The sequence below is a fragment of the Aphelocoma coerulescens genome, chromosome 4, assembly GCF_041296385.1.
Source record: "Aphelocoma coerulescens isolate FSJ_1873_10779 chromosome 4, UR_Acoe_1.0, whole genome shotgun sequence".
NCBI lineage: Eukaryota > Metazoa > Chordata > Aves > Passeriformes > Corvidae > Aphelocoma > Aphelocoma coerulescens.
This window is the reverse complement of record NC_091017.1, coordinates 71,452,177-71,596,002: the sequence shown is the minus strand read 5'-3', so window position 1 is coordinate 71,596,002 and position 143,826 is coordinate 71,452,177. Positions and strand designations below refer to the sequence as shown.

At 44.8% G+C, this 143,826-nt stretch overlaps 1 protein-coding gene and 1 long non-coding RNA gene across 6 annotated transcripts; one reads left to right on the top strand and one right to left on the bottom strand.

The window, feature by feature from the left end:
• Positions 1-80,582: 80,582 nt before the first annotated feature.
• On the top strand, positions 80,583-136,057 carry FGFR3 (fibroblast growth factor receptor 3). 4 transcript variants are annotated; one of them, XM_069014633.1, is made up of 18 exons: positions 80,583-80,679; positions 80,865-81,096; positions 101,917-102,180; positions 106,559-106,612; positions 112,556-112,725; positions 117,178-117,301; positions 117,733-117,923; positions 122,429-122,573; positions 125,197-125,384; positions 126,265-126,410; positions 126,497-126,618; positions 127,815-127,925; positions 128,083-128,273; positions 128,977-129,099; positions 130,689-130,759; positions 132,175-132,312; positions 132,731-132,836; positions 132,924-136,057. In XM_069014633.1, the coding sequence occupies exons 2-18, from the start codon at positions 80,916-80,918 to the stop codon at positions 133,086-133,088; spliced, it is 2,490 nt and encodes an 829-aa protein (XP_068870734.1). In that variant the 5' UTR covers positions 80,583-80,679; positions 80,865-80,915; the 3' UTR covers positions 133,089-136,057. The 4 variants fall into 4 exon arrangements, with proteins under 4 accessions (XP_068870734.1, XP_068870733.1, XP_068870732.1 ...); XM_069014632.1 differs by having other exon boundaries at positions 126,262-126,410; XM_069014631.1 differs by lacking the exon at positions 122,429-122,573 and adding an exon at positions 121,185-121,335.
• An 89-nt stretch (positions 136,058-136,146) lies between these two features.
• LOC138110029 (uncharacterized) lies at positions 136,147-143,165 on the bottom strand. Of its 2 annotated transcripts, XR_011150765.1 has the most exons (5): positions 143,086-143,165; positions 141,602-141,658; positions 141,402-141,485; positions 137,306-137,404; positions 136,147-136,825 (listed from the first exon to the last, which is right to left on the bottom strand). It is a non-coding gene; the product is annotated as an uncharacterized lncRNA (long non-coding RNA). The 2 variants fall into 2 exon arrangements; XR_011150764.1 differs by having other exon boundaries at positions 141,402-141,658.
• Positions 143,166-143,826: the final 661 nt, after the last annotated feature.

The window sequence follows — 143,826 nt, the reverse complement described above, 5'->3', positions numbered from 1 at the left end:
TCATTTTAGAATTGGCTGTTTCACCTCTCTAAATAAAGATATTTAGTACCTGCATTAATTCTTTGCACTGGCCATTACTAACATTAAAAAATGCCTTTATGCAGGGATATTGCCACTGCAGCTATTAATTGAATTATTGAAAGTAGCTGGTGTCTTTTAAAGCAGCTCTTTTAATGTTTCTATACATTATTTGTTTTTATTTATGATCTCCATTGTACTGGCTCACAGTTAGGTATGTCTGGAGAAGTTTCTTTTCCCTGAATTAAAGCCTGATGAAGGTCGGAGGGGTGTTCAAGGGATTGGCCCAGATGCCATCTCAGGGTCTGCTGCCATTAGCTTTCCTATGCCTGTGAGCAATTTTCTCCAGGAAAAAAACCAAAAAAACAACAAACCAAAGGAGACTTTAATACTCTGTGTAGTGTTTTTTCTTCCTCAGCTCTGGTACTGCCGTGTGACGAGCTGTTCTCTCCTTACACCTCAGCTATCAATAGTGTCAAGGAGCCAATGCAACCAGTGATTGCCAAAAAGAGACCTGTTCCTATGCTCTCACGGTCCTCGAGGCTCTCCAGCTCAGTGGCAGTAGGGTAAGCCAGGCACTGCCAGCTCCTGTGGGTTTCTAATCCAGAGACCCTGTTCCCAGGTCTTGGTTCAGGGACCTGGTATGGTCTAAGAGTGCATGACTTTGCTGGAGAACATCTCCTCCAACTGCAAGGGCCTGTTCAGTTTAAGTTTTCTCCAAAGGAAAGTAAAAAAGACTATTTTTTTCATTTTTCTTTCCCCTGAAGAAAATGCCATATTGTTGTGTTTGCAGTTTCGCTTAAGGGGTGAGGTGCAAACTACTGTGAAGTCAAATTCTGTGGGATATGGTTGAGCAGTCAGTTCAAGAGTTAAAATTACAGGCAGTCAGAGAAAGATCAGTGAGAAAAGGAGGAACAGCAAAGAACTAAAGGGAACTGTCAGAGATTGAAGTGGAGCAAGGCAAATCTGGAAGAATGGTGCTGAGAAATGAGGAGTTTTTTGAAAGTGGCAGAACAAGTTTTGTGCAGTTTGGTGCAAGTCTGTAGCTGTGAATTCACTGGCCTTCCTTCAGGCATCAGCAAAACAGGCAATAACTCTTTAAACTCAGTATTCTCTCACAGTCTGCCTAAAGGAACATTTTAGCTGCTTTGCTGGTACTGAAACACTTCACTTTACTGTCCTGGAAGGAGATAATTGCTATGAGGTAGGTAATGACAGGAGACAGCAATATTTGGTGCTCAAGCAATGAGAACACCATTGCTGGATTACTGGCTTCACCAACACTGAGGAAACAACAATTTAACCTGGATCTCTGCACTTTTAAGCCCCTCCTTTTTCTATCAGGCATGTGCAGAAACAGCAAATCATTCCCTCCCTCTCCATGTCAGCAGCTTTCTTATTTCTGGAAAGCCTCTCCCATCCACTTCAGTGGATTTTCAGTACTGCTTCCAAGGTTTGGCCCCTCAGGACTGCTGCTTTACTTTCTGCACAGCAAAACAAAGTTAAAAGTTTCTGTAAGAGTCTCTTGTAATGAAAATAAGAAGGGTGACAAAAAATTGATCATTAATGCTCACTCCCACTCACATACCATACCTGTTCATCCTTTTGGCTCTTGTTTTACACTTGTTACTACAGTGTGTAGTTTAGAAGTAACTTCACCCTTGTTCTTTTTATGGAGACTGTTTTTAAACATAGGAGATTTCAGCAAAACAGCCGCACACACCACACACATACACCACACCCCAAACACTAAGCAGGTACTTCTGTAGGACAACGAATTTCATCTGGGAGAAGTGGAAATGATTTACAAGAGAGAGGCACTTGTAAGAAAAAGGCCCAAAGAAGAAAGGCTTTAAAGCTGCACCTTTGAACATAAAAACCACTTTGTCTCTCAATCGAAACTGATGCCCAGAGGACGTGTCATACATTCTGTACAGCATCAACGTTTCTACTGATGTAGAAATTCAAGGCAGCCACTCTCTGTCTAGTCCATGTCTGTCATTCCTGCTCTAGGGTAGACTGGCTGAGTGAAAAACGAGCCTTACCTGACACAGTTCAACGCCACAATGGCATCAGGCTCTGCCCAGAACAGTAAGATTTAATGCAGTATTTCACAATATCAGATGATTTTTAAGTGAAGCTTGTAAAAGAGAAAGGCTGATGAATATTTACTCAGAAGTTTGTTCATGATTTGGCTGAGGATACACTTCCAGAAACCTGTCACTGGTGCTCTGCATTCTTGTTCATCAATGCACAGAGTGTTGTGGATGGTTATCGAGTAACCTCCGTTTCAGAGGAAGGGTGTGGAAGTTCAACAAAACATTGGTGTCCAAAGGAGCCTGCGGTGAAGGAGACCTCTAAAGAGCTATTAATCGAGCTAAAAAGAAAACCTTGTGAGAACACTTCAGCTTTCATAATTTTTCTGCCCTGGGGACATGTGTAAAGAGGGAGCTGAAAGATAAAGAAACATACTCATATTTGCCTGTTTGTTTGCCTTGGTATCAGTTATCTGGTACTTGATAAATGCAGAAATTGTATTCACTCGACTGCTAGGATGATGAAATTTTACTTTCTTCATCTGCTGTGGTTCTGGCAAGACATAAAGAATAACAAAAACCAAGTTATTAGGAAACTCAATGGCTGAACCCTGGAATTTCAGAGCTGTGCTCAGGTTTAACTGACCTCTCTCAATGAGAAAAGCACTCACTGCCTTCATATTTCAGGCTTAGGTCAGGTACCAAATTCCTGAATAAATGTGCAAACCTTCCCAAAGTCTTCAGTTTGCTCTACTGAGGCTTTCATCTGCCTTCCAGAGAGATTAGAAATGGTACTAGATCAAATAATTTCTGGAATCCAGGACAAAGTGGGAGCCTCACAAATCACTCCAGTCCAGGTTTAGTTCCAGAAATAAAGGAAGAATACTGCAGAGCACTCAGTTATTCTGCTATTTTTTCCTCTAGGAGAAAAGTAGTCATTCATATATCTGGACAAACTTGCCTTGCTTCATTTCCAACCTAAATGAACACTTTGCTCTCAGTTCAGCTTCAATACACAACAGTGAAAATGAGAAAAGAGTCCAACAACACATTAATAGATTCCAGAAATTCTGTACAATGTCAATAAAGAAGTCACTGAGCTATTTCAAAAACTGTGAAGTATTTGCAAGATATCATGAAGGGAAATAAATTGTTCCTCTTATGGCTCATAAAAGAAGCCCTATGAATGTAGAAATGATTCCAATTATTATCTTTTCAGAAAGAAAATAATAATTAATTTTATTTAAGCTAAATTGTAGCAATTTATTAGAAAGATTGTTTCACTTGTAACCAAATAACTTGATTTGTAATATGTCATTTCCACTGAGTACAAAATTTCAGGCAAACAGAAAATCCTCTTTTGCTAACTGGTTTCATGGTCTTTTGTATAAATACTCCACAAATGCTCATGGTTCTGCAAGCCTTAAGTAAAATCCATTTTCTCAGAAAAGGTAATGAACAAGTCTAAGAAAGTTAGTAAAACTCTAATAGGTCTAATAAGAAGCATCTAATTAATAGTAAGTCAAAAGTCACTTTTGGATTAGATCTATGCAAAAACTTTTTCCTGCATGCTAAAGGGAGTTGAGGTGTCCAAAGTCACCTCTAGCACAGGCAGCAGACAACTGGCAGGAATCTGAATTTTAGACAAATGTTCCTCCAGGGACACCTGGACAGCACATAAGATCTACTTTCCTCTGGTGGAGTTGAGCCTTTGGTGGTTTTGCTCTTCAGCTGTAGAATGGAGGTATCTACTGTATTTTCCTTCCTCACCAGAATATTGTGAGACTGACTCAGAATAAAACTTTCAACAGTGGGCTCTGAGGAGTGGGGGGGTTGTCTGACACGTTACTTTGCATTGCAGCATTGGGAATGGTATCCACTTGATTGTCTGATAACTACAGGGATTGATTTCTATGCAGATGCTAAGAAAAGAATTTGAGAATGTCAGATTTCCGCTTCCCATTACCTTGTATCTTTTCTCACAGGCTGCGTTTTTGGGTTAACAGAATGAGATTAGTTATCACTAACTGTGGATATCACTATTTATTCAGCTTGTCAAGATAGATTTTTTTTTTTTATTGCCTAGAAGGGAGTGCCTGCTATTTCCATTTTCCTGAGAAAAATGGGAGTTAAGACATATATCTGGAAGCAGCCTATAGTGATGACAAATGAGATCACAGACGTCAGACCACACCAGAGATTTCAAAGAGAATTTAAACACCTTAAACATTGTGGTAGGCTTGGCCCCACCATCCTACCAAGGTCATTTTAGGCAGGTTCAGGTAACTGAATTTAGTTCTCTAGAATCTGAGTGCTGCTGCCATGGTGGCACCTTCCTTTATCGCTTTGTTTTATCTTTGCCAAGCAAGACTGAATGCCAAGCACCTGATGAGTGCTGGCAATTAATGTTTAAGAGGACATTAACTACAGAGCCCAAAATGTAGAATCTCTTGTTGTGTTGGTTCATCCATACACTTAATTTGGTTTTCATTTCCACCCACCTCAGCTTAAGACCCTGTGCTATGTAAGTGATAGAAAGACACAGACATCTTTTCAAGTGTGATTTCTAGGGAATAAACTCCTGAATTAACAACTTGGTCTTAAAGAAGAATCTGGTAAAGGAAAACAAGGTTATTCTGAAAAATACCACTGTTTATTATGTCCCTGGAGATCATTGTCATTCCAGAATGGCTGCAGACCTCACAACCACTGGAGAACATAGGAAACCTTGTGTTTTATCATGAAATGTTTTCTTTTTTAAAATTAATTTTAAAATAATAATAAAAAAGGCCTCCACTGAATTCCTATACATTCAAAGGCAAAATGTAAACACTCCCCTAGAGAACACTCTACTGGACAACTGCAGAAGAGGAGAAAATTAAATTCAGGTGAATATATAATAAAAACCAACTCCTTTCATGTAGCTGCATTGTTATAATTCATGTGGGCATCTCTAACCTCTTGCTGAATTCTTAATGATGACAAAACTAATTTGTGGCAGTGGCGTTAATGTTGAAATATCACACCAGCACAGCATTTTTTTCATTCTCTAAACTTTCATTCTCTTCCTCACTTTTCTGAAAGACTTTTCCACATCACTTTTCTGAAAGACTTTTCCACTTCTGCTCTCTCAACTTACAACTAGACATATTGTGGGGGTTTCTAAGATTTTTTTCCAGCTCTTATTTTTTGGTGGTGGGGGGGTTTGGGGTTTTTTTTGGCTGGTTTTTTTTTTGGGGGGGTGGTCTGGTTTTGGTTTGTTTTGGATTTTTTTTGAAGGGAATAAACCTGTCATTAGAGAACTATTAAAGGTCTCCTTTTGTCTCTGGGACTGTTTCTGCATTGAAATCTCTTGGACTAGGACTGACTGCACCATGCTGCTCAAAGCCTTTTTCCTTTGTGTAGGCAGTGACTCTAATCAGTGCCATTTCTGATTTAGGGAATTCATTCTCTGACTTTGTTAGAAATTGATAAGCTCATTTGTTAAATAGCCTCAAAAATAAGGTTTGTGTTGCCCTGAAAAAAATATCTTCTTGGTGTAAGTCTAAAACCAATCAACTTTTTATCCTTCTTTATCTAAGTACCTCAGAATCCAGTGTACCTATTCTCTCGTGTGCAGAGAGGTTGTAAATGTATTTTTCATTCCACTTGTAGGTGAACAACCAGCACAGAGCAAAGAAGGGATTTGCCCAGGGCCGTACAGACACTTTGTGGAGAGCAGGGACTTGAACCAGCTCTCCCACATTCCTTCTGTGGTTCAGTAAGAGACCAAGGCGATTTCAGTCAGTAGACATCACAGGGTTCTTCGCCTGACCTGGTCTCACATTTCCCAGCACAGCAGTACAATATTTTCTGCAAGACCACTTCACTTTCCTAGTGTTCTCATTTACCTGCTTTCCTATGGGCGTGCTCACTATTTCCCTCAGAAAGTGTTGGCTGGGCAGGAAAAATAGTGATTTTACCATTAGTCAAAAATCTCCAGATTTAAAAGTAGCATTGTCAGACTGGCACTTCTGATGGTAGAGTCATAGGCAAGTAGCCTTTCTGCAAATCTTATATGTTTCTTCCTCACCAAGTTGCTGGTACATATATGAATCCTTTTTTTTTAAATCTAGAGTTTCCTCTTTAGAAATCTCTAAGAGCTGCTCTGTCCATTTCAAGGCTATGGAATGATGAGTTACTTTTTGCCGTCTCTGAAATATCTCCAGTGGGAAAATCCAGAAGTTCCTTACATCTTGTAATACTTTGGTGTAAGCAATATTCTAAACTGCAGAGACTATGCTTGCTTTAAAATGCTACCAATTTCTATAGTGAAGCCCAAACTTAATAGGAAGATTAGAGGAAAAAAAATTAGATGATTCATTAATTCTATATCTTCACAGCACTGGTAAATTCTAAAACACTGCTCAGGAGAGAAGAAAAATGTTTTGAGGGATTCTAGGGACCTTCCTCATGTGTGTATATGCAAAACACATCACAGTAAAAGTAATTTGATTTATCTTCACATCACTGCTAGTGATAACTTCAGTCTGAGATTAACACCTGTACGTCAGCAGAGATTGTGGGCATATATGTGAGGGGGAGGACAGTAACACTGTACAGCTCTTTATTAATTATCTGATAAAAGACTGCTGGTGAAAAAAATACACGTTACACTGTCCTGACATTCAGTGCCCTTTAGTGTATGAGCAGTTTTGCTAAGGCTTCTTGGTTCAGTATTTTTAGAACTGTTTAGTATGTTTAGAACTGTTCTTGGTATTTTCCTACTTAAATCTCATATGTATCACAGTTCACAAGATCCCTCTTGCTCAGCCCCCCATAATGGCAGAATCTTTAAGGGCACTGAATCAGAACTGGCATCTATATCCCTTATAAGAAATAATACTCAGGAGAAAGATTTCTGAGGTGATCACACAGGAATAGCAGAAATTAGATTGACTGCTGCTGGAAAACCGCAGCATTCCCTCAATAAAATATAATGACAGGTAGTGTTCATCCTATGAGCGAGATGTTTTATACCAGCACATCTGTCTTTCTGGGAAATACTGAATTATCAGTCAGTTCAACACTCATGCCAGATGTATTCCCCAAACAGGCACTGCGTGGCCAGTGCCAGTGTGAGGTCTGCAGCTCCTCTGCCCTGCTGAACCTCATCCAGAAGCTGGTGCATGCTGTCACCTCATTGATGCATCAAACACGTGGAGCCTCCAACCACAGGCGACTTCGTGTCTCTGTGCCTCTGAGAAATGATGTGCCAGAGTGCCAGGCTCCTTTGGAAACAGAGCTGTGACTTCCCAGGGAGAAGCATCCAGAGAGAGTTAAGGAAGGTTTCTGGGAAGCAGCCAAGCTAATTCCTGCTCTCGTTTCCACCAAAATAAACCTGAAGCTGTGTGACAGAAACAGAGAAGCACATCAGCACCTCAAACCCAGTATAACTGAGATCCCTCTGCATCTGCACACAGCAGCACCTTCCTTGTGGACATGGGTATGCACTGCCTGGGACACATTTGGCCCAGGGCTTGTGGAGTTTGTCCTCAATCCCCCTCTAGACGAGCTCTCCTTGCAATTCCAAAAACGTAGTTCAGTAGCACAGCACAGCTTGGCTGATGACGAGAGGACACAGAGCAACTTTGGAAACACAAACTGGCACGGGGAGAGAGTCTTTTTGGCTTTGAAAGGACAGTGCACACGTTCAGAGCCAGAATGTGTAAAGACTTTTGTTCACAAACAGAAATCCCTTGTGCTGACAGGCTCTGAACAAGGCTGGCACTCTTGTGAACGCAATATGAAAGTTGCCTTGTACTGGGATTAGCCGAGCGAACAGTTAGCAGCAAATAATTGACTCAGAAAATGTAGAAGGATAGTACTCCAATATTAAAAAAAATAAACAAAAACAACTGTGAAAGCGCTGCTGTTTTGACTTCGTTCTCTCTCTAAAATCAGCAAATGTTTCAGGAGAATACACTTCAGCCCAAGGGTGGCTCATGGTCTGTCTGTTACAAATATTCACTCTTCAAGGTGTGACACTCAGTCTGTATAGGGCGACCCACATCCGTGACTGTTGTCTGTTTGCATCTCTGGAGCAACGAACTGCTCCTTGCAGCAGAAGGACTCTTTTCCTCCACCTCACCCAAGGCTATCCAGAGTTAGTAAGGTCAGGTCTCTGTGCCAAGTCACAAAGGGATTCTCAACTATATTTTTCTTGCTCTGTCACAGGCACATCATAATGTCAGAGACACAAGCTTTTCTGACAAAATTGTTAACTTCATGAAAGAGGGTTCTTCACTAACGAGCAAGAAAATGGAGTGTCCACATGGACACTCTCTCCTGGCCTCAGCTGTCCCATGTGAGGCAGGATTGACTTCCCTTGGACAAGGTGCTGTTCCCCTAAACTAGATGTGGAGCATAAACATGCCAAACAACTCTCTTACATGCCTTCACAGCTGCTGTGGAGAAAAGAGGCTGAAGTCAGATTGTGCTGAAATTTCTGTTTCTGATCAAAGGCCCATATTTTACAGGCCACCTTTTTTTTTAAATTTCTCCTCAAATTAATTTCAGATCAGTTTCAAAAAAAGAATTGCTCAAATGTCACTTTTCTCTGTGAACATTCATGTGTTCCAGCTTCTCCAAAACAAGTATTCTTCAAAGAGGTCACAAGCACAGACATAATAAAATCCCAAGATTATTTCCAGCACTTTCCCCTCACTTCAGGCAGATGTGACACTTGGTTCTGCATTACTGCTGTTAATTTCACTGCAATGGTTTAGTTCCTATACCCTGTTGTGTTAATTACCTGGAATGGAGCTAATTATTACTGGATAAGTTAATTTATGTTACTTTACTAACACTGAGAACAGAAGAAGAGTGAGCCAAACCTAAAAATCACTGGATTAAAATGATGAGATTTAAATTTAAAAAAAAAATCATTAGATCTTTTTCTTTGCCACACTTTTCCTCAGTTTCAAGCTTTCTGCATTGATGAGACACTTTTTGCTGTCTCAAAGATCAGTGCCTTGTTCCCTTGCAGGGCTCGTGCTGGGAAAGCACCAGCATCTGCAAAAGCCCCAGTGCAATGTGGGGACCTGGGAGGGCTGTCCTGGGCAAGAAAGAAGCAAAGCAGTGCTCAGAGGGGGACCTCAGTGCCAAGGAAAGCAGAATGTGCATGTAATCCAAGTCCATTTGAGAGCAGTTTGGGACTAACAAACACCCTTGAGTGGTGCCCCTTGCATGGTTCAAGCCGTCTGTGTGCTGCCATCAGCTGTCTGGGACTGAGGATTTAGGGGTTTGTTGCTGTACTTCTATCATACCTGTCACTAGTCTGTGGGTCCTAGAATCACAGAATCACAGGATCATAGAAGGGTTTGTGTTTGAAGGGATCTTTAAAGGTCATCTTGTTCCAACCCCTCTGCCATGGGTGGGGACACCTTCCACTAGAGCAGGTTGCTCAGAGCCCCATCCAGCATGGCCTTGGACACTTCCAGCAATGGGGCATCCACAGCTTCTCTGGGCAGCCTATTCCAGTGCCTCAGCACTTTCACAGTAAAGAATTTCTTCCTAATATCTAACCTGAATTTCTCACTTTTAATTTGTATCCATTACTCCTTGTCCTATCTCTACAGTTCCTGATGAAGAGTCCCTCTCTGGCTTCCTTGTAGGCCCTGTTCAGATACTGGAAGGTTCCTATGAGGTCTCCACACAACCTTCTCTTCTCCAGGCTGAACAGCTTCCACTTTCTCAGCCTGTCTGCACACCTCACGCCCTGTCCCACCAGGCTGTGACCATTGAGGAGCCCCACGGTGGGTGAGTGGAAGCAGTTCTGTGGGAATTTCAAGACCAATGGCAAGCCTGTGATATCCAGGCCTGAGCCGAGGTGAGGAAGCTTCAGGTCTTTTAAAAGACACTTTTACCTGCTCTCCTCCCTGCCACAAAATGTGAAGTAGCATCTGTCCCCCCCACTTAGAGGACATGCCTCCAAATGGGCCTTTTTTTCCCTTTTCACACTTATAGCCCTTTTTTCTTCATTTCTTTACTCAGTCACTATCTCAACTGCATGAGGGACTCTATGCAAAACCATCTGAGAGTGAATGGGAAGGACCCTTCCACTGAATATATGGTTAGGGCTCACAGGCACAAGCATTTTCCAGCAGCACTGAAAGGATTAATTGAAATCTTGAGCCAGAGCAGTAATTATTTTACCAAACAGTGAAACGCTATTCAGCCCTCACTTCTCAACTGCTACTGATGCAATCAAGGCCAAACGGAGCCAAGATATAAAATTACTGCTGCAGTCCAGCATTTTAAAAGCAATTAAAAGTGAGAGGTGCCCATGATTACTGTGTAAGAAAGAGGGTTTTCATTAAACAAATGGGTGTAATGCTTGCTCTAAAACCCTACAGCTTCCGAGCAAAACAAAACATACAGGACTGGACTTACTTCTGACTTTCCAGAATGAATCTATTCACTTGAGTAGAGTTACTCCTGATTTATTTGGTGAGATCAGAATCACACCTGCACAATGAAAGACGTTAGAGGTGCTTTTTCTTTGCTTCACATTACTTTCCTGTAAGCGTATTTTTGTCTCTTCCTATTTGCAGTTCAAATATAGGGAAAACAATGAAAGTCCCAAAGAACAAACTCAACTGGGCTGGGGAGCAGGAAGTGAAAATATTCCAGTCTTCATGTTTATTCTTGCCATAGGAATAAATAGGGCTTGGTTCAGTGCACAATTCTGTCACAGCATGTTGTGCTTGCTTCTCCTTAGGCTGGTGAAGCTTCACTGACTGCTGTGAAATCACCTCTACAGTGAGCAAAGAGAAACTGGCTGATGCTCAGAGGGGATAGCAGTTATCTCCTTCCAGTTTTACAAACTGGAACTGCTGAGTGATCTGCTCTCTCAGACCTGCACTCAGTGATCGTCACCCTTATGCTAACAGTGAAGAGCCCTGCACTTTTACCACTATGAATCTTCCTCCTCAAATCAGTGGAGGCAAAGCACATTTCCCCCATCTGCATTGCACGCTCTGATTTGCCAACCATCTCCATACATTTTTGTTCCTTAATACACTTGGAACTTCCAAAAAAACTTCAACCACCTTTGCTGAAATTTTCTATGTTTCCTTTCTGACCAAAGGTGAGCTTGGATTTTTTGAAAAGCCAGAGGAAAATTCCATTGGCTGCTTGTGAACTGAAATGAAGCGCCAAAACAAAGAAACACTTCCCCCCATTTGAGACAGCTTCTAGCCACATCTCATTAGGGCGTGAAACACCAACCATCCAACATAAGGGAGCTGCACACAAACCTCATTAAGGTCTCACCCCACCATTCAACAGGCAATAGTGCTACACCTGGATTTGCACAAGCAATGGCAGCTTGGAAACCATATGATCCGGAAGATTTTCCAGTGTGTACAACCCAAACCCTGCACAAACCTGCAGCATCCTTCCATTCATCTGACAACAACTCAGCTGGACCTGAACATCAACAGTAACATGGTAAAATGTAGGCCTTCTGCCTGGGTATTGTCTGTTTTGTTGCTAGTTGGATACCTATCACCCCAAAAGGCTCCCTGCATACCCCTCTGCCTTATATCCACCTTTCACCACCAAAGTAAACATTTTTTGTAATAACTGTCCTAGTTTTAGCCTGAATTGCCAAAAATTACCCTCTGACTCTGAACAGAAGACATGGCCAGTAATTTTCTACTTTCATGGCCAACACAGAACTAGCTAGTCTCCTTCCAGAAGAACCAAACCCTGGGATAAAAAGGTCTTTGTAGATTTTTGTAGGAGGAGGAGTGGGGACTATTCCATCATTGAAGGGATCTTGGAAGTTTTGTCTTTTTTTGCTCTGAATAAAAATGAAATTGCAGAGATCTCCTTGATCTAATAATGGAAAGCTCTCCTGAATGCAATTGCCTGCATACCTTTGCTTTGGAAAGTGCAAAGCAGGCCAACATTTCCTGCTATTTAATTTTCATTTTTCTTTCTTTCAGTCCCTTTTTTGTTTCTTTCTGCCCATTGTGATCTTATCCCTAAGCTGTTGAGGTTTTTTCATGCTTCCTCTCTGTACTAGTACCATCTGACTCACTGGGTACAGAGTAGAGTTGTTCAGCCCTCAGAAGGAGCTCTCTGGGGTAGGACTGGAACATGTTAGGGAAGTTTATTATGGCCTCTGTCTTGGCTGACAAACTGGGATTGAAGTAGGTGCCTCCAGAGCTAAAAGCCCAGGTTGTTGCAGGCTGGGGTTCAGAGCCAGGCTGTGGAGCTGGGAGCCGTAACAGCTCCGATCCTCTGCGGATTAGCACAGAGGGGGACTTGTGAATGGTCCATGTGATATCTGTTCAGGAGGTAAACAGAGGATTTCAGTCTCCTGGGCTGTCAAACCAACTCCTTTGACAAGCTCTAAATTCACTTAAAGCCATGTAATTTGAACATGCTGTGGGGTCCAAGTCTGCTTCACCCTTGATACTGCGTAAATGGGCCCATTAAGATTTAGCCAAGTTTTGTGTGGTTTGTTCGTAAACAGTCACCGTGACGCCTACTTCGGGGAGATAAGCCCTCCTCTGCCGGAGCACAATAGGGGCTGCTCACAGGATGAGAATCCAAGGCTTTAAAATCATCAGAGGGGGAAAAATAGCAAAAAAAGAACTGTGCTCAAAAAATCTCATTAAACTTCAGTAACTTGCCATCCCGTATAAAGACTGTGTATTCTGAGCTATGACTTCATGAGCACTTGAATCATAAACACAGCCTTGTATGGCTTTTCTAGATCAGACATAAAATTTTACCACAGGAGAGAACTTTGCACACAAGTCCTCATCTAGGAGTGAAACGTTTCTTCTTTCTAAGGTTAAGAAATTTAAACATCATGTAGATACCTCTAAGTGCCAGGATGTTTCAGGAGAAGAAAATTGCATGCAGAAAAACATCATATTGCACTTACATTTGATTTGAGGTTTTGGGGGGGGGTTTTATGAAGTCATTGCAGTATCAATGCAGCCTCAGCTCTTAGATTGTTCTCACAGTTCTTCTCTGAGCCAGCATCAAATACCACTTTGCAATCATATGAACCAGATGCAGTCTTCCATAACACTGACTATGAGTCTCAGACAGGATGATTTGGCAAATCTGTTCCAAACTTCAACAAGAAGCACAAGCTGAACACCGCTGCCTAAATATTTCCGGAAAAAAAAATCTGCCTTTTTGATTGAAACCATATCAACTTGTTCAAACGCAGCATCTATGATTACCTTAACAATAGCAGAATTTTTAAGATTCTCCAGTGGCATCTCTGGGTAGGAACCCAAATTATTGCCACAGGTAGGAAAAATCAGGTAAGGAGAAAGAAACAGGAAGCTAAGTAGCCCACAGATGCTGACTGAAGCTACAGGGAATATGTGGTTGCAAAGGACCATTATTCATCTGATTTGTTGTTTTCAAACATCTTAAAAGAAAGCATGGTTAAAAAAATAACTTGTGGAGAAATTGGAGAGATAAGAATTCACTGTTTGTCATGCTTGTTGTCCCCAGTGGGACAGAGTAGGACATCATGAGAACACGCACACCACTGGACAGGGTTAGAGCACTCCTGAGGGTACTGGAGGCAGACAAACCACAGGGCTCCAAGCCTCCTAGGAGGTTCACAAACCATGCTCTTCTACACCTACAGCCCTTGGTTAGAGCCAAGTCCTGGCAATCTGGGCATGGCTGTCTGAGAGCACAGGCAGCCAAAGCAAGGTCTTCTTGGCAGACTCGACTCCTTGTCCAAAGAGAGCTGGCCAGATTGTGTTATGGCTACCGGCTCTCACTGGCAATATTTGCTTTATCAGTTTTGTGCCTTAGTCTTCTCTATGACATGTAAGTTTGCAGTGGTGGGTTAACCCTCTTTTCTCTCATATTATCCTTTGAAGGGCTGTGCTTGCAGAAGGCCCAGTGCAAGTCCTTTGGATGTTGATACATCCCCACCCTGAAGGCCAATTGAAAGGCTTCCACTGACTGCTGCAGGGCAAATCCCCCACTGTTTTTTAAGAAGAAAGCTTATAAAAACAACTGGGAAGCAGCCCTGAACCCCTGGAGCTGGAGTCAGTCACTTCTCAGGACTCCTAAAGCCACACCCCACTTTTCTGGTCCACACTTCACTCCCTGAACCTCTGCAGCTTTCCAAGTCCCTCATCACTCTTTTCCTGCAGGTTTTCTGAGTGCACACAAACCTCCTGGATCACTCCCCAGTGTTTTGGCTCTGTAGTATCTCTTTGCATTGTGAGCTAGATGAGATGAATGCCTTCATAACAGCTGGAAAGGAGGAAACATCACCCTGGAAAGCCAGCAGCCATCTCAGCACCCAAGCTGCTGGTTGTCAAGGTGTGTCTTGACTCCACTCAGGCACATTTGCTGGCCTTCCTCAGCCCCTTGGTGTTGCTTTAATGTTTTTCTACATACCTGATGCTCTGTCCCTTGCCTAAGATTCCCCCTCTTCACTGTCTCAGATTTTCAGCCCTCCATGTGGAAAGGACTAGTCCTCTTACACGGTGAGACTTCAGGGAAAGTGAATGAACAGAAGAGAGCACTTAGAGCCCAGACGTTGAAAGGCTTCTTACACAAAACACAAAAGAGCTTTTCTTCTCATCAGTGTTTTCAAGAGACAAAAGAAAACACATTTTCTGAAGTGTTCCTTGGAGATACTTTGTTTTGAAGTGGTTAAAGAATTTCGAATGTGAGATAAGGGGCAGACACTGGCATGGAGTGAGGATAACAGCTTGTTCCTCCAAGGGCTAGGATTAAATTGCAGGGAATGCTGGCAGTCAGCCCAAGCTCAGCTTCCCCGGCCCCAACACTTGCTTGAAAAGGTAGAACTTGAAACATGTGCTTTGCACTCTCTTCTTATCATCGCCCTCCCTGCTTCAGCCATTGTTCATGTGCTCTGGCACTCACAAAGCCTGCATCTAGGTTTTGCTCAAGACAGCGTCGATAAGCCAGATGATGAATGTGGAAAACTCCTCCCTGAGAGAGTTTGATTGGGGCTGCATTTGAAGTTGCTGGCAAAGGACTCTTCTGTTGTTTTTTGTTGGTCTATGCCCAGCATCAGAACAGTCCCATTCTGCAGAAGGCTGCACAATGTGGAGCAGAGATGCTCCACTTACAGGTGACTCATTATCAGGTTGACAGTTCTTATTGCTGGATTATATCAGCTCTTGTTTTGACATGATGAAACTCAGGATCTCTTCCATGTGCAGTTCCCACTCTCTCTCCTTACCTGCTTCTGCTTTTTTTTTCAGCAGCAGAGACTTGCTTGCAGACGTTTCAAGCTTAACATTATTCAAGTCAGAAACTGTGCAAATCACTCGTGAAGTTCTCCCTGCTCAGTTTGCAGGCACTGCTGACAGATAAGAGATGTTTCACCTATCTAACCCTCAACACACATGTTCTCACAGCAGATGGGAGAGTGGGGATTTTCATGTACTCAAAGGCAGCGTGGAGTGGCAGATTGGTCAGGTCCATGAATCAGAAAATACTGCGAGGCCCTTTTTGTGTGCTATCAGAAAGTGTCAAGACCTGTGTTTGCCTACATCCATTTATCATGGCTTGGTATGTTCAAAAATGTTGTTGCTCTTCATTAACTCTTTCATCTGTAAAAAGCCAGAATCTTCATGCTGTCTTTGCAGCATGAATTAACCCTGGGTCTCCAGGGTTAATTGATTAATGAAGTGGAGCTGCTGGTATCTGTGGAAGAGGGGGCATCTTGATTTAATGTAGATACCACAATGATGGTCACTGGAGCCTCCTGATGTAAACACAGGAGGCTGGTATGCAAAAAGAAAGATAGAACTCTGAGAGTCCTATGTGCTAAATAGCAATACCCTTTTAAAATAAGGGAGGAGGTGAGAGTTGATGGAAATGAGGGCAGAAAGTACACAGTGACTTTTCTGAGATCATACAAGGCAGCAGTGGGACATCTAAGAGCCAGGACCCAGCCACGTGTCCTAGCCACAAACAAGTCAATTTGCAATTTTAGGTGGATATGTCTTGTTAAGTATGTGAGCTATGTGTCTATCCCTGGCTTACTCATTGTGTCCTGGTGAGAAATGAAGAACAGTCCCATCCCTAGCTGGGCAGAAGGCAGGGACACCCCCTGAGCCATAAAGCTCCCTGCTGGCTCCTAAACCCAGCCCCTGTGAGCAGGTAAGCTTTGTGCTGCTCCCTATATCAGTCTCCAAGAACAATTTTGGCATGTCCTAGCATGGTTGCATTGCAGGTGATTTATGTTCATTGCTCCTGTGCCCAATCATAACAGGTCCTAGATCTAACACAGCTAAGCACAAACATTATTACTGCAAGGGTTAGGACTCCCCTGGGGATCAAAGACAGTCAGAAAGCCCACTTCCCAGTTAGGGAGCAAAAACATACTGGCACTGTACTGGGGGAAAAAATGTCCCATCAAAATCAGAAGTGTCAGTTTGAACCTTGATCTTCTTGTGACTTGGAAGGACACTGCTGTGTGGTTTGTGTTGGGTCAGTTTCATTTGTTTTAGGATTTTTGGAGACAAAATACAGATTTTAGCCTATGTATCTTAAGTACAGTTGTATCATAGAGTTTGGCCTGTGTTGTCTCTGACATATTGTATACATGCAGCTTTATTTAAGTAACAGCTGGGATATATGAACATATGTCATCTATCAAAGATTGGAGAGCGAAACGCATGAGCTGGTGCATTTTTGTATAACTTGCTGTCATCACATTCATGTAAAAAGAATAAAGCCTCAAAGAAAAAAACTTGTTGCTCCATCTGACCATGGAAATCTTCTTCCTTTAACCTTATGGCCTGCATGGTTGAGTAACTGTACGGAAAAGTTTAAGTGGATAGTACAGAGATCAAAAGAGCTCCATCCATTATAAATTATTGGAGCCTCTTGCGCTTCAAAAAAACCAGAGTCAGGTTCTGTTTGTGTTCCTGTGGGTTGTTGTTGTTTTAACCTGTTAGCATTTGTTTCTTTAACTTCTTATTTTGATGCTGACTGTGCCCATCAGCCAAAGCCTAAAAATAAATCATAAAAACAGGGACTGTAAGCTCTGTGGACCTAGGACGCTTCGTGCTTCTCTCTTGGAGTGGCAGGGAACTGTTCAAGGACATAAATAAAAGTTAGTGATTTGGGTCCCTTTCATGGATTGTCAAACCTTAAGGGACCAAAGACCCTAGGGAAAATGTTGTGTCTCTATTAGGACTTTGCAGAAGGTATCAGATTTGCACTTCCCCGGGTAACACAGGTGACATGGGTGTGATACGGGTGTAATACAGAGGATGGGAGAGCCTGTGGAGGTCAGAGCACGCCTTTGTGGGATGGATGAAATTCCACCTAAATCGAGACAGTGTCTGAAATGCATTGTTTTGCTAAAATCACTTCTCAATGAAAGCTCCAGATCCACATACTGGCTACAGCTCACTTTAGCCCCTCTCAGACAGCAAAGGCAGCTGGACTTTGAAACACTGAACCTAGGCTTGGATAGCCTTTGTTCTTCATGCCACATTAACAAAGTCAGTGAGGCATAAAGGAAAGACATGAAAATTGTATTTATCTTCTGCATATCTCACCTACAGATCTACAGACTGTCTTCCCCCATCCTCAGAATACAGAAGCTGACATTTTAAAGAAGACCCAAAGCTGATCTAATCCAGTATCTTGACTCTGACAGTAGCCAGTGGCAAATACTTGAGATAACTGCATTAAATCATGACTGCAGGCAAATTTTAAATAATCTCTCTCAGAATACTCGTTCTGCATTGAAATAGTTAAGGAATTACTTCATCTCTTAAGGAGGGGTACTACACCTCCAAATGTACGTGCTGTGTAACTTATACCCAGGTATCTTCATTATTGCTAGGAATATACCTTTTTGAAAATGGCTCAGCCTCTCCCTGCAGGAGTGAGTGCTTATGCCTTCACCTACCAGGAGATGGTGTTTCCTTTCATTTAGATGCCAGTTTTCCTGAAAGCCATGGTGCTTTTGCATTGTGAGTTTGGAGAAACACCTTAGGATGCCTCCCAGAAACTTATTTCTATCACATTTTCTGGTATTTATCTCCTTTCTCACTTGATACAACCACTGCTTACCTGGGCCCCTCAAGCCTGAGGAGCTGTGTCCTTGGGATCATTCCTCCCAGCAGCAAAGGCTCATACACATCTCAGCCAACTTCAGGCATCTCAGGAAGCTGACCTGAGGAGATATCTCCAGAGGACAACTGAGATGTCATGGTCGTGACCCTGAAAGTGCCGCTCTTCCTCTGGAGGGAAAGCTGAGATTCCCAGTGCCAAATGTCTTGAGTCAGGGGCAATCAGGGCATCTCCATCACGAGTTTGCTTACAACCACTCCTACCTACTATCCACCTGCCTCTTCTGGTCCTTACCTTGACTTAGTGAAAGCACCATGCTTAACCACACTTTGAGAGTAGGAATCTTTCAAAAGGTGGCAGGACTTACAAACATGCAGTAAACCAGTTACAGATTGCATTCAGATTTGGCTTTAAAGTGCTCAACAAGTAATAGCAGCTGAGGTTTGTGTTCACAGCCTTCTCGCGTCCTGAATTTCAGCAAGTGCCAGATCATGTCTTTCCCTTTCCAAGCTGCAGGGTGGAAAGAGAGCTGTCTTGCTGTTCCCCATTAACACCACCACTGTTCTGCTCCTCACACTCAGACTTTCTCACAGAAATCCAACTCCTTACATGAGCTGTAGGTGGGTTTCTAAGATCTAAATTTCCCTGGAAGTCTTTTTATTACTCATAAACAACATTTCCCACGGGCTTATCTGTAACTCAGTCTCTGAAAAGACTTGACATGGATGCCACGTATCTCCACAGGCTTACTCCTGCCCTGAGCTTGATTCTATTAATCTGCTACAAATAACATCATTTCACTTGTATGCATGGCTGTTCAGCCAAAACCTTAATCTGAACTCTGTGTGCTGGTTCTGAAGAGCTTCCCACTGCATTTCAGCACATTGATTTAAATGTATTTTGTGGAAAACACTGTTAAACCCATATGGACCGATTTTGCCATCACCAGCACTGTTCCAGTTATCCTACTGTGAAATGCTGCCAGACCAGGAGACCTGTGTTTTACTGTCCCTCTGCCTACAGCAACTGACAGCACTGCACAGGCAATAGTCCCATGGTTCATGTTTAACTTAATCTATGGCTGTCAAAATTACTGGATACTATCAAAAGACAGGAAGAAAAGAATGGAAACACTTACTTCCACAGGGCTGTGGTCAACTGAGTGCTGAAACTGGCATAGCTGACATTAGGAAGAGTCAGTGAGGCAGCATATAAGTAGGAACTAAGAAAAATGAGGCTGAGCTGTGAGGATAACCCAGGTCTGCTAAGTGTCCTGCAGTCCAGGCTGGGAGATAAAGTTCCTCACAGTCTTAGGAGAGAATCAGATGAGCTGCTCTCCTCTCCTCTCCCAATGCAAATGATGCCATGGGCAGGGGGGTGATCTGTATATCTGGCTTTGCCACTTTTTGCAGCTAATGTGAGACTTTTGGTAGATGAACGAATTTGGGGAAAGAACCACTCTGGTTTCTAGATGAGGTGTTGCAGGCCTTAACTTTGCTGGAGAAATCGAGGTCCATAGGGTGAAATACTTTGAGACAAGGGCCATACAAAGCCATGTGTGTATGGCTATTTATCATCCTCTGCACCCACACAGACCTCGGTGTGCTGTGTGCAGCTCTGTACCTGTACCCACCCCCAAAAGGTGCTTCCTCACAGCTTCTCATGTTCCAGTGAAATGTCTGGGCAAATAGTGAGCAATTATTTCCTTCAATTGTTGTCGCCATCCTCCACCACCCTCAAAATTATTCATTCTAAAGGAAATTTAAAAAAGCTTTTGTTTGAGAATTCCCTCCCTCTAATTGAGTGCATTGTACAGAGATCAAAGCACTGCTTTCAGTGGGTCTTGGTAGGCAGAAGTTTTTCTGAACAGACTCCAAGCTTTTGGGATAGAATGGGTCAAAATGACCTTTGCTTTTTCCCCTCCCACATTCATAATTAGTGACTGTTAATTTACATTAGTTGGCATGGCCTAATCTAGGTTGATTATTCTTACAACCTTGCTGTTTTCACACAGAGTGGAAGAGTAAACAGTGCTCCTAAATTGCACATATTTGAATCTTGGAGAGTGGATCCAGAAAAGAGAATATCCCACTCAAAGTCTTTTTTATGGATACATCTTACCTCTACCAGGTTTCCACTTACGGAACCAAAGTAGAGGGAAGCAGAGGAAAGACTGAACCCACAGCAAGCTACTATCAAAGAGACCCAGATCCCACATGTGGGTGAGTTTCCTAATCCAGGACTCCCATAGGTTGGCAAAGCAGATAACAGCTCATTTTATAGCCCTGAACATGACAGAAATATTCATCACAAGGAGGAACAGGGACTGTTAAAGACCTAAAAAAACCAAATAAATAAACAAAAGAATTTTATACATCATCCCTGGGGAAAACCTCCTCCCACACACAAGTGTCAGATGCTAGTCTTGGCTTGACTGCTGCCTGAAATGCTGAAGCACTAAAAAGGGGAAGGAGATGAGCACTTCAGCATGGTTTCAAAGCTGTAGCTCATGGGCTTTGGAAGGAGACATTCATCACCTGCAGGAAGCCCTGCATTTAGAAGGGCCAATGGGTTATCAGAGGAAAGCAGTGGTAGAATGGCTCCAGAGAGAAATATTTAGTGGAAAAAGGCAAAATAGAAGAGCAGAGAAAGATAATGTGAGGATTTACTCATAAACAGACACATTTCACTGCTGCCAAATCAGCAATCTTCCTAATGAGGGTTTAGAGAGCCTCTTGCCAAATAACTAATATTACAGTGTGTAAAAAAGCTCAGGTTTTCTAAATGCATGACTCTCCAGTCAAAACCAGCTGAATGCTTTCTCATTTAATACTCAGTAAAATGTTTTATTTAAATGTCTCATAATGCTTCCAGTGTTTCTAGTGTACTGAAATGCAATATGTATATTTTACAGCACTTTGCAGGTTTATTCAAGCTACCAAATATATCATATTGTCTAATGCAGCTATATTTGGGACCATTTTGAGGAGAGACATAAGTCCAAAACAGTATTCATGTTACAGTAGCTTCCCAGTCTCAGACAATTTTTTTCCCTAATTTTCAAAGTGTGCAACAATCCATCTGGAATTTTACATCCATGATCTTTTGGAAGAAAGGGTTTTTCTTTCTGGAAAGTTTGAAGTAGAAGTGGACAAAGCATCTTTGAGACCTGGAGGTTCAACAAATGAGGTGTTTTCATTCTTGGAATAGTTGCCTAGTTTGTGCTTATTTTGGCTCATCTGATTGTACATGGCTGGAGCTACAGACAACCAGGGAGGATCAATGCTTTTCACCAGCTTTTAGTATGTTGTTTAGGGACAAGGACTGGAGGCCTGGCCCAACAGATGGAATTTTAAAAATGGGCCAACACGCTTGAGTTTAAAGCTGAAAATCTTAACATGAAGGATCAAGTCCAAGAGGCACATTACATTTGCCTAAATGAATGGGGCTCTTCATATATGGTACTGTGGGGTGATTTGAGAAGGAGGAGGACTGTCAAATTCACATTAAATGCAACACAATTTTTCCAGTGGTTTCCTTAACCCTTTCTCCCTGGCAGAACTGCCTCCAGTGGCTGCAGGGGATGTCCTGCTGGGCTGCAGCTCCTCCCTTGGTGCCAGCTCCCTTTCCCAGCAGTGCAGTTGAAGTCCTGACTCCACTGCTGATCCTACAACCCACAACCTACCTTCATTTTCCTTGACTTTATACCTAATTTCTTCACCTTATGACTCAGTAGGGTCAAATCACTTTGGACATTTGCCACAACTGGAAGTCCATTTCCTCCCAGCTATCCTTTGACTCTTCCAGCATTACATATTTGCAAAGATGTGACTAGTCTGAGGAAGTCCCTGAAGCACAAATTGTTGAATCTTGTTTACACTTACCCTTTTCCTATGCCCTTTCTTAAGTACCAGCTACTGGCCAAGGCTTAGAAATAGGATAGTGGAGCTAGCAAGGTCTTTGTAAAATCATTCCTATGATTTTATATGGAAAATGTTCTATGTTCTTGAGCTTTTAAATGCATTATTAATGCTACATTATAATAAATGTAAATCTGTGTGAGTGATGAGGCTGTATTACTTTCAGGAAAAAGGATGTTTCTTCTTTTAGGTGGAGCACTGATATGTGTGTGTTTATAAACTGTCCTTTCTGTCTTATCCACAAAGGAAGTGAATTTAGGGCTGTCAACTCAGCAGAAGGTGTGACTGCAGCCGTGGTAGCTCAATCCAGGCAGGATGTTCACAGCAGCACTGGCAAATGGTGGTGCTGGATTTACCAATGGCACTGTCAGTGAAGTTCACGGTCCCAGGACAATTGTCACCAAAGTTCTTGCTGTGGGGTCTTTGCTGCTACTGTCACTGACTCCAAGCATTTACCCTCTGATTGCACATTCTGCTGGAAATTTAAACCTGGTTTTAAAGACTGCTGCCTTTCCAAGCATGATGCCCAGTGTGAGTCCATGAGGATATCCAAATGGCCAAAGCTGTTCTACACTTCTACACACAACTTGATTTCTCTAGTGTAACCTTAATTCAACCCACAGAGAGATGAAAGCTCTGCTGGAACCACATGGCTTCACTTCCAAAGAACTGCGTCAGTCAGCCCTGAATTTTGAAAAGTCCTACATCTTTTGCAATGCCAAGGTGTGTTGGAGGAGTCACTGAGGCTGACCCAACCCCTCACACTTCCTTGCCCCACTTTGCCATTACAGGACTTGACAAAAGGTGTCTGTGTCACATCACCCAAAATATTAAAGACCAGCATGGAATGACACATCAAACACCCCTCCAGCCAATAGATTACCAACATGTAATCATGTGAGACATAATGACAGGAAAAGAAAACAAACATTTTGTGTTTTCTAGTGATAAATACACTTATGCAGCTACAGTAATAATGTTTGTCTGATCTTGGCCACTCTGCTTCAGTAAATGTCATGCAAAGCACCTCCTAGAAAGAGCTCAGGATACTGAAGAGTTTGGAAATTGCCTAGGATAAATAACACAGAAAACAGCTTTCCCTCTAAATTAAAAGCCAAGCTGATGGAGGAGTACAAGAGGAATTTCCAAATGTGACAGTCGATGATTACAACTTGCTTGTGTTCAGTTGTACACATATAATTGCCAGTGAAATAGCATACTGCTTATGAGGAAAAAATCTTTCCAGGTCCTGGATGTGAGGGTAGATGAGAGAGGAGCAGCAGCATCAAGGCTTGTGCCACTTGATCTGCAGCCTTCTAGGCAATGTCATTATTCTTTTCAAGTTACTGCATAAGCTGCCTGGATAAAGAAGTTGTTTCTCTGCAGTGTGAGGGTGCTCTGTCTCTGGAAAGTCTCAGTCACTTGGAAAGAGAAGTGGCAAATGCTGGCAGTGTTAGCATAGTCATTTTTCCATCACCATGCTGAAAGTTGTTTTTTGCCTCCAATCTCTTCAACACAAATAGTTTGATTTGGGGGAAAAATGTGAGTACACAAAGAAAACCATTGAATGGAATGGGAAGAAAACATGTAAAGTGATCTTTTTCTTGGGTGCTGTCATAACTTGTGTATTTTCAGGGTTAACAGGTTGCCCACTTCATATTAGAAAATCATAGATAAACACTGTTTACAAAATCCTGAGATCATCTTAAAAAATCATGAGATGTTTGAGACATGAGCAACAAACTTTTATAGCTTCCAATTCTAAACATTAAAGCATCATGGCCCATATTCTCAGCCTCTTCTTTGCATCTGCTGCTTTGTATTTTTTTGTTTTTATTAAAAGGTGAATTCTTCTGTAGTTTCCCATAGGAAAATAGTAATAAAAATTCACAGAGGCTAGTGATTTTGGTTCAGTCAGACACTTGCCCAGATATACGCAGACAGATATGTCATGGTCTTACTGGAGGTTTCACAATGTTCTGTGGTTTTGCTGAAGGTCCATCAGCTGGCATAAAGAGATGAGTTCAGCTTTCAGTTAGGAAAGAAAGGGACAGCTAGGCGTTTACATTACAGGGAAATGTAAAATCGTATGTGTGAGGCTGAGGCTCAGATGTTGATTTAGATTTTAAAAGCTTGATTTTACAGTGAGATGTCAACATTTCTGAGCAAGTCCTTTGGATCTAAAGGCCTGGCTCAGGCGTTAGGCCATGGGATTGGAATTTTAGTGGTACTCCAAAATGCTGACCTGATCTGGGGGAAATCTGAAGTTAGTTGCAGAGGGAGGACACTAGTTTTACATGTGCTTCTGTTACAGGAGCTCTTTATATGCAGACCAGTCTGTGCATGTTTTAAAATCCTGTATAGTAACAGCAGCAAGTTCTGGGAGCATTGAAAATGCTCTAATGGTGTAATTCAATGATGGTCCCAGTTTTCAAACCTGGGATGCAACAGCTGCAATCAAGGAATGTGCAGCCTGGATTCTTCTCAAGCCACAGTGAAATATGAATGATAAAGCTGCCATGTAAACAGCAGCACATTATAACATCACATTTTACACCTTTGAGCCTTACTGTTTGGAAGGTTATGGTAGGAAACCAAGTTCTGGTGCTTTCACAGAATTCAGAGACACATGATTGCACAACTACTGGCAGGATACAAAGTGATACCAAGTGCTGTGGTTCAGGATATGCTTCCCAATATCCATGAGTGACCTGGGGACAGTCAGAGCAATGCCGTTGCTTGCCTTCCTCTCTCTGCAGAGAGGAAACAGGCACCACCTCACCTACAAACAAAAGCTGGGAAATTATGTCTTCTGTGGCAGTCACAGAGAGAGATCCATCAGTCTCTATGCAGCATGTATGTCATAGAATCATAGAATGGTTTGTATTGGAAGGGACCTTAAAGATCATCTTGTTCCAACACCCCTGCCATGGGCAGGGACACTTCCACTAGACCAGTTTGCTCAAAGCCCCAGCTTGGCCTTGAATACTGCCAGGGATGGGGCACCCACAATTTCTCTAGGCAACCTATTCCAGAATCTCACCACCCTCATAGGAAAGAATTTCGTCCTAACATCTAATCTAAATCAAGTCTCTTTCAGCTGTTGTCCCTTGTAATGTGGGTATGCAGTCCAACACCAAAAGAAAAGTCCAGCATCAGGCTCCTGATGCAGCAAATTCAGCTCATGTTCTCTGAAAGCTGTGGGTCACAGTGGATGAGTCTGGCTATGGAGGGTCAGACCTTGCTCAGCTCAGCCTGCAAGGACCTCAAGGAAACTATCAGTTAACTTAGGTGTCAAACAGGTGAATGATGGGCAGCTCCTCCACAGGGCAGAGACGTGAGGCCCTGGCGCTTGATACAGCTACAAACAGTACATCAATATTAATTCCAGCTGCAGAGGTGCTGGGTCTTGTACTGTGCTTGAGCTGGTACATGAGCACATTCCTCCCAGTGGCTGCAGAGCCTCTCCAAACACAGGCTGGATCTTCCAGCACAGCCAGCAGCAAGGCCAGCTCCTGCTGCTGAGGAGGAATGCAGTCTACAGCCCTGGGATGGAGCAGCCTGAATCCATTTTCCCAGAGCTTGCTTCGGGGATGTTTTTGTTTATCCAGCTCAACCATTTGCATTTGCTGCTTTGCTATTTCACCTCATAAGTGCTTGCTAAGCAATTCTTCCCGACTGCAAGCACTGGCAGGGTGCAGCTTTCCACCAGACGTTGCCTGGACTCTTCTCCAGCTCCATGGAGTGAGTCACTTCAGAACTCTCTCCTCCCCTCTTCTCTTGCTCCCTGTGTACAGAGACATTGTGAGACAAAGTTCTCCTATAAACGGCCAGGCTAGTGCTGACACTTCTTGCACACAACTGACAGGACTGAGTTTATAAAAATAAATCTCAACAATGAAGAACTCAGGATATTGTTAAACTCAAAAAGATCCATTTCCTCAGCTGGGGAGGTCTTTTGGAAATCACTATCCGTGGGGATTTCACCCTGGTTTCCTCCTGTTGAGACAAATTGCTTTTATTATGATCAAAACATGCCTTCCAGAAAGAAGTTTGATTGAATGAAGAATTTAGAAATAGATTTGAAAATGTCTTCCCCTCCATATTTTTATGCTTCCCCTCCATATTTTGTGCTCGGGGTTAATTGGCCTTGCTGTTTTTATTGTTCAAACTGCTTTTCCATGCTTTATCTTGTCTGTGAATTTGACTGTGCTGAAATACCAGGCCGAGTTTCTTCTTCCTGGTTCTTGTTGTGCTCTCTGTGGCTGAATTTGAAAAGCTCTTGTAGTGCCCGGTATCTCTGGAATGTACGTGGACACTGCATCCAGTCAACTCCTCAATCCTCCTTTTATTGTCCTATTTCTCTGTGGGACAGGAGGGAAATCAGGCATATGGTGGCAGCCCCGGGGAAGTCACAGGTAGCTGGGGCTGTGTCCAGCTCTGAAGGGATTACCTCACACCTCCCAAGTATCCACTTGTGGCTTTTTATATGCAGTCCAGGAGAACCATTCTGCTGAGGGCTCCTTCCTTCACTGAGAACTCACCCCTGCCCCAGGAAAAATGTAGGAGATAATATGGGGAAATTAAGTGACATGATGGCACAGCCACTCAGCGATGGCAGTGAGGACATTGCGCCCAGCCCAGTAACAAGAGCACTCTACCAGGAACCCAGGTTTCTTTGTTTTCATTATTTCATTCCCCTTTATGCAGCCATCCAATCACCTTCCTTTGCACTGGCATCTTTAGCCTCAAGGTCTGCAGGTTCTGGTCCTTTCTCTCTGACTCCTGGACTGCAGATTCCTGGGAGAAGGATCACAGTCTCACTGTGTCTACGCCGCACCAGAGGCATCCCCTGTGCAATAAGGCAAAATTGTGTCCCCAGCGTGAAAGGTGCTACTTGTTGGTGCACATGAGTCTTGAGTCCCCCTCCATTCCACTGCTCTTCACTTCACAAGTGAACCCAGAGTTCACTTCCTGACTTGTCCAGCAATTTTGTGTTGAAGGGCCCGTGCCTCAGTGTTCCCAACCCCTGAAAGCATTTCAGTGAGGTTATCAGTGCTGTTATGAAGGCACACACTCTCCTCATGGAGTGGGACCAGAGCTCTGGTGCAGAGGTGCTCTAACTGGTGGTCCTCAGATGTGAACTGATTGGTCCCTTAGATTTTATAAGGATAGGAACAGCCCTTGTCTTTTTTTTTTTTTAAGGCATTTTTAGTAGCAAATGCAGATAGATTTCATTTTGCAGCCTATCAGCAACTGAATTTCACACCCTTTCTCTCTGAAACGGACCTAGGATTTCTTCCCTCAGTTTTTCCTCCCTCAAAATCCAGGTTGGTTTGTTGAAATAAGAAGTAAACATAATGACTTTAATGGGATGAGCTTGCAGGGCTGTTGGCTGACTGAGGCCACCCAGCTAGAGTTCAGTGTGAGACAGTCTGCACCTTATAAGGCCAAGAGATGAAGGCATTTAAAACAAAAAAATAAAGGATCTGAACATGTTATTTAAATCATGGTGACGGCAATTTTTTTAATTCTTTTTTTTCCCTTCTGGTTCATGACAAAACCTGATATATGCAAGTGAATATAACGTCTAACATTTGTTAAATCCAGACTGAAGGCCAGCCAGATAGCTCTGAAAACAAACTGTGAATATTTTAAATGGAGTGAGATATACATGACGGAGTAAATAAAGGGCACATACCACATAAGAAAAATTGGACAAAGTTCAAATGCTATTCATCTTGGAGAAAGGCTTTTGAGCAGAGCAGTGCAGCTTGGAAACACTTGCATGTGCATTAGGGTCCGTTACTGGGGTCTGGCGTTTGGGGGCAAGGGGAGTCAAATCGTTAAAAAGAAAAAGGAAAAAAAAATTGCCAGCCCAGGTATTGCATGCTCTTAGGTAACTCTGAAGAGTTAGAAAAAGAGAATAGGGGTTGCATTAGGCAATAGGTGGAAGTGGTCCAACATGTCAAGAGTTCAGTGCTACTTCTAGGACTTAAGTGCTAATAAAATAAGCTTCTAAACTGCTGAAGGCACACGTCCAGCCCCAAATGCTTTCCAGTTCCTTAGTAGCTATTATTTTTTCTGTCTGATATAGCATTTTTAACTCTACTCCAAGCCCAGAGATACTCCCAAATTTGGCTCGTTTTGTCTTTCTTTGGATGCTTTTTCAGTTGACACCACTTCTCCAAGGGGAAATTGAAACCTTTGAAGGGAAATTCCTGCTATGCATAATGCCACTTTTCCAATGTTTAAAAATTTGTCTCACTCTACTTGTGGATTTGGTGGGAATCACAGTTTTGAAAAAAGACTACATACACAATACACACAAGATTTAAAAAATTTATATAATTTACCCATGTATCAGTGTTTTGCTCTGTGCAGGCAATATGTCCAACTCTATGTCTGGAGAGAAGTTGCTCAAAAATAAAAATTTGAGAAAAAAAAATTATTTTTAGGAATGTTAGGACTGGACTTTGGAGCTGGCAAGTGGTAACTTGTGGTTAGTGGTACATGATAATAAACAAGTGGTAGCTCAACATCCAGGTACCACCAATGGAAATTTTTAAGCTCTCAACAGAGTTGGAACAGGCTGGCTGGGGAGGTTTGCAAGGCAGTTTATTCTGGTGAGAACTGGAGACGTACTTGTGGGGCAGCAAAACAAAACTCTACCCATGATCTCCTGCTCCTGAGCCATCCTCGCAGCCCCTTCCCCAAAACCCGGTGCATCAGTCTTCCCCCTCAGCCAAAATCTGACAGCTCTTGGCAGCCCGGCTCGGCGTGGCTGTTGGTTTTAATCACATTGCTTAATTTCTGTTTTCACTCCATGCTCATGTGTCTGTTGCCCATGAACTCTGCATTTTAATAGCAGCATGTCAAAAGAGCTGCTCAGACACACTGTGGTGTATGAGCAGGGAACGCTCGTTTGTCATCTCCCACAATATCGGGCATCTCGGGCCTGTTTGGATATCTCCACGGGACCTGTTTGCCAGGGTGGAAGGCGACAATATTTTTCCAAAGACTCTTCTCTCAATCAAATGACAGGGGTCTTTGTGCTACCTCATGGGAGTCCCTCTCACCCCACACTGCCCCTGGAATAAAAAAGCAGAGAAGCACACTGTTTAAATATGCATATAAAGCTCTGCTGCACAATAGAGTAACTGCTGTCAGCTTTCTATTTAGTATGAGGAAAAAACAGTAGAGATTTTTAATTGATAATTCAGAAAGACACTCCATTGAATGGTGTTAATAATTACATCTGCTTATTCTGAGCTCTTCATCTACGCAGGGGTAATAGAGCCTTGTCCCTCAGGGACTGGAGCCCAGCTGAGAAGGCGGGACACCAAGCAAAGGAGTTGTAATTTGTATTTTGTCAACAAAAGCTGCTTAATCCTCCAGAAAGGCATCCTTCAGAGAGGCAAGCCTTTGTCCTAGGGTTTTCAGAGTGGAGGGGGAGGATGGAGAGGGAGGGAGAGAGGGAGAAAAGGGAATTACTGGCCACATGTAATTTATGGTTGAAAAGGTTCATTTATAGCTATCCCACTGTTGTATGCTTAGCCTGAGACCCTACTAGCTTCTCATTCTCTCATCAAGTTTGCCTTTTGTGGCTATACGAATGGTAATGATTTGAGGAGAGGTTGGTCATGGTTGTTAAGAGTCATCTAGCATGATCAGAACTGAAGTCTCAAATTGATATTCATGTCTAAATATATTTCGGCAGCATGAAATTTGGGGGTCCCTGCAATAATCATCTAGGAGCAGGCAGCTATGGTGCAGTACTATGCATGTATGTATTTATTAGCCTCCTCTCTGTTAGTTTTCTAAGTTTCAGATGACACAAAGGGTTTTTAGCAGAAATTATTAACTGTATATGAGGAATAAATAGATAATAAAAAGATCAGAATTGGGGATGAAGCCCTCTGAGCTCTGGTGATCTGAACATACTATCTAGTTTAGCTTCCAGGTCAGATCCAAGCCAGAAGACAGCAGTTTTAGTTGTGCAGTTTGGATACAGTGAGAAGCCCTGAAACATGAAGCAAGAAGCCCTGTAAGTGCAGCAGCTGCCTGACATCTATGCCACATGAGGCTGGCATCTCATGGGAACAGACCCCAGAGCAGCATCACCCTGTTCTCCCATCTGACTTCCAGCCTGGACAGTCTGTGCAGGTTCCCAGCCCATGAGACAGAGTGCTGAACGCCTTCATGGCAGATACTTCAGCAGGCTGGCCACAGGTAACATCAGAGCTGATGTACTCACCCTGAACCTTTGCAAGGTGTGATTCTCCATGCTTGGAGTCAGCCTCGTGCCCAGAACAGTGAGAATCCTCCACCACAGGAGTCTTAGTCTGAAAGGTGCAAAATAGTCAAGTAATTACCAGGAGTGATCTGCAAAAAAAACTGGGCTGAAGCCAACAAAATTTCTGCCATCCTCAGGCTCAATCCTTTGGTGTAGCACCACTTCGAAAAAGCTCTTCAGGTGCACTTTGATACGTGTGGATCACCACCTATCCACCAATGGGTGTCTGGCCAGGCACCTTTTCTCCAGTGGGCTCCTCCCGGCTTCAAGGCAGAGAAATAGCTATGGGATAAAGGCTGAGAGAGGAAGAAGAAGGATGTCCTGGGGTGCAGGGCAAAAAAGATGTTGGCAGCAAGGGAGGGCCATATCAGCATGGGGCAGTTGCAAAGCACAGCCTGGACAACAAAGTGTTTACTGCCCTCCCCTCTCCAGGGGTTCAGAACTGGACGTATAGAGCTGAGGCTTAATGATTGTTCAGGCAACTTGTTGTTGGAAATGTAGTGCCAAACTGCACATCTGAACACACCCAGATCTGAGGACACATGAAATCCAAATTTGCACCTTGATTTGCATTTTGTCATGGAGCCCCGGGTCTGTGACTAACCCAAAAGCCTCATTTCAATGTATATCAATTCACTCTGTGAAAATCAGTTATTTGAAAATGGGCTGGCACAGGTATCAGCCAGGCTCCAGAACTGAATCTGAGCTTGACATTTTTGATCCATCCTTATATATTTTCCTTCCTTCCAGCTTCCTCCTTTCTTCCTTTTTCTTCTCTCCCATCCTGCCCACCTTCTCTCAATCTTTCTAAATGAAATTGCACACCCTGTCCCGTTTCTAGATGATGGCCTTGTCATAGAAACTCCAATTTCAAGTGTAGCTTGAGGATTTCCATTCTCTAAAAGAATTTAATTTTAAAAGATGAGTGGAAGCAGCAAGGGCATTTCTGGGACAGAAAGAAAAGGCACTTTACAAACCCGATCAATAACTGTTCCTGCAGCAGACTAATCATTAATTTATTCATATGGCATGTTATCAGTGCATCCCTCCAACAGGAAACTCACAAACCAGAAGTTATTCTCCTCTGTACAGTACATATCATGGATGACTTCTTCACTCAAAGGCATTGTTCAGGAGATCGATGGGGTAAGCAACTGTCACGCCATGATTATTGCACGACCTTCAGTGAGCCCCTCACCCTCAAAACCTCAGTGAGGTTTACGTGGCTTGCAGACCTGGAACACCAGTGCTTCTTTACATCCTGACAGCTACCTGGTCTGCAAGCATGTTAGAGTACTTTTTCATCTCACTTTTTACTAAATCAGAAGCTGAAGGCTATTGTCACATATATTCTGCCTAGCTTTCTCTCAAGTTTCACTGCAGATTTGGTCTTCATAAATGCAAACAGGGACAAATAATAATACGCACATATGGATAGGGCAAAAATGGTTCCTGGAGACAATCCACTGAATGCAATTACTAATGTAAAATCATTACCCAGGTAATGAATTTGTCCCTTCTGCATTACCCCAGCTAATATGTGCAGTAAATGCCTCTGAGTAAATGTCTCTCAGCAAATGTCTCCTAGCGATGGGTTGTCATTTACTTGTAACTGTGTTTTAACACAGCAGTTTCCTTGCCCATGCATCTCTGAACACCTTTGATCTTGCATTTGGACCATTAGGAACAGGTTATTATCTGGTTACTAATGCTGGGTCTGTGTGATTTCTCCATGGCATTACCTGAGTTAACAACTGAATCATAGGAAAAAGGGGTCTGTGCATCACAGAACGAGGTCAGACACCTCGGCCACTTTTGGGTGGCTGAAGTACAAGTGGCAATGGCTTGTGGGACACATTGGCACAGCATTGACTGATATTGATGTGTGCCTGTGTTGATACACTGCAGCCACAGGATCAGGGGTTGCTTGCCTATTTAGAAGCGTCACGCTCGCTTTACTTCCCTTTAGTAACTATTTGCATTACCTCTCTTTGCCTTTATTATTACTGAAGGGGGACCAGTAATTGCAAGAAAGATTTGGACAGGTACCTGAGAAACCAGAAAAATGGGATAGGAACAATGTCTTGAGGGAAATGTATTGTTATTACAGAGTCAGTGACTTGGTCAGCTCAGAGGAGCTGCTGAGAATGGGATCAAGATCTCCTCCCATTTATTTCCCTCTGTATCCCCATGTCTCCATGGAATACGAGAGGTTTTTCTGGTCTGTAAATAAAACCAGAACAGAGACTTTTTTTTTTTTTTTTTTTTTTTTGTCCTCTCATCATTCACACGATGAACATTAGATCACTTAAAAACCCATTAATTAAAATCTTTTTGCTGAGGCAGGAACCAAATCAGCTTGACCAAAACACGCTGCTCTGTGCCTGTGTTTGTGAGAGGATGACTCCAAATAACACTTGGGGTTTACTCACAAAACAAAAACAGTGTGTTTCTGCTGAGCCAAAATCTGTTTAAGGATTTCATATGCAGCAGACCAGCTTCAGCCAAAGAGACCTTGCCAGACTGCTGAATTCACTCAAACTTTTCCGTTTGTCTAAATCAAAAGGGAAAAAAAGGCACTTTCAGCAAGGGAATTAAATAGTTGCACTAATTTACCCCTTCCCCGTGTTCCTTGGGCAGTGTGTCAAAGGGAAGTCCTTGTCCATATTTTCAATGGGGAAGGTGGAAGAAAGAAAGAGATAAATTAAATTTATCCTTTCATAAGTTACCAAATGCTGTCAGCTCATTGCTAGCAACTGAGGTGGTCTCTTTTCAGACTTACAGGATCTTGTCCTGTATAATTTTTCTGTGTTTTGATATATTTCAGGCAAGAAAACTCATAATGTCATCAAGAAACAAGTTTTCAGGTCATTTAGCTTGTCAGTTCCCCTATCTGCTTCCTATGTAAACCAGGAAAAAACATTTCACTGCTACTGCACATTTCATTATCTGTTCTTATCTTGCTGGATGAATTTTTCTCACTGTTTATTTCCATTCAATGAGAAATTATTTACCCCAGAAGCAATATTTTCCCATCAAACTGCCAGCATTGTTACAATTTTCCATCTTTTTTTCCTTCCACCCTCACTTTTTACGAAGTATTTGCATTGACAGATGAAGGTGGGATAGCAGGGTTCTCCCAGGGCTCTGGTTTCAGTCCTGGCTTTCAGGACATGCCATCCCTGCCAGAAATTGCCCAAGTACCATCCAAGCTCAGCCCAGCCCTCTCTCCCTCACTGCTGCTGGAAGCCTGTTTCAGAGCAACACTGCTCAGGTGGCTAAAAAGCATCTTCTAATTTCCTGGCTATGTTTATTAGTGACCCGTTTATAGCCATTTGTTCTGGTGCCAACTCTGCCTTTTGCTTCAATAACTCTTTCCCCTCCTTTGTATTTACATCCCTGCTGTATTTATAGACAGCAGTCATGTTCCCTTCATTTTTCTGGGCTTAACAAGCCAATCTCTTTTAGTCTTGTCTCATAAAACAGGCTTTCCAGGCCCTGATTATCCTCTATCCTAGTTGCTTTTCTCTGCACCTGTTCATGTTTGAATTCATCTTTTCTGATAAAGTCAAACCAGTTTAAAATCACTGAAACATCCCACTGACCGAAGGACTGGATTTGATTATTTTTCCAGCCAGAAGCATTGTAATAAAGCTCAGCATTATTTTATGAGGGCTATGAACCATAGCTATGTATTTTCTTAGGCTCAGGTATTATCTAATTATTACTTGAGGACTACACTACTTAATAAAGCTTCTTTTCTGACTACTCAAGAGACACGTGGCTGTGATTGGCATGAAGCAGATGCTTGCTCTGCCTGCGACATCGCTCCATTCAGTGCTGGGGGAGAATCTATTTATTTAACTTCACCAGTTAACCTTTATTTTTTAAGGTTTGCAATATCATCCATCAAATTGGGAAGATTGCTTTTCACAGGTGCAAATGAGTCATCACATGTTTGCCAGCTTGGAAAACATTTAGAAAATTAGGGGCTAGAACTTTAGGGGGGAAAAAAAAAAGGAAAGGGACAAGAAAGTACAGTCAGTCTCACAGCCCTTGCTGGGTTGTGGCTGTCCTGCAAGAAGCAGAGATGGGTTTTCTTCCATCACAGGTTTTGTGCTGGTCTCTGAGATCCTTGTCAGCAAACGTCAGTGGGTCTAAAGCTGAGCCCATCCCGTAATGAAACAGTTATCCCAGCCTTAAAGGCAGGATTAACTACCCGAAGTGGAGGGGAGAGCCCCTCTGCACTTTTTAACACCTCATGAAGAGATCTGGCTGCCAACAAAAGGAAAATCCTAATGTGTAAAAAATGCATAATAATAAGGACTTTGGCTGAGTGGAATTCCATCACGGATCAGATGAAATTGCCTTGTGCAACTTGCTGAGGGCTCCATGCTATGCTAAATGACCTTTGTACCATGTAAAATGGGCACTGCAGCAGGATGCGGGGAGGACCAGGGGCTGGGCTGCTCTTTTATTTTCCCCCCTATGGAGTTCAAGCTTGTCAAGAATACAACAAAAACGAGAGGGAGAAAGAGGGGGAAGAAACGTCCCATTGAATTTTTCATGAATGATTTTTGTCAGAGGAGAAGGAACATCTGTGTTTATGAAGGGTCCAAGGACGGGACTCAGCAAAAGCAGGATGCCACTGCCTGGTCCTGGGTACCCAAGGACGTGTACAACGCCCCATTCCAGTGGTAAAATCCAACCTGTGCTGCAATATTTTAAGGCTACAGCTGAAAAGGATCCTGCCTTTGCCCTCAGCGTTGCATGCCTGAGGCTGCCTGCTTTGCCCTTGTGAAGCAGCAGTGATTCCCAGAGGATTTGGGTCTGAGGTTCAATAGGCCCGGATGCTCAGCACCCTAAAAATCAATCCCTTAATGACTCAAAATGATGAAAACCCCATGATTGCCCCATTTGTTGATGTGTCTGAGAAGGGCTGTTGGGTCCATGTCCCTGTCCACATGGGACTGATCATCACCTGAGGCCATCCATGGGTGCCTCCAGAAACCATTAGGAGCTTTTCTTCTTTTTTTGCTGGAGTTTCCTCACCTCCCTCAGAGGCACCTGGGGCTGACAAGAGCTGAAAAGATGAAGCAGGGAAGGACAGAGGGACTGATCCCCACAGAGGTGTTTAACACTGTCTTGGATCACACACTCAGAGCTACATTTGGCACCATATTTGAGACCAGGAGTCAGCCTCTCTCAGCTCAGACTGGCAGGAGCTGTGGGGCCCTTTCCTTGTGTTTGAAGTAGGGGCTGTGAGCCTTTCTGTAGAGTCAAGGGGGAATTTTACTTCACAATTTCTCTCCTATGTCATGATCAAAGATGCTCTTGATCAATCCTCCACCAACAGCACAGCTCTGAGTCTCTAACTGGAAGTCTGCCATTTATTACTGCAGGGCAATGTTTTTTATGCCATGCAGGTGGACATGTGGAAGAGCTGTTCAGTGTGACTTTGGGACTGGACACATGTGGCAAAGTTGCCAGTGGAAGGAAGACTGAGCTCAGCATCATCATGTCTGCTGTCAGTTCTGCCTCCATTCTGTTCACTCCACTAAGGACAGGGACCGATGCGCTGGGAGCTGTAGAAACACAATGCAAACTCTCGCACCTGCTACTAGCTTAGGATGCTCCCTTAATAAAAGAAAAAATAAATAAACAGACACCCAAAACTGATGAAAGGGATCCAAAGTATCTCAACAACTGTGTTGTACGTCTGCAGAAGCAGGATATGAACATCTGTTGTAATGCACTCTGTGGCTTTGTGTTCAATCTGGCTATGCATCAAGTGTCAAACTTCCCAAGAGCTCACCATTCAAACCACAGCCAGATTTCAATCAAATGTTTTTCACCAGAGCTCACCAGGTCAGCAGCCACCCTGAAAGTTTGCCCAGGAGGCTGATGAAGGGTTCTGAAAGAAGCAAGCTGATTGCAGGTGCAGAGCACCCAAAAAATCAGCCCTTGAGTTTTTGTCAAGACTTGTATTTCTGATACCTTCTGCTCCCAAATAATCCTGCACTGCCCCACAAGTTCACACCCACGTACCCCGAAGGGGAAACAAGCCTGAACAGGCAGAGATGAGTATCTGCTCCATGGCCTTGGATACCTAAAGTGCTCCAGTCTCCTGAGGGTTATCCATGCTGCCTTGCAGCTCTTCAAACAAAGATTCCCCAAGCAAAGATACAAAACTCACAGAGCACAGGGTATTCCTGAAGGTCAGATGGCACAAGGAAAACACAGCCAGAGAGGAGCTGGAGTCCTGGGTTCTTTTTTTACCCACTCCAGTACCATTTTGCACGATTCAAAACTGTTTATTCACTCTACCTCCAAATCTCTTTTTACTTATCTATGGAATTCATACCCACCTGCCAGAAATTTTTCATGAATTAATTTGGTCTGGGAATGTTGGAAGAGCTGTTACCGAAATACAAAGGGGATTTTTTTAATATTATTATTTTTATTAAATCTTGTTCCTCCCCCAGTCCTCCCTCCACCCACTGCCCATGGCCAGAAGGTAACTCTGCACCTTCTGAGAGCATTACAGAGCAAGTTCTTCCACAAATCTCCCTGGAACTTTCCTCCCCATGGGCTGGTATCATCAGTCAGAGACCTGATCCATCTGGAGATAACAGGAGTCATTTATCCTTTGTGGCAGCTCATCTTCTTGCCCAGGCATCCTCAGTGCTGAAGCAGGGTGAAATCTTTCCCTTGGAGGACAAGAAGGAGAAATTGCCCTTGATAGCTCTTTTTCTGGCAGTAGCAGCAACATTTGACTCTGGTGACGTCCGATGCCCCTTCCCTGGCTGAGACAGCCACAGAACACACACAGGAAGCACACTTGTTGCAATTCCAGCTTTTCCTCCCATGCTACCTCCCCTTGGATGGGTTTTGCTCTTTAGGCAGAGTTGGATCCCTGGGCAAGGGCTCAGGGGGATGGAGGTTCCCTCTGCCCCATCAGCGCTGCTCATATGTGAGAGCACCAGGGCCGCTGAGCAAGGATCGTGGACAGCAGCTCTCACACCTCTGAGGAAGGACCATTCCCCAGAGACATTACTGGACAGAGTCCTGTTACATGGCTTTTGGTCAGCACACTGCAAGCACTGCTCTGTGCCCCACAGTGCAGTTAGGAGTGCTCTGCCAGCCCCACGACTCCACAGTCATGGCACATTTACCCACACAGAGTGTGCTGAGCAAATCTCCACGGTGCCTTCCCCAGCACCAACCAGTCCCCTCACAGCAACCTCTTTCTTCTTCAGTTCAAAGTGCTCTGGCACTTCATCTGGAAAATTCTTTAAATCTACATTACCTCTGCCTTATTTAATCTTTTCGGGAGCGCTGACATCCAGTGCATGAAAAAAGAGATTTTAAGCTGAAAAGAAAGCAGCCCCTGATCACTTCTTGGAGCAAAGTTACAAACTGAATTGGAAACTGGAAGGTGAAAAGAATATGTTACCTTTTAAGTGTCACGTTTTTCTCTGCAAAAATGCCTTTTAACTGAGCTGTCACAGAAGGCATAGGAATAGCATCAAGCCATGGCCTTAGACCTTGCTCTGTGTTTTGCTCCTAAACAGGTGCCTTTGGTGCTGGATTTGTTTTCGCAGAAATGGGAGCCACCAGGCACTTACTTGGAATTTGGAAATCTCTTAGACTTGGGAAGCACTGAGAGTCCCCACTGCTTACAACACTTCATAGCACAAGCCAAATCCATCCTCAGCATCAGCAGCACAGAGACAGACCAGGGCACTGTGAATATCAGAAAGAAAAGCAAAGAGGAATTTGTAGGCAGCACCAATGTAGCTGAACACCATAAATCCCTATCTGTCACACCTGAAAGCTGCAAACCTCAATGCCACTTGGAGCTTACCTGGGCTTAAGCTGAGGCGTTGCAGACTGTGTGTCTGAGGTGAAGGATGTGCAGCAACACACATTGCACAAACACTTCCTCCATGCTGCAGGACACAGGGCAGACAGCACTTCCATGATCCTGGCTGAATCCCTATCGACAGGACTATTTTAGGACACAGTCAGGTAAGGACACAGCCCAGAGCACGTCACCTCTCCAGGAGGCACAGCTGCCTCCAGCTAATTACAGGTCAAAACATATCCAAGGTCACCATACCCCCAAAGTGCCTTCCTGCATGAAAACATCTATTTACCTAGGATGGGAATAACATCAGCTGGCCCATGCCACATCCCAGCAGGACTGTTCTTACACTTCTCCTGGTGGATGTAGGATTTGCAGGTGCCCATGACAGAGAGGAGATGGGCGAAGGTGCTGGGACAGGATGGGGAGATGCACGGTTCACTGTGCAGGTCAAAAGCAGATGGAGGGAGAAGAAAGGCTGAAGCAGCACTCCAGGGCTGTTTTTTCCTGGGCATCTCACAAATACCATCATCTTCAACATCCTTGCTGCAACTGCACTCACATCTTCACCAGCAATGTCTGACCAGGCTCACATCCTTGAGGCCCAGCCCTCCTACACGGTGGCTGTCTCTTGGACCGCTTGCACCAGCCACCCCGTCCCCTTGGTTCTGAGTTTAGCTCTAAAATACTTTTGTGTCTGACCCCTTTTCCTTTTTTACCTCTAGGACACTCACCTGAGCTGGGACCCATCAATTCTGACAGAACTTCAGCAGGAATTTTTCCCAATTAAGAAAAAGAAAGCCACAGTTTCCCTACAGAAGAGATAATCTCTGTTGTTTGTGAGCAAACAGGCTGTAGGACACAAATAAGGGCAGTGTAACAGAATAAAATACAACTTGCACATCAGACAGGCTGACAAATGTTGATTAAAATGTCTCCTTTCACAATCAAATGGCAAATATAAAGACATATTTTCTTATCTGTTAAGGAGCTGTCATAGCAGCCTAGGCCAGAAACACTTTGATATTGTACAATATCCAGTGATGTGAGTGCCCCTTGCAGAAACAGGCACGAGTCTTTTACTGCAGGAGATCTTGTCTCAGTCTTCTCCTCTGACAGTGATTTGATTTAAGACAGCTCAATTCAGTTGTTTATGCAAAGGCATCCAGTCTTCAGGGTCCAGTCTTCAGGGTCCTTCTGGCCCCCAGAGGACACAAATGGCCTCAACCCTTCTGTTTGATGTGTTGGCCCTCTTCAGGAGTTTGACAAACTCCCAGTCTTGTCCAGAGCAGCAGATAACCAGTTCAAGGTGATCAGATGGAGCTCTTAGTCCTCTGTGCATCAAGCTGTAGTTTGCAAAGCTTGAAATGACTTTTCCTCCTTGTCTTTTAAAACAGCCTGGGAGATCTGGGGATGGGATCTACAGCAGGGCCCTTTCTTAAGCAGGCATCATCACATCCTTCTGTCATACACATACCAAAAGCAACCTAGAGGAGACCTCTTTCCCAGAGCACTGATTAGAGGTTTATTGGTCTCCCTTGGGATGCTGGAGAACTCCCTGTGTGTGTACCTCCTCTGCATGCTCTGAGCCCACCAAGTATCAAAACAAAACACAAACAATAAGGAACAATTTGGTTTTTATTTATACAACAAAGCGGTAGGCATGCAAGGCAGAGGCAAAGGAAGCTCCATCTCTGGCTGCTGAAGAACTCCCCCTGAGCATCAGGTACAGCCTCAGCTCAGCAAGGCTTCATTTACATCCAGCAGCTCCAGGGAAAGCTCTGGTTAGTGGAAGGAAAGAGGGAGAAGCAACGTTTGCACCAGAGTGCTGTGGCTCACGCCCTATAAGCTTGAGCATTACAGGTGGGGGATGCACGGACAAAAGCCTGGGAGAAAATCCCGCTCCTGAACAGATGCAGAGAGCCAGGAGCTGGAAATGTCTGTCTGCTCCCAAAGCAGTGGGGAGCTGCAGCTGCAGGCAGTGCCGTGAGGGAGGGCTAGTGCCAGCAGCTCCATCAGAGCAGCTCCAGGACAAGCTCCGGTGCAGACAGCTCTGACTCACCAGCTCTCCCAGATTTGTCCTGGAGCAGGAGAGAAGGGAGAGACCACACCACCCCACAACGATGATTGTGTTCCTCCACAGCAGCAGCTGTGCAGGTATGTGAGCCAGAGGAGATGGAAATACTGCTCACTTCTTGCCCTGCTTTCCATCCCATCCCTTGAACAGACAGGACAAACAGAAGAAGTCCTGCTTAATTCTCAACCTACAGACCAGGACACTGAAGGATGTGCTGGGAGGCAGCAGACAAAGACCAAGAGACTGATGGCACAGGAAAAAGAGGCAAAGCAGAGAACTGAACACAGATCCTTTGGGGCAATTCGCCCACCTGGCGGGGTCTCCTCTCTAAGGGAAAGCACTCCAGTTAAACACCTATTTCTCCAGTGTTTATCCACGCCTGAGTTTGCCAGTGCCTCTCATCATTGCCAGGGCCCCCCTCTCCCAAAGCACCCCAAATGTGCAATTCATACCTGGAGCTGCCCGAGGGAGGACGGGCTTGGCTCTAAGGCTGAGCAGACAGGTGAGCGCTGATGGTACTGCAGCTCCTCCAGGGGAATGATTACCTGATTTATCTCCAGCCAAATCCTCCCTGATGTAAATTGTAGAAGCTCACTTGGCAGGAAGCCCCATCCCCTTATATAAGCTGAAATATTGCCGTTTGAGATTTATCCATTACTGCCAGACTGCTGAGCCGTCTGTCTTCAGCAAGGGCCTCAGAAGAGGAGAGGATGGTTGTGTTCATACCAGTTTTGTCTGTGCAAGGTAAGTGTTATTGCGCATTTTCCCCTGCAGCAGAGAGCCCAATGTCACCTGGACAGAGATTCCTCCTCTCTGTTGTGCTGAGACATTGGCTCAAATTGTAGGAATTCAATTTGATGCTGTAAATATCTTTCACATTTAAATGCTTGATCTTGAGTGACCTCTCCAGTCATTTGTGCCCCAGTTTGCTGGAGGGATCTGCTCCCCATCCCCACACTCCCATAGCAATTGGACCAGTTGTGTTTGGAGAGCAACGCGTTTAAACCCTCCGAGGGCTGACAGGCCCAGGGAAGGAAGGCAGCTATTCCCTCTGCAAAGCTCTGATAAGGCCAAGGGTCTGGCTGATAGACCTGGATGGGGCTGATGGGGTCTGCTGCGTTTTGAAGTGCTCATTACACAACTGCAGATTGCAGAGGAGAGCAAACCTGGTGCCCAAAGTGTAAACCCAGAGATAGGGACAGGTAGCCAGAATTACACTGGCTGAGACATGGCTTCCCTCATTTAATGTCACTTAAGATGCCACTTGAACATAAAACCACTTCCTTGCACTGAGGTTTAATAGCTGCCCTGTGGCTATTATCATTCCTGAATCCACTGTTGAGCACTGACATCAGGGGAGCTGGTGCAGAGAGGTTTTTGGGCAGAGCTGGGTCAGGTCTTCCCAATTTGGTGACAATTCACTGCCCTGAGTAGGAGCATCCACTGAGAGCTATTGTCCTGGCAAGGACACCTCTTCCCTTTCTATCTTCCATGTCCCAGTCTCATTCAGAAAGACATATTTCAGCTCATCCTGCCCAGCCCACTATTTTGAGCTCAGGTCCTCTCTGCCATTCCCACAGCACTGAGGCAAGCCACTGCTTCTCCAAGGGGAAGCCAGCTTGGATGCAATTTTCCCTGGTTGTAAGGGCAGCCGGGAAATTAATTGCTGGCTCTCACTGCACAAATTGCTGTGCCCCTTTGTGGTGCATGTTCTGTTTGACTCTTATGACAGACTCCTTTGCCACCTGGCTGCAGGAAAGAGCCTCATTTGAACCCCCAAAAAAGCAAAACGGGGGTTTGAAGTGTGAGATCCTGGACTAGGTAAACTCCAACTTACAGTAAGACAACCCCCCTCCCCTTCAGCATGCTGTCATGTTTCTCAAGGGCTGGGGACCATTGTAAGAGAACAATGCAGCATTTCTATAAAAGAGGAGAGCACAGTTAATAAGTTCACTAACTGAGAAAAACAGCCTTTTAATATCTCTCTTTGTGACTCATAGTGTGAGAGCCAGCTGTTACTACTGGAGAGAAATTCCTTGCTGATTAGTCTTTTAAAGGGCTTCCCAGATAATTAAATAATGATTTCTCTCCCCATTCATTCTAAGTGACAGGAGAGACTGGCAAACCCACTAAGCATGGAAGGGCAGCATGTTTTCCCAAGACTTATAGGAGCTTAGCTATTCTGCAGCTAATCCGGTGCTTAAACCCAGCCGCAGATCCCCGCACCAAGGGACAGCCTGTCCCACCTTCGTGGTGCTCTAGGGCTGACCTGGGTTTGGCTGAAATCCTGAAAGTAGGCTTTAGGCCAGGGCTGTGTTTTCAAATATGAAATTATAACAGGAAGGATAGTCTCACCTGGGCAGACAAATTAACTTACTCTTTGCCTCAGCTTCCTGAGAAAGCAGCTTTGCCTGGGGTTTGCATGAGCTCAGCAGTGGTGAAGGTGAATTAATCCTTCTCTGTCCTTCCTGGACTGTGCTCAGAGCCACCACTAGACAGAATGAGTGACCAATACAGAGGCCATTTGGGGGGATTTCTGGGATAATCTGGACTTCAGCACATCCACTGTGCTTCCAAGTCACAGCATGAATCACAGTGATTTGCTCAGGCAGGAATTTCAGGCATGAAATCGTGTGGCCTCTCTGGGTATAGCTCCATTGGTCTGATGGAGTTATTCTGGATTTCCACCAAAGCATAAAAGGTGAAGGACAACCCATGTGTTCTCCAGGTGAAACCAGGGGTAATCAGGTATATCCAGTTAATGCAGGATTGGGAAGCAGACATGTCTACACTTGAATAACTGAATTCTCACTTATTTTCACATTTGGCTTTTAGAGAGGGTCCTTACCTCATACCTTACTAAATCAGTGGGAAATTTCAGGGTTCAATAACCTCTGGGAAAAATTACAGTCAAAAACTAGGGTCACCACCAACAGAAAAAAAGAGGTAGCACATATTTCACCAAAGAACAAGACTGGTTAGTAGCTTCAGTTGTGCTGAAACATTTTTTCCAGTGAGCAGATGCTTTTATTTAATTGAAAACCAATGCAAACTATCATCTGAGACAGAAAAACATTGACCAACCTTATAAATATGTGAAAATGAGCTTGCAAGTTTTGCCCATTCCTAATTGAGAATCTGTTCTTGTGGTTAATTGAGAATCTGTTTAGGGGCAAGACAGGGGTGGGATAGATAGGAGGGAGAAAATATTTAAGAAGCAAGTGTTCTATCAGTAACATACTGTAATGAGAATTTAGCAAAAAAAAATATTAATTTTATTTTTTTAACTGAGATCCATCTGGCCATCTTGGCAAGGAGAAAAAATGCAGCATTAGCAAAAGAGATTTTTGAAGAAGTTGTTCCAACCTAAGTGCAACCCACAAGGGATGTTTAGGCACTTGGAAATATTACGGATTTGTAATGTCCCTACAACACCAGTTGTTAACCATTGGATTGTCAGGTAAACTGAGGCAGAAAGAGGTTAAGTAATAGTACTGTGTGACAAAATGTGTCAGAGGCTGAAGTGCTTCCTCCTGTCTTTGCTCCAACCCTCAGGGAAACATCACCCAACCACAGTGAAACCCCGAGATGGAGTGAACTCTCTGGTGACAGGTGATTTTGGATGAACTGCTTCCCAACTCACAGTCATGAAGGCAATGGGCACTGCAAAACTTTCCATGGAAGCCTGGCTGGGGGAGGATTCTCCTATGGAAAACTTGCATTTAAATGGCAAACTTGCATTTAGCCTGACAAAAAGCAGGAAACTCAAAGCAAAGGGTGACACTGTCTTTAACTTACATTTTTATGCCTTTTATTGCTTTCTTCCCCACAGCACAAATCAAGGACAGGGGGTTAAATTGATTCCCTCCTTGTGTTCAGTGATCTTCCACCAGAAATGTTTGGTGGCCCATATCATCAGACTAAGCAACTTTTCCTGGGAGTAGGAAACTTAGGCATGATTTTCTGATTCACAGTGCAGAAGACCTCCATAGCCACCCTTGTTCAAGGGGAACCAGTGCTCCCAGCAGCCTGGGTCCCAATCCCTTGACCCTGGAGGGAAGGTTAGTGAGACAGAGGTGCTGGGAGACAGGAAGAAATGAGGATGCTTTGTAAACTGATAATGTTCCCTTTGATCTGAAAAGAGTGAAGGAAGACAGAACCTCTTTTAGATAAGCCATGGAAAGAGCAGTCCAGAGCATGAGGGCTGAGCTTCAGCAAAGGCTGGAAGAAAGATGGACCTCTTGCTAAAAGAAAAATGCTTCAAAACCCCAAAGCTGAGCTTCCTGAGCAAGTGATAACTTCTTTATTATCATCTTTAATTCAACAAATTATGGTTTTCACATCTGTTGAAACCATTAAAAAAATTCTAAAAACCCTCAGCAAAACTAGCCTGAATTCAGGGAGTCCTAAGCATTGAGAAGTCCAAACTTGTGGTCAAAATGCTACCACTCCCCATTCCTTTTTATTAGCTGAGTCCTTTGGGAAAAAACTACCTTTAAAGCATTGCTACATAATTTGCCACTTGAAAGGTCCCTGTTGATCTGTCTCGTTATTCTGCTCCTCTGCAAAGGCAGCCACTGACCACCTTCCCTGATGGATCAGGAGGAAACCAAATCCTGCTGGCAAGCTTTCTGGACAGCAGAACCAGCAGTGGGTGCAATGACCAACATCTGGGAATTAAGGCTGGCTCTCTGCTGTTTGCAGATGTCCCCGTGCCCTTAGAGTCATCTGGGGACAGACTTACAAAACAGGTTGAGTTGAGCCATTGTTTTACTCCTAAAATGAGACAGCTGGTTTTCCCTCATGGCTTTAAACAGATACAAGAGCCTCTTCTTCAGGGAATTGTGCCAGGGCAGGTGTTGAGGTGTGGAAATGGAGCAAAAGCAGAGGTCATAAAGGTAATCATGTCCAGGATCTTAGGGACAAATTCAGGGACTTTCAGAGACAGAGGGTGGGGTTGCAATACCTCTTCATCCCCCACAGTCATGAGGAAAATCTGAGGTCTTCACCCAGGCTGTGATCAGACAACACACTGAATAACACATCAGAAAATCTCAGCTATGCTGTGAAATGTGCACTGTGATGAAGACTCCACCACTGTGGCAGGTACACGGGACATTCATTACCTTGAGCACTCAGTGACACTGGGTGATGCAGCAAGGTCTCCCAGTTGTGCTGCTCCTGTGCATCGAAAAGTGGATTTTTCCAGCAGAAATCAGCTCACTGGAGAAGGATGGATTTGGCAATAGCAGTATTGCTGCCACAAGTGCAACACAAAGGGACGGTGTAGCACAGTTTTCCCAGCACAGACACTGAAAGAGGTCTTCATATCAGCAGGAGAGACCCTCAAAAGAACTTGCATTGCTTTTTTCAAGAGAGTCTCCAGGTGAATAATTATCCTAGGTTGGATCTTGGCCTTCCCAATCTCAACAGTCACTTTAGAACTGCACCAGGAACGGACCTGAAGATATTCATGTTTTCAGAGGGAGCTGCACATCTAGATAACTCTCCTGTTCACCCACCAAACACTGCCCTGGCATTGTGGCTGGCACTAGAAGACTGATTTTTAATGCCTTCAGCTGCTGGTAGCAAGTCCCTGGCAATCTCAGCTGGTAACTTATTGATAAAGCAATGAAACCCTGGATGCAAGGAGCAGCATCTGCTTCAGCCTGGGGATCTGGGGAGGGTTGAGGTTCGATCTTGTCTTTTTTTAACTACTAGGAAACATGATAATCAAATCTCTCTGCCACTTTTAATTAGCAAGGGGGAAAAGCAGTACAAGGAATAATTAGCAGGGGCAACTTTCCTTTAATATGAGGCCACAGCCAGCCACCCCAGGCGATCGAAACACATCGGATTGTGCAGGGGCATTCAAAGTCAGCTACAAAAGCAGAGGAACTCCCCAACATCCTAACGTTACTGCCCTCCTTATATTGCACTATAAAACCGGGGTGTCAAAAAGGCTAGAGATTTTACACTTAGTGTCAGTGATGACTATAAACATAGTCATTAGACTAATTATGTTGGTGTTTTTACCACCTTTATTCTACTAATTGGTCTAAAAGCCAAACAGGGACATCATTACTTTACACAAACAAGCAATTATTGGGCCATAAACACACCCTGGTTTGTGTTCCCTGGGTGAGGAGGGAGCTCCTAATGCTCTCTCTGTGGTGTCTGCCACAATAACAGGCATTACTGATGCACTTGACTTTAGCTCTGCTTACAAAGAGGCCTCAAAGCTGCTGATACACAGGAGAAACTGGATGTTTGTTACCTCCCTACGAACAGATTAAGGAAAATGGCATAACTCCAGGTTCAGCCCATGCATCGCTCTTTGTGCCAGCATAGCTCGACTTCATTTTTCGTTGGGCTTTGTTGTGTATTTGCTCTTCTAGGAAGGGACAGCTCAGTGGATGTAGCCAGAAGAATTTGTTTATGAGACACCCACGAGAAATGTTTTATTTCCAAGAAATCCAGTCTCCTTGCAGGCTAGTGGGTGAAACATAACCCACGACTTTCCAAGACTTGTCTTTGCCTAGAGCTCTGCAAAAATGCATCTGCTTTGCCTGAAAGGGCAGCATCTTCCCAGGTTACACTCCCTGGCAGTCCTTCACCAGTTATTGCTCTCCCACTTTGGCTGTTTCACTAAATGCTTCCAAAGAACAGTGACTGCTCTTCATTCCTCCTTGCATTCCTGGGAAGGCCGTATCTGCTGGCTGCAGCGTTTTGCTTGAAGGCTCTGCGCACTTCATGCATGTAAGCACAGGCTGGGTTTGAAATTGCACTTATTGCAGAGCAAACATTTGCACGTGGTTAGAAGAGCTGGGTTACGTGTCACCTGGCAGCCAGGGCTCAGAGACCTGGGCTCTTCATCACCCACAGCAAAGATTTCAATACCAATAATCCCTCACAGAAACCCTAACACACCTACTTGCAGTGACTGTGTGCGCAAGGGGTGCTTAGAAAATGTATGGGAAAAAAAAACCAAAAACAACCCAAAAGAGAAATCCACCTCAATATTAGCACACTGGCAATATAAAAAATATCTAATATGATTATCATGGTCTAAAACTTTATTTTATTTTGCCACCATACAGATAGCTGTTCTTCAGATGAGATTATAAACTGAATTTATCTTTGTGTAGAATAAATGTTGACCATTCTTTGTCTTTAAGAGGCCACAGTGATTTTCTGTAAGCACTGAGATATCAGGAAAAGATTAGGGCATTTGGAAGAGGGGGGTTTATCGCAGGCGAAGCAGGGAATGACCTTGCACCATCCAAAATTCCTTCCTCAGTGTCCCCCGGGTGTGATAGTCCTCAACACTGTTTCAAATGTGTTTCAACAAATTGAAAGGCAGCGTTGTCATGATCCATTAAATAATACATGTGTTTCCTACAAGGGAGATCTACTTTTAAATGTTTTTTGAAACAGGCTGTGTGGTTAGTCCGAGTTCTGCCGCCGGAAACCTCTGCGTTTTGCCTAAATAAAGTGCTCGGGACTGAGGATTTTTTAGGCTGCTGAAGGGCTTCGAAATCCCTGTGTCCTTACCATGTCACTGTTTTTTTAAGCCCTTCCCCTGAAGACTTCATCAAGTATTCTCACTTCAAAACTGATGACACAATATGGTCCGTTAGAATTAAATTGCATATGAAGAAAAAGTCAAATGCTCAGTGTTTCACAAATGTTTTCTGCAGCACGTCTCTGGCTGCTGTATTTACTTGAGCACGTCAGATTTTTGACTCTACAGTTTCTTAAACAAGCCAAGTTTTTGTTTTATTTTATGTTCCATAAATCCATTTAAATTGGGCTATAATGGTTAATTTTAAGCTCTCTCTCAAATGTTTCTAAGGGACTTCTGTAATATCCAACAGAGCTGGCTCCTCTCCTTTGGAAATAAGAAACTGCAGCTTCAGTGAGAAACACTATCTGAACAATGTCTTCTTTAAACAAGCCCCCAGAAGCACTGCATTTCCAACTCTAAGGGGAATTTGCATGTGTTTCAGCATCAAAGGTTGATATGACCCTATCACCTAGGGACTGTCATGTTATCTAAGTGCCCGCATATCAGGAGCACGATAACATTGTGTGGTTTACAGCTGTTGCAGAAACGACATATTTTCTGAATTAACCTAGGCTCGGATTTATATAAACTATGCCTGATAACATCTGCCCAGGACTCTCCTTTGAAAATGAGCAGAAATCCTGCCCGAGCGCGCTCCCTTCTGCAGCCGAAGCAGACAAAAAGCCAAATCAACCCCCCTCTCCCTGGAAAAGCCACGCTTGGATTCGTGACGCTCACCCCAAGAAACGGTGGAAAAAGTGTTTAGCGGAGAAGGTAGAACAATGAAGATGTCAAGTGCCTTCTCGGGAGCGAGCCTCTGTGTCTTGTCATGCTTGGACATGAACGGGGAAAAAAATGTCTTTATTACCAAGCGCGGTAACCCCGCAGCGCGCCGCCGGCTTGATCCTATAACTTTCCCATTAGAAGAGGGCGCCCGCAATCCTAATGAGGCACAATAAGTAGATTATGGGAGTCCTTTTGTTTTGCTAAACAGCCGCTTTTTCTGGCGGGGGTCTCACAAAGGTGTGCGGGGCCCCGGTGCGGGGCCGGGGCCGGGACGGGCCGTGTCGGGTCGGGCCGGGCAGAAGAATCGGCGGAGCCGCGGGAGCGAACCCGCGGAGCCGCGGGGGGCGAGCCGGGATGGGGCTCATCAGTGCCGAGGCTCTGCCCATTGTATCTGGGCTATAAAGCTGTCAGAGCAGCCCGATTGAATGTTCCCTCACTCCTACCCTGGCGCTTCCTCCCCTCTCAGCAGAGAGCTAAGCCCCGGGATCTTTTGTTTTCATGAGAAACCACTGGCATCTCACATTTATAAGGACTTTTAAAGCTCTGCTATGAAAAATAGCTCTGTCTTAAAAATACAGGGGACTTTCTTGTTGTTGTTGGGTTTCTTTTAATTGCGTGCAAACCAGCCAGTGAATCCGTGCAGTCCCCTGAGAAATTATTTTTACAGAGAGATCAGTGGTTATTTAGGATGCAGAGGAGAGCACAGCTTTTCACCAGGCTTCAATCTTTCCACCTTGCATATTCATTTCGATGACTAGAGCAGGAGACTGCTCCAGGGGAAAAATAGCAGGGGTGGATTCCTGTCTCTGTGAAGGGACTGGATCTGTTGGAAAGATAAGAGGGAATAGCAAGTGGGCCCACAGCTCCTGTAATGGGTTACTTAGCTATGCTCCTGTAACCATTCCCGTGCTGGATGGATGTGGAATAGATATTAAAAGTGTGGAAAAGGTGATAGGAATGATCAAACCAACTTGTAGGCTGAGGTGCAGAGGGCAAAATTGCATTCTCATTTTTCTGTTGGTTTTAATTAGGCCACCCAACCTTTGAGAATTGAGGTTGAGGAATTGCAGGTCAGATGAGGACCCTGTAGCATGGCTGCTGATGTGAAAGGAGAAAGACTGCACAGACAAGCACGAAGTTTCATCACAGCCTGCTCAGATGTTGGTTGGTTGCTTGTCATCACTCTGGTTGAACTGCAGATATATGGAGGAGAGCCTCTCCTACTCTGCTTTGGTCTCTCCATGTGACTCTGACAACAGACAGAGAAAAAGTATAAATCTTGTGAAAACAAGTAAAAGTAGTTGGGGTTTGAGATTGCTGGGAAGCTCTGTTTTGTGTTATAAAAATACTCTTGGTGCACCTTCAAGGGGGCAGATTTGCCCTGGTGTCCTGACCTACCTGCCCATAGGGACAGGACATGCACACGTCTCCAAATCTCCATTTCGCCAGCAAAGCACGAGTGCCTGCACACAAAGCCTGGGCAAAGATCTTTTCAAACTAGAAGCAAACTTTCATGCATTCAACTCTTCTGATGAATCTGGAAATATTTGCTGAGGAGTTTCCCTGCCAGTCCTTGGTCTGGAACTGTATCTTAAATATTTCAGTGGATACTCCTGTGGAATTTCATTGAAAATCTGATGTTTGTAATCCTCCAGAAGCATTGCAAGTGTTTCTACTGAACTGAGACAGCAAGAGGGAGAGAAGGGCATTCAATTTGTCACTGCAGGCTCCTTCTTGAGTATGATTAATCCTCACTATTTTAATGCTGGCATTAACCCATCATGAATTGAGATCCCACTATGTGAACCAATATGCTAGGGCAGACGGATGTCAGAAAGCCATTTCTTTCCCCAGAAGGGCTCACCCAAGGCACCAATAGCCAAACATGAAGCCATGCAACCAGCTGTGTCACCCCAAGAGTAGATATTTTTGTATCTCATAATCCAGGAAAGAAGACTCAGTTAATTGGTTGTATCAGTCAGCACTTGAATCAATTGCTGGGATCATCTCAGTCAGCTGAAATAAAGTACATGTGATTAAAGTTGTACCAAAAATACCACTGATTAAAGCTGCACCAAAATTAACACAGGGAAGGATTTTTGATGTCAGATATTTTGAACTTCCTCTGTATTAGAAAAACAAAACAAAACAAAACAAACAAACGTAAAAAACCCCAAAGCAATAATTTCAAACCTGATCCAAGCAGCTGGTAATGTTTTTACCAACACTGACACACGCTACAGGTGTGTTATTGGGACCTAGCAGTCTTGCTTTGTACCCAAGCAGTAACAATTGACTGAAGAAGCTCTTCTAGAGGCATCATATCCTTAGACTGTATCAGTGTATTTTGAAGCATTTTCCCAAATAATTTTCTCTTTGATCTCCCAAATGCCCCTTTGGTTTTACTTATCTTCTTCCCCATCACTGCCTACTCCTTGCTCTGCACTGTCAAAGGGCTCTGAGAACTGCCTCCTTCCAGTGGTTGGATGAGGACTCTTCTCACAGCCATGGCAAAGCCTCTGCATCCTTGAAAACACATTGCAGAGCATCACAGTACATGCTCTGCTGTATTTTTAAAACCACTCTTTTCATGGCATCAAAAAAAAACCAGCACAGCCTGACTTCTGAGGAAACTGGGAAGACCTCTGCAACCCTGGGCTGCAGGATAGGTTGGAGTAGGGTGCCCAAAACCACCAACAATACCAAAAGCAGCTACATTACCCCACTCTAAGGTCTGCCCATCCTTTACAACCCCCTCCTGAGAGTCCACCCTGGACCCCCAGGGGACAGCAACAGTTGGTGGGAAGCAGCTGGGGATGTTGCACACAGCCTCAGGCTACCCAGTCCTGGGTTTCTCCATGGTGCATCTAGGGATGTGCTTAGATAAAAGATATTCTTTGTCATACATGAAATCCCTATTTGTGCTTGGTCTTTGCATATTAAGTGCCTTAATTAATTTGAGCTTAATATTTTTAAATTGAATGTTAAAATCAATCCATCAGTCCAGGTACAATAATCAAGCTTTTATGGTCTTCCTGTGTTTACTGTATACCTTTACAAGTGTTTTAAGATGTGTGGAATGTATTTTTTTTGTTTTACTTGTATTTTGGTTTCAAGGCAGATTTTAAAAACCCCGGTTGCAACAAACAGCCCAGCCCCATAAGCACATGACCCTTATCTCAACTAATATCACCCCTCTGACCAGGAAGAGCCATTGGTGGACAGAGATGGTCTGTCAAGGGGAAAACACCAACCGCCTTGAACCAGGGGGGTGGGCTGTGGGCGGACTGTGGGCGGACTGTGGGCGGAGCAAAAGCTATAAAAGTGTAAGAGAAGACACGCCCACTCTCTTTCCCTTCCTCTCCAGCTTGCTAAGGCAGTGCTGGAGAAGCCTACCCCTTTCTAGGGGCTTTTAGAAATAGATTTCTTTTTGACCAGCCTAAACTGCAAGTTTATTTTTTTCTCTACCTGAGGTTCAGAGCTGTCTTAAGCCTAAAGTTCCTGAATCCCTGCGCTCCTGGGGCATATCTCTCGAGCCATCTGGATCCCAAATTTTTATATTTTGTTAGTTTTTTTTTTTTTGCAATTTTTCAATTTTTCTGTTTTAATAAATTGTTTTAATTTCTACAAAGAGTTGTCTCATTCCTCACATTCTTGAGAACAAATCTTGCTTTACAACCGTTTTTATTCTTGGCAGTTGGGTGGGCCATTGGAAAAGGGACTGTTAGAAAACAAATCTGAATCTGTATTGTTGGCCAAGGCAGAAAATGATTGTCCAAAATAAAGCACAAAACTTGTTAATAAGTAAAGCACACTATTGGATTCAATGGCAACAGGAGTGGGCAAAACCTGCTCCAGGCACTCTGAATACAGCCCTTACGAACTAGACCCTTTCAGAAATGTTATTTTATTTCTTCACACCCCCAACTCCCCCCCCTTTTTTTTTTTAAGAGTTTGGTTTTATTTTTAGCAGCAATCCTGGGATTTTTCCTTTTTCTGGTATTTTCCTGTAAATAATAATTGGTTCTTTTGTGGCAGCATTTCCACATTTGCAGTGGTGTGTAGGGCTTTCTTGGAGGTGGCAAGAAAAAAGGGAGTGATTCGTTTCAATAGGTTATTGTTGAGTGAATGCAAATATCTGCAGCCACTGGAGCAAATAGGAGCAGGGGATTAGGTGCAGGAAGCTGGCTGAGTGGCATAGGCCATCTGTCCCGGGCCTGAGAAAAGAGGAATCTCGTTTGCAGTGTATGTTAATTAGTTAGCTGATTGGCTCAGCTGTCACCTTTGCAGAGTGAAAGCACATGGGCACAATTAAATTCATGTCCATCTATGTTTATCAAAGCACATGTTTTTAGACAGCTTTGGGTTTTAGGTGTAATTTTGTCTTCTCAGGGACCAAGAGGATTCTTTGCTATTGTGCCCACAAATGGAGGGGACAAAAAAAGGAAGAAAAAAAAGAAAGAAAGAAGAAGAAAGAAAATACCTTAATTAAAACATGATCAGGATTGTTTGCTGAAGCGTCTCTGGCTGCATTCTTTAATGCACTTGAAATTGCCCATTTGCATCAATAGGCGTTAGCTGAATTTATTTCCATTCAAATGTATTCCCTTGATGTTTCTACAGAAGGTGGTAGGTTTGGAAATACATGTATGGCAAGTTTGGGCTCCTACGGTGCCCCATTCAAACACAATGTCAATATCCTACACTTAAAAGGGACCCGTTAGTTAAACGCTGCCTGGTTTGGGGTGGGTTTTGTTTTTGTTGTCATTACATTGACATCTCCAAGGCAGCATCCCCAGTAACTTTCCTTGGGAAGAAGTTGTCTGCTTGCAAGCCCCAGGGAGTTATTTCCCATGGTGTCATTTCAATTATTTTTGATTTATTTGTTTACTGTCTTCCAGTCCTTGTCAATGCACAATGGGCCGTGCCTCCCCCTCCACGGGCACACAGGGCCCTGCCTGCGGGGTTTTGGAACACTGTGGAGTGCCGGAGGAGCCACGGAACATCTGCCCGGCCACTCGTGCACTTCAGGGGTTGTGCAGAGCGGGCAGCCAAGGGGACAGGGCAGGGCAAGGGCAAGGCATCCTCCCTGGCCAGGGACACTGGCATTGACCTTCACACAGAGGCAGGAAAAAGCTGCAGAGGCTCTCAGTTCCAGGATGGAGGAGCAGTCAGGGAGATGCTCTCCTGAGGCTGCTTTGCAGCAATGGAAGAATTCTTCCCCGCTGGTCTCAGAGGAGGAATCTGTCACTCATCCCAGCAAGCTTAGGCAAGTCCTGGGGAGGGAACTGCCTCAAAATGCTTCCACCCAGTGTCATTAGTGTTCACAGCCCCAGTTCTCTAGAGAAAAACCCAACCCCTGTCCTTCCTATTCTCTGGCAGGCTCTGGCCATGGTTTCTCAGGCTACAGAATCAGGCAAGGGCCATTTCCTTATGCCCCAGGGAGATGCTGTGCCCCTTGCTTGCCTGCATCTGCCTACAAGGACTCCCCACAAACCAACACTGGATTCACAAGGCAGAGAGGGAAAATAAAATGCCAAGAACTCCCTTTATTGCCAAACCCAAGAGCAAATGCATTCAGAGCTCCAATGGCCAGAAACAGAGGGAGAAATGTTTATATCCAAAAATGGCAGCTCCTACTTGTGAGCTATGTAAGAGGAATACACATCTCTATGCCAAGGACTTAAATACTGCTCAGGAGTGAGGAGGAGCAGGGGCATGAGGGTATCAGCGTGGTGATTGGGCTGTTTCCCAGCTGATGGGCCAATTTATAACCCAGCATGTTTGAATGTTCACCTCAGCAGAGATAAGACATCTATCATATTGTGTGCACACAATATGATAGAACATGTAGCAAAATCCATACATAATACCTTCTTTTTCTGTTAGGTAATGCTCACACCCTTTACCTGCTGAGTGTGTGTTTCCTTCCTTCCTTCCTTCCTTCCTTCCTTCCTTCCTTCCTTCCTTCCTTCCTTCCTTCCTTCCTTCCTTCCTTCCTTCCTTCCTTCCTTCCTTCCTTCCTTCCTTCCTTCCTTCCTTCCTTCCTTCCTTCCTTCTTTTTCCTCCTTTCTCCTCTTTTTTTTGACATGGGGCACAATCCTCAAGCCATCTGGCACCTTCTTGGAAAGGTGAAAGCTGGGTTGGGTACAACCCCTCACAGGGATGCTAAATCTGTGAGAGGAGAGACAACCAGGAGAAACAAGCAATGCCACCAACATGGCCTTTACTGGGTGTCAGGCTGCTTGGGAAGATTCTTCAGCCCTTAGAGTGAATTGATCCCACAGCACATTTAGCCATACTGCTCTTCTATGTGATTCCTGGGTCCTGGCCAACTCTAATTCCTAATACCTTTCATTGGCACCACCTCCTTACAGGTTGTGTGTGTAAATGTGAGTCTTCTTCCTTTTTAAGACAAAGCAGTATATCAGCTATATTTATAGAGGATCAGCAGATGGCCAGCAAGCTGGGAAAAAAATTATATTTGTCAGCCTTATAAATCTGAAAGGGGAGTTTCAGCAAAATCCCACAGCACTTGACGCAATTAATTTTTGGAATGGGATTTTGTCTCTGAAAAATTATCCCCTGCCTTCAGTGCACAGAGGGTACAAGGAGTTATGTGTGCCATAGCAGCAGCATCCAAATGCTCCTGGGGTGTCCTTAGAGTCTAAGGGAGGAACAGTGCTGCTGTACCAATGAAACAGAGGGAAGAAAAACTGGGCTGCTCATGTGCTGAGGATCCCACAGCAAAGAGGGGAACTGAATTTGGGTTCAGGGTGAGACAAGAGACATGGGATGAGCACAGCCCTTCCCATTCACCAGGTGCTCAAGGTACATCTGTGCTGACTCTAAGGTATTTCACTCACAGACTGTTCTGCACATTAATGAACATGCCATATCTTTGCAGGGATTTTGGGGAAGCTTTGGAGGAGCCCCAGAGTGAGAATAAAGAGAAAAGCTGGAGAGGCTCATGGAAGCAGAGACAACCTGTGTCTTTCCCATCCGTGAGGGAAAGGCAGAAATCCTGCAGGAGTGAGCAAATGTGCTTCCAGCATGATCCCAGAAATGGCACTACTAATGCAAGACAAGTTGCCCCTTTTTTCTTTAACTGCTTTGTTAAATGTATCCAGAGAGAGATGCCATGGCACTGGCAGTGTTTCCTCTCACATCCTACTTAACCTATAACCAGTTTACTCCCTCTCACTGCTGGAGACATAGGGTATTACTCAACTGGGCTTAAAAATGCATGTAATGTATTAGTGAAAGTTGCCAAAAATCCTAATTGAGATGGTTAAAACTGCATTAGCATCAGCTGATCAGAGCAATCCCTGGGAGTTCCCCTCAGTAACACAGCAGGTGTGAAAATATAACTTGTTCCCTCTACAGGAGGGTTTAGGATGCATTAGCTGAAAGCTCTTAAAATACACTTTTCCTTCTAATTAAAACCAGTTTTCTGCATCATGTTACTTTGGAGTCACAGCTTTTAGAGGCACAAGATTGCTTTATGGAGGTTTTTAACATATCTCAGAGCAGGGGATGATGAATCTGCTCAGCCATCGGAGGTGCGGGAGCACCGCTGTGCCAGGAGATGCACTGAGCACCTGCTGGTCCTTCCTCACAACAACTCCCTTTCCACTGAGGAGGAAGAGCAAGTGTATGTACAAAAAAAAAAAACCAGTCCTCCATGGTCATTACTCTTTATTACAACTACTACTTGACTCAGGACTACCACAAAATTATCCTAATTTGCCACTTTCTTAAGCAGATGTTTAAACCAGCACAAATTGAGTGGGTGTAAATCAATACCAACTCCTGAGCAGAGGTTTCTGGCAAGGCAGAGGCTTACATTCCATTTCTGTAGCAGCAAAGGATACCATATGCAACAGCAGAAAATCAGCTCCTCCCTCCCTAATTTTACCTGCAAGACCTCTAAGCAGGTAAGCAGCCCCCACTTGTCAGACCATTCCTGGCAGTGAATCTCATACACACCCACAATTTCCCTTGGAAACACTTCCTACTTCACTTTTTCAGTCCTTGGTCCTCAAAAATTCCAACAGCAAGTGATAGCTCAGCATCTTCGAGGCGGTTTGTCTTCCACAGAGATTGGCAATGCTCCATGTTTCATTTAAGAGCCGTCTCACAACAGAGAGAGTTTTCCTCTGAAAAAATAAATAAATCTCCAAACCCCATCCCTTGGAGAAAAACCCTCCCCCAAACCCAGCAAGAATCAAAGCTGAAGTATCCAGGAAAGTTTATTCCTTAAAAAGGACAAGTAAAGTTATTTTGGAAGACAACTGCCAGAAGTACTGTGACAACACTGGTATCCAAAGCTGTCATAATATTTGACCCTCGGAAAATAGGGCTGTCCATCCCTTGGGTAAACTGGGATAATATTAAATGGGGAGAGGCAAAGAAAACACTTGTTTTCTTTTGAAAGAGAGATGCAGAGCTGCAGCAGCGCTCCTCAGCCAAGCATGCAGGCAATGGGGAGATCAAAAGTTGAGCTCCAAGGCAGGAGCCTTTCATCTGCAGCTCTGCCAGTGCTTAGAGAGGAAAGTCCTAGAGTTTCACTGGGAGTGATGAAAACATTTCTTAGGACCTTGCTTGAAAGCATGGCTGCCTGCAGAATGGCTTTATATTTAGGTTTGATGTTGATTTTCTTTCTTTCTTCCCGGTTTCTAGGACTTAAATATACATGTTGGGCCAAATGCAGAAGTGGAGAAACTTCATGCAAAGGAGGTGGAGGAGGGATGTAGGATCTGCTCCATTGACTGTGGGTTTCAATCCCAGACCCTTCAAGCTGATGTGTAGGTAGGGTGGTTATTTCCCCCAGGAAGAGGGTCTTGGCTTTAATCTACTCCCTCCATTGCAGGTCTCCTGGCTGTCTCCAGGAGAGCAGACAGGGAGGGAGGAGACCAGGCTGTGGCTGCCGCAGAAAGCATCGGATATGCAACTATTCAGTGAATTCTTGCAAATGATGGTTCTGTTCTCAGAAATCAGGATTACTCAGCATACGCTTCACAAACAAGAGGGGATAAATCCACAGGATAATTTATTCACAATGAATAATTCAACCAGCAGAAGTGACTACTCCAAAGATCGGGTCAAAAGTTGAGTACTTGAATAAATGAATTGCCCTTTCACAAATATAAAAAGCAGAAATCTCAATATTTATCATTTTCAGACACACAAATATTCCAGAACAACATTTTCTAATGAAGTGGGGAGGGGTGTTAATAATAAATTCTATTGATAACAGGAGTTAGAAAAGCAAATAATAACTGACTGGAATATGTTTATATATGAAAAGTGACTTTTCAAACAAACTATCAACAGTGGGCTGCATTATAAGACTATTAGGAAATAGAAACTCTGCAAATAACTTGCCTACCCTGGCAACTGCTGAACTTACTGCCAGTAAATAAGCATTACCCTGGAGCACAAACCAAGCTGTCACAAGCTCAGAGACATATGGCAAAAGCACAAGCAGTGAGGCTCAAGATCCACAGCTGGGACCAGATGTGCAGCCGATCACGGTGAAAAATGGGAACCACTGGAGTCCTCTCCCAGTGGCACACCTCTAGAGGAGTCTCATGCCCTCCCTGGCTGGGTGTGAGATGGGTTTTGCAGTCACTGCTGCCCAAGGACTCTCCAGCCTGGGAAGTGTCCCTGCATGGCAGGGCAGCCAGAGACACCCCACCTTCAACCCAACTAGCATGGCCAGCACAGTCTCTGCAGCACAGCCAGACACTTTGAGGCTGATTCTGGTTGGGACAAACCATGAGAAGTGTTCAGTTTGTACCTCATCTTTTGTCTCTGTGGTGAGATGTCCATGGAGGCTCACTGTGCTTTCTTGGAAAGATGCTGTCCACAGCTCCTGCAGAGCTGGAGTCTGTCCAGACAGAGAGACAGAGAGAGTCTGTCCCCATTGTCCCACCTGCTGTGCCTTTGGGTAAACCTGCCCTTTTCCAGTAATCATAGCAACAGATCAATCTAGAGATAGGAGCTGATATGAGCTCATCAACTCCTTTCACCCAAATTACTGCTGGTCATACTTGCTCACAGCTGACCTAATCCATGGCAGGAATTCCTCAGCCCTGGGGTGTCCTCTGCCACCTTGCTGGCAGCAGTAACTGAACTTCAGCCAAACTGAGGGGAATTTGACTCTGTGTGGTTTGGACTGATGAAAATTCGGGTGCAAGTCCTGTGGGTTGGCTTACTCCAGTCTTGAGGCCATGCCTTGAGCTCACATTTGGAATCATCATGGCACCAGGTAGAGAATTAAATTCAATTTGTTTTTATATTGTGCACAGCTGTAGTGAGCAGAGATCCATCTCTGGCACATGGGGAGTAGGAAAAATTGCTTGAGACATGAACAATTCCCCAAAAAGGGGAGGAGTTTGGTGAGAGGCAGAGGCACAGCTAACAGGGGTTGGAGCTGGGGCACTGCTTTCCTTCTGCAATGGAGGTGCAGACTAAAAGCATCCCAAATATTGCCTTCCTATGAGGTCCTTTGCCTGCCCCGAAGAGCAGACATCTCCAGCTACCCCTGAAAACCAGCTTGGTGTTACTGAGCTACAAAGAGCTGTGAAACACAGCCCAGATGGTTTGACAATGCAGCCAGGGTTTATGGCCTGGAGCAGGACAGAGACAGGGAGCCTGGGAGGGCTGGTGTGCTGAGCTTCACTTTGTTCTGCCATGAAGTCCATCTTTCTGGGAAGACCCATGGGCCACACACATCTTGGTGGCCAAAGCAGAACTCTCACCCACTGCTTCCGAGTCCCCATCCTCTCGCTGCAACCAGAGCACGGCCTCTCACCCAACTGCAGACCCAGATTGCAAGAAAGGTGTCTTGACTGGATTTTTCAAAAAATTATTTTATTTCTGGAGAAAAAAGGAAAAGGCCATTTTCAGTTTGACTACAGGAATAACAAACACACCAGTACAAGAGCCTTGATTTGTGGTTGCTTTTCTACAGTTTCATCTCAACAAAGATTCTGCGCCCAGGAGAGGCAAATAGTGCTCCTACCCTATAAAAGGGGTACAGGGGGCAAGAATGCAGCCCAGTAATTATAAAAATGGTCTGGAGTCAGAAGGAATCTAGTGTGAGCAATTAAAAGGAAAATTAACCATAAGAAAAGTTTTCTTTCAGTTTTATGGCTAAACCCACAAATAGAAGAAATACTGTACAGCTGAACTCCAACAAACAAGCATGCCTGATTTTAATGAGCAAAATGAAGGGCTTGTTTTATGGGATATGTAATATAATAGTCCCATGGTAAGGGAGCCTATTTCTCCACTGCTCTGCACTGCATGCAGTTATTCCAAGTGGTGCCAAGTGGATGTAAAATGTTACCCAAACCCAAATGTCTTCCTTTTGGCCTCCTTTAGTCCTCTCCTACACCCTCTGAATGCACGTGTGCACCACTGCTCTGCATGCGGATCAGCAGATTAAAGGGAAAGGACTAGTGCTGTGGTTAGGAAAGGAGAGGAAGGGAAGGCAGCAGGTTCTGGACTCACCCCCTTGCCACAAAACTCCTGTATGATCCTGGCTGAGACCCCTAATTTTGGCAGAAGTTGTGATGGCAGAGCTCTGGCAGAGGTCCAGAGGACCAAATGACTGGTGAAGGGGGGATGCAGGGGACTGAAGATCGTGAAGCAGCAATGCCATGGCTGAGCCATGAATCTTCCCACTTGATGTTCCTTAAGTGCTTCTGTGGAACTCTAACTCTGCTCTCAGGGACAAAATACCATTCCTCATGTGCCTACAGCCATCAGGGCACCCAAGTACCCCTATAACAGGGGTGCACCAGAGTTTGTAGCTGAATTTTGCTGTTATTGTGGCAAAAAGTACTGTGGTCTCTGAATATAGAGACAATAAGCAACAGGCTGGCAGCAGCAAGGATGCAGCCCCAAAAATTCCCTGGGGAAGTTGCAGACAGCTGGGCTCTCCCTCCATGCCAGCAAGGACCATGGATGTCCATGTGTGTGAGGGGCACCATCACACATAACACAAGCTCATTCCTCCCCCCCCCCCACTCCTCCTTGCATTCACTGAGTTCTCTCACAGCAGAGTTAAAAAACCCTAACTATGCTTATACCCCCCACCACTGCCACCACCTTTTGTCTCACAAACTAATCTGTGCTTACTTGCCCAAACACCCTAAAATAAAAAGGCAACTTAGTGTTTGTAAATGCAAAAGAAAATATATGACTTGTTTGCCAGGGTCTTAAGGGAAATAGTCTTAAGGCTATATAGCGAAAATTATTTCCAGTTGACTCCTTCCACACCATCAGTTTCAAAGAACCAATTTTTTGGCTACTTTGTTACTTTATTCAAAGAAAAAAAAAGCTTCTTTTTTTTTAAATTATTCTCACACTCATATGTCATGCCATTCTTCTTGTGGGCAAGAACAGAGTAGGGGCAATACCAGCACAGAGAAGAAAGAAAGGTCTGAACAGCAGCTGGATGGGAGTGAAAGCAGTAATCTTCAAAGATGGCTTTTGTCTCTCATAGCCCATATGATATGGGACAGCGATCTCACCGAGGGTCATGCTCCTGCTCCTTCTCTTCCTCCTGCTTTTTTCTGTCAGTTTTGGGTGTCACTGGTGGAGGCTGCCCTGTTGAGACACACAAAACCCAGGGTTGCATGTCTCAGGGCACAACACATGGTGAAGCTTGCTGTGAAGTTCAGAGCATCCTGGACTGCACTTTCCAAGGTGGTGACATCCCAGGGCTTTTTACCCAAAGATGCATTTGGCTGCCCAGAGGGGCCAAGCAGCCAGGATCAGCTCCAGGCAGACAGCACTGCAGTCCTTGGGTGCCACGAGGGTTGTGGAAATGGCTTAAACACAATGACCACGGGCAGTTTGGGTGGCAATCTGGTCTAGTGGAAGGTGGCAGGGGGTGGGAACAAGATGATGTTTAAGGTCCCTTACAACCCAAGCCATGCTACGATTCTGTGATCACAAGCCAGCTGGAGCTGCTGCTCCTCAGCAATTTCTCAGGGATACCAGCAATCTCTGGAGTAACCAGTCTCACCAACTGCACCACCTCCACCTCTGGGGAGTGCCTTACTTTGAGCTAGTAAAAAAGTCACCACTTCCACCAGGTTTGTTGGAGGTTGGACTGCTGAAGAGGGGGCTGAGGAGGCAACACCAATTTGGCACTCACATCCCCCAGAGTGAGAAAAAAACTCTCTGTAGTGGTTGCAGCAGAGGTTTTAAAGGCAGAGCTATCTACTGCACTTCTCCCAGGCCAATGCAAAGTCCATTTCAGAGGTACCCAGCTGCTCTTCCCTCCCCATCCATACCACAGCAGCATCCAGAGCTGATTCTCACAGGTACTGCAGGGCATTTCTTATTTGTTTTAATCTTGGTTGGGTTTTTTCCTTTTCGGTAACAGCAAGTAAACCAGTAATTAAAGATTTTGGAAGATTAATCTGCTTGCAAATTCAGGGTGATCTGAGCTGATAGTTTCAGCCAGAGGGAGGAAATAAAAAAAAAAAAAAAGGAAACAAAGAGAAAGGAGTGGGAGGAGAATTCTGAAAAAATTTCAAAACACATTGTTTCAAAATCTTCTAAACAAAACGGGTTGGGGTTTTTCTGAAATACAAAAATGTTTCATTTCGACATTTTCCCGTTTGGGTCTCAAAACAGCCTTTTTGTTTTACAAACTAATATAAATCAAAAGAAAACAAAGTTGAATGAAAAGGTTAATAAATGCAATAAAACATTTGGGGTTTGGACAGAAGAAAATATTTGGTCTTGACCCTACAGGAATCTTTTCCCTTTTTTTCCCTCAGTTTGCCAAGAAAATGCAAATAATTTGTTTTGGTTTGACCTGAAGCACTTTATTTATCATTCTTGGAACATGAAACGCCATTGTTTACCTAGATCAACTGATCAGCTCCCTGGCACCCTTTTCTTGGGGGAATTAAGGAGATCAAGGGGATTAAGAGAGACCATATTGAGCTGCTGCCAGGAGGGTTGATGTGGGGTCTGGGCTTTTTGATCCCAGGAGGGGTGGTTAGATGCTGTGGTACCCACAGTGCCCTCAGGACAAGAAGCAAATGTGGGGAGAAGTGAGATTTTTTATTAGACCAAAATAAAGATTAAAAAAAAGATATTATCTACACTCACAAGACTTACCTTACCTGGAAGATGAGGCACAGTCACTGCTAAAGCACAGCTCTGACCCAAAGGACACCATAACATCCTGATAGAGTAGATTTTAGGGGCTTTGGAAAGAAAATCAGGAGGGACAGGTTTCACAACTTGCACTCTGAGAAAAAAGGCAGCAAATCCTGTCCCTGTCCACACACTTGAGAGATGTCAGACAGACACGGGAACGATGTGGAGGCTCCCAAAACAGGGCCGGCCCCAGGTTGAGCTCCTCACTGCCAGGGGCTCCTGCATAACATGTGATTGATTTTGGTTGCGTAATGCTGAGCTGTAAGACCTCATCAGCTGCTACTCATTACACAGGCACAGCCCTTCTTGAATAGAAACCATAGCAGAAAATAGATCTGGGGATGTAAAACCTGACATCTTGAATTCATAAACAGAGCGACAGCATTCTTGTTTAGAGTCTGAGGGTGGCCTGTTCTGAACTCGCCTTTTTTTATACCAGATGAGTCTAACCTCAGAGCCAGGATGACTCCAGCTCGTATCATTAGCCTAAGGCAAAGAAAAGACTATGACTCAAGTCTCAGTGCTAGAGTCTCTACAAAGTGCTCAAGCAGGGGACACCGAGTCTGATCCTGCCATCTCAGCAGACCCATCGACTCTCTTGACAATCTCCTCAGTCCCAGCAACAGCAGGAACAAGGGGTGCCACTCAGGCTGCAGTCAGACTGTCTTCTCACACATGATATCCTAATCAGGGAAGTGTCCCAGAAACCCCCAGCCACTAGAAAGAGGCAGAAAATAAACCAAGAAATCACTCTCCTCCCTACCCCACTACCAAATTAGTTTCACTTCCGAAATCAGGAAGACCCAGAGCTGTCTCAAAGAGAGGGACAAGATCAATTATTTTCATTAAGAAGCGGAGGAGCTGGGGGAAGGACTCATTGACCTCTCAAGGTCTTCTACAACATGATTTTTTTCACAGTTTCACATACTTGTTTCATTAAGATGTAGGTTTGCGGAGATTGGATCTTTATGCCAAATCTGTATGAGCCCAGGGAGGACATCTAACCTCTTCCTGCCATTCCAAACCCAGGATAATATGTATTGACAGACCCACAGTGCTGACTTTGGCTGGAATAGAGTTAATCTTCTTCATAGAAGCTGGTATGGGGCTGTGTTTTGGATTTGTGCTGGAAGCAATGTTGATAACCCAGGAATGTTTTGCTATTGCTGAGCAGGACTTAGACAGAGCCAAGGCCTTTTCTGCTCCTCACCCCACCCCACCCACGAGGAGGCTGGGGGTGCACAAGGAGCTGGGAGGGGACACAGCTGGGGCAGCTGACCCCAGAAGACCCAAGGATATTCCATACCATATATATGGCACCACGCTTGTTCTGCTTTGCTTGTGTGTGGGGCTTTTGCTTTACCCATTAAACTGCCTTTATCTCAACCCTTGAATCATCTCCCTTTTACCCTTCTGACTCTCTCCCCCACCCCATGGAGAGGTGAGTGAGCAGCTCTGCAGGGCTGAGTTGCTGGCTGGGGTTAAACCATGACATCTATTCACGTTAGTGAGGTACCTAGTGGTGCTGGAGACATGAATAATCCATCTGGCCAGCAGGTATGAACACCAGCAGGAGTAACCTTAGAAAGTATTAATGTGTCTCAAATACACCCTATCACTGGCCCTAACCTGTCCATATCCGATCTTCTTCAGTGCATCCACTAACAGCTGTGAGATCTTCTCCTGCAGCTCCTTTTGCAGCTCCTCAAGCCCTCTCCACACCACGGATCACCTTTTTGCAGATTCTTTTCAAGATGTCTGGCAGTGCAAGCCCCTTTCTCACCTACCTAGTGTAGGAAAGAAATCAAATACAAGATAAAAACACACCCTGTGCAGCAGCCTGGCTTAAGCATGCTGTCACCAGGCCCTGTCTATTTATTCTTTGTCAGCTCTTTCTGCTTGCTCCATCTTTCCTCACATATTTCAAATCTGCGTCTAATTCAAGTATTATGTCCATTTATTTTCTTAATACTCTTATTCCCCTGAACCGTGTTTTTATGGTGGGTAGCAGTCATTGCAAGCACAGTGCTGAAATAAGGCACTTATTGGCTGCAGCTCCAGGGATTTTAACCGGATATCTGCCTTTGTTTAAATTAAGTAAATCAGGATGTTTCCCAAACACCATAAGGACAGAAGTTTAGACTTCTACTGAATCAGCTTTTTGACCTAAAGCCAGCAATGCTTCAGTCAAGGACATTCCTTGAATGAATCTGAGGAGCCTGAAAGTCCCCTTCCATCAGGTCCCAGGAGCTCTGTGACTCCCCCTGTGGGGGACACCAGTCCTGATCCCTTTGGAGGGGATGCCTACCGTATAAAGTGCCTGCCTGTAGCCACTCAAAATTGCAGGAGATACATCCCACTCTTCAAATGCATTTTTGGATAGAGGTCTGTAGTTTATATACTTAGAGACATACTGACTCATGCTCCCCAATGAAAACAAACCTGCAGCCAGTGATGGGGTACAGCTTTAGACACTTCTATAGACAGAGCTTCAACAGAGCCATGGGCTGATACCTTCAGTTTTATCAGGTGAGGAGTTTCCAAAGTGCTCAAAGCTAGACATGATGGTGACATCAAAGTAAACCAGAGATTTCAACACTGTTTCTTACACTGATTAACTTTCTAGAAGCCCAGAAGTTAAGTATACAACTTCCACAAGCAACAAATAGCAGATGGACATATCTTCCAAGCAGATCCACAGCCTCTGAGGACTGGAGAGTCCCAAAAGCCAAGCCTTCAAGGCATCTGTGCATCCTCAGATTTGCATTTTTATTTCCTTATGAAGAAGCAAACCATGGTGGCCCAGATGTAGCACAGAGGGATCCAAATGAACAGGAAAGTATCAGTATTTCACCAAAGAAAACTGACTGCTGCAAATATTGATTGCTGGGTGAAGAGGGAGGGTGAGTAATTCCTATCAGAAATTGGTTCAATTATTGGAAATGCTGACAAAAGCAAAATGCACAATAAACTGTGGTTGTTCCCAGCCAAAGGCTCAAACAGTTTCGCTGTCCTTCAGCCACGAGCCCCAGCAAAACAACACAGAAACTGCTGATGAAATTAATCATTAATTCTCTTAATTAAACAACTGAGAAAAAGCTTTGTAATCAAATATCTACCTTCCTTTTGTCAAGAACAGCTAACACTTTTGCAACACAGGGTTTGGAGAACAATCTCTCAAGGTCAGTTTTAGATTGAACTGATTCCCATTTGAGGTTTTGAGGTGCTTGGCTTGGTTGTTTCCATGTGAGCTTCACTCACAAACCATTACTGGGGCTTTACTCTTCCAGCCTCTTTCCCTAAAGTCAGCTGATCTATTTAAGGAAAGAGTCACGTCTCTCTAGGAATGATGTTAGCATAATATGACCAGCAGTCCTGACTGTGGCATGTCTACAGAGGTCACTGGCTTTGAAGGACTTGTTAAACACACTTTATTTGTCTCAGCTAATGCCATTGTGGTGATTCACCCCGTTTCCCTATGCCAGCAAAACAAAGGAGCATTACTAAAGTTTTATATCAAGGTGCAGAGTGCATCGTTAAATGCCTTCACACAGGCAACTGATGTCACACAAGGTTATTTTTCTTCACTTCTACTCCTTGGTATTGCCCAGGACTTCGTCAGGAGAAAAAGCACACATAGATGCAACACAGGCCTCATGTGGCTCAGCAGCAGTGCCCTACATCACTCAGATTTTACTAGCAGCACTGTTTTTAGATGAGAGCCATACTCACATATAAACACACCTCAAAATGTTGTCCAGATCAGCAAAAAAGAGAAGTTAAATAATTAGCTATTTAAAAATGAAAACTTAATCAGAAGTCAGGTAATGCCTAACTCAATGTGATATTAGAAAGCAAAGGAAGCTAAGTGAGGCAATTTACATATCTTGGCAGCAATGTGCAGCGCAGTAGGAATGTCTGGAAGGAAATCACATCCACAGTCAGCACAGCAGTGTTAACCAAGATCTGAGCCTCAAAAATCTACAGCTTAAATTGCCATCACTCAGGCTCCAGTTCATAAGTTATTCCCATGTTAACAAATGGGTAGAAAACCAGAAAAAAACCCTCTGAAGGTCCAGAGAGCCAGCCAAAGGACTTTGGATGCAAACTCCTTGGGAATAATGAAGTATCTGACTAAAGTTCATTTCAGACAGAGCAGAAGTTGATCAAAGGCTCTGCTATAGAAGAGATAACCTGTGGACATACCTTAAAGCAGCTTTAAACGTTTAATCAGCAGCAGTCTAAGCCAACAGCACAGTGGAGTAACTACCCACACACTTACCTCTTCTTTGGCTGGGTTTTGCCACTACTTTGAACCTGGCTTCTGCTAAAGTTATATGGTTGAATTAATCTGTTCAATGCTTCAGCCACAACAGTGATGGCAGAACGGACTCTCAGAGTTCATCAGATCTGAGACTCCAGCACTACCCAGTAAGGGAGAGGCACACAGCAGAGATGTGCTGAAAACGAAAGCAGAATGTCTGCAGAGGTTGTCTTGCCACCAGGCACCTGGAAGGAAACACAGATGGGGATGGCTGCAACACACTCCTCAAAGAAGATGTGCAACAAGCAGCTCAAGTCAGACAGGATTGACCAAGAAATTCTTATGTACCCGATGGTGAGAGAAGCATCCAAATTCAGTTTCTTCACTCTTGTAAGTGGGTAGCAGAAGCTGAAGACAAAAGGAAGTAATTCATTTTAAAGCTTGTTTCCACTACTGTCCTTCAGTGCCCTCAGTGCCAAAACTAAGTGACTGAAGCTCAGCTGGGTAAACACAAACCAACCCAAAACCCACTCTGCTTCTTGAAAACATCACTACTAGCTGCTTATTTGCAACTAGTTTGAGAGTTTAAAACCAGCTGGACCCCCAAGGATATGTCTGCATGGACACAATCCTGCTCTCATGTGCTAGAGCAACCTGCCTGGTCTTGCTCACCATATCCCTCGAGGTGGACCTGGCTGCCCAGGAACAGAGCTGGGAGCAAAGGTCTTCCCCAGCACTGCTCTGCATCATGGCCCTTGAGCAAACGCTCTTCCAAGGGTAAATGCTGCTGCTGCCATATCTTTCTTTCACCTCTTTAATCTTATCAGTCTGCCTAAACCTGGTCTAACAGGCCATCCAAGGGACAGCGATTGCCTCAGGGGTGGACATGCAACCAGAGAGAGCCTGCCAAATATGCAGATGGTTGTTATCTGCAACAGCATTGCTGTGCAACAGGCTGAGCCGGACTCTCCGGCCATCTCCTAAGGAAGACTAGAGCATGTCCCAAGAGCACAGTGTTCCCATCCTTCAGCCTTTTGAATTCAGCCTCAGCAGAGGCTGCCTTTGATCAGATCATCACCAAACTCTCCCCAGATTAAATTCCACCAAGGGAATCCTCAGCTGTGGTAAATCAGCACAGCTCCCCCAGGGTGGATGGAGGGATGGCGTAACCCCTGTGCCTGAGGATCCATCCAGCCCTCTTTCATCCAGATTGAGCATCAGTGATAAAAGCAGCTAGTTTCAAATGCCTTTGTCTGCCTTTTTGGAAGAATGCAGATTGTGAAATGGGAATTTGCAATGCTAACAAAATCCTGAGGAAGGGCCTCAGAGAAAAATAACTGCAAACAAACATGACCAAACCCTCTCCTGTTTAGAAGATTCACAGCATCCCAAGGAGGTCAGAGCAGGGAGTCAGAGACCAACAGTGTCTGAGACCTCGTTTCCACTTTGTGAGGTAGATCTGTGGGCAAAGGACACCTGATGTTGCAGAGGGACTTGCTGGCTGCTTTGCAAGACCCTGAAGAATCACACACCCATGATGGAGCAGTGCACCATAGAGGTTTGATGCCTGCCCTGTTTTCTCCTCACATTTGCATTTACTCTGGGCACAATCCTCACCTTTCTGCTAAGCTCTGGTATTCCCTTGGCACAACCGCACTGCCAAGGTATAGCATTGCATTGGTCAGTGGAAACACTCCCTGTGAAGAACATGCAAGCAGAGACCCTCACTCCATCCACTCACCCACTCAGCTTCTTGCCTTTTTCTGGAACCTTCCCTCATTTCTGAGAAGCTCACCCTCAGCTCCACTCCTCCATCTGCAAAGCCTTTCATCTGGAATTAAAAATAGAGCTGCAGGCAGTTTCTAGACTCACTGTGAGTATGGAGAGGTGAGATGGGAAAACTAACTTTGCACCAATTCTGGCCCAAATTCCCTGCAGCCCACTTCTTGCATTTTCTGCCCCAGTGAAAAGGCCATACTCACAGCTTTGAGGAAGAGAAGGGTTACCTTTCATCACCTTTGCACCTTTCCTCAGGCCTTCCCTGTAAGGTTATAGCATCCTTGGGAAATAAAAATTATAATACAGCTGGGAAACACAGAAAAGAGCAAGTACTAAAGCAAGTACCCCAAAAGTAATACCAGGTGGCTTGAGCAAGACATGATCTCTCCTGCCACTTCTGGATCTGCAGAACTCAGCGTGGATCTCCCACAGCTTTTACCCCAGATCCTCTCTCAGAACAGTTCTCAAGACACCCCTGAGATCCTCACTGCCATGGAACAGGCAATGCCCTCCAGCACTTTTTCCCCCACAAATAACTTCTAACTTGAATTTGCCAGTGGTGACCCGCAGTGTTAGAGCACAGCCAGTTCCCAAAATACAGAAGCTTTATATAAATAAAGATTAGTCTGCAGGTGTGAAAATGGCACAATATTTTAATTCCTTTTCACGTGGGGTCATTTCAAACACACACATGAAGCTGAGGCATTTTCAATGAAGGCAGAGAAAAAGACAGAGTGCAACAGAATAAAAGAAGCCAGAATAAGGACAAGTGGTTATTGCACACAATAGCCAAAGGAAAAACAACATTTTTCAGTCTTCCTTCCTCCAGTACCTCTGACAAGGAAAAAGCTGAAGTCCAAATCTTTCTCTTTTTTTCCCCTAACAAGCATCACAGTCTCTTGGCATAATGAATTTCACCCTGAAAACTTTGCTGACACCAGTTAAATTCACAGATCCTTAGAAGTTTTCCAGCATCATCCACCAAAAAAAACCCCAAACACTTGTGACATTAAAAGTGCTGCAAGAGGCTGATTTGGAGAATTTTCTTTGTTCACTCTCAGCCCTGAGCATACAGGTGGCATTTCAGAATCCACCAGCAGCTAGGGACCAGCCAGAGGTGGAAGTGCCCCAGCTCTGCTCAACAGACACTGGCCACCACTGAGGCTCCCTGGATGTAAACAAGGAGGCAGTCCTTTCTCAGAGAACACAAAAAAGCCTTCAACCACCTGCACAACACACAGCATGACACCAGCATGACACTGCTAAAGGACACGGCCTCCTCAGTTCAGTGTGGGTTGGAGAGGGAAGCCAGAGAACTGGAAAAAGAGAAAGGGAAAAGCAAGGAATTCAGATGGCAAATTAGTATTTGTTGCCTTTTAGACTAATGTTGGACTGAAACTGTGGCCCTAAGATGCTGCTTACAACTAGACAAGCCACTGTTGACGTGGCCATGCTGTTTGCTCAGTGAACTCAGGATTTACAGCAGGTGCCCACACAGGTTTTCAGAGCAGGGTGGGCTCAGGGCAGCACCAAGGCAGTTTGCCTCCAGCACGTGGCAGAGCAGGTACACCCAGCTGCAGGGACAGCCCTCCCCAGATGGCAATGATGCTTTTGAATTCTGAGAATCATAAGGGTTGGAAAAGACCGCTAAGATCATGAATTCTATTTGTTAACCCAGCACCACCTTGTTCACCAGTAAACCATGTCCCCAGGTGCCACATCCACATGCCTTTTGAGCAATTCCAGGGTGGTGGCTCCACCACTTCCTTGGGCAGCCTGTCCCAATGCTTAACAACCCTTTCAGTGAAGAGGTTTTTCCTCATATCCAATCTAAACCTCTGCCAGCACAACCTGAGGCTGTTTCCTTTCATCCTATCACTTGTTACCTGGAAGAAGAAACTGATCCCCAGCTCTCTGTACCCTCCTGTCAGGGGGTTGTAGAGAGCACGAAGGTCTCCCCTGAGCCTCCTTTTCACCAGGCTAAACAACCCCAGCTTCCTCAGCTGCTCCTCATAAAATTTGTACTCCAGACCCTTCCACAGTTCCACTGTCCTTCTCTGGACACACTTCAGCCCTTCAATGTCCTTCTTGCTGTGAGGGGCCCAGAACTGGACACAGGACTCAAGGTGTGGCCTCACCAGTGCCCAGCACACATGTGGACATTCGCTGCCCTAGTCCTGCTGGACACACTATTGTTAATACAAGCCAGGATGCCATTGGCCTTCCTGGCCACCTGGGAACGTCCTCAGGTGAAACACCTTTTCCCTCAGGTATATCCTGTGTTTCCACTTGCAGGTAGGTTTTTCTTTGGCTTTCAGCTGGAAGGTTAATTCTGATTAGCCCCAATACCTTGTTTTAAATTGTGTTTATTACCAATTTGACATGTTACAATAATATTTATTTTTCAAATCATTCCATGAAACACTTTACTGATACAATTGAAATGGATATTAACTTAATGGATATTAACTTAATGTTTGATCTTCTCGGGACCAATATTCACCTGGTTTCTTAAAACTGTCCAAGCCTGCTTACAAAAGGAATTTTTTTCAAAACTGAAGTGAGGTAGAAGTAAATACACTATACTTCACACATTGTAAGAGAGTGAGAGAACTCAAAGTTAGCATATGAGTCCATTTCCTGCCATCAAACTCCCGAATGCTCTTTTAATTTCTCTGAACACTGTATTCCTCCTACAAAATGATCCATAAGCAGCTGTTTATCAGACTTCAGACCTTCCAGTAATGCTTACAATTTCCTGAAAAGTCAACATTTATTTTTCAAGTGGCTGAGTCGGGCCTCAAGTAATTTATTGGCTGAAATGAAAACATGAAGTGAGGCATTTTGAAAGCTAATGTATAACTCTGGATGATATCCATAGTGCCACAATGTGTTTTAGATACCAGCAGTGATGACCATGATTGTCATCTTTTGTTGTGTTTATGTTTCATTACTGTGTTATGTCATACACTCCTGCGCAGTCGAAATCAGTGCTTTAATTTTAGAATCATCTCACAGCATACTGCAAAAAACATATGAAATACAAGCAGCATACTTCAGTCATCTAGCATGTCTCTCTGTCAACCTTATCGTTCTTATCTTTAAAGAAAACTATAATTGGATAATCTTTACTTAATGTAAACTTCTAAAAGCTGAAAGCCATTTCAAGATTACACAGATTAACTGTGGTTACCTGTGAGAACATGCTTCAGCATTTTGATGAATTCAGGGTGGATAAAATCAAGCGTCTCCAGTATTTACAAAACTATTTTGGCAAAGAAGTGACTGAAAATTTTTCACACAGCCTTCAAGAAAAAATGATAACTTTTCTCTAGTGTCCTTGTCTTTCTTATTACCCCGTGAGCCAGTCAGATGGCTGGAAGCAAATAGTGGTTTTAATTTTCTTTGCAGACAGAGTGCTCTCTGGCTCTCAGGTTAACTTTAGCACTGTCAGCTGCAGAAAGGAATATATTTTCAAAGTTCAGATAATTTGATTTTGGTATCCTTTTTACGTGTGCAGGTATCCCTTGTTACGAGCTGCACAGCTGTCTGCAGAGAAATCAGCCTGACAGTGATTATCCCCCTTCCACTCTGTAGTAAGATACAAACTATTACAAATATTTTTATATTTCTATGATTCAAGGCATCAACAGCCGCAGAGAAAATATGCCCTTTTCAACCAAGTTCCTACTTGTGTTCTCAATTGAAAGAGTAGTTAATATATTCCTGGCAATATACAACCCTTTTGTCTTACCATGGCAAATGATTAATACTATGCCTAAAATTTGGAGAAGGACACAAATTTGCTGTCACAATCAAGTGGCTTGCATGAGCCAGAGTGGATACTGCAGCCACCTCCTAGCTGTTGTTTCTGAAGTGCCCAGCTTTGTGCACTTTTCCTCACAGAAAATGAGGATTTGTCTCCAGCACTAGGCTACAGAGATTCCTAGGATCTGCACTGTTTTGCTGCTGCCTCCCATGAGCCCACCATGAGCAATTAAGAAACAATTTCTGGGTAAACTACATTAAGCCTTTTGGAAATAATTGCTATTATTCTGATTCATTTAAAGTCTTTTCTCCCCTCACTGCAACAAGCTCAGAAACTGGTGATTAAGAGGGGTAACTGGATTTTGTCCATTAATATTAGTTCCCAGTTACAGCTGTTGTTACACTCCACATAGGGACATCACTAAACAATTGAAAATCTCTAAATAATATTTGCCTTCAGCTTTGCAGAAAATGTCTGTCCCACCTAACTAGAAAGCCCCCAGACTCCAGACACTATATAGAGACTGAAGCAGACAGTTCACATAAATATATGGCAAAACCCATCCTATTTAGTTACAGAAGAATAAGTAGATAGCAGTTTTCAATCAGTTTCACTGCAGTTTGTGGGTCTTCAGGGTGCACAGATTTCTGAATGGTCTACAAAACTTCACAAGAAAAATAAGCCTATTGCCAGTAGGCTTCAATTTAACTGTCTGAGGGGCTGAAGCTCTGCTGGTAAGAGATGTGAATGTCTGCAATGAAACAGATTGAAAACCACTGACTGAAAACCAGTGGCTACTCTGGCTGGTTTTTGGGTGTTTTGTTTTTTTTTTTTAAGGAGGACTGGTGCTATGGTGTAGAAATGCTTTCAGAAGGATCTATTTACCTTTCACTAGTACTGAAAACATATTTGAGTGGAGTTTGAAATGAAATTGTGGTCTTTTGGATTTAATGATGATGCACAAATGGGAAATGGTGCTGTATGAAATGAAGGCCACATATCCTGACCTTCAGCAAGGCTCTAGTTCTGAGAAGTGAAACCTTAAGGGACCATGGGACTCCTGCCTTGGACCACATCTGGCACTTCCAGCCAGTGCCCATGGACTCAGTGGAGTCCTGTTTCTCTTTACACCACAGGGAAGCCTTTAAGCTCCTCCATCATCAGAAAGCAACAGTGAAGGCTTCTTAAAATGGGTGAAAAATAACCCCCCTTCATCAGCTGAGCATCTAGGATCCCTCTGCTATCAGCAGAGAGAAACAAGCATCATTAGAAGAAACGTAAGTTCAAAAAGTCAGGTTTTAGAGGCATGTTGTTCTTATTGACCATAGCTCAGATCCATCAGGTTCCTAATTCAGGTGTTAGCTAACTTTACTTGAATTTATGTGAGTTTTTCAGCCTACATGAGCAACAGAGTGTTGCAGAGAGAGGAGATGCTCAGAGAGGGAGGGAAGTTTTTAGAGTCATACAGTTAATGGCAAATCTGGGGGTAAACCTTGGGTCTTCTCCATACATAAAAACCTTTGACCCATCGGTGAATCTTTTACAAGGTGCTCAAGATCAGCAGTACCTGGCATCCAGAGTTTCCAAATGCTTATTAATGATTCATCTGATCCATTGACCTAAAGCAAAATTAGCTGTGAAAAGCATGGCAAATCCATGCAGGCCTTGCAGGGCTGGTACATTTGTCCCCCAGCAATTTTCTGGTCATGTTTTAAATGACTCAGGGCTTCCTTTCAGAACAGAGAGAGCCAATGTGTTAAAAGTATATGCAAAATAATTGGGGCAAAGGGCAATAGAGGATGGAGCCATCACCATGTTCTGGAAAAATGTAACATGAGCAATTTTTTCATATGAAAGGATAATAAGGAAGAGAATTTCTATCACAGGAAGAGCTCCCAGCATTGAGTTCACTTCTCTTTTAAGAAGTCTACAGAATATTTGTCCAGTTTAGGAAGAAAGTGCTCTCATTTATTAAAAACATTCATTTGCCCATCTCCCCCAGTGCCACCAAGACCACCACCTGCCCCTGCCCATGGCAGCATCCCAGCTCCTCTAGAAAGATTGTTTGAACATTGCAAACTGCACTACAACCCAAGCAATCAATTCCCTCCCTATGAAAGAGGCTGCTAGAGCATCTCAGTGTTCCTGGAATGTTTGGAAATACTTGTCAAAACATGACTCTGGTTTCACTGTTAGTTCTATTAACATTCAAACATTTCCCTTGTTGATTAAAGGCACTGGCTCCATGAAATGTCCTAAAGTCAATGCCTACCTGCCTCCTATCCAATTTCTTATGTAACTGCTGCTTTCCACACCGCAAATGTTTTTCCCTTAATGGTGAATGAAATGATTTATGCCACAATTACTACGCAGAGGCCTTTCGAGGCTGACAGAGGCCAAACCTCCATGACCACAGGTTGCACTCTTCATCATGTTTGATCTGGACATCCAGCATGCTGCACGAGGGGAATCACATTTCTGCAAAAGCACAAGATCCCTAAGGTAGTTATCACTTTATTGTGACAGAGTTGGACATGGTCCCACAAGCCAAGCTGCAGACCTGGAGTTGGTATTTGGGAAGGCATTTCACCTTCCCGGGCTTTGGAATGACTGAGTGTACCACAGGGATAATAACACTTAACTATCCCCTACAGAATTATCTCTGTTTGTAAAGACCCTCAATTGCTTTTCCACTGCAGAGCTGCTGGACATGCACACCAAATCTGGAATACATCTGTCTGTTGCTTCTTATTTCAAAGGCCAGTAAAAGCCGTAGAGTCACCCAATTCTTTAATACATCCTGTATATTTACTATGCTGATACATGTCTGATCCACCCACCCTATCTCTGCAGCAGAATATACCCAGAGCAGAGCTTACACTGTGCTCTTTGGAAAAATAAAACTACCACGGGAATTGCAAGAAGATTGCCATACAAATCAGGCTCTAGATGTGGCAGGGCTGGTGTCAGACACAGCACTGTGTCAGCACTGGCTTGAGGGAGCATACAGCCTATATTAAAGCAGAATTAAGCATGACTGAACTGTCCTGATATTCGAGCTTCCTCCCAAATAAGACAATGTTCCACTGAGAAAGAGCTTGCTTAAAGTCATAGCAATAATGACTAATACTGACTAAAATTTTGCTGTCCCTAACAGATGAAAGACCTGAACTTGTATTTATTTTAGGATGTGGCTGCTTGTTCTGAAAATTCCCATGACACTCGCTACTAATTCCTTTCCCTACCTTGGAGTGGGGCAGAGCAGGGGAAAAGCCCTTGGAGAGAGTAAGGATGTGGCCACTGAGCAATATAGTGGGGTCAGGACTGGGGGAAGAGCCCAATGTGTGAGAGCTCCAAAGGGTCGCAGAAAAGGAAGTTTCTGTAACCCCTGCTGCAGGTGAGCAGTCAGGGTGGATGGGCAGCAGCAGACAGCTGGTGCCCTTTGGTGGTCTCTGGCCACATCCAGGACTTCAAGGACAGCTGTTGGACTCCCAGAAGCTCATCTTGGCAGTGTGTGATTTCTCCTTACAGGCAGCGGTCTGCACAGGCTGGTCGGGGATTAAACAGGCTGTGGCTTCATTTCAAATGCCCCTCAAAGTGAGGTGCCCTGCTACCCACAAGTGCAACCCTGCTGCACACACATTTGCCTGAAATACCCTACGTGGCCATGGCATGAAGAGGTCTGGCAGGCAGAAGTGATCTCTGTCTTTTCCTCTCCAGGCTCCAGAGTGTTGCCTTGGTTTCCTCCAAGGACAGGGAACACCCAGCCCGCGGGGACGGTCAGTGACACCTCTGAGAGCCACTTGTGACCCTGGTGCAGTGCCCTGGCTGAACACACAGCTGCTGTGCTGAGTCAGCATTATTTCAAGGTCTGATTTTTAATCCTTGCTTCTCACACCCTCCACCGGCTTACTCCGGGTTTTTGGTTTTTTTTTTCCTCCCCACTTTCTCCAATCGCCTGCTTTGCTCTCCAGGCTGACAAATTATTTTACCTCTGCCAGCACCTCCCCATATGCAGCTCTTGCAGAAGAGATCCAGCGTGCCTCTCCAGTTCACTTGTTCCTTCTTATTTCACTTCAAATAAAACCACTCACCCCTTGGAGAGCCCTCTATTCCTCATCTTTTCCATGCACTTAGTGGGAAACAAATCCAACAGGATAAGATGGTGTTGCAACCAGCTTGCAGAGGGTGCAGGCACAGAGAGATCCTTCACAAGGTGCTCGCAGTGTTTACCCTGACAATCATTTGGATCCTTAATCTTAGCAACAATGACTTTTGAGCTTGAAATTCAATAAACCAGCCTGGAACTGCAGTCCTTAGGGCTGGCTAGCTAATAAAAAGAGGTTTAGCCATTCCAATGCACCTTATTGATATAAATGGGTAGTGACATGAGCTCTGGAAAATGTACCCCAGTGCTGGCATCCACTGATGCTATTTAACCCTTTAATGCTAAGGGTGGACAGCTTGGGCTTCTACTCATGCACACTGATACTGATCTCTGAACCAATATTTCAATTCAGTTTCATGTGAGCGTGTAGCATTCAGCTGGGCTGAAGGAACAGCTCACTACAGCATTGTGGGGCCACAAAACTCAGTTTGGCTCACAAGTCAGCTAACAAGACCCAGTTTTGACAAGAAATATTTGGCAATGTTTATTGTGTGTACCTAACCTGATATGACTCAGCAGCTCATGTGCCCAAGTCTCTGATCAAACTTGCCAGCATATTAAAATTTGAATTAAAGTTTCACCTACTTCATTGCCCTGCTCCAACTCAGTAGTGACTCAGAAATTGCTTTCTGCTGGCCAAGGAAGCAACTCCTGCAAGTATTGGATGTATGGCTACACTGGTTCCTAGCGTAATTTTTGCAAGATCCTTGTTGAGCCCAGCGCTGGTGCCTGAGCCTGCTGCCTGGCATGCTACATCTGACAGCTCAGATGTGCAGGGGAGAGCTTTGCACAGTGCATGACAGGGATTGCAGGGCAAGGGAAGTGATCACACACTTTCTGACAGCAATGTCACCAAGGGTGACTTATTGGCATGAATAAAACCCCTCTCCCTTCATACCTCTCCAGAGCCTCAGTCTCAAGGGCTTTGGGACAAGCATCTGACAGCCTGTCCCATCCCCATCTCCTGGACAGAGAGGCAGAAGGGACTGCTTAAAGCATTCACACCTGGAACCAATTTTGCTCCAGTTTTTTTGACAGCAGCCTTCATTTTACTTAATTTGAGACTATCAACAGGTTGCACTTTCATAGAGAGAGATTAGCAGCCTCCCTCTAAGGCAGGGCTTTGGAAAGGCATGAAGGGAGGGAGGGGGTTTAGCTATGCCAATGCCCCAAGGGCCTGCAAGGCTCCCCAAAAATCGACCTAGGACAGCCAGCCTCAGTGGCTGAGCCCCCAGTGGGGTCTGAGCAGATGGAGGTGTATGACAGTGACAGGCCACTCACTCAGAAAAGGGCAGGCTCTCACCATCCCTGAGCTGCTGAAAGGGGGTTGATTTTCATCACAGACAGCTTTGGATATTAAGGGGATAAACAAATAAAAAGTTCTGGGAAGGGAATTCTTATAAAGGGTGCAAGGAGAACAAACATGTTGGCAGAGGAAGTAACCCTGCATGAAGGGGGGTGCATGCTCCTAGCTTGAGGGGAAAGAAAAACTTTGAGGCTGATATATGGCATATGGCATAACAGTGCTGAAATAAATGCAACTGTGTTGTGCAGGCTTTACTAGTCTATGTACATGGATTTTTTTTTTTTTTTTATAGTAAGAAAGTGGCTGAGACACAGTCCAGAGCTGCAGTTTTTGCTGCACACCACTACATCCCGGGCTCTCTTACGGTGGTCACCACAGTGACAAAGCAGCATCAAAAAATCTGTACTTAATCGGGTCTGTGCTCCTCAACCCCATATGAGTATTCTGTATGGTTAATAAGTGGGAAACCTAAAAATATCCTGCTCTAGGGAAAACTGCAAACCTTGAAGTCCTTCATATAGAACTATCTCAATACCCATTTGATTTCCTGTTGTAAAGGGCTTCCAAATGTTATAAGCTTTTGGTTTTTCTCCAAATGAAAACCAGTTCAAAACCATTAAAGGGCTGAGCTGACTTGATCCAAGGTGCAGACCTTTACATCTACCAGCAACCTTAAAACTCCCTGGGTTTGGATCAGCCGTTTCCATCCTGTTCCTCCAGGAGCAGCATGAGAGTGTTTGCCTTCACCTGACACAAAAGAACAATCACTGTAGCACTTTTAAAACTCAGCCACAGTGTGAAAAACGACACTGAATTCTCATGGATGTTTTTATTTTATCCGCAGGCTTAGGAAAGCTCCAGTCCTCCTTTGCTGTTCTCCTCTTCAAAAATGGGGGTCATAATAGTAACAATACCAACACTTAGTAGCAGTAGAAACAATAATGCTACAACAACGATCTTACCCTGGTGTCTTTACTTGAGAGCAGAATTCGGCCCTGCTTTCGCAATTTTGTCTTCAAAATAATGACGCCAACAACTCCTTGTGCAGTGTTATAATTATGCTGCTGTTGCTGTTTTAATTTTTAGTGATTTTCTGGCACCTCCAGCACAGCAGTTATGAGAGCAAACATCGTGCAGCTTGACTTGCTGCCAAGCTTTCTCTGTGACGGAGAAATAAGCACATTTTATTTATATGTCTGCTTTTCCCCCCATTGTTTTCATTTAAACCGACGGTGTCACTGGCGAGGGTCTCCGCTGACATGTAGGATTTCCTCGCCGCAGCCCTGTCTCAATGCTTCCCCACACAATGCCACAGTATTGAGATGTCAGAGTCTCTGTGCCTGATAAAGGTGTCAAGACAGATCCCGGCTGCAGCGACAACAGCGCGAACTCCGAGCCCTCCACGGCGGCCAGGAGCGATCCCCGCTCTTTGCCCCCGCTGCAAGCCAAACCTCCGCACTGCCCGGCTTTTCCTCTGACGCAAAAAGCCTCCCCTCGATTCTTATGCAGGTTGGGATTTTTGGGCCCCTTCTGCAGAGCATTTTCAGCTCTGATAGTATTTGTGTCTATTTTCAGCGAATGAGCTGCTATGTCAAGTGGGATTAAAGCAGAGCTGTGACTTCTCTGTATGAGGCAGCTCAGCTCGCTGTCAGCAGTAACTGATGCATGTCACTTCAGCAACTCGGCCGTGTCAGGGGTCTCTGAGATGACCACAATACCCCAAACCATAACTATGATAGTGACTAGATCACTGTAATCATAACTGTAAATGCGACTAGATCCATTTAGCCAGACTTTATTAAAACAGCTAGTCCAGTTGGCAGCAGCAAACACGGAGAGTCTCGTGGAGTCTGTGATTATTCCCATCATTGTACCACAGCGATTATGGGTGTGGGGAGTGAGGTCAGGGTGCTCGAAGCGGGTGTCTTCACTTCGGGGCACAGAATGGCAGCCATGCAGGGGGAACGGGTGCGTGGGCCATTTGCTGTTCAAGTCCCAGGCTGAGCCGAAGTGCTGCACGTACAGAGCTGTCCCCAACCCACGGATCCCCCTTCCGCCCCTTCCCGCCGCCTCTCTCCAGAAAACGCGCTGTTCCAGGGCCGGGAGAAGGGGACACGCGGGTGAGCGCCGCGGCGCACGGTGCCGCTCAGGATCCACCATGGGAGCACCGCGCCAACTTTAATCTCACGTCTGTGGGAAGCGGGTGCCGCTCCACCCCGAGGGCTTGGCGGGCGCAGCCCCGCGCGGCACCAGCCGCCCCCCCGCGCAGCCCCGGGGCCGGGCGCGGAGCGGCGCGGGGCGGGCGCGGCCCCCCGCGGCGGTGGCGGCGGCGGGGCGGGGCGGGGCGGGCGGTCCGGCCCGGCGGGCGGGGACATCGCGGCCGCCCCACTCCGCGCCCGCTGAGCGCCGAGCAGACGCAGGAGCGCCGCGGCGGCGGGCGGGCGGCAGCGGCGGCTCCTGCGGGCGCTCGCTCCCTCCCTCCCTCCCTCGATGCGCGGTGCGCGGCCGGCCGCGGGGCTTGCGCAGGTAGGCGCCCCGCCGCCGCTTGGCGCACGGCTTCGCGCGGCCCCCTGCACTTTTTTACTGCTCCCACCACTTTTTTCCGCCTTTTTACTATTATTTTTCCTGTTCCCCCTCCGTGTGGGCACCAGGGGCGGGGGGTTTTCTCGTCCTCCTCCCCGCGCTGAGCGCCTCTCTCCCTCTCTCGGCAGCGCGGCGGCGGAGCGGAGCGGTGAGCGGCGGCAGCATGCGGCGGCCGGGGGATGTCTGAGGCGGGCGGTGCGGCGGCGGCCGCGCTGCCCCGGCGCCGCTCCGGAGGCATGCGGGCGGCCTGGGGCTCCGTCTGGTGCCTGTGCCTGGCGGCGGCCGTCGGCGGGATGCCGGCGGCGCGGCGAGGCGGCGGCAAGGCAGCGGCGGCGGCGAGGAGCGGCGGGCAGCCGGCAGGTAAGGGCTGCGCGACCGCGCACACACGTGCTCTGCGGGGACGGCTCCGGCCCGGCCGGGTTCTGCGGTGCGAGTCCCCGTCCCTGAGCGAGCGGATGGATGGAGACCGCCAGAGGCGGCTGTGGAGCGGGAGTTAAGAACGCGGGGCCGCGGCGGTTCCACCTCGCCGTGGCTTGGGGTAGTCTCGGAGGCGCCCAGGAGGGACAAAGTGCTTTTAAGAGGATCCCTGTCTGCTAGGCGCTCTCTCCCAGCACGGCAGTGCATGGAGCACCCTGTGGGTAACAGCAGTTGGGAAGGAAAGATGCTTCCGTGCGCGTGTAGCGGCGCATCTTCGGCGCACATCGGAAATGCTCTGACTGCGTGCGTTCGGGAAAAAGTAAAGAAAGGTCGCTTATATCCGCATCTTGGGAGCAAAAGTTGAGTTGCGACAGCTCCGGGTAGGCACACGCTGGGTTGCAGCTGAATAAGCGGCTGTGCTTAGAAGGGAACTGCGTTTCGGGAGAGCCGGTGACGATCTCCCCTGGAGTGGCAGCACTGCAGTTGCAAGTGAAAAAAAGTTAACACGTCGGACAAAAGCTGGGCTTTGCTTTCTTTCTTCTTCTTTCCAAGTAATATACGGCGGGTTTGAAACATCGTGTCTTTGTGATCCGCCTCAGCTGCTACCTGAGTCCCTGTTTATTTTTCAAAGCTTTTTAATGGAAGGGAGCCCCCTCGCAGCCCCCCGTCCTCGGGTTTGCATGTACCCGGCAGAAAGTTTCCATTGTTCAGGAAAGGGTTTGAAGCCTGTTTGCCAAAAAAGTGACAGGGGAATAAATGGACTTCGTGGAGGTTGGGGGGTGGGGGCATTACTTTCATATCCCTTTTGGTTAAAGCTATAAATCACACCAGGGGTTGGGTTTGTTTTCAAGAAAGTCCTAATAAAACACCAGATTCTTAGTGTAACTCGTTTAGCTCATTTTTCACAGCCAAAAGAATTGATTTATGGGGCAACATCGCAGGGACTTGGTCAGAGCAGATGAGGTCGGTGTGCGGAAGGCAGGGCAGCCTGTGCTGGCCACAGGGGTGAGAGTGACAGAAGCGAAGTGTCCCCAGTTCTCTCTGGCTTAGCCTGAAGTACATATTGGTGCTGTCACTTCAGGCAGTTGACCTCATGAGGGTGAGGAACAACCCCGGTGGCTGCCTCAATGGTCCCTGGGCTTCCACCCTCACCTTCAGCCCATAGCTGGGGTTGATGATGTGTTGAAGTGCTGCTAAACCCTTCCTGTGCTCTAAGGTACTTTTGCAAGTTAAAGCTTTGGGACGCTGTTGGAATCGTAGCAAGTGGCTTACTCAGAGGTCACACGGAGGGAAACGTCCCTCCAGTGATGACTGTGAAGTGAGAGATGGGTTGGGATTTCCAGGGAGTTCCGTGGAAATCCTCAGGACAGGCTCTCTTACCTCTCGGTCAGCTTTCTCCAAAGCAAAGGTGTCACTGTCAACCCCCACTGCCCTCCCTGGAAGTGGGATTCCTCCCTGAACCAGGAGGATTCCCGTCAACCCCAACCCCTAGTGATGTCTCCAGGAGTTTCCCCATCACTGTGAGCTGTTGAAAGCTCTTGGGGACGGGGACTGTGAGGGGGGAGAGAGCTTTTCAGTGCCAGTGGCCGTCCCACCATCATCCACGTGCGTGGGGAAGCATGAAGCCGGTGCTGCTTCCCCAGCTCTGTGCCAAAGCCAGCGGCTCTGTGGCCGTGAGGACACCCGCTGCCTGTCCGACCTGGGGGGGAAAAGGTTGTGTAAAAGAAACTGTAAAGAATATAAACCTTCAGAGCCAAGTAAAAACACATTTTACTTTTTCAGTCTTTTTGAATTGAATGGTAAAAAGCAAATTCTTTCTCCTAGTCAAATGGGCCATGGGGTATTGGCTCATTACTGAGGGTTGTTGTTCGCTGGGCTTTGCATTTACAGTCTAAGGCCTTATTTTCCATAAAGGGGCTTGGAAGGATTTTTCCCCAGTGATCTAATTCTCCACACGGGGCTGTGAAGGCTATAACAGCTACTGCTTTGTGCCTATACTCAGCTACATAAAACACACATTGAAGGGAGGCATTCTCGAGGTATGTGTATGTTTGCTAATATGAATACTGGCTATTAGCGGAGGTGGAGGGGGTGCAGGTTTTAACATCTCCGCAGGGAGGTGTTCGGCTGTTGGCAGGAAGGAGGCAGATGGCGGGGCTGTTGCTGAATAGAAGCTAAACTAAAAACACCAGGGGCCTCATCTGGGCTGAGTTTCTCTTCTCTCCAGTTCTCGGGGCTGCTGCAGGAAGAACAATGTCAAATTTCCCCCCTCCCTCTTTTTTTTTTTTTTTTTTTTTTATGAATGAAAGTAGAGAGGCGAGGCAGGATTGAATGTGTATGTCATTCAGGGGCTATGACAGAGATGATTAGGGAGGTCAGTGAACTCCTTTGCAGCCTTGAGCATGCGGTCACTCTATTCAGCAGCCACAGAATAGACATCAATATAAAAAAGCCCGTCCAATTTGCATTAGTATTCAGATAAAGATATTACTTCGTACGATTTGTGAATGTCAAGTAACGCTGGCTGTTTTCTTAAGAGAGCAGCCCGACTGAAACATCAGCATTTCACTTTTAAAAACTTCAGATAACCGTCCTGTCTCCTGTAGCTGGCTTGTGTGTGTGTTTGCATATGGTATATGTGAAAAAGGCAATTTCTGGGCTCTTTAGGATTCGTGTTGCACTAGTTAGCTACTGAGGCTGTCTGAGTGCATTGAAAGAGTTGTATAGAGAGCTGCTAATGTTTGATCAGGTTTGTGCAGGAAGGGGAGGGGAGAGCTCTCCCAGTCTGTCAGGAGCAAGAAAACCAAAGTTTCCTTGTGCAAGGAATGAAATTGTCACCCAGAGTTAATACTGCACAGGCAGTTTTTTAGCCAGAAGAACAGAACAAGCACCGTTTTGGGGTTTTGCCTAAGTTTAATGGGAGGCATGTACTAATTCCTGTGACTTTTTTGCTTGGAAAGAAGTGGTGATGTGCCGGCTGAGGTGTTTTTTGTGCAGCTGATGGAAACTGGGCTCCTGTAGCCTTTCAGCATGAGCTCAGCGAGGGGTCCAAGGTGTAGGCTACGCAGATCTGTGTCACTCTGCTTTGTGTATCTGAGCGTTTCAAAGTTCATCCTGAAGTTATAGGGGTATTGAAGCGAGTGCCAAATGGCACTGGCTGTTCCTGGAGCTGGCCTTGGGGTTTATGCGTTCAAACCCTCTGCAAAGAGTCTCTCATATATTGATGGTCTTGCTACACCAGAAACGTTTTAGATACAGTGGGCAGCCACGATTGATAGTTCTGACATTAAAAATTGATCCATTTGTTCTCATGAACAGCAGCAGCTAAAGAGCTAATTAAGTCTTTAATGTTGAGACTAGCATATTTTACTATATGCAGTAAAATAAGAGGACACAAGTAAATGATGATGAAATATGGCTTCTTGAAAAAAAAAAATCTGTCTCTTACCTACCAAATAGTGAACTAGAAAGTCTGTGTCAGGGCAGAGATGGACTCAATGTATTCAATAGTGGCTGTATAACATGAAGTCTTCTATGCATACTGACAAGGGTCACTCCAATTAAATCTGAGGATTTTTTCTTTTAATTAAGACTTTATTAGCAACTGCTGAGTAGGGAATGTGATGAAAGTAAATCTGAAAATTGTGTAGCAACGTGTTGATCTGCTAATTAAATCATGCAATTAAAGTAAGCCACTCTGACTGGCACGTTAACTTTTACAACTCCCTCTAAAAAAATCCTCAGTGGTGTTTGGGAGAGTGTGCCTCTCCTGAAGCCTGACTGAACATGGGTTTTGAAATTAGGTGAACACTAAAGAACTCTTGATTATGGCATTCCCACTGTATCCGGACCATTTCCATCCAGTGGGACACAGTCTGCTGCCTGGACAAAGCTGAAATTTTTCATAAAGCTGAAGGAGGGTTCCAACCTCCCCCTTCTATCAGGCTGAAAACCAAAATTTTTTTCTTTTAAAATATTGTCAATAACAGCAAACTTTGACATCCACCTACATGCTTACAAAGCTGTCCGTTCTGAATACTTACTCTGTACATCTGCTCTTCACTTAGAGATCCTAAAAGACAGGGAATCAGCCTGGTTTCTGAGCAATTAATAAAATTTTCAGTTTATAAAAGTGTTGGATCAAGGTGTTTCTGACTGCATCTATCATTGGCATACAGTGCTGTGGCTGAAGGCATTTGCTGAACCTTAATTTTAGCTAAGTTTAGGGCATGGCCTGCTGGTGGCTTTTTCTGGCTGGTCATTGAAGTGTGTGGGATACAGTGCAGGAGCCTGAGTATGAGCCATCAGGCTTCATGGACAAGTGGCTGTGTTGTCATAGTTTAGATTTTGGCAATTTTTACTATATATAAGGTAGACCCATCAGGAATATAACAAATTCAGATATTTCTACTGAAAATAGAGTTGAAATTCCCTTCCCAGTTTTTCCCAGCTTGGCTGAACCTGATGTACAGATAAACAACGAATCTGGTTATTTTTATTCTGTTTCCCTGTTAGAATAGATTTCTGTCTTCTCTCTCATGTGCTGCATGTTCATAACTTTTCATATGTCCTGGGAGTTTGTCTGACTGAATACTTGTTTCTTCCTTTTTTTCTGACCCTTAAAAAACACTCCAACCTTGAAATTGCCTGCTGACTCCAAGCCATTCAATAGAGTGGTTTGATGTAGCTGTTTCAGGGTTTGCCATTTCATCTCTTTTAACAGTGATCAGTGATAAACTTGATTCTACATGTACCAGACTGTATGCCAGAGACTGGTAGAAGTTTGCCTTCCATTGGGGTTTTTTTCAGCAAATGGGACTCTGGTTCAGCACAGCCACTCATGGTATGTGGCAGCAGGCAGCCCAGACTGCAGGAGGAGTAAATCTGAAAGCACCTCTATGGAAATGCCAGGCTAAAACCATGTCTGAAGGTGCATACAATGCCGAAAGCACCTTAAAATACCTTGTTACACCCTGAATTTTTTTCCTTGACCTCCTACATAGCTTATCAGTTTAGTGGTTTCCCCTCTTTTGGCTGTTTATCTGGTGATCTTGTTAAAAAAATACTTTTTCTGTGAAGTAAAGCTGACTTCCCCAGTGTCCCCTTTCTCATACACTCACAGCTTGGGTTGCCAAGTGCCATAGATATGATTTAAAGCTCTATATGTGTGAAGAAGGGCTTTTATTCCTGCAGTGAATGCTATATTCCTGGTGTGCTTACCCCTAAAGTATCTGCTCCTTGGCTTGAATGACCAGGAAGTTTCTGTAGTATCAAAAGCAAACAAGAACTGTGAGATATGGGCTGAGTAAAACCTTTAGTAAACTTAGTAGTTCAAATGTGAAAGGTAATCAGATGTAAACCTGCCCTATTATTCTGATAGGCTATCAGGCGTGTTGCATTCAGGTGCATAGGAACTAACCAGGAGGTAGTTAAATCAATTTTATTTTTTTTTTTGTGCAGTGACAGTCAGGTTACTCAATGTAGCAAAGCTATTTTTGAAGAATAGCAGCACAGTTAAGTAAGAAAACATTTATCCAGTAACTGCTTCAGTTTCAGATGTATTCATCTAAAAAAGGGGCAGTATTGATTGCAGAGGTGGAGGTAGTTCTGGTGTGCTGGCTTTGCTGTCTGAAATCCAGAGAGCAAGGCAAGATAACGAGTTGTTTAAATAAAAAGGTTATATTAAAACTTGGAAGTAGATATCTTTATCATGCAGAACTGTATGCAAAACAATTGCCATGTGCTTACACGTTTAGCATCTGTGAGATTTTGGGGCTGTGCCATTTCTGCAGGTTGTGAGGGGTTAAAAGAATTAATGACTCAAGTGAGAAGGGTTCCAAGTTTTCGGGTGAGGAAAGGACGCAGCCCAGGATCGCTCTCTGGGAGCAGGCACAGCTCCACAGGCTGCCGAAGGCTCTTGGCCTGGGAACATCACAGCCCCAGGACCTCAGCACTGGTGTTCATACCAGGACACCCAGGGGCTGTACTCTGAGCTACTAAACTACCTGCCAGTGTCACGCTGACACATGGCAGCGTGTTGGTTTGGTTTTTTTCCCCCTCATTTCCTTTTCACCCAAGGAGCCAAGCTATCAGGAAGTGCCTTAACTGAGTATGAGGCTTTTAGGGAAAGACAGTAACGGGCAATGATAGTGCACCATGGCAAGCCAGAAACCTCCAGAGGTGGCTTCCCAACTGCTGCTGTTTCATAATTGATGAAAGTGTTTGCGAGTTTATCTTCATTTAAAACTTTTGCTCTGGAAAGTGAAGTGTTTTGTAGTTGTGCCTTGATTGCAGTGACCTACCTTGCGCTGTTCACAAGGAATCTCACTAAATTATTGCAGCTGATGTGGTTAAATCAGAAAAGTTTTAGAGACCAGTGCTGGGTTATAAAGATTGAACTAGTATCCAGAAGTAATGGATTTTAAGCATTTTGGAGTTGACATGGGATGAGCTGGGTGTAGGGAAGACAGCAAAATAGCTGGGTATTGCTTAGGGGCCAAACCTTGTGGTGGTGATGTGGTGCGTTGGTGGGTTCTCACTGATGCTGAGAGGGAGGAGTGATGTAAGGTAAAAGGCAGGAAGGGGAGCACTTGACTGTCAGGGAGCTCCAAGGAGGGTGATGAGGACAAGAGCATCTCTGAGGGTCCTCTCCCAAGAGGCAGGCAGCACCTGGCTCTGTGAAAATGGGGTGGAGGCATGGTCCTTGTAGCAGGACCGTGTCCCAGGAGCCATCTGGTCCCCTGTGTTGTTGCTGGTGGCTCTGCAGAGGGGATTTACTGGGGGTTTTGCTGTGGTGTGTGGCAGAGGTCATGTGAAGCCCTGGAGGTGTTTCTGTTCCACGGGGTACCGAAGGGTAACTGGCATCACCCTGAACTGACAGCTCATCCCCTCTTGCTCACTCCCCCTGGGGGAGGTAAAATACACATCTGTGAAGGCTTTTCTTTGGAGTAAAAAGGAGCTACGGGAGATGTCTCTGGATCCAAATGATGAGGCCAGCCTTTCTCAACCTTCTGCTTTCCCTGTCAGAAAACTGAAAAGATCCCAAGAATTGGATTTTTAATTTTATTTTGATGCTTGACAGAGCTTGTAAAGATCCTTCATAGCAAATTTGGCTCCCAGTTCGGAGGGTCATTGCTTTCTTTAGGGGTTTTGCCATTCTCTGCTGCTTGTAGTCCTTTAAAAATAATAATGAGGTCCTGATCTTGTGCCTATTGAATCCTAGGCAAAAAAAAAGCCCCCATTGATTTCCAAGAGAGCAGGCTGAAGCCCTTCACAGATTGTGGTGGGAGCAGCTATTTAGCATAAGCAAAGATTGTTTGGGAAGTTTTCTAATGACCCAAACATTTTAACAAGCAGAGGAAACTCTGGTGAGTAAAATGGCTCCCAGTTTGAGGGTGGGGATCCCTGGAACTGGCGTTCAGTGACCTCCCATTCCTCTCTAACAGGCTGTAACACAGACCTTCCCTTCCCATCTTGCTTTTTGGAACTCCGGCATTGATGGGAGCCCGTGGCAGCATCACAACCCAGACGCGAGCACCAGAGGCGGCGGTGACAGCCTCCGCCCGCCTCCCCCGTGCCTCTGCAGAGAGTCCTGCATGGAGCTGAGCTGCCGTGCTGGCCACTGTCCCCTCGTGCCCCATCCTCGCTGCCATTGTATCAGTGTCGCCGGCATCAGCCCCAGCGCCACGAGCTGCAAGCGGCACAATGCGCCGGCAAAGTGTTCGTAATCCCCGCGGGGTTTGCTGGTGAGCCTGAGCCCTGGGACGCTGCACCGGACAGGAGCCCGTGGAGGAGCTTTCCTGGCACTTCCTGGGCAGACAGAGCACAAGAAAAAGTTTTCCTGTAGGATTTAGGGTTTTTTGGGTTTTTTTTTTTTTATAACCCTGCTTTCATGGGCGAGACTCAAGTACAAACAATTGCCTCCCAGCAAAATATTTCAGCAGCTTGTGCGGAGACTGTAGGGCCTGATCGAACTGGTGATTTCATTTTTGTTTAAAATTTTTTTAACTTCTCTCTGTACATTCACCCGGGAAAGCATTTTGTTTCTAGCTGGTAGCAGGATCTGTGTAAGATGAGCCAAGATGTGCCTTGGGAGACGGAGGTGTCGCAGCTAAAAGTGAAGAGGAGAAACCAATTGCGGTGAGAAGGTTAAGGAGTTCTGAGTGTGCCCTGACAATTCGCATGTTCAAGTGAAGATAAATCCTCCATGAGCCTGTCTTTAATTAAAAGAATGATTGGAATTAGGCATAGTACCATCTCTCCTGATCAGTATCATGAGTATCTGCGTGAATAAAGCATTTCTGAGGAGGGAGAAAAACACCAGATTTTAATCTTCCTTTGGTAGCCGATATGTCTGCCTTTTGCAAGGGCATATTTCTCCCTGTCTTGGAGTACCCAGGCTTGTTGACAGTAAACAACTGTCACTTGGCAGTTTATGAAAGAAGAATGTTTAAGAAAACATGTCCAGTTTAAATAGTTATGTTAATAGGCTGGGGATTCATGCAGAAGTGAGGGGATCTGGTAAATGGAGGTACATAAATTAGCTGGTATTTAGACCATGGAATCATGAATGGTTTGGGTTGGACGGGACCTTAAATATCACCTTGTTCCAACCTCCAGTATTCACTGTGTAAGAAAAGAGCTGAATGCAGTTGGGGGGAAAAATTAAAAATACTTTTCATTTTTACAGTCAGTGTGTTATGCATGAATTCACAACTTTCTGTGAACGCATTATTTTTTTTTCCAAAGAAAATTCAGAAAGCCTCTTTCTTCCAGCTTGTGGTGGGTTGGGCCCTGGGAGGCCCCTGGGTGGGACAAGCTGCAGGGCTGGGAACCCAGTGCTCCCACTGAGTGGCCTGAATGCTGCTCCATGCTCCACAGGCAGCATTTGGACCTTGCAGCTGCCCTGCAGTGTCCTCAGCCTTTGCCTCGCAGGGACGATCGCAAGAGGAGGCTGCAAGGAAACTTTGCCTCCTGATTTGTGAATTGATTAATTACAGAAAGGAAGAGGTGGGGTGGGGAGTGGGGGCAAAGTAAGAAACAGCAGATGGTGTCCTCTCTGCATCCCTGCCCAAAGTTGCTACAAATCCATCACCCACCTTCTTTGAGTTAAACACTGGGGATGTAGTGAGTGATGAGCGAGCGCAAAGCGTTTGTTCCAGCTCAGCCCAAAGTCATCAGTGTCAAAATGTGATGAGTGGGGGCCTGGTGTCAGGCACTTAAAATCTGTAATCAGGCATAAAAAATATGTTTCAGTCTTTCCAGGCTCCTGGTTCACCCAGCTGAGGAAGAAGAGTGTAAGTGGCTACGGGCATTAGCCTTGAAGATACTGGGTAAAACCGTTCTCCTGCACCCCTAGCTGCCAACCTGGGATATCATATAAATACAGTAAATACTGTGGAGTTTAAATACAGAATACTGTGTTACAGATACTTTCCTTCAGCCTGGAGTATCTCAGAGAGGGGCATCTTGACAGCAGCACCTTCTCTTGTCCTTGTTCCAGTCAGGGCAGAGAGCTGGAGGAGCAAATGGGAGCCCCCAGAGTTTTGACAAAAGGGTCACACTCCGTTTTCTTTTGCCTAGTGGTTCAATTAGTATTTGCCATCATTTGAACTCGGAGGCAAAGGAAACCCAAATACAAAGTCTCCTACCACAGAAATGCTTTGCAATCTGCCCAGTCAAAAAGGAAAATAACTCCTGGAAAGTGTCAATGTCGTTGTACTGGGGCTCCAACCTGTGAATTATTTAGTGAAGGGATGAGATTTCTGGCTCTATTTTAAGTGTAGGCATGCTGGCATCTTGGGATTTGAGGAGGTAGTGGGCTTCTGCGTCACAAAAGTCTTAATGAAGGGGAGGGAAGCACAGAGGTGGCAGAGGGGTTCTCCTTTGCCCTGTCCCCCTCAATGCAGGCACAAAAAGGGGCAGGTTTGTACCCACCACTGTGGTCTCAGTGGTGGGTCCCTGCCTGGGTCTGGTGACTCCGTGCAATGCAAACCCTTCTTGTGAGGAGTCCTCTGCGCTCTCCAAACAAGATCGTCTTGTGGGTGGAATGTGTTAGTTCTGGCAAAAAAAGGTCCTGAAACCTCCTCAGGTGCTTTCAAAATACATGTAAATGTTTGAAGTGAGGTTTTCTCCCCCTCTGTCCCCTCCCCCCAGTGCATAGCAAATGAAGTGCAGACAAGATGTGCAGTCTTTGCAGGAGTAACTTCACCCCATGCTTGAGCCCAGCTGTTTTGGTCATGAGAAGGAGGAGTTGGAGGGGTGACTCAGGGCAGGCAAGAGGAAAAGATGACCCTGGATTAGCCACCCACCCCTGGACAGGGAGTGGAGGGGGCAGAATGCTGTATGCAGCTCTTGCTCCATTTATGGGTTATACAGCAAGGGAGGTTGTCCAACTTCATGTCTTCACCAGTAGTGCAGGGTGGTGGTTCATCTGACCCAAGAGAGCATGGCAGGAGCTTAGCTTTGGTGCATGACTTTCAGACAAATACAGCCCTTTGGTGGCTGCTGAGCTCAGTTTTTATGATCTATGTGTTCCACCTGCCAGAGAGAAGTGGCTGTTTTTCTCCTCCCTTGGTTTGCCTGCTGCACTGATCATCCTTGCCATCACAACGGCATCCATCTAATTCTTAGATGATTTGCACAGAGAATTTATAAGTGTTTCTGGTGGGGAAGGGAAAGGAAGAGCGGGGAAAATCAGAGTCTGAAGAATGGGGAAGGTATCCCAAAGTGCCCATGAAAGATCTCTGGTTCATGCAGGTGGGACCAGCCGCATCCTCTTGTAGGAAGGTGGAAATAGCCCTCTGCAGAGGGTCTGCATTTCCTTACAGCAGTGCTAAAATATCTTTGCATAGAGTTATCTACCCTGCTTCTGGCATTTCTGGATCCTAACGTAGTGCAGGTTGTAGAAGATGATTATTTGGAGGCACTGCTAGAAGGCAGTGGGAGCTGAGACACGCATGACTTCCTTGAACTCTCTCTTAATTTGTTAAGTGGAGTCCAAACCCCGCTGTAATAGATACGGTTACAGGAGACCATTAAAAGGTCCCTCCTGGTGAACCTGATGCCCTGGTGCTGCTGCTGGAAATGATAAACCCCTGCATTCAGGTTGCATGGTATGCGCTGCCCTGTGTGTGTGCGCGTATGCATGGAAGCCGGTAAGTCCTGCTAATTTAGGGATTGTTTTCCAAGTCTGTTTCCTATAACCCCGTAGACTTAATACAAATAAAGAACTGACTAAGTTTCCTGTGAGAAGCGCAGAACAAATGCTAAGCGTGGGATTTGAATGCAGAAAGGTGAAAACACAAATGTATACAGAAACAGCAAGTCAAACAAGCTGAAAAAATATTGTAAGGTTGATTTAACAGAGCAGTGAACTCAAAGCTGTCTAATCCCTTTAGCAGCCTTCTTTAAAGAGGAGAAATAAAAGAATTTTTGATATTACTTTTCTTTGCCATCTCTCACAACTCTTTCTAATAATGCTGAAGGATAAGACTTGAGTTTAGCACAAGGACAAAGTGTTGCACCATTAGTTAGAGGTATTTTTTAAATGACAAAATCTTCGTTTGTCATTTGCGACATTAAAGTGGATCAGGCTTCCTGAAAGGAGATTACTGTTAAATTTCTCCGACTGGGGTACCTGGCACCTAAATCTCGCTTGAGACTCTGAAATAACAAGCTTGGTTTTGAAAGATGCTGAGCCAGGTCAGGCTCTGCATTTAAATCGCTTAAGCGCTCTCAAAATCTGGCTATTCATTTTGATGCATAGATATGGATTTCTGGGCTTAATCACCAACCTTTGCATTTCAAATGTTTGACCTTTGTTTTCTTTACTAAGTATGCAGACAGAACGGCCCCCCAAATTATTATTATTTTTCCCTTTTACACAGTTGAAAATGGCCATCAGAGAAGACTTGAAGTTCTGCATCTTATTACTGAGAAATAGGGGTCTTTGAAAAATAGCATTTTATGTTACTCAGGGGAAACTTGCAAAAAGGGGAATATTTTCTTGTTTTCATTCACATGAACATGATCCATCATATATCTAAAACCCACAATCAGTTGGAAAAAACCCACCCAAACTACCCTAAACCTTTGCCCTCTCTTAATCCCTGTACAAGAGGGGTTTTTTTTTAAGATGTGCTTTTCTCCCCCCTGAAATAAAGGCAATTGATAGGCTCATAAACAAATACCAAACATTAAGTCCTAATCTCCATATAGAGGAGCCTGACCCTTTTTATGGAGAGAGAGAGTAGAGGGAGGAAACAGGCCAGGAGTTTGAGGTTTAATGCTTATTAAAGTTTTAGTGGGTGGGAAAATGCAATCAATAAATTTTGTTTAATGCCTCAAAACTGGTGTTGGTTTTCACTAGCTACACTGGAGAGTAGTTTTCATTTTGAAACTAGGACACTCGTAGTTGGAATGACAATTAATGTGGAGTGAATATGGTCCCAGTTGGAAGCCGATTTTTTGAATAACACGAGAACTCCCCCCACCTCCCCGCCTTGGCTCCGAAGTGGGGTAGCTTCCGTTTTTAATTAGCAAACCCAGCAAAATTTAGCTCATTGTGTCTTTCTGCTTCTTTGGCCTAGTGGATAGCTTGGATTTCTCCATCTTGCTGTCTTGAGGCTCTTCTCTTTATTTTTTTTTCTTCAGTTTTGGTGCGGGAAGGAAAGGGGGGCTTCAGGATACTTAGGATTAAAGTCATTGTTTGGGGATATTTGCAGCCAGCTGCCTGCATTAAATGAAGATTAGAGGAGTGCACATTAAAAGTGCAAGGGAAATGCAGAGGACCTGGGATTTGGGAGCTGCATAGCTGTGAATCGAAGGGGAAAGTTTGGGGCTTTATGGCAATTTTTTTCTGATGCCATGTGATCTTAAAGCCCACTTCAGAAAGCATCACAAGTACCAGAAAAGCATCACAACTAGCTTCCAGGGCAAAGCTGGCTTGGGAATTGTAAAGGGAACAGGCGCATTTGCATTCCTTAAAAAGTTCCTCTGAGGTAAACCTAAACTTCTGGGCCTGGTGAACTTCTGTATTTCTTAAAAATTCATCTGCAAGAGCACTTGAGAGGTGGTGAAGTTTTGATAGAACTGACCAAGTAGCTGAAAGCCCACTCTGGAGGTCAAAACTCCAGCAGTAATGAATTTTTGGAGGCTTTTTCAGAAGGAAATGGAGGTATAGAGAAAGAGCCCAGGAAAAAATAACTCCAAAGAATCGTTCAGCAGCATGTGCTTATTCTTTTAAGTAATTATAAGAAAGTTTAAAAATATTTCCAAAGATACAGCTGCTCTCCTTTTCCTACACTTTGTGGAGCAGTCATTTGTGTAAGCTGTGTCCTTGTAGCAAACTTTGCTAATTGCTTGGGGCATGTCACCTACAAAACCCCTCCAGGTAACCTGGTCCAGCGAAGTAGGAGGGATGCTGTGATGCACTGATGCTGAAGAGCACGGGTTTGCTCAGGGCCTCCACAGTTCAGCAGGACCAAGTTCTGCTCCAATGGAGTCTGAGGCAAGTTTTGCCCAATCTGCTGGGATGCTAGGAAGCCTCGTTCTGTGCCTCAGTTTACATAGCTGCTGCCACGGGCTTTGAAAGGGCTGATGGTAGTTGCTTGCTTGCTGAAATGATGAGGGTTTTTTGGACTTCCTCAGGCATGCAGGGCAGGAATGTAAAACATCAGCCGCTTTGTGGTGGGATCTGTCTGTCAGCATCAAGCTGAGATGCCCCTGCTGTGCTGAGCAAAAGCTGAGGCCAAGTTGGCCACGTTCTTCAGAGGCAGCAAGAAGCAGACACCAAGAGGATGACAACACAGTCTCTTGTGCTCCCCCAGAGATCAGCCCCATGAGTGTCCCATCTCTCTGCCTTGAGCAGGGAGTGGTCTGGGTTGACCACGTTTGGCCACTGCGGTTGAGTGAGGTTGTCTGTGTGACCTGTGGGCAAGCAGCTCCAAGGATGTGCCAGGCTGAGACTGATGTCATCCCCACCGTGAGCATGGGCTGCTGAGAACTGATGCAGCTCATTGCTGCCCTCCTTGAGGAAAGCACAAAGACTCTGGCACCTGGGAGAGCAGGAGCCATCTGCATGGGCATCCTTGAGCAGGAGCCAGGAGCTCTCACAGCCTGGGGACCTCAGCATGCCCATGCTGCTCCCTGTTTTTGGGGACCATTGATGAAGTGGAGACATTTCAATATCAGTTCTTTTATTTCTGTAAAAAAAAAATCTAATGCAGAACTCTGAGCTAACTAGATACATATGAGTGGTGGTTGCTTCCCTGTTTTCAGTGGGGAACCAACTGTTTGATTGTACAATCTGGCCAGATTTTAAGGAAAACTCCCCATCACTGCCTGTTGCTTTAAGCCAGTGAGCCCCAGCTGAGGGCTGTCCTTGGGACCAGTTCTGGGCTCTCAGCAGCAACCAAAGCTTTGTGCCTCTTGGAGGGGTTTACATTCCCATCATTTTAGGTGTAGCCAGGAGACCCCTTTGATTTGTTCCCTGGTGGGTGTTTTTTTCCTCCTCAGGACTTCCAAGTGTCAGAGGGAAACCCTCCTGGCCAAAGTGTTTTTGTAACTATTTTAGCTTTGTGATAGTTTATTTCTTTAAACTATCTGTGCCTGAATTGGGTGATCTAAGAAAACAGTCCATTAAAAGGAGGATACTGTAGAGTCCTGATGAATCCTGTTTTCTACTTGGCCGATGGAACAGAAAGCTAATTGCCAGTAGTAAATCCATTCAAAGGAGGGCTGGAGGGAGGGAGAAAAGCTAATATTCCTCCTTGAATGCCGTTTAATCTCTGAAACCTTTCATGCAGATGTAAATTAGGATTTGCACAACAGAGTCAACAGTTGCTCCGTAGATAAGGCAGATTTGCAACATCTGCTTTTTCCATTCTGGAAGCTCTTCCAAAGTCACTGTTGGGGATAGCCAAACTAAACAGTAGAGTTTTTAAAATTCTTTTCCATAATCTCTTGTTTATAAAGAAAGCTGCATATGACAGAATTAAACCTGGTTATTGTTCTGCTAATTCTGTAGGAAAAAAGTTTGCTTTTCTCCTAAAACCGATCTGAGAAAACCCCCACGGGGTGGTAATACAGTGCAGTTACTTGTTAATGTCTTTGGAAGAAATGTTGCCTGGTAACAATTGCATAGGGCACTGCAGTGGTAATACAGTATAAACAGTCTACTTCGCATTATTATTATTAGAAAAGCTGTTTTAAGCTGTTCCAGGAGAACTGCCTCCTCCCAAGCAAACACTTTCAATATAGGAAAGATAAAGTGGTACCTTTGGGTGACCTGGTCTAGGGGAGGATGTCCTTGCCCATGGCAGGTGTGTTGGAATGAGATAATATTTAAGGTCCCTTCCAACGCAAACCATTCTGTGGTTCTTTGATTCTGTGAAATAATGGAGGCAAACCCTTTCCAGATGTGATTATCTAAAGACATATTTTTATATCACAGTTTAGACTTCTACAGATACAGATATTTTATTTTTGGAATATTTTATTTCTGGGTGCGAGCCTCACTGAGCAGGGGAGATAACCCAGAAAAACAACGCTTTGGAAGACAATACTGCTTCAGCAAAGCATCCTGTGCTGCTGTGATTGCCAGAGTAAGCCCCTTCTTCCCAGGATGACTGCAGCCTGACACTGGGAAGTGTGGTGCAGGAGGAGTCTTGACCTTAGAAGGGGAGAGGAGCGGGGCAGAAAGAGAAAACAGAATATTTTATATAATAATTTTTATTTTATAAAGAAAATATAATAGAAAATACATAATATACACAAAACACTTTATATAATATCATGTATGTATTTGATATATTGCATTTTGCTGTGCCAGGCTGGGGAGGTGCCTTTTGGGGTGGCAGGGCCATAGCCAGACAGTGATGTTCCACCTCTGGCACTGTCACATCTGTGCAGAAAGGAGGGGAAGCCATGCCCTGCATAAAGTACTTCCAAAAAAATATAGATATATAAAAAATACCTCATCAGCTCCCTGCAGAGCAGTGCGGGTATGCAAGGACTGCACTGCTCCCTCGATCTTATCTGCCCTGAGAAGGCAGGTTCCTGGGGAAACAGGTGATCCCACGATCTTATCATGCCCACCTCTCACAGGGGCTGCAGTGCTGCAGGGCCTGGGGCTGGTCTGGTGGTTTTCAGTATTTCCCCGGGGCCCATCTGCCTCTCTGGGAGGAGGCAGAGGGAATGGGGATGTGGGTTCTTTCGGGGAGGTGACACTGGGGCCACTTGTCACATTTCCTGACTACTTTTTAGATTTAGATGAATGAACAGTTTTTGGCAAGAAAAGTGTTTTATTTCCCTGCTGGGAAGTTAGCTCTGGGAAGTGCAGAAGTCCCAAGGTGAGCTGAGGAAGTGACTCCATCCCAGGAACAGCCCCACAGGTATTGTGAAAAACACCTGAATATCATTCACTGGGTGAGTAATACTGTGAGCCTCTGTTAACACAGGCAGGACACTTATTTCGAATAAACCAGGGCTAAATGCATGGGACACAGTGCTGGTCTGAGCCTGGAGATAGGGTACATGCTCTTTACCAGCATGGCTATATGTTCATCCCACTAATGCTGGAGGTTTCCATACACCTCCAGCAGTTACTCACCAGCTCACTGGCTGGGACCATGATCCCCCTGGGAATGGGATAACAAACTCAACAGGAGAAAGCTCTGGCATGGCTGTTGCTCTGTGATCCTATAATGTATCCTGTCACGGTGGATTTGGTGCAATAAAATACATAGAACAAGAAACAATTTCAGATTAACCTGGAGAGAGAGAAATGTGCGGAGCGCTGCTGTCTCTGTGCTTGTTAACATGCCAAATACAGCTTGTTCAGCTTGAAAAGGGGAAAATACAATCTGCTTAGAATTGAGCTGTAGTCCATTCCAGCACCAGGCTGTGAAGCACTCCTGGAAAGCCTCTTGGGGATTGCCAAGGTTCAGGGTGGAGTGAGGAATCTCTTGCTGGTGGTACTGAAAGTCGTGTGACTCAAAGGCTCTGTGGGGGAAGTGCCAGTGTGGTTTGTGTGGTTTGAGTTGTGTCATGGGTGTTCCCCTGCTGCAGGATGCCCACTGAAGGAAAAGGATGATGATGATGATGGGGGATGCGTGCACCCCACCAGAGCAGTTCCTCAGGGGACTCCTGAACACTTCGATGTTTGAAAAAGTAGGGTTGTGGGAAGTTATTCCAGGGGGAAAATCGCAGGTGAAGAGAAACTTCCTGGAGCCAGAACCCAGCACCCTGTGAGGTGACATAGGACCCTGGGGCTCCCTCACCCCTCACTGTGGGCCTTTGCTGCCCAGGAGCAGTTCCCAGCAGAATCTGTAAATAGTCCCTGACACCCAGGAGGGCACCAGGCAGGCTCTAGGTTGGCTTGGATTTTTTTGGGGGCCATAAACAGCCCAGGAATAGCCCACCAGCCTCCAGGGATAGCCCACCACCCTCCACCTCTTCCTTGTCCTTTCGTGCCTGAAAAATAAATAACTTGAGAGCTGCATGCATTAAAACCAAAATAAAATATTTCCAGGCTCAGCCAGAAACAAGCATTGATGTCTAAGAGGAGCAGACAGCTGATGGAAATACTGACACACTTAAGCACTTGGAGCTGTGAACCACACAGAAAGTGAATTTATTGCTGGGATGAGCCAAGCAGCTACAGAGATGAAGTATCTTATCCTTATAAGTGAATACATACAAAAGCATTTCAGCGTTGCTGGGCCAACTGCTCCTCATTGGGGAAGGTGTTTCCCAGCCAGTTGCTGCCTTTTTGCTGCTCTGAGCAGCTTAAAAATGGTCTCTTTCTCTGTAGTATGTTTGCTATTAACAGTGATGATGCTGCAAGTGCTGATCTCTGTCACGTGTCTCTTGGTGATTCTCAAGCCATTAGTGCTTTGGTTAAACTAATAATTGGTTGAATTTTAGTCATACCTTGGGAGCCCACAACCCAGATTGCTTCTTTCTCTGGAGCAACCCGTTAAAGCTGCAAATGCGTTAATCCCTGCTCTGCTGGCAAGCAGCAGAGTGGGCTCCTGTAATCCCTACATGAGTTAACTCCCTGGTAATTTATACCTGAGTGTCAGTCATGGTTTAACCCCAGCTGGGAACTCAGCCCCACACTGCAGCTTGCTCACCCCATCTCGGAGGGTGGAGGAGAGAATCAGAGGAGTAAAAGTGAGAAAACTTATGGGTTGAGATAAAGACATTTTAATAAGAGAAGCAAAGGCTGTACGCACAAGCAAAGCAGAGCAAGGAATTTTATTTCACCACTTCCCAAGGGCATCCCCAGGACAGCTGGGCTCCATCACACAGTGACTGTGGAAGACAAATGCCATCACTCCAGACAACTCCTCCTTCTTCCCCCAGTTTTATTGCAGATGTCATATGGTCTGGAATATTCCTTGAGTCAGCTGGGCTCAGCTGTCCTGGCTGTGTCCCCTCCCATTTTATTATGGCTGGATAGTTGGCATCAGAGGGGGCAACTTCACGTCTCCTTCTTATCTTGGTGTCTCTAGTTGAAAAGGTGTTGGAAACACCAGGCACTTGCAGCTGGAAGGCAGGAAGGAGGTGCTGGATGCTGGCCACCCTGTGAGAGATGGGAACTTTGGTTCTCTGCTTTAAACTCCTGCTGTTTTAAGCATGGAAATGAGACTGTCTCTGCTTTCAGATTTATCTGTGTACTTGAAGGCTATATAAGGAATGAGAGCAAAAATTGGTTCTCCAAGGTCACAGATGGGCAAAGTGCTTAAAAGCATTTGAGTGCCCATTTAAATACTTTGTGGAGGTCTCCAGCTTGGGTCCTGTTTATTTTTTAAGCCATAAGCATTTAAACAAAAGTTTGAAAAACAGTTTACAGAAGTGAGATTAAGACCATTAGTAGCATTCTCCTTTTAATTCACCACTACATCTTTCCAATATTATTCCCAGTCAGTAGGAAAAAAGTCACTAGAACCAAACTTTCCAGCATCACAGTATCTGCTGGAGACCGACTGGGGAGGCTGAGGATAGAGATGCCAAAATAAAGTTGTCAGAAACAAGAGATGCTGCTTCATTCCACAGAAGAAGCTTGAGACCCCAGTCCATCTGCTGAGTCTTACTTTCCTCTTCCTTCCAGCATTCCCTGTATACGTTTTATAAAAATTCTTTGTTGCTTAGTCATTAACTGTGGTTCATTATGGTTTTCAAAAAAGAGGTATTTTCTTTCAAATGGTTAACTGGTACAGTTTGGCCTGTGCTTAGTCTGAGCTTGTTCCTGTTCACTGGGTTTATAATACAAAACCCAAAATATACAAGTGTTGATCATTTGGCAAACAGCTTTGGTAGAGCTGTGTTTGGTGTGGAGGAGTTGTACAGTTGTGTAGGGCTTGTTTTCCAGTAGATTAAATTAGCAAGAGGTTCCATCAGAGTTAGACCAGTAGTCAGTCTTGCAAGTGCAAAGCTGTCCACAGGGCTTTTAAATTTGAAGCCAAAGTTGGTGCCAGTGAAAAAATCCTCATAGTTTAGAACAAGGAAGAAAAAACACTTGAATAGTTAAACTAGAATATTTCTGAACCAGATTTTCCCCAAGGATATATCCCAGTTGGGAAGAGACCATGGGTGAACACTCAAATGTTGCAATGAGTGCTGGTCTGATAGCAAGGAAATGCTGGATGGAGCTCAGTCTTTTTTTTTTTTGATTTACTAAAAGTATATGCTTTCAGGGAAAATTTTTATTAAAAGGGAGAAAAACCCAACACCCTAAACCTTTGACTGCACAAACACCACAACATTCTGGCCAAACCATAAAATATTTGAGTTGGAATTGCTACCAGGGTATGAGGAAAGGTTCTTTGTAATCCCAATGAGTGTGGGCTTTGCCTCCTGCGAGACAGTACCTCCCATGAAATACCACCTTTTCAGGCTCCCAGAATCCTTTCTTTCTACCCTGCCAAGGCTATTGACAGCAACATTTTTAGATTTAAAATCTTTGCATTTATACAAGAATAAAAACATGCATGACAAGAAGAGAAAAGCAATACATTTTTCTCTTACAGCCTGCTCCAACTCTTTCACCTCAAGGCAAAAGAGCAGCCTGGAGCCAATGCTACATCCTCAGGTATTTGGAGCTGCTGTACTTGCATTGGTTTCACAGTGTAGTCATAATCTATGAATATGTCTTTGATTCTGCACTTTTGTTGCACAGAGAATAACTTCAGCAGGAAGCTAGTGGTGGTTTCATTTATTTTAGCTATTCCAGCCTGCATCTTCTGTCCAGCCTTCCACCTGTTTCCTTTGGCCCACAGACGTTGCCTTTGGGTCACCCAGAGTCACTTACAAAATTTGGTTTATCCCCAGTTCTGCTCCTTATATCCTGTCCTTGCTGGGTCCTGTAGGGTTTGTGGACAGACTCAAAGGAATAAACAAAAGGAGGTCCAGAAACTGAGCTGTGAACTTGTCAGCTCACAGTTATTTCTGCCAGATCACCCCTCACCCACAGCACTGAGTGTTGCAATGACATTTCTAGAGGCCTGTGCTGTTTTTTGTGATGCACCTGGTGGGGTGCCCATGTTTTGGTTGCTACAGGGTCGAAGCCATCCTTGTAGATCAGCCAGAGACCTGACTGCCTTTGCACAGCTACCTGCCTGTGGCAGGCAAGGGGAAAGTCTGGGCACCTGGAAGCATCAGTAGAGCAAATATGAGATATGTTTCTTTTTTAAGCACCCTTTCTGTCTCTGACACCTGCTCTTACTTATTCATCTCCATTTCTTCCTCCCTTTGCAGAATACTTGAGGAGCGAGACCGCCTTTCTGGAAGAGTTGGTGTTTGGAAATGGAGATACCATTGAACTTTCCTGTAACACCCAAGGCTCTTCTGTGTCTGTTTTCTGGTTTAAAGATGGTATTGGAATTGCACCTACCAACAGAACTCATATTGGACAAAAACTGTTGAAGATAATCAATGTGTCATATGATGATTCGGGGCTGTACAGTTGCAAGCCAAGGCATTCCAACGAGGTCCTGGGAAACTTTACAGTCAGAGTTACAGGTATGTGCAGAAATACAGCTGTTTCAGTGATTTTCTTTTTTTTTTTTCTTTTTGCCCTTTCACACGTTCAGCACAACTGGTGGTTTGTGGTGTTTTTCTGTCCATGGAAGGTCTGTACCTCCCTGGTAACTCCTGACAGTGATTAGACTGGCAAAACAAACCAACTGAAGAATGCTTGCATGTCCATACCAAATGTTGAAGCTTGTTAAAGTTGTTAATACTGAGAGAGACTTAGAAAGGATACTAGTCAGATTAAACCTCAAATCACCCTTAACACTCAAATAGATGCAATGCTACCTTAGAAGTCTTTTGTGAGTGAGTGAACTGTGGCTCAGGGGGGTTAAATGACACTTTCTGTTTTATGTGACAAATCAGTGGCAAAATTGGCATGTAAAAGCTGGAGGTTCCTGAAAACTGTTTCTCTGTTGTAGCTGATAAATCTCTGCCCTCCATCACAGTTATCCCAAATTGCTAGCTTGTTTTAGAGGTAGCTTATCCATAAACTGTGTATATCCAAAATATGTGCTTCATCAAAGTTACTTATTGGGATTCATACATTGCAAACAAGTGCTGTGTTAGCAAAGCACATGCTGTCATTTGCTTGGCCATATTTTTTGTGATGAGGACAATAGAGCAGAACAGCTAAAAGCTGTCCAACCCTGAATCACTAGACACAGAGTGCCAGAAAAATCTGTTGTTTCCAGATAGCTAACCACCAACACAAAGGTCATCTTCATGATTTCGGTCTGATGCACTGGTAGATGGATACTCGTCGCTGTGAGCAGATAGAAAACCTCCTCATCACAGATTAAAAGCCTGCATTTTCTGGAGAATTAGACACTTGTGGATCTCAGGTTTTGAAAACTTTCATTTGCCCTTGTACTGTTGGAGCTTTTTCAACGATCCTTGAATAGTAGGTCCTTCCTCCAAAAGTTGAGTTCCCTCAAAAAGTAAGAGTCTCTGTCTGAAAACCAAACACAGAGATGTTTGTGATTGTGAATCACATCCACTCCATAAAGAGCTTTCTTGTGCCAGCAGTAGGATTTTGTGTGAGAGAGAACCATCGTGAGAATAAAAGCTCGTTTCAGTAAGCCTTCAGCAACATCTGCTTTTTATTGAACGTTACTGGAGATTGCTGTGAATGCTTCAAGGTCATATCAATTAAATGGTTAAAGAAGTGTTTGGCCCTTGAAAGGCTTTCTTTAACTAGGTACGATTATTGGACCTATCCAGCGAACCGCAGGTTGTTAGAAATGTTACTCGCTCTTTTTTTCCTAAGTGACATGAAAATGCTTTTGAGTTCAAGGGGCAGCAGGGAGGCAGGAGAGGGCAGCTGGTTACATGCTCAAATGAAACAGCTGCCAGCCTCAAAAGTTTGTAAAGTGAGAAATTGTTTTTAATAGTGGAAGTACTGATAATCCTCTGCTTTTAAAAAGTTTAAGCCCCTGTATTTTTCCTCTTTGCTAATAATAGCTAATAACAGCTTAAGAACTAGCGAGTAACCTGAACCTGCTTTCTGACAACATTATGAGTCTTTGATTCTATTAGCCCACTGTCATTACCACCAAAGTGCTGGTAATGTGGGAGCCTCCTTTTTAGCTGTCAGCAGAACTCGTTTTTAAACTTTGAAGCCCTGCTTTACATGGCAATAGTGGTGCCTCTCATATACTCAGATATTTCTTCATAATTAGTATTGATTGCTCGGCGTGGCACTGCAGAGATGAGATTGTATTTGGAGATTTGTGGTTTGTGTCCCCAATTCTTAAAGGTAACGCCAGCAATTAGCTCAGGTATCTGGTCAGGTGTTTATGTGGATATCTGATATTTGGGGCTGGAGTTATTCTGTTAACTCTCTGTGTTAAACTGGTTTAAAGCTGTACTAACAAACTGGAATTGTTCTGATCTGTGTTCTTAAGTGAGCAAAACTAGGCTAGATGTATTTGGAATAGCTGATCCACACGTAAGTTCCATTTTGAGAGATGCTTCCAGGTCCTAGGAAGGATAGGATATTAGGATTTCATGATTTTCCTACACAGAGCCGTGAGATTTGAGTCTGCAACAAACTGACAGTTCTGCAGCGACTCTCACTGTGCACAGGGGGATGTTTGATGTTGGAAGCAGAGCAAGTAGATGCTGGAGCTGGCATTCAAGGGCTGAGAACCAGGCTGATTAATAGCAGGGTTTGATCTCTTTAAAATGCCTCACTTGACAGACAAGGGCTTGAGTGTTTGCTAGTTTACAAAAAGAAACATACTGTCCCCTTAAAACCTGAGCACTTGGAAAGGATCGCAAGTAGAGGCTGCGTGCCCAAACTGATATCCAGCCCTGCTGGCAAAAGCTCCATTTCTGGAACCATTTCATGCACAGAACAGCCTTTGGATTTAGTGGCTGAGCAGCACCCCTCTATGAGCATGGACTGCAGGCTGCTACCAGCAAACTCAGCTTTCAAAATACCCGAGGCTGAGCATTAAACAGGTAACTGAACAAATTAAACCCCTTCTCATTCATAATTAAAGCCCTTTTGAGCAGTTCTTGCTGATGCTAATACTCAACAACTTCTGCAAAGGATTACTGCTTTAGTAAATGATAAACAGCTTATAATTTTTAGTCACCATTTGGAAAAGGTGATGTTTTAGTAACCTGAATAGGACAGTAGCTATAAACATGGGATATTTGGTTTTAAAATCTAAGCTGCACTTCTCATCTTAAAAACAAGCAAGGTCAAAGACTTCCCTCAACCTTGTGAAAATGTTTTTGAATTAGTTTAAAAATTGATTCTACTCCTCTGGTCATGATGGATTCATTGGAAAGCAAAAGTAAACTATAATTCTGTGTTAATATATGGGTAACCAAATCTGAGAGAGCAGAACTGAGGAGGTGCTGATTTCTCTGTCGATGCTGGTGGGGATTTGGCTCAGTTTCTGCCTTCGCTGGGACTTGAGTAAACCTGCTGGATCAGCCAAAACACCTAAACATCCACTTTACTTTCAGCAAGCCCCATGGCATTTCCCTAGTTCTGCTGCCAGCAGGACCTCAACTGTGAATTTGCAGTTAGATACGTCGTTCTTGAGGCTTTGCCAAAGAGAAGGTGTAAAGCATGATGAGCCCCTGCAGTCTAAGGCAGGGAGATGTTTCCTGTGTTACTTGCTTCTGTGGATGGAAAAAATGCCTTGTCACCTTTCCTTCTTTTCCCCTCCTTTTATCCCCTCCCCACCTTTTTTCTTTTTCCATTTTTTACCTCCACTGTGCTGGTCAGAGAACAGTAGAAAACTCAAGTGCATCTTGAAATGAAGGATGTTCTGCCTGGCTTGATCTAAAGCAGTGCTTGACATTTCTGGCCACGTGTTGAACACTCATAATGTTTCCTGTTTTCTAGTGTTTAAGGCCAAGTTCTTTTACCACTGTCTCCGAGCATAAAGGCTGCTGGGTTGATAGCATTTTGCCTTTCTTTGAAAGAGAAATTAATGGAGATTATATAACATCAGTGATGCTAAATCTTTCAGATGCTGAACTGTACTAAACTAAACTCTGTAAACTAAATCAAACACTAAGCTGCTGTCTGATAATGGCATTTACATTTACAGTAGTCATCAGTACAGTACACCACTACAGTAGTAGCTGGGGGGAAGAGGGACTGAGCCTTCATTGTGGACAGCTTGGAGAAGGTGAAATGTTAGACCACATTAAAAGAAACAGTTCAGGATGTTTTGGAAAGATACAGATGGAAAATTCCCACCTGTTTACCTGTATTGAGTTACAGCCTTGAGGTGCCTCTGTGGGAGGAGTATAACCAAAGGGAACTGGTTCATGGAGTAGTCATCAAAATGTTGATGGAGAGAGAGGTTTGATTGCAAAAAGTTCAAAAGTTTTGGTCTTCGTGGTTGAACAAGGAGTTAATGAAAGGAGACGTGGCAGGGGCATATTGCGTTAAAAGAAAAATGCAGGGAAAGTGAATTAGAAATGCTGACCAGTAGTTTTGAGACATGATAAAATAAAAAGTCTTCAGAGTGAATGCTAGAGGGGGGGAAAAAAAGCAGTCAGAGAGCTTGTTCTGCAAAAAGAAACTTTCCTGTTTGGAATTTCTTTTGTATTTATGAGGAAGAGAGCATTTCACACAGCGAGAAGCATTTGACATTGGACCCCGTTTTCAGAGCACTGGCAAACTCATGACAGCAGTCTCCCAGTTCAGAATGCACCTGTCTAGTTTTGCCTGGCCCAGCAGCATCAGAGGGGTGAGCTGGTGGAGCTGCAAGGAAGGGTGAACCATCACCTGGATGTTCTCCCTTGCTGGAGCCCGTGACACCAACAGCCTCATCCAGCATGGTGTCCCCACATACCATCGTCTTTCTGCTTCACTTCTTTCTCTGTCTCTTTCCAGATTCCCCTTCGTCAGGTGATGATGAAGATGATGATGATGAGTCAGAAGATACAGGTAATTTGTTTTTCTGGGATATACAGAGGCCTTTTCTTTGAAGAAGCTGTGGCTCCCAAGCAGTGCAGCTCATCTGGGTGTTCACGTAGTCGCACAGCAACTCTTTCATTGGGTTGAAATCAGTGACCTCAGGATGCAACCATGATGAAATTTATCTAAAAATTTAGAAACAGCTGCCAGAGTGATATTGCTGCTATGGAATCCTACAGCAGCAGTACTGTATTTTGAAGACTTGATACTGAGAATCTGAATTGATGGGTAGTTATAAATTCTCCTTGTGTGCAAATCCAGACAAGCCCACTTACTTTTTTTTTTTTTTTTTTTTTGCTACACTGATGTTACACCAGTTTTATACTATTTCAAACCTTGACTGCATTACTTTTAACTATTCTGATTCTGGTCCTTAACTGCATCTTGACAGGAGTCAGAGTATAAAATTTACACTAGCCAAGAGCCAAATTTACTGATGCCATGAGTGGGAGCAACCTCTTTGGCTTTACTGGCTTTTTCTTTCACTCCTGTGAGGAAGAGAGTCCCAGGACAGAGCCCCTCGGTGCTTTTACAGTGAATCTCTTTCAATCCCAGTGCTGTTTTCATTAAGTGCAATAGCATTAATCAGGATCATTACAGGCTTCAGAGGTGTAAGTGTTGTGTTTTATTCTGCTCTTTATACTTCTGCAAAGTGAGGTGCCCGTGTGTATATGTTTTTAATAAATAAATGTCTTACATTTGAACTCTTAATCAGCTATGTGTGTTGGCAGAAGTTCAGCACGACTGGAAAATCTCTCCTGCCCATAGCATTGAACATGCAGGACTCTTTCAAACAGGTCTCCCGCTGTATTAAGTTCATACCACTGTGTGTGCAGTGTGTGGACAGTAATGGTGAATTACGGTGCCAGGAGACCCATCAGCAGCAATTAGTGGTTTTTTGATAGCTTCTAATTAGGGGCCAAATCCTGTCAAGTGACAGGCACCTTTGCAGAGGTGCTCAGGGCTCCTAGTGCCTGCTGAAGAATGGTACAGACACAGGGAAGGTCTGCTTTGGTCAGGATTTTTTCCTGCTGCAGAGCAGCTTCTGATGAGCACAAGTAATCGTTCTGTACATTTTTTTATGTGGTTTATAGAGAACTCAATCTCTTAGCAACAGGTATCACAAAACATCAGCTGGCTTATGGTACAGAAAGACGTTTTTCTTCACTGAAAAGGAAAACACACGTTTCGCCACATGTATTTATAGCCTGTTTTCTGGGTCTTCTTGTCTTTGAGACTGTCTCTGTTTTTAGATCTGAAGGTAATGGCTGGCTTTGCTTGAAGGTCTCATTATAAAAAGTTGGATTCTCTTCTGCTTTAAAAATGGTTGATTAGCTTAATGTGTCAGTGCAGTGAAACCTCATGGCATTTTGTGACATGGTCTGCATTATGTTGCTTTCTTTGATGTCAGGTCCTCCACTTAACCCTCAGAGGTCTTCTGAGCCTGGGGAGCTGTGTTGTTAACCCTGGTAGCACCACTGTCAGGACATCCCACCGGGAACAGGGACTGAAGGACCATTCCAGGCAGGCAGACACAGTGCTATGTTCTGTGGACAGCCCAAAGACCCAGGTCCTCTATCTCCTGTGGCAAAAATGTGCCCTACTAATGGGGGGTGTGAGCTCCTGCTTGGGCATCAGACATTGCTGTGGTCAATACTTAAGAGGAGGAACGGCAATAAACACTTTCATGCAAAAGAAAAATACCATGGAATCATAGTATGGTTAGGGTTGGAAGGGACCTTAAAGGTATCTAGTCATTATAACTGATAGTGTTTCATATTTAGGGGGAGGCAGTCCATCCTGGTCTGGCTCACTGAGTGTTTCCATACTTCACATCACTGAACAAAATCCTTGTGTTCTGGCCCCTTGTGATGATAAGTTACTTTTCCGGCTTAATTGTGTTACTCAAGGGAGTTTCTCATCCTCATATAGTGGAGAGTTTGGAAAGCTGATTCCAATAGCATCATGAGTTTGAAGCCAATCTTGTTAATTTTAAGGGTTGGAAATACCATGTGGAGTGCCCGGCTCTGCTCACTCTTCTTTAAGCTTCCACTCTGAAGGGCAGTACAGAAATGGGGCATCCCTTAAGGAAGGGCAGCAGAAAAGAATAAGGAGGAACTTCAGCAGCTTCAAATCAGCCCGTTTGCTGCAGCCTTGTCACAAACTGTGATCCCCCTTTTCAGAAAGAGGCTTTCTAATACCTCTGTTCTCTACAGCTGTTTTTCCTGGCCCTGAAACAAAAACAAAACTCCCTTTTCACACACTGCACTTCTGCCCCAGTGCTCCCTACCCCTCTTGTATCTGTTTGTTTGGAGCCCCCGCTGCGCAGCCCCAGCACCTTCAAAGAGCCCCCATAATCTCCAATTAAATCTGGCTGTGTCCTCAGAGGCGTCAGCTGGGGAAATTACACAATTAGGGTTGATTCTGCCTGCCACAGAATTTGGTGGCAGCTCCTAATTGCTAAATGAGCGCTTGGCTGTATTAATTATTCCAAGTATTGCTCTCAGATTTTTTTTAATTGGTCATTCCAGTTGGATGGGTGGCCGGTGTCTTTGACGAATGAAGCGGACCGTCAGGCTTAGTGTTTGATGATGGGAAAGGGCCAGTGATAATGTTTGCTGGTCCCTTTTTTTTCTTCACACCTGCACATGCAGAATCGTTGCTGGTAATTAATTCAGAGAGAGCGAGTCTAGAAATTTTTCTTCTCTTTCATGCTTCCTCTTTTCCCGCTCCCAAAACTCTCTGGAGCTTTGCAAGCTTTGCTTGAAAAGAAGAGTTAGCAACATTTTAGGCCCCTTAAAAAGTGGTAATGAAAGGACTCGGAGGGCAGAGCAAAGCAAAAGCAGGGATGTTTTGTTCACTGCTCCTGCAAGTGAGAACAAAGGCACTGTTTTCAATGTGTAGATGCTTTCTTCCAGTTCCAGTTTGACTTGAGAGCAGTACCCTGTTTGAGTCTTGGCACAGTAATCCAGGGGTGCCCAGCCCTGGCAAGCCCTGAATCTCACAGAAGAGCACCCAAATGAGGGAAAGCACGCAGCGAAGAAGCCATGTCTAATTGCAGGAGGCAGGAGTGAATCCTGCCTTTACTCCATATGGAGAATATCCCCAGCTGGAAACTTTCCTGGGCTCCATCTTGCTTGCTCTGATGTCCGATAGCAAAATCCCCCTTGGCTTCAGTAACAACATTTGCAGCCAGTGGCTTGATGGATCTCCTGTGAGATTCAAACTCATCTTTTGAGTGAAAAAATGTGATGAAACGTCACCCTGCAGCACATGCAGATGTTGTGGAAAAGGGAAGAGCCCCAAAAAGCAAAAGGAGGAACCTGGTCCTGACTGGGTCATCGTGTGATGTAATTACACTTCAGTGCCTAGATGAGTGTCACCTACACCATAAAATAGTATTTATTGTGGACAGATATGTTAATCAAACAGCAAACAGCAGGTTACTTGGCCGCCCTCTGTGGTGGTGGCAAAAGGGGACTTTTCCATCCATGCCTGCCTTTCCCATACCTCTCCCCTGTAGCCCTGTTGACCTCTTGTAAAGTCCCAGGAAAACAGGGTGCATTGCCAAAAGGAACCATTTGGCCAGAAAATGGCCCAAGCTTCAGAAACCAAGGACCAGACATCTCCCAGCATGGTTTTTGGAGCTCTCTCATCTTCAGCCTTCTCAACACCACCCCAGGTGTCCTCTGCATTCACTCCCCTGCTGCTGCCTGGGGATTTGCCCAGCCTTGGCTTGGTTTCTGCCCTTCCTTCATGCTATAACATCCTTTTACCATCAAGACTTGTTCTTCCTTTAGCAGTTGCACCCACTCTTCTGGCGTTTTTTGGAATATTCCCCACTTTTGTGCAGTTCTGCCATTTGGAATGATGTCTGTAGATGTAGATGGCTGCATGATGTCCCATTTTAGCTCACTTTATCGTGTAATATTTCAGGCCTCCTGGGTGTCCTATGTGTTCACAGCAAAGTTTGTAGCCGGGATTTTCCAGGACCATGGGAATTGCAGGGATTCCTCTTTTTGCTGTTGTTTGTGCCAGCTGTACCTCCTGCTGGATCTGGTGCCATCCTGGCAAGCAAAGGGCCTTAAGCAGTTTCGTTGTTTGAAAAATGAGGCGTACGCGGGATGGGTGAGCACAGATCCCTCTGATACATGGGGCTGACTCTGATAAGCATCACAGCTTGTTGTGCAAGGCAGGCTGAGGGCAGATGCAAACCCTCAGTACTGGATTTCCCTCGCTGGGATGGCATTACTGAGGCACCCTACATCCAGCCATCCCACTGCAGAGGTGGGAAAGCAGATGTGACATGAGAGCAATGTGCCCAGCAGAGCCATCTCGAGCACATGGAGGGGCCTCCTAGATGGAGCTCCTGACATCCAGTTCCTCATGGACTTTGCAAGGAGAGAGGGGACCATGAGGAGAGTGTTGGCAGATGCTAAAAACCAGTGGGTGCATGAATTGCCTTGGCTGAGCTGTATGACCTTTCCTGCAATATCCTTGGAGCTGGAATGCAGCAGGGACCCTGCATGGGGAACACTTACACTAAGATGGGGGCAATCACTGACTTAGCTGGAATTGCAGTGGGATGGGTATCATGGAGCCAAATGCATCAGGGCTGAGTACACCGAGGAGTGCAGGAGAAATGGAGCAGCTCCCATGCATCTCGCAGGGACACAGCAAGAGGGAAAACTTTGTACACCCTTGTTATTAAGGGGAAGGGCATTACAGGGGCTTCAGAGCAGCACTGAGATGGGGCTGTAATGCTGGGTGGTGTTTCTGAGCATTGCTGCCACTGCAGGAGAGGCCAGCAGAATGCTTTCCCGACAGCTTCTGTGGCCATCATGTTCTCCAAGGCAGTTATTGGAGGACCAGTGCCTTCAGTTTGTCTTGGCCAGAAGCACACATCTCTGCAACTGGTGCTCCATGTCTGTGAGTTTTTCCTACCGAGCTGGAGAAGATGCCATTTAGACTCCTTTCCATTCTTGCTATTTTGCAGCCCAAACACTGCCCCCATCTCCCTTTGGCCTTGGTGTGGAGCACAGATCTGGGGGGCTGGATGTGGCCCTGGTGTGGCAAGGGAAACACAGCATGTGCAGTTCTGCAGTGTTTCCTTAAGCAGAAATGAAAGCTAGGGAGGCTTTTTTTAAAAACTTTTTCTTTCTTCCCAGTATAATGAGTTTGCCACTGCTGCTGCCTTAATTTGGAGTTAATATGTAATGTTTGTAACCCAGCCAAGGAACGTAGCTGTACTCGAGGCAGATTATAAAAAGTATCTCTTGCTAACACTGGTGTTTTAAAACTTATCCCTGTTCAAAGGTAACATGAATCTTTAAAACTAAAATCACTTGTACTTAAAGAACATAAACATGATAAACCAGTTTGGCACTGGCGTGTTTTTTTTCTTTCCTTCCCTTAAGGAGGCTACACTACATTTGTACTCGCTGAGGAGGAACATTTTCCAGTGCACTCAGCTCATACTTTTTCTCTGCTCCCTTGCTGGCCCATCAACATTCTTTTACAGTCCTAACATCTTTCTGCTGTTTACGCTTCTTGGCTACTAATGTCCCAAAGGTGCGTCTGTATCTTTTTACACGCTGAGGCCAGATTCTCATCCTGACTGGGATAACTCTACTTGTTGATTTAAAAGCAGCCACTTTAGATTTATACTGGCATTACCAAGACAAGAACCTGGTCATGAACCTTTCATCACAAAACCGAAAGGCAAACACCCTGTCTATGTCTATGAGAGTCATTTAGCTGGAAAGCCTTTCTGTGTCATTTATCTTAACTGCAGCAGGTAGCAATTTAACTGTCAATCTGCACATGCCAAAGACTCCTCAAATGCATCTGCTCACCAGCTGATATCCTCTGTGGCAGAAAGGGGCCTGTTCAGCTTGGATTTTCCTTTCTCAGGTGTCCCCTTCTGGACCCGGCCAGACAAGATGGAGAAGAAGCTGCTGGCAGTTCCTGCCGCCAACACCGTTCGCTTCCGATGTCCGGCGGGTGGAAACCCAACTCCTTCCATCTACTGGCTGAAAAATGGCAAGGAGTTCAAAGGGGAGCACAGGATTGGGGGCATTAAGGTAAGGTCTTGGTTTGGATCTCAGTTTTTGTTATTTCTATCAACTAGAAAATTGTATTGCACAGTGGTTAACATCAGTAGTTCTAAGAGGCCTGTCCTGACTGTGTAGAAATGAAGATGGTTCTTGCACTCTGAGGAATGGCTTGGCACCAAAGTGTTAAAAAGGACTGCTGTCCTTTGGGATCAAAGGCTAATTCCCTGTGAGTTTGTCTATCGTGGTCATTCAGGGAGTAGGTAAAAACAGGGCTGGGTTTATGGTTGTATTGTGAGCAGGGATGAAAAAGCAGGAGCAGAAACTTCTGTCCTAATTTCTGGAGATGAGCCCAGTTCATTGAGATGTGTTGGACCAAGCCATAGCTACTCCCAGCTGTCAAAGAAAACCTATTCAGAGCCCTTTGAAGGTATAGGAAGGAACTCACCAAAGAGCTGGATCATCATGCTGGTAGTCATTAACATTCTTGTGGTATAAATCACTGACCTTTGGTCAAGTGTTGGATTCCCTTGTAGCCAGAGTAATAGCATCTGCTCCTTGGCTGCTTTCTTCTCCCTGCTTCCTTTCTACCATGAGGTGTTCTGGAAAATGCTCTGGCTCGTGTTTACAGATAGAGCTCAGGGACACAAAACCCCACTACAGTCAAATTATTTAATTAGCCAGAAGTCTCTGTGCTACTTTATCTGATGAATTATGGCAGGATTTTAAAAGGAAAATCAGCTTTTCTCAGATTTTGCTGCTGTTGTTTTTACTTTGTCCCCTTGAGGTCACAGTCAGACTCTTTTTTCTGCTTCTATTTGGGGACAGTTAAACTGGTGCAGCTGATTATAACAAAATTATTATAGCAGGAAGGACTCCTGAGCAGCAACTTTTGCCTGCACTCTGCCAGCCCTGACATATCCCTGGACTCTGCTGCTAAGGAGAGAAGGTGACTTGTAGGAAGGCACCTTCATCAGTACTCGGAATAGCTGTGTGCTGATGCCTGCCACATCCGTAGTGTTTTGAAAGGGGACTGGGCATGCAAAGCATGCCATGCTCCAGAAACCAGAGAAGGATTCAAAGAAAGTCCTCCCTCCCCACAGTTTTGGGCTGTTTCTTTCCTGTTAGCTCAGACCTGCTCCTGAAAGAGCCTTTTGTGATTGCTTCAGTGAAGCCTTTAAAGCTCCTTCCTCAGTCCTGACCCTGCTCCTGCCTGGATGAGGCTAAGAACACGCTGAGGTTTGGATCTTCTGTAAAGCTGTGGAGGGAAAAGAAGTGGGGAGGCAGCTCCTGTGGGTAAACTGCTCTTCGGCAGATGACATTCACAAAGCACGAGCATCTTTTACTAATTGCAGGCTGTAAGGATCATCATGAAGTGTTTTTCAGGCTTGTGTGCGCCATTCCAACAGCTTTGTACTAAACTGTGTCACATCAGCTGCAATAAATTATGCCTGCAGAAAAAAAATCTGAAGCTGAAAGCAATTCCCCTACCCACTTTCTAGTAGTTTTAATCTATCTTTGAGTTTAAATTGACACGTTTCATCCTCTGAAACATGGTAGTGAGTCTTTGGCATCGCTGTGCTTTGTTTCTCTAGGGGCACCTTCCAGCAACAAGTCAATGCTTAAAAGAGCTATTGAAGGCAATGTCAGGACAATTACAGAAATATTGGTTTCAGCTCTCTATCTGTCTAGGTGTAGTTCTTTGTCCCCTTCTTAATATAAAAACATCTTTCTCTGTAATTTTGCTTCCTTTATTTGCTTGTTTTTGGTCATGAGCCACAGCTAGATATAAGTAAATCTAGTGTAAATTTCATCCACTATAAATATACTGATGGATATCAGCTGAGATTTGAACCAGAAAAGGAGATTGAAAACCTGCTTGGTATCTCATGTATTTAAGATTTAAATTCCCTGTTACAACTTAACTTCATAACAGGATTAGGCAGCTTGAAAAGAATGGGCAAGATCCAGATCTGGCAGAGTTTGGTTGGCTTACTTCATCTTGAGATCTGGTCTTAACCCAGAAATCCTTGAGCTGGGAATGTTCTCATTTGTTTTCAGTGTGTGAAAGAGTTTAAATGTTGATTGTGAGAAGTCTGTTGTCAGCAAATGAAAGCTGACCACTCTTCCACATCTGCCCCTTGCACATGGCATTTAGACCCATGTGACTGCACGGTGTAAAGCCTGCAAGAGAGAAGGGTGAGTGTTGAAAACATGATGGGCAGGCCTGGTTTTGTTACAGTTCATCCTTAACTGGTAAAGAAAAGAAATTCATATGACTTATCATATGAAATTTCCCAAAGAGCATTAATGGTTAAATCCGTGTTGGAATCTCTAATATCGTAAGCCTGTGTGTGTTAAATGACCCTAGAAGGAAGGATTGAGGGGGAGGGGAGATGGAGGATTATCCCTTCCCGAGACCATTGCACTGACTTGCATACCAGTCTGGCAAACACGAGGTTCCAAGTGTGTCTGCATGTGTTTGTTTCACAAAGAGCCAAGAATGACAACACCAAATAAACCAGAGGGATTTCCAGTATCTCACCCACTTGATTTATGCCTGCACTAAGCCACTTCATGTTTCTAGTGTTTCATCGAGTGCAGTGACTATCGTAACTTGGGAACATCCTTTTTTATTATCTTTTTCCAAAAGTTTTCAAAACTAAAAACTTCTTCTAAAGTTTCCAAACGAGTTCTGCCCCATGAGTCTGTGCCCCCAGGTTCTTCCCTGTTCAAAGTTCCCATCACAAACCTGATGAAGAGAAGTCCTTTGAAAGTGTCATAAAAGTGTCTTTGAAAGTGCATCCTTAGTAAAACACCTATTTTGGACCTGGTTTTAGAATGTAGGTCAGACTAGGGAGTCATCCATGTGTCTAGAGCTCCTAGGGGTTCCAGATGCAAACGTTTTGCAATGCTGAAAAGTGGATTTGAAGAAGCCTTTAGAGACAGCTATGAGACAAGCCAGTATGGAAATGAGCCACTGAGCAGCCACAAATTTGCATTGAAACTTCCGTGGCAGTCTGATATGTTCAGCTCTGGGCTTGGGGTCCAGGCTCTCTGTAATTGCCACACAGTTACAGAGATGCAGCAAGGGGGATGTTGCTTTACAAAAGGTGAAATGTTGGTTCTGCTCCTTCATTGAGCTCCTCCATTTGTGCTGTCCTGGGTGGGCAGAGGTGTGGGCAGAGGTGCAGTCAGAGCTGACCAAACATCTGCCACAGCCAAGATGTCTGTACAAAATGTTTGGTCACAGCCTCCTGTTACCCACACTCTAAAATGAAAGGAAATGCCATATTCAACTGTCTCTGAAAAATGGGGTGCTCAGCACTGCTGTTTTCAGGGCTGCAGAGGTCTACAAATTGTTAAAATTACTTTTGCTTGTTTATCTTGCAACTAAGTTGTCTAGTCCTATGGATTTAAACCTTCTTTTTGCAAAGTTCTGGCTTTGATTGCAACTTGGCCCTTTTACGGAAAGCATGTGGATGCAATTTATGTGTAGCAAAAGAGGTTAAATGACTTCATATTTGAGTTCACCTGCTGCAGCAAGAAATCTCCAGGAGCAATTACACCCTTGTTTTTTCCATCAGGCCTTGACATTCTATAGTGCAGCATTGTTGTTAATCTCCTGCTTCTGTGTCCTTGGGGTCACCTTCAAAATGTTTAATAAAGTTCAATGTTCTGCTTTGGGCAGCAGAAGGCATCAAATTAATATCCAGAGAATTTGGAGAGCTTTTATATGCTATGCACCCTGAAGTCATCTTTGTTACTGTTGGTTGCTTTCTGTATTAATTCAAGATTTGCTTTCCATATCCGTTATTTCCTTTGTGATCATTAGAAACAAACGTTCTAGCTGAGATCACAGGGCAACAGGTCGGGGTGGAGACATGGGCTGTGCTTCCCCTTCTGCTACTGAACCACCATCAGCTCTGGACACGAGCCACATCCAGAAAACCAACTAGTATAAAACTTGGTGCCAAAATAGAAGGGCTGACCAAGCATCCTAGGGACCACATTTGAGGCTGGACGTGTTTTTTAGAGGGAATTTAGGGGACTAACTCAGCTGGAGAAAGCTGTTTCTGTTCAGACAGATGCCATAACCTGCTGCCTCCATAGCGCACACATTTTAAAATACAGATCAGAATTATCTTGTGTGATGCCTTTTGAAGTCGTTATTCTAGTGAGAGGTGCCACATTCAGTTGTCAGTTGTCTTCGTTATTGTGATTATTGTGGAAACATAGAGAAGTCCCTGTTAAAATCTCAGTGTGTTACATTGTGTTACATCATTTTTGCATTGGTCTTAATGCCTTTTCTCATTAAGGCTTTGATGACCCTTGTAACAGTTCCTTGTGATGTTCAGGCCTGCTCTGGGGTCCAAGTGTGTGGAAGCTCACTGATTGTTCATTTGGTTTGAAAGGTCTGGTGATGATGGTGCTCGACCATGAGCTTGATTTCTTGACCACAGGTTTGATTTCTTCTTCTAGCTGCGACACCAGCAGTGGAGCCTGGTGATGGAGAGTGTTGTGCCGTCAGATCGAGGGAATTACACCTGTGTCGTGGAGAACAAATATGGCAACATTAGGCACACGTACCAGCTTGATGTATTAGGTGAGATTTCGCTGTTTTCCCTCAACAGCTGGTCTGTGGCAATGTTGAATAGCTGCATGATAGGATATGGGAAGCAGGAGCTTGGTTTCTTTCCCAAAGTGTTGGATCATGTGTCTTCTAAAACCAACAACAAGCTTCTTTTTGGCCAGTGATTCAGGCTGATATCTGTGATCAGTAAATTATTTAGTGGGTCTGCAGAGGGCCCAGAGAAGGAATGGCAGGGCTGATATGCCTCCTCCCTTCCCAGGTGGTTCTTCCCTATCTGGCTTGAGAAGCACTGGGTAGAGCAGTGATCAGGAGACCCGTGGGGGACAAACCTGTTTTGTATGCTTTCCCCTAAAAAGCCAGAAGATGAAGGTTTCAGAGGAGAATATGTGCTGGGGAAAAAAAAGGCAAGTAAACTAGGATTTTTCCTCTTTTCTGTTTTTCAGAAAGGTCACCCCACCGACCAATCCTGCAAGCAGGGCTTCCTGCCAACCAGACCGTGGTGGTAGGGAGCAATGTGGAGTTTCACTGCAAGGTCTACAGCGATGCCCAGCCTCACATCCAGTGGCTGAAACACGTGGAAGTCAATGGCAGCAAATATGGACCCGATGGGACCCCGTATGTCACAGTGCTGAAGGTTGGTACATGCTCCTCCTTCTCACCCTCAGGGCAGTCCCTTCTGTAAGCCTGCCCAGTGGAATACTCTGCTTTTTGGAGGGGATATGGCAAAAATGTCCTAAAACTGATGTTCCAAACTCTTCTGTTTGCCAGAGATAACACTACTACTGTGGTGGCACAGATAAGCGAAGTTGTAAGAGCTGAGGCAATTTCGAGAAATGCAGCATAATGAAAGAGCTGTCAGATTGTATTTGACCTAAAATTTTAAAAATGCCCTTTTTTTTTTACAGCTTCAAAAGAGGTATTTTCAGGGTTTATTAAAATAAAAGTCTCCCAACTAAAACACATTCGTCCTTTTCCAAGTAAGCGCAGTGCAGCATGCACGTACCAAATAATGCTGAACTACCAGCACCTGAGAGCCAACATAATCTTGTTCCAGACACTAAATTTGTGAACATTGCTATTATCAATGCTCAGGAAAGACTTTTTTTTAATTGAGCAAAAGGTACATAGTAAGATTTAACTTCACTAAAATGCTTTCTTGAAAGGGAACTTCTGGATTACAGCCAGAACAAAGCTAAAGGGTTTGGTTCCCCTCAACCAGTATAAATATAAGAGCAGGGAATAGGGAGTGAAGAGCACATTGGACTTCTAAAATCCTTAAAAAAAAAATAGTTAAAGACATCATGTGATGGTGTTTATTAAAATATATAGGGCCAAATGGAGTTTTTCTGGCTCTGCAGTTAGTGCTGAAAGCAGAATTTGTATCTGCAGCTTCAAGCTGAGGCTGTCCTGTGTGTGGACATTCCCTGTGCACATCCTGCTGTACACACCCTTCTTCTCTTTGTATGAAGTTTAAAAAAAAACCCAACCACTTATCAGACAGTATCTACAAAACTGTAACGCAGCCAGATACATTATAATAAAAGCCAGAGACCCTGAAAATAATTACACAGATTGAAATAACAGATTGGTTGGAAGAAGTGGTTGGAGACAGTTCTTCAGGACTGGCAACATGTGCTTCTTGCAAGTTGAGAAAACTTTTATTTCTCGCCACCTCTCCAAATGTGTTTGAATTATGCATATTTGAATTTCCCCCTGGTTTCACAGCCCAGTACCAAGCTCTGAATAGCTGGTTGTGTCACATGCCATCTCGTATAGTCTCTGAGCTCCATGTGTGGTCCCCGTGGGATAAAGTGCTACCTCTTGGAAGCTTGCAGAGCCGCTGCGAACAGTGCCTTGTGTCACAAGCACAAGCCCCCATTTTGCTGTGGCAAAGAACATATAAATAGTCCATATAAATAGTGTTTTAAAATTAAGTTGGAGCGGCACCGGGGTGGGTAGGTAATTAGAATTGCCAAATACCTTCTCTTCTGTGGACGGCAAAGGCTCCGCATTCCTCGAAGGGGAGCACAGGCAGGCGTTTGAAAGCACAAGTTTTGTTTGGTTTTATGTTTTTTGCTGAATAGGACCAGCACACGTCTATTTACTACTTCTGGTTAATCAGGAATGCTTTGAATTGTATTAATGCCGGCATCAGCGCTGGGGCACGGAGCATTTCCATTTTGGGATGCATCTTTTGTGCGCCAGTACTGGGCCTCCACAGAGCTGTGTCAGGCCCAGCTTTATGGCGATTTTTTTTTCTTTTTAAATGTGGTGTGCTTGTTTTTTATAAATAAAGATCTGATAAAATGATCTTGCTGTCATCTCAGGGCCAGTCTGTTGGCTTTATGGACTTGTTTCCCTCAAGCCATGCAGTGCTGCTGCCTTGCCCCAGCATTCTGGCCAGAGCAGGGTGCTGTTAACAGCCCTCCCTTTTGAACAGGCTCTCTCCTGCCCCATGCTGTGCTGCCTGCAGGGAGATAAGGCTTTTTTTTATCAGCCTGCCCTTCCCTCCTGCTTTCAGGAGTTTTTGTGGAGTGTAGGAGCTGCTATGGGGCAGTTTAAGTATGGGTGATATCCCAGTCTCCATCGCAGCAGGGGAGACAGAGAGGTGCCCAGCACATGAAATTCTCCCCTCCACATCTAAAGGGGGGAAGGAGGTGTCAAACCCCACCTAAGTCCAGATGGATAAGTTGAATGCTGTACTTTCAAACCATTTTTTAAACAGCCTGACAAAACCAAGCCATCACCTGCATCAGTTTCTGAAAGCCTGGGCTAATTTGTGATCAAAGAAAACCCCTTTTTCTTTGCAGAAGAGCACTAAATGCATTCCAGTTACAGAGGGGGGCTGGCAACACTGTGCCCAAGCTTTGTCAAAGGCTAAATTGTACATTCTGCATTGAAACATGCCCGGTTTAATTATAAACAAGGCAGCAACAGCAGGCAGGCACGTTTCCCCACTAGGCAGGGCAGACAGACTTGCACGTAAGCCTTAGGGATGAGATCAGGTCAAAACTGGTGGTGTTTGTCATCAGACATGGGCACTGGGGCTCCTCTCTGGTGCCTCCTCCGGGTTCAGTTCCTAATAAACTATCAGAGCTGGCTGCCCCGAGGATTTTAATGAGCTTCAAGTCATATTGGCAGGATCAGGCTTGGAAATGGAAGGCATCAAGACTGGGCTGGAGAGTGTAAGGCTGAAACAGAAAAGAGAATTGCTTTATTTTCATTTCCAGAACTGAAGCTTCTGAGGCCACTTAAAACAGTTATGCATTTTCAGCCAAAATAAAAACAACTGTTTAGTGTTTAGGGAAAAAACTGATGTGCTGTTGTGGCAGCATAGAAGAAGAGAAATAAACCCCGTGCTTAAAAGTCTGAAGTTTGTTTGATTTATATACACCACTTTATTTAGTAAAGAAGAGGCTCCTATAAGCAGTGGAAAAAATTACAGCTAATTTCTGAAAGGCAAAGTCAGCAACGAGTTTCAGACCGCCGCTGCTTATATTTTGTTTCCAAATTCTATTTTGGAATCTGATAATTGAAACAGTATTTGCTGAGCTGGGTTGCAAACACAAATCTCTGCTTAAGCCCTTTCTCTGGTGCTCCTGTCTGCAGAGTTATTGAGAAACTATAGAGCCTTTGACTGCTGTCAGATGGAGAAGGGGCAAACTGGTCTGTTTTAAAAAAGAAATCGCATGTGTGAAGGGAAGGGAGCTCACCTGCACATGGTTTGGGGGCCAAAGGCAACTTCTCTTCATCCCTCAGGTCCTGGGTTAGGTGTCTCACCACAGGGTGAGCTGGGGATGTCACCACAGCCATGCACAGTCAATCCTAGCTGATGTAGGTGCGATGGAGCTATTGTTTGGTTTACTGAAGTTCAGGTTTCTGTCTATTCCTGCAGTCTTGGATCAGTAAAAACGCTGAAGCCGATGCTAACCTAAATCTGTTCAATGTGACAGAACAAGATGAAGGAGAATATCTGTGTAGAGCCAACAATTTCGTAGGCATAGCCGAAAAGCCATTTTGGCTCCACATTCGCAAACCAAAACCAGGTAAACCACAGACTCTGTCCCAAGGCCCTGGCAACTGCAAGAATGAGCTGTAACATTTTTAAGAATCTAGTGATTAAAATTACTATTCATTTTGTATTATACCCTGTCAACTGATGCTGAATGGCTTTATCTTATTTTCTTGCTAATTTTTTTTTTTTAACAAGACTGTAATGCCTATACAGCAATTGCCATGGAAAAATTCCCACAATAAAATGACTGTCAAATTTTGCTATCAACTTTTCATACTTTTATTCCTTTCCCTTCCTTACAATTGAGTGCTGATAACAGAATTTTGTGTTAATGACCTGTGACGTTCAAAGCACTGGAAAACCAAACTGTTTTGAGTTTTTCAACTATAAAACTGATTTAATCAGTTCTGTCCCTTGGAGAAGTAATGGAGAAATAAATATCAACATTGGCTCATGCAAGCAAACATAGTTAACTAGAGAGGAGAAGCTCCTGGGCTCTGGGGTTTGACTCCAGCCTACAGTCTTCGACTGCTGTGTTGTTCAGTGCCACTGCAGGAAAGTTCCTTACAGACACTGGTTATCAGCCAGATTTCTACTGCAGTGTCAAGGTCTGTGTAATCAATATATGGCTTTGAGATACCCATTGAAGAAATTCTAAAAAATTCTAGAGTTCTATGTTTTTCAATGAACTCATGAACCATAATGTTTGTATATTCCTCTGATCAGCACTTGAATCCTTCCCCACTACATCTCCCCTCCTTTCCCCTTTCTTTCTGTCTTTCCTCATTGCCCACCTGTCTTTCCCCACCCCTATACTCACCTCACTAACCCAAAGTCAGTCATATTGTGGGGGCAATTTTTCATTTGGATGCTTTTGCTTGCATGCTTCTTTAGTGGGACAGAGTAAGAACCTGGTGAAGGGAACTTTTTTTTTTTGCTTTTGACTACAGGTTGCAGAGGGGAATGAATAAATAAATGTGGAAGATGGGCCATTGGAAAATAAAAAAAAGAACCACCATAATCTGCTTTTGAAATTTGCCTGTGGTGTCCTCACACTTGCTGGGAATGTGGCTTTATTCTCTGTTTTCCCTCTTTCTATATGTGTGTGTTTTTTTTCCCTGTAGACGGCAGGTGTTAACACAACGGATAAGGAGCTAGAGATTCTGTACTTGCGAAATGTTACTTTTGAGGATGCTGGGGAATATACTTGTCTCGCAGGGAATTCTATTGGGTTCTCACATCACTCTGCTTGGCTGACGGTGCTACCAGGTATTTCCTTCTGTGCTGGCCTCTCCTTCCCTCTCCAGGATGCCTCGATGTTTTGCTTTAGAAATGCCAAGTTCCCGCAGACCGCCCCTGGCTTGGAGCCAGGGGTGTTTTCCAGGGAGACTTCTTCTCTGGGATTTTCTGCAGACCCCTGTTGCATACTTGCAGCTGACTCTTTTTGCATTGCATCTCAAAATTTAAATGATTGCACTAATGATGTAAAATACACAGAATCTTTTAAAAAATCTAATAGCAGAGAGGTATTCGCAGCCTCTTTGTTAGGACTGTTAAGCACCAAAATAAGGAGCTTTGTCTTCTTACACTGGCAGTGGAAGAAGAAAACCTCCCCATCAGATGATCCAGGGCACCTAAATTGGACATGAACTGTAGATCATCTTATGAAGGATCCTTTCTGTCTGACCTCATATCTTAACCTAAAATTAGATGCATAAGTGTCTGGTGTGAGTACACCCTTCCCTGCCTGTAGCATTATTTCCACTTCACGGATGAGCAGGCCAAGATAGCGATCTCAAACAGAAGGTCAAGGAGAGCCGTCTGTAGGCAGAGCACAGGAGTCCTGGCTCCCAGGGGCATTGCATGCTGCCTGCTCCAGCTGGGATCGATGAAAGCTGCAGTGGGCTTGAAATCCGAGGCCAGAGTGACCTCAATTTTGTGGTCCTTTCATGTGCAAAGCTCTTATTGACAATGAAGCCAGCACAGAATGTGCAACAGAGAGATCTGCTCTGCAAAAAGGGGGAATGAGGCTGTGCTGCACCTTCACCTGCTGAATCTGCCTCTGGCTCCAGGGCAGGCTTGACCATGGTCCAGGGAAGTACCAACAATATTCATATTGAATCTCGTCTGTGCTGTGCCTTGCAGACAGTGCAGAAGCAAACCTTGAGTATATTCAATACACTGTTACTGAAAAGGCACCCAAAATCCTAAAGAGCCCACTTTGATTCACCCAGTCATAGACCACATTTGGGTCCATCTCACAACACATCCATCTCAGGATGTTTAGGAACCGGAAACTTTGGCATTTCTAATCTTGACTTTATCTGTGCAGGTGATTTGGAGGTAATCACTTTTATTGGGGCTTAAGAAGGTCTCCTCCATGCCCAACCCTGCTGCCAGTGGGATCTGCTGATCTTTCCTGTTTATTTGCCAGCTCTGTAATAGCTGATCTGATCCTGTTTCTGCTTCTGACATTGACTAGATGAGAAAACATTTCCTTTGGTTAGAAGACTAATGTCTCTGTTATTTTCAGAATATCATGGTATTGTCTCATCCGACTCATACTCTGCTTTTATAATTCATGAATTCACACGTCTTCCTTAAGCAAAAAATACGCAGGAGAAAACCGACCAAAAATCAGAAAGTAGAACTTTATTTTGAAGTCAGATGCAGTGAAGGACAGCCATCTGTGCAGCAGCAGGCCCCCACAGAGAGGGTACAGGATAGAGGACACTTGGGGAACCTCAGCTTGTAATGCCCCGTCCACGCTACGGGGGAGAGATGGGGAGCAGAGGGCAAGGCAGCGTGAGCCAAGGCAGCAGAGCTGCAGCACCGACCACAGTGCCTGATCCCAGGAGATCTGCTACCCCTGTCTCATGGGAGGAGATGGCCATTGGTAGGAGCAGGCCCTCCACAGCTGGCACAAGGCTGGAGCAGCCCCCGATGTCACTGACAGCCCTTTCTCCATGTCCTTCTGGGCACAGCCACCAAAGACCTGACACAGAGCCTGCTGCTGCCAGGGAAAGGCTCCTGCTGCTTGCTGAAGGGACTGCTCAGTGATGGACATGATCCATTAGTGAGCTGACCACACCAGCATAACTTCATTATAAAGCTTCCCACTGCTGACTGTTCCTCTCGTGCCAGCACACCTTTGGGGGACAGAAAATCAGTCCCATCATGGCTCCTTCCTCTGGTCTACATGCCTGTCCTGAAAGGAACAAGGGGGAAAACACAGCTGACCTTTGCTGGTCTCTAAAAAGTCTTGCAAGCAGGCAGCCACTGCAGATGGGCTCATGCTGTCACCCTCCTGGCTCTCTTACCTCTCTGGGCCATGCCTTCCAGCCTCTTCCCAGCAGAACTAAGTTTTCATCAAATAATTAAGTAGATTTTTCTCTTGAGGCTCTTTCCCTGTGTGATGCCTTACTGCTGGGTTCTGTTCAAGCCCCTTGGTCCCTCAGGGCAGGCACTGGTCTGGTGGAAGTCTTTGCTGGAGAATCTGAATCAGCAAAGTGCAGTAGACCCCAGTCCTGCACATCCAAGGCATCCAGCCGTGCAGAAAGCAAGATCTGGGCCAGAGGGACAGCACAGACGTGTGAAGATGTCTTCAGCCTGGAGCAGTGGTTTTCAATCTGTGGGCTGAAGGCTCTTAAAAACCCAAGGGTTGCATGAAAAGGGGGCAGCAAAATTACCCCAAAAAGTGCAAACTGAGCTAATGTTTTAGCTACAGCTGCAGGTGGAAAACCACTGGCCTGGGAGAGTCCCCTCACTGAAGTCACTGAGAAAATTGGCGTAGCTGAACAGGTCCTCCCCAAATTCTCTGTGCTGTATGTGTGTAGCTGTGTGTGGGCAGCTTCCCGCCATGTCCTGACTGCCATCTCTTGTCACCCTGCAGCAGAGGAGCTCATGGAGATGGATGATTCGGGCTCAGTGTACACTGGCATTCTCAGTTATGGCACTGGCTTTTTCCTCCTTCTCCTGGTGCTGGTCTTGGTGATTGTCTGGAGGATGAAAATGCCAAACAAAAAAGCCATGAACACCCCCACTGTACAGAAAGTCTCCAAATTCCCACTCAAGAGACAGGTAACAGAAAGTAGATACAAGATTCCTATTCCCCCCTATGGTATCCCTCTTTTGTTTTATTTTTTTCCTCCTCCTTCTCTTTGAAATTCTCTCTCTAGGTGAGAAGCTCTACCAGAAAAACATTGCCCAAGAGGGACATAATTTGGCTGCAGCCTAGAAGTGTAACCCCTTTTTATTTATTTCTGTGCGAGTGGGGCTTTGGCAGAGGTGGCAGCTGACTCTGGTTCATGAGCAGCCCCCCTTGCTGTTGGCCCTTGCCCAAGAGGTTCTGGCAGTGCAGCTGTGGGTGCCACAGAAAGCATATCTGGCAGGGGCAGTCCAGTCCAGGCTCCCTGGAGGAGCGGGGATTTGGGGAGAAAGAGCACTAGTTGTGCTCATTCCTGCCTTCTCAGATGTCACTGGTGAGCCCAAAGCTGTTCTTGTGGAGGTGACAGAAGGCCCTCTGTGCAGTTAGAGATGTTCTTCTGCATGAAATTGCGGAGGGGCGGGAGCAAAAGACCATGTGAAACCCCCTAGTGAGGGGTACAGATTTCAAGCTTTGACTGCAAGCTCACAGTGGGCATTGACAGTGCCAGGGTGGGAGAAGTCACTTCTTAGCCTGTATGGGCTGTGGAGATGCAACAGAACAACTCAGTGGATTATACCTCCTGATGCTGGAGGGCACTGGCTGACCTGTCCCTCCTTTCCATCTGCTAAACTCCTGACCACAAGTGCCTAAACGAGTGGATTCCTGCAAGGGTGGGGGCATTTCCCAGTTAGAAATTCCCAGAAATCTGTCCATGGGCAAAGAGAGCTCAAACCTCCTCAGTGATCCATCTCTGGCGCTGCCTGCCCTGGAGATACAGTTGGCAATAACACTTCATTTGCTCTACCCAAGCAGGTGTCGCTGGAGTCCAACTCTTCCATGAATTCCAACACGCCCCTGGTCCGGATCACGCGCCTCTCCTCCAGCGATGGGCCAATGCTGGCCAATGTTTCCGAGCTGGAGCTGCCTCCAGATCCCAAGTGGGAATTGACACGTTCTCGGTCAGTCAAAGGGTCGGGACCTCTGTGCCTGCTGGGAGTGTCCCACACCAGGAGCCCCTAACATACCTGTTTGTTCCTCCCTCCAGCCTGACCTTGGGGAAGCCGCTTGGCGAGGGGTGTTTTGGCCAAGTGGTGATGGCAGAAGCCATTGGGATTGATAAGGACAAGCCAAACAAGGCCATCACAGTTGCTGTCAAGATGTTAAAAGGTATGGGGAGTCCACAGAGGACAGAATAGCATATTGTGCTGAGATTTCCTCTCTTTCTTCTCTTTTAAGTCCTTTATACAAACTAGATACAATAGAAGAAAGCAGGAACCGCCTCTCCTCCCCTTTACCCACACTGCCTGGGGGTGAGGGCTGTCCTTGGAGAGCAGGCAAAAGTGCAAATCCCATCAGGAAGAGGGACTGGGAATTAACCCAGTTCTCTGCCAAGGGGTAATAGCATCCCTGACAAGAAGGGGAGCCCCCTTCACTTCAAGCCAGCTCCGTGAATCAGCCCACTCTTTACTCCTCCCCTAACCAGCGCTGCCTTTTCTACCAAAAGCTTATGCAGCAACCTCAGATGGGGTTTGCAGAATTTCAGCTGACAAACTCCTTCTTGAGGAACTTTTTCTTTGAAGAAACTTGATCCCGGACATCTGAGAGGTTAAAGGGAGACCAGAAATGGGGGAGTCACTGGGCACCTCTAGATAAGTCTCCATTTCCCAACCTGCCAGACACAGTAACCACAGACAGCTGAGGAGTTCAGCTGGAGCAAGCAGGGCAGTGAGCAGCCTGGGCTTGAGGTTACATGGGGGGGACATTGTAAAAAAAAGTGATATTTCTTATCAGAAACAGGTTGGTTTAATTTACATTTCCTTTAGTCCTTTCTGAAGCTGGTTTTAGAAGTAGTAACATTTCCATCTTTCCAAACCAAAACATGCCTTTGGGCAGGTTTTCCCCAATTTTTCTACTTTTGTAGATAGGTTTTTCTATTTTTGCAGAGAAATTGCAACTTTCCATCCAAAAAATACGTTCCCTCCCAGTCCTGACCTTCCACCATCATTAACTCTTGGCCCCTAGAGATGAGGGACAGAAACTATCAGAAAAGCAGGTACCAGGTACCAAAATGTGAATTTTTTTTCCTTAGTACTTGTGAGGACGAAGCAGAAGATGAAAGGCATTATTGATTTCCATATGAACATTTACCTCCACTTATTTGTTCCTCTTTTTTTGTTGCCATAGTACTAGGTTTTGTTTTTATTTTTGTTCTTCTTCCTGAAGTAGAATAAAGCCAAATACAGCCGTATTCTGAGTATTGTTTCCCCATCAAAAGCCCCACATGGCTGCACAGCAGTTGAAACTATATCCCTAAACACTTTCTTCCTGACTTTTTTTTTACTTTCCTCTTTTACTTTCTCCAGATGATGCCACAGACAAGGACCTTTCCGACCTGGTCTCTGAGATGGAAATGATGAAAATGATTGGGAAGCATAAAAACATTATTAACCTCCTTGGTGCCTGCACGCAGGACGGTACGTAGCAGAGCAGCCTGGTGCTCACAGGGTCGTGGGACGCTCAGATTTGCCTGTCCCCTCTTTGTAGTTACTGACTGGCTGCCCAGAATGGCCCAGATGAGATTTTGGTGGTCAGCTCTTCCTCTGCTGGATGCTGATGTGCTCTTCCTTGCAGGACCACTCTATGTGTTGGTGGAATATGCGTCAAAGGGGAACTTGAGGGAATACCTCAGGGCACGTCGCCCACCTGGCATGGACTATTCCTTTGACACCTGCAAGCTGCCTGAGGAGCAGCTGACGTTTAAGGACCTGGTTTCCTGTGCCTACCAGGTGGCACGGGGCATGGAGTACTTGGCATCTCAGAAAGTGAGTTGAGAAACCTCATTTGGTAGAAGCCTCGGTCAAAGCCACATGTTCAAAGGCAGGGAATGCTCTGTGTGTGGGACAACCCCAGGCAAAACATTGCAGCCTTCTCCCTTTAGAGGCCACATTTTGCTGTATGAAATATCTTGGGGTTTTTTACTGGAGGTTTCATCCATATGCAAAGTCCCCATATGCTGGCTGCATTCCTGAACCATGCAGCTGTCACCTGCAGGACCATTAGCACCCCCAAAATGCCCATAAAAGCACAAGCAACCGAGACCATTCTGTGAGTCTTCTGTATTTTGGATGTTTTGGGGATACCTTAATTTAAGGATTTTTTTCCCCTCAAACATTCTCTTGCACTCCTCTTCCTGGGGGAAGCAGCACAGAAAAGCAGCTGCACGTCCCAGTGAGCGCCCACCGAAGAGGGGAGTTGGCTTTCTCATCCGTACATCCTGTTTGGAGAGAAAAGGCGCCTGCGTGGCCGTGTTGGCTCCGAGGGCGCCGGTTAGGTGTAGCTAAGAGATGCTTCCCACTGAGCAGGCACGGTGGGGTGGTGACACAGAGAGCCAGGAGCTGAGCAGTGCCCACAGCTTTATGAGCCTGGGAGTCAATGAAACGGCAGCTCATAAACCACATGGTGCTGTTGGTTCCAGGCGCGAGCAGCTAACGAGCCCTTATTTATTGACTTGCTCACCTTTCACAGTGCATTCATCGCGACTTGGCAGCCAGGAACGTGTTAGTCACTGAAGATAATGTGATGAAAATAGCTGATTTTGGCCTTGCTAGAGACGTTCACAACATTGACTATTACAAGAAAACCACCAATGTAAGTACAGAGCTGCCAAGCACACGCAGTTCTCCTTCTGGCAGGGAACTCGATCATCCCTGCAGCAAGTGGCCCTTGTCCCACATCTCCCTTTCTAGAGGGGCTTAGGAGGAAGAAATCTGACAGGGACTTCACCTAGTAGGGAGGGACTATATATAGGCTAGTCCCAGGAGTGTATCCACCATCTGTTTTTTTCCTGACAGATCCTGGTCCTGCCAGCAGCTGGTTGTGAGGTCTCAGCTCTGGCCAGGATGCTTTAGACTAAGAGAAACTTGAGGTTTCTCCCAAACAGGAGTGGAGCCCTTTCCAGTCTGCTCCACGTCTGTTCATAAAGGTCCCAAGGAGCCAACCTCTGTCTCAGCAGAGCCCTTGACAGAGGAATGTCACTTCTTGTATCCCTGGATCTACCTGTCTTTCATGCGTTTCCCTCTTTTTTACATCTGAGCTCCTTGACTCCACTGCCAAGAGTGAGAAGATGGTCCCAGATAAGGGCTGAGGCCCGGAGTTGTTTATATTTTCTGTAGAGATGAATTTACAAGTGAAGGGCTGAGAGAAGCCCTGTGTCTTGGTACAGAGCCTGCCACAGATGTTGAGCCCTGAGGAAAGATCCTAACTGGACAGAGTGAGGAGATGGCAGTGGAAGATTAAAGGCAGTGCAGAACCCGCGGGTCTTGGGATTGCAAGGGGTTTAAATGTTCAAGCAGTCCTTCAAAGCCCACCATGTCCATACTGATCCACTTCAATAGCATATCAGAAATCTTTCTTAATTGCCAGGATTTCTTAATCATAAATTAATAACAATTATTGGGAATTTTAATCACAGATCAAATGAGCTGTGTGGGACAGCTGAGAGCATAATCCCATTTGTGTATCCTGCCTGTGTCCTGTGTATCTCTACTTGTCTCCCTCAGTGAGACAGTGGGTCAGAAGAGGACAAAGTTCCCCCATATCCAAATTATGGCTCAAACGCAAAACAGTGCTTTCTGTCTCCCTCCAGGGGCCGAACAAAGCCCCAGAGAATTATGATTAATCTAGTCTTTCTCATCTTGTATTTCTCACATAACAGTCTGTGTTTATGACCCTGATGTAAGATAGGATCAGACCCCCTCCTTTACCCTCCAGCAGAATCAGGATTTGTTTCTTAGAGAACCTGGCCCTTGCCTTCACTTTGGAAGTTTCCGTTCAAGTTGAGCCTAAGCTGGGTTTGGACTTGGAGTCAACCGTACCTTCCAACCAAAGCGATGGAAAGTGTTGTCCTATGCTCTGCCACAGCGTTTACTGCATCTATGAGTAATGGATGCTGTTCCCATGCAAAGATTTAGATGCACTGATATGTTAAACCTGCTTTGGCAGTGAAATACAGTCCTCTACAGAGAGCATTTACTGCAAAGATTGTCACTGAAGATCCAGGGATCAAATGCTCTAATCTGTTTATATGTGGCCACTGCTGCTTTGCCCAGTGACCGGGAAGGCAGATGTGGTTGTTAATGAAAATGTTTCAAACTGGATTAGAAAAGAAGATTCAGATGGTGCCGTTGTGGCTGGGGGAATATGCTGATGGGATGTTCCCATTGTCTTCCTAATTACAGGGTCGGCTGCCTGTGAAATGGATGGCTCCAGAAGCCTTGTTTGACCGGGTCTATACCCACCAGAGCGATGTGTAAGCAAACCCACACTTTAAAAAATAATAATACAACAGGGAAGTCTACACCTATAGTATCTTACAGACAAAAGTGCTGCTAAGCATGACCAGGGCTTGTTCACTGCTGGGGTGCCTGGGGATGCAAAAGTACAGGAGTCAATTCCAACCTGCATCTTCACACACATGGTTTTATTTTGCTGTTATCTGGTTGCTTTCATCTGAAGATCTCTAGGGAGCTGCTGAAAAATTACTGGAAAGCAGGCAGGTATTTCTTGTCCACTTTATAGATGAGGTGATTCATCCAGCAGTTGAAAAATATTGTGCTAAAAATCCCCATGAAAAAAAAAATTACCCTCGGCATCCTCTACACTTTGCCCCAGACAGTTACACTTCAGTCAGGGACATGGAATGAGCTTGACATACTCTGTCTGCTGTTAGAATTGATGGGAGAATATTCAGCAAATGTAGTCTCTGATTAATTTTGCCATTTCATTTATTTTCTTTATTTTTCCTATCTCATCTGTTTTAGTGCCTCTGCATAGTAAGCAAACAGCAGAGCACTCCTTACACGTAAATCAGTAACACATCTGAATTTTGCAAGGACTGAAGCAGCTCCACGTGTACACTAGCTTTTTATTGTAATATTTGATCAATAATGGCATTTTTATAGCCAGCCTGCCTTCTCCCCAAAGCTCACTGCTTGCAATTGGACAAATGATTCTTTTCTATTTCTGTATTTCTCAGATTCTTTGGCTTTTATTGATCTTAAATCATAGTTTCCATGCTTAGGTAATGCTGCAGTGGGCATGACAGATAAATCAAAGCTAGAGAACAGGAGAGTGAGTGTGCATGAAAGCGAAACAGAGACAGATAATCCCTGTTTTTAGAAAAAAAATGAAGAGGGCAAAAGATATTTTTGAAAAAAAGGACTTTTAACCAGAGCACAGCTGCAGGACTGAAGTGTGTAACATTAGTGCTCTGCTGATTTTTGTTGGGGTATTTTTCTCCCGGCTTGGCCAGTGAAATGAGTGTTGTAACAAGCAAGTTTTGGTATCAGCTTGCACAATTAGTGGCCTGTGGTTCCAAGCCTGCAATTCAGTGAAGCCGTGCATGAATAATTTGATTTGTTCCATTCAGTGGAGCTGGTGGAAGACCTAACAAAGAGCTGGCGGTGATAGATGGGCTGTCACCTATCTGATTAAATGCTCATTTCAATTTCAGACTTGGTGCCTGGGATTTCTTTGCTATTGAGTTGGATCAGCAGAGATCTCCAAGTAACTAGTAAAAATGGCCTAGGCAATTAGTCATGCTATTGATGACTTTGTTAGCTATGCATGGCTGCACAGAAATAAAGCCAAGCAAGGGGGAAGGGATATCGGGGGGCTTGGAAAAAAAACCTCATTGAATTTTAAAGATCTTTCTTTGGTTTCCAGCTGGTCTTTTGGAGTGCTACTATGGGAGATCTTCACTTTGGGAGGGTCTCCATACCCAGGAATTCCTGTTGAGGAACTCTTCAAGCTCTTGAAGGAAGGCCATCGGATGGACAAACCTGCAAACTGCACCCATGATTTGTGAGTGTGTGGTGGGCACTGACCTTGCACCACTCCCCATTCCCTCTGAGGACCCCACTGGGCTGTTGGGTCTGGGCTGTTGGGACATTCCCACTGGCAAATTGTGTGGCCATCTCCAGGTAGACTTTCCTGAGCCCATGGCTGCTGAGTGACACGCAGCAGGTGCCGGTTGGGGGTGTAGCTCTGGTGTGTCACCTTCAGGACAGGCCCTCCTCCTGCTCTGAGAGCACGGTCATTCGTCAGATGATCAGTAATGAGGATCATGGCTCCACAAAACCCTCCTCTTCCCCCCCAGCTGGCCATAACTGAAGTTGTGTTGGCCACAGCTGTTCTTTCAGGCTATTTGGGGGTGGGTGGGCAGGTGGGTGGGTGTCACTTGGCCCCACCACGGCTGACTGTCCCGTGTCCCCCCGCCCAGGTACATGATCATGCGGGAGTGCTGGCATGCCGTCCCCTCACAGCGACCCACCTTCAAGCAGCTGGTGGAAGACCTGGACAGGGTCCTCACCGTGACGTCCACCGATGTGAGTGTGGTGGGATGGGCGTGGGAGGACTCACTTGGTCCCTGGTGTGGGGGACACCCAGCACTGATGGCTCTGTCACCCCGGCAGGAGTACCTGGACCTCTCGGTGCCCTTCGAGCAGTACTCGCCGGCCGGCCAGGACACCCACAGCACCTGCTCCTCAGGGGACGACTCGGTCTTTGCACATGACCTGCTGCCCGATGAGCCCTGCCTGCCCAAGCACCCGCCCTGCAACGGCCTCATTCGGACGTGAGGACCCCCAGGGCACATGGACAGACAGAGGGATGGGCAGTGTGCCCGTGGAGGCACGAGTGTGGGACACCCAAGCATGAAACCTTGTAGTGAAGGATCTTCCAGTGGAACTGTGTGATGGTGCCTGGAGATTTGTGTTGTTGACAAGCTGTTCAGGGTAAAAAAAGAAAACAACAAACTTTTTTTTTAAGATTTTTTTTTTTTTTAATTTTTTTTTTTCCCCTATTGCTGTATGAAAAGTCAAGAAGCACTGTTTGGCCTGAAGGAACTAATCTCTTGCCAAGATGATCTATCCTAGATGAATTTTTTGTTCGTTTGTTTTTTGTTTACTTTTCATGTTTTTAGGGTTTTTTTCTTTACTACGCAGAATGTTGAACCTGGGGGGTGCTGACCTCCCGGCCTCCGCGCTTGCCTTCCGAGTGCCAGAGTAACCGTTCTGTGCCTGCAATACGAAGAAGAGAAAAAAAAGAAATCTTCCTTTAAAAAAAAAAAAAAGAAACACACGCAAAAAAAAAAAAGGTGTAAAGAATGTGGAAATTCCTCGCTTATGCAATCTGTACATGAACCTTTTTGGTGGAGCTGAAAAGCCACGTTGCCTGCAGGGATTCATATATTTATAAAAATATCTATATTTTTGTTGTCGTCGTTTTTATAGCTTCATGATCGTAACTACCCAGCTACATAGAAGGAATCCTTTCTGGAAGAAGAGAAAACAAAGCTAAGTAAAATGAAAATTGTCATGGAGAAATGAAAGTAAAAATAGTAAAAAGAGACGGTCAAGTCATCTGAAGTGTCAGTGCCTTGGCCCTCGCACAGGGCTGGGAGCGATGGGGCCGTGCCAAGGCAGGAGCAGCCCTCAGGGATGGGCAGACACCCTGTGGTGACCACGGGGTCCCTGGGGAGCAGAGCATCACCCACCTGAGAGCTGAGGGTGCCCTGAGACCTGGCTCCTGGGTGCCCACATGGCATCTCAAGTCACATCCTGACCTTTGAGAACAGCCAGTTGTGGGGGGGGGGGAGGGAGAATAAATCTCGCTTTTGGGGTTTGCCTGTTCTTGCTTGCCAAGGGTGAGCGGGGGGAGCAGCTCCTCCATCACCCCTCGACGCCAGAGGTTTGGCTCCATCTATGTGCAGTGACTCGGAGAAAGAAGTTACGGGTACCTGTAGGCAAGAGCCTTTAACTTATATCAAAAAGGTTTATTCCAGAGAATCTGTGTATATATCTATAAATATATCGTGTATATATATATAAATAAATATATTAAAAGAAAAGAATGTATAATACTAATGCAACATAAAGCAGTACTGAGAGAGAGTCTCAAAATACGAGCATTGCAATCTAGGATATACTGATCTGGGCAAAAGAAAAGATGTTTTTGATTGTTTGTTTTATATCTTCACAGTTTTGTTTTAAAAATTGTACCTTAACATGTATATTTGTAAAGTTATTTATAGACATTAACATATCTGTTCATTGGTTTAAATAGCATAGCATTACTGTAAACTTTAAATTTCACCAAACTTAAGGGTGTTTTTTTTAACTTATTAAAAATGGAGAAAAAATATATTAATCAAGTTTTTCCTTTGTGTTTATGGGAAATATTGAAAGAATGTATAGATGTACAGTCCTTTAACAAATTACATTTAATGTTATAAATATATATATGTATTCATTAAAAAAATATTAGTTTATCCTGGATTGCAGTGAGCAAAGGTAAGTTTATTTTTCAATACATCATCAGTGGTTAAAACCAAACAAATGGCAGCAGAGAGATGATTTTTACATATTTCAGAAAAACAGGGCCAAGAATTCTTCCATCAGTTTAACCACTGTGCATTAAGGGGGTGTGGGTGTTTATTTTTCTATTTTCAAATGAAGGTATTCTTTGTGGTCGATTTAATAACAAGTATGCAGCAAAGTGAAATGTTGACTTTGGATGATGTGGGGTAGGTTTTTTTCTCTCCCCTTTGCCAGTACTGTTGTATTTCGGGCTTCAGAAATGCCATGTGAGCAAAATAGTGACACTGTTTGCAGGAGAGCTGCTACAGCTGCGTATTTCTTTTGCATCTAACACATTGGAAAGTGCCAGTGTTGCCTGATTTTTGGTGTTTAGAATGCTGTGCTATTTTATTCTTCGATGCCAGATAGCTGTTTAAAAGCACAGGAGTGAACTAAGGATGTTAGCATGAATCAAGCTGACAGTGGGGGAGGTTTGGGCTAAGGATTTTTTGTGGGTGGGGTTTTTTTTTGTCCAGAAGACTTCTTTATGTACTACCAGAAAGAGGCAAAGCAAATTGCATCCTGAATTCTTTCTTTTCATTTTTCTCTGGTGCGTATTACATATCAATGTTGCAGAATAACAGGATGACAGCATCTCATTTAAAGATTTTTTTTTCTTCTTAGAGCCACAGAATCCTTATCCTAAAATAAATAATTTATAGTTTGAGGTTACTTCAGAGGAAGTTTGAGAAGGTAGATTTCTATAGATTTTTGTTTTGTTGGAATAAAAAAAAAAAAGATTTTTTTTTTGTATTTTCTTACAAATGTCTGCTAATTGTGTACATTCCAAGTACTCGAAGCAAAGAGTTTTCCTGTACTGAAAAAAGAAAATGTACAAAACTGTGCATGGTTTTAAATGTTACTAGATATTATAATTATATATATATAATTTATTGAGTTTTTACAAGATGTATCTGTTGTAGACTTATTGACTTTAACATTTCTTATTCAATGCTTATATAGTTTTATAGCCTGGACTATTATCTTTAAAAGTGTAAAAAAAAAAATTAAAAGTTCCAATTTTGTTACATTTTATACTGTTGATGTTACAATCCACAGGTTTGCATAGTGTGATTTTTGCAATGAGCAACTCTGTTCAGTTTATTTTAATACTGTATTTCTGTGCCTGACAGCTGCAGCTGTCGAAGGTGTGAGATGAACACTAAATAAAACTATTCTGCTTTTGTTAACATGGGAAACTTACTTCTACCAAAAAAAAAAAAAATAAACAAGTTGATAAATTTTGGGGTTTATTCCCAGTTGTGAGGGTCCTTTGCAAAACCAAGTGTTCCAGGCACTGGCACTTCTAGTGCCAGGAAGGTTTAATTTTTATAGTGCTGCTTTGTGAGTCCTGGCCAGTTCAGGTTTTGTAGTCATAATAAATTTATAGCAATTTTGGTTGAAGGGGAGTATTCTGTATTTGTTAGTGGGTATGTTTATAGCCACACAAGCCATTGTGTGCACAGAGATGTCAGCCCCACGCTCCTGTGGAATTAAGCCCTTGCCAGTAGCAAAAGGGCAGGAATTGCTCATTAAACCCTCCTGTGGGAGGTTTCTCCCAGCCCAGTGGGACAGGCACGAGGGACCTCATCCTGCCTGGCTTCCAAGGAGAAAAGGGCAACCAAGTTTGGCTTTGACTTTGACTTTGGTGGGGGTTAAGCAAGGGAACTCAGTAAATCCTGGTTTTGCTGGTAGCAGACAATGGAGGGGGGGTGTTGCAGCTTGGGAAACTTCAGGCCAATCCTACCAGCACTTTAATATTGATTCCTACACTTGATCTGTTAAACTGCATCCCAGACACCTGGATCTTGGCATGCAAGTTTACCTACCTATGTATAGCCTGCCTACAGTAGCAAACTCTTTTAAGCAAAAATGTTTTAAGTAACTGGGCATGGAACGGCATGCATCCAAGGAGGTTATATCTGTGGCACTGGGACTGGCACCAGCACTGTTCCATCCTGGATTTAAAAAAAAATTAAAGAATCACATTGGCTTTAGGTCATTTCCTTGCTGTTGTAAGAAAAAATGCTATTCTTTTTTTAGCACCACTGTGTTGTGAGAGGAGTCTGGCTACCTGGAATGAGTTGCTTCCATGCTTTTAAGGACACACTTTGGTGGCCAGCCCTGAGCCCTGCAGCAGCAAGAGCAGCATGGGCCAGGGGACAAGCCCTCCAGGGCTGCAGGCACAGCATGGCTAAATGTCCTTTTGCTGGATCATGAGGAACTTGCTTCATCATGGCAGGGTGGTGAGGATGTAGTGCTCCATTTGCCACCACCAGGACTGGAAAAACAGGAGAGGGCCAGATCTGTCTGCAGTGTGCTGTGGCATGTAGCACACTTGTGCTTGAAAGCTTTCCCAAAAAAAGTCCTCTGGGCAAACAGAGAGCACAGAAGTCAAAGTCACAAGGAGGAAAGTGTGTCCTGGTGCAGAGGCTGACCTGCACATGGTGCTGGCTTGGTGTTTGCGTTTTCTCTTGGGTTTCATGATGTCATTCTTCCTCTGCTGGCCTTCACCCGCAGCCGTGTTTGCTTGTGGCCTAGGGAGGAGAGGGTAATATTTTACTTTAATTGCCCTACAATGCATCCAGTTCTAATCCCAGAATTAATATTTGGCTGCAGTGTGTGATGTGCATTGAACAACGCACAGAACAACCTCAAGGAAAATTTGCAAAGTTACTTGGTGGAGCTGTGTCACTGAACGAACAGCCCGCTGCAGCTCATCTCCCCTTCAGTGGCTGCAGCCTTCCACCCAAACCCAAAATGCCCTTTACACATGAAAGAGTTATTTTTCAAAGCAAAACAAATTCCTTCTTTCCTCTGCGGGTGGCTACACAAATAGAGCCTCTCACTGGCCGCTGTGACCTGTTTCATAGCAACATTCAAATAAATTCCTAAAATTGTGATTTATTTCCATTGGTCATGGCTCCATGGTGAGACAGGAAGGATTTGGCAAAAGGAAGAAAAGTCTGAAGTGCAAGTGTCAGTAAGAGAAGGCAGCTAGAACCATAACAGCAAAGTTTCCTGGTGGTTGGTGCCATTTCAAACTCTCAAAGGAGGCGTTTCCTGCTGGTGACTCTTCTGAGCAAGTTCATCCCTCCCAGGGGCTATATAATCTCCAGAAAAGGGAGTCTGGAGATATGTGTTGTGTTGATACGAAAAAGAATAAAAGGTGAGTGATGGCTCTGCTCAACACAGCGGAGCTGCTAACAACAGGAGGACATGAGGGAATGGCCAGAGGAGATGCCAGGAGCTGAAGTGCTTTCATGGGCTCTGTGACCCAGGACCATGGGCTTACCACAAGACAGGGAAAGGATTTGTCACTCTTCCTTATACTCTGTTTTTCCTTCTCTTTCTCAGCTGTGTTATCTTTCATTTAGTTTCTCTGTTTCATAACCATCATGTTGTTTTTCACAAACAGCATCTCAGGTGTCAGCAACATGTCAAGCAGAAAAAGCATTGTGCCCTGCCCCAACAAGATTATTATCTAAAACCAGGAAAGAAATCATTGTTGTAGTGTGCAGTGTTGCAATCAGAGCCCTGGGGGGAAATTTGTGCCCACACACACCACTAGGTGACCACTTCACCTGATGGTGCCCATCAAAGACCAGCCCTGTCCCAGACCCTGTTTTTTTTCTTGGGTGGTGGTGTCTGGCAGGAGCCGGGGATGGGAAGGTATGTAAGTAGAAGAAAAATATCTCACCAAATGTGCAAAAGGGCAGGATGATTTTGCTAAAGGCCAAAGTCTGCATGCATCACTCACCAGCCATGGTTTGCTCCAGTACAGGCAAAACTGGCATTTCCATCAAGGAGGAAGGACCCCAGCTGGGACAGGAGAGCAGAAAAATGGAACAGAGCCAAGTGTATCTACCCACCCAGTGCTACATTCAAATAGGCACTGGGCATCAAATTTAAACAGTAAAAGTAAGTGGATATTTGGCACCAGGAGACCATCAGGTACCTCCCCACCTCCAGGACACCGGGGTGCACTCCCTACACATTTGGCCAGAGAATCAGGCAGCACAACTAAAGCTGGTACTGGGCAGAACAAGGTGGATAATGCACGCACATCCTCTCCAGTGATACCACACCTGTTCTTGCCCTTGTTGATGGCATTTAGCTAAATGCCGTGCACACCCACCTCTGGGGCTGCCTGGCCACCCTCTGCATGCTCACTGAGATGGGATGGGAGGTGTTACCACTGCCTTACATGCCAGGTAGGCACTGAGTCTGCGTTCAGCTGACCCTGAGCCAAAGGCAACATGGATGTTGGTGTAATGAGACTTCTAGATGTTACAGACTGTATTAAAGAGCAGGTTGCAAGCAGGAGTGGTGAAACTTTTGACTCATACCATCAAAAGCTCTTAATAGGAGAGGAGCAGCACCTGAAGTATGGACAGCAGAAAATCAAGGCTGAGAAAGGCAATATAAAACGTGGCACATCCCCTGAGGTCTCTGCCAGACTGGTGGAACTGGGGGAAAGGCCCAAATGAATTCTTACAAGTTCTTAGTGAAGCTGCCTCAAAGAGCTATATGCTTCTAGTGGTCACAGCTTGCACAGACACAGCATGAAGATCCTTGAAGAAGTGCTGTCATGCACTCCTGGCATGTTCCTGCACAGCCAAAACAGCTGCCTGAACAACCAGGATCCAGCCAGCAGCTTGCCACTTTCCCAGGAGCTAGCATGTTGCTCTATGTGGTAGCTCATATCCTGCCAAAAATGCCCAAACCCAACACAAGACAAATCATTCCTTGTCTTTCCTGGGTGGCACAGTTATCTTTTTACCCAACCGAGCAAATGACTTAGTCAAGAAATGAATCTTTCTGCTGACCTTCCATCAGACACTTGTCTAGATTGCTCAGCAAGGCAGAAAACACATTTATCAGTTTCAGCCAATTTTTCCACTTTTACACCAGTAATACAGAGGAGGCAGAAAAAGCCAGCCTTCTCCCAAACAACAAATGAGCTTGACTTTGCAAGTTTTCAAGCAGATCCTGGTATTAAACCTGCTTTAGTAGTGCTGACAGGTAATCTCTTCATATTGCAGGAGACAGAGGTTTGTTTTCAGCCTCCTGTGCCTCCCAGCAGCGTTTGTCTGTCCCACAGCCATGGCTGTCCCACAGGCAATGGCAGTCCCGGAGGTGATGGTGCCTGAGGCCATTCTGGAGGAACAAACCCAAAGAGCATTGACAGATGCTCATTGCCCATTACAGGACTCCAAACCAACAGCCTTCCTGTCCTGGAGTGACACACACACATCTTCCACACGGGAAGAACGTGCACTTAAATGCTGACATTACACGGATGATGCCCACCATATTTCCATTGTGCACCTCCATGAGGGCTGAGCAGCGGGACAGGATCAGCTCTTGAATGTGTCTGATTGATTCAGATCGGCCAGTGGCTTCAGAGGACACCTAGTGCCAGTTCTAGGGTTTTGCCTAATGTGGTCTTCTAGGGATGTCTTGTCCCATTTGATGGCAGTGTCTTGCCTTAGCAGCAGCCTGGCCTCCACCACACAGCTCCTGGCCTGGCCAAGGGAATCCCAGCAGGGTGATAACTACAGGACCGTGGACCTTAAACCCTTAGGAAACTGCTGAGCAGTTCTGAGCATGTCAGCACAAAGGCACTGAGATGTTCAGCTGCTCATGGCAGTATGGAAAACAAAGAAGAGCAGAGCTGGGAGCAGGGATGGTGAAAGCAGAGTAATCTTCACAAAAGGAGGGAAAGTTCCAAGCTGTCAGATGGTTTCCTTAGAAAGTGCAACACCTTTCGAGTTACTCATGAGTTCACACACTGGGAATGTATTGCTGTCAGAAAGGGCCACTCATTTACAGTGTGCATGTGAGAATTTCAATGTCATGGTAGTTTGAATGTCATCTCAGAGCTCTTATTTTACAGGTAACTCAAAGTTCTGGTGATATTCTTTCTTGGACAGAAACCATGCAGCCAACTCTAACCTACACAAGAGATGCAGGAGGTAAATTCTAGGCCTGTTTGATCTGGCATTGTAAAATGCTTTTGTGGAAATGCCCTTGTCAGTACATACATTCCTATGGAATGCTTCTGTTGCAGGTTTATGGTTTACTCATGCAAAACCTCTGCAAACACCTCCCAAAGGCATTTATGGTCAAACTCTTGGAGAACACCTGGACCATCTTCATGAGACCCTGCAGAGTCTCCCTCTTCAAAAAAGCCCTTCCACTCAGAACAACCCTTATTGCCTCAGCCTGGGGTGTATAAACACCCAAATAATACAAAACATCTGCCAAAAAAGCCTTTCACAAACTACTCAAGGAAATATTCATATGGCAAAAATACCTGAAAATTAGGTAATGCTTTTGCAAGTTTTATCATCTTTCAAATAGCTCAAGAGAGAGGAGAGCCTGTGCAATATAGTCCTGGTGACCAAGGACTTCCATCTGGCAAGGCACCCACCAAGGTCTGAAACCACTGTATCTGGCTCCTGGACAGCACAGTGACTATTAGATTTTAAAAAGGGGAAAAAAAAAGAAAGGTAGATAAATGCAACATACCCTGTGAGGCTGAATCCAGACAGGGCTGCTGGCTCCCGGCCGCAAGGGAGGAAGGAAAGGAGCTCCTATCCCTCCTTGTAAATGCTGAGCAAAGAGGTTTGTGATGGATGAGTGGAGCTGGACCTCCTGCAGCCTAATGACAGCAGAAAATCGGTGTTTCTGCTCAGATCAATGTCTTTGGAGAGGGTGGGAGGGTATACCTGAAGCTCTGCCACGTGGGCATCACTCCTCGTTTCTCCGCAGGACTTTTTTTGCTGCTAGTTAACAAATACATTGTTATTAATATATAGTTGCATCTATATGCTTGCTAGTTACAGTTTCAGCATAGGAAAAGTTCTGCAGTTATTGAAAATCCAGGAGAAATGGATGATTTTAGTATTTCTTACCAGTTTTATTGATGTTTACCACTAAGAGTGTAATTCTGCCTTAAACTGGAGGAAGTCTCAGGTGGGCTGAAACATTCTGGATGCACTTCCTTCCACCTCCACCTGTGCCCCGTAATTGTTAATTACTTGTGATGAGATTTTTCATAAAAGGGTCTCAGCACATTGGAGATACATGCACACTCTGTTTTTATCCCAAATTAGCAATTATTTGTGATGATCACTTTTTTTTTCCCTTTTAAAAAAATAAACAGGAGTTAAGACACCTGAGCCAGTGAGGACCTTCAGATACCAAGTCCATTTCATGCAAAACCCCACTATCAGTTTTCACTCTTTGAGAATGATTTTAGTGACATTTTAAGGAACTGGGTTTGCAAAAGCGAGGCTGTTACTGGATATTCAGAAAACAGAAAGGTAAGCGCTCCATTCATTACAACATTACAGCGTGCTGTTGGCATGGCTTTTCCAAGTCTTGTACTCAAAAGTAGAATTTAAAAAAATTTTACAAGGTAAAGAAAGGGCAAGAAATTACTGGCAAAAGGGGTTGCTCTGAGGTTATGGAATCAAAAATAATTTTGGTTGGCTGATCAACGGCTAGTTAATTTTTCTGAATGCATCACAATCCTCATGTCAGGGATACAAACTCATATTTGCCTTGCCCAGATCAGTGAATCTCATGGATTTTATGAACAGAGAAGAATGTAAGAACTGTGTGAGCCCAAGAAGAGTGGGCAGCTCTCCAAAAGGGAGACACATCCTCATTATTACAGTCAACCCGAAGGAACCTTGTAAAATATCATCATTTCAGATGTAAGGAGAAATCTCCAGCAAAGCCAAGAGACGTTTGCTTGTGTGGGAGGGACTGGAGAAGCAAGGCCTCTGTGCATGTGTGAGCATGTAGAACAGGGCAGAAAAACAGTTGTTTATGCAACATTAAAGTTGAGAAATAAAGCAGTCAAGCAATGCAGCGTTAGGGGTGAATGCTCAGGTGCAATGTTGCCTCCTGGTATTTAAGTGCTGGTGATCACAGACTCACAGAATCACTGAGGATGGAAAAGACCTCTAAGATCATTGGGTCCACCTGTTAGCCCAGTACCACCGTATTCACCACTAAACCATGTTCCAAGTGCCACATGCCTTTTAAATACCTCCAGGGAGGTTTTGCATATCAATGTGGCTCCATGCAATAACCAAGACCCATGAAATACGCTGTAGCTGGGGTTGTTCAGTGATAAGTCAACCTGTGATTATCCTGCAAAGGAGGAAAAAATAAAAAGCAACACTTTAATTTGAGACCTTACCATTCTTACAGCCTCATGCTTTGTCCTTGATCTCCAGGTCTTTGTGAGCTGTGCCTTGCTGCAGGGGCCACTTCACATTCTCAGCAGGAGAGAACTATGCCTAAAATAAGGCTGTCACTTAGCTGAGCACAAAGTGTTTCAGTCTGGATGTTGGAATGCAAATAAGAGTCTAAAAGGGTCACCAGTGACTTTAGCTCCTGCCTCCTCTGCAGATGGGCACCAGAGAGGTGAGAGTCCCTCACTGCCTGTGCAGCCCCTCACAGCACATTGCCGGAGCAACCTCTCCCACTCAGGACCTGCTTTGTTATTGTTCACTCAGGAATGGGCTGTTCTGTGATTCTTGAGCTGGGATGCTCCTCACAGCTGACTCGCATCAAAGCAACAGCCCCTTTCTAAAAGCCCAGGACCACCTGAAAATGTTCCTGCAGATACTCCCTTGCAAAGTCCACATCACGCCTCAGGATTCAGCTGCACAAGACAGACAGGGCCAGCACAGTCCCATGGCTGATAACACAGCTTTCTTATCCCTCTGAGAAATGAGTATCTGTGGCTACAAAGGGACAGAGCTTCCACATCTCTTTGCCTTTCAAAGTTTCCAGTTGATTTTGCATATGGTTCCAAATGATCAAATCTAATGCTGATCAGATCTGTGTTTATTTTTCTTTCTTCAGAATCTGAACGATGTGTTTGGCTCAGGAAAAGGATTTAACTATCATTTCAAGCAACTGCTAATTACAGTGA

Excerpts from the sequence above, each read along its gene's own strand:
- FGFR3 (XM_069014630.1), top strand. The coding sequence starts at position 80,916 with ATGTCTGAGGCGGGCGGTGCGGCGGCGGCCGCGCTGCCCCGGCGCCGC. Across the intron at positions 126,619-127,814 it reads TGCTGTCAAGATGTTAAAAG|ATGATGCCACAGACAAGGAC; the intron begins GTATGGGGAGTC and ends TACTTTCTCCAG. Across the intron at positions 127,926-128,082 it reads TGGTGCCTGCACGCAGGACG|GACCACTCTATGTGTTGGTG; the intron begins GTACGTAGCAGA and ends TCTTCCTTGCAG.